The sequence below is a fragment of the Accipiter gentilis genome, chromosome Z, assembly GCF_929443795.1.
Source record: "Accipiter gentilis chromosome Z, bAccGen1.1, whole genome shotgun sequence".
NCBI lineage: Eukaryota > Metazoa > Chordata > Aves > Accipitriformes > Accipitridae > Astur > Astur gentilis.
The window spans coordinates 49,613,544-49,744,864 of NC_064919.1; the positions used below are offsets into that span (position 1 = coordinate 49,613,544).

General features: G+C 40.8%; 3 protein-coding genes across 6 annotated transcripts; all 3 read right to left on the minus strand.

Annotated features, from left to right (window-relative positions):
• Positions 1–9,139: 9,139 nt before the first annotated feature.
• Positions 9,140–82,909, minus strand: TRPM6 (transient receptor potential cation channel subfamily M member 6). The gene is made up of 32 exons (XM_049795470.1): positions 82,772–82,909; positions 79,296–79,304; positions 69,280–69,359; positions 68,429–68,467; positions 56,675–56,855; positions 56,099–56,312; positions 54,556–54,680; positions 53,604–53,775; positions 52,130–52,304; positions 50,651–50,774; positions 48,254–48,326; positions 48,033–48,133; positions 41,466–41,600; positions 40,889–40,942; positions 38,336–38,476; positions 36,466–36,600; positions 35,135–35,415; positions 33,840–34,068; positions 33,108–33,263; positions 30,222–30,356; positions 29,133–29,261; positions 26,113–26,364; positions 24,977–25,151; positions 23,239–23,353; positions 21,314–21,513; positions 18,853–18,985; positions 15,964–17,105; positions 15,135–15,247; positions 14,070–14,196; positions 13,063–13,160; positions 10,667–10,725; positions 9,140–9,197 (listed from the first exon to the last, which is right to left on the minus strand). Exons 1-32 carry the CDS (start codon positions 82,907–82,909, stop codon positions 9,140–9,142), a joined length of 5,298 nt encoding a protein of 1,765 aa, XP_049651427.1.
• Positions 82,910–94,995: 12,086 nt separating this feature from the next.
• CZH9orf40 (chromosome Z C9orf40 homolog) lies at positions 94,996–101,662 on the minus strand. 2 transcript variants are annotated; one of them, XM_049795516.1, is made up of 2 exons: positions 101,336–101,662; positions 94,996–96,321 (listed from the first exon to the last, which is right to left on the minus strand). In XM_049795516.1, the coding sequence occupies exons 1-2, from the start codon at positions 101,660–101,662 to the stop codon at positions 96,163–96,165; spliced, it is 486 nt and encodes a 161-aa protein (XP_049651473.1). In that variant the 3' UTR covers positions 94,996–96,162. The 2 variants fall into 2 exon arrangements, 1 of the variants encoding a protein (XP_049651473.1); XR_007505097.1 differs by having other exon boundaries at positions 96,184–96,318; positions 101,336–101,437.
• A 2,831-nt stretch (positions 101,663–104,493) lies between these two features.
• On the minus strand, positions 104,494–127,174 carry CARNMT1 (carnosine N-methyltransferase 1). 3 transcript variants are annotated; one of them, XR_007505095.1, is made up of 8 exons: positions 126,774–127,174; positions 122,699–122,894; positions 121,553–121,716; positions 114,120–114,260; positions 108,608–108,786; positions 105,876–105,985; positions 104,897–105,000; positions 104,494–104,607 (listed from the first exon to the last, which is right to left on the minus strand). XR_007505095.1 is itself a non-coding variant. In XM_049795495.1 (8 exons), the coding sequence occupies exons 1-8, from the start codon at positions 127,130–127,132 to the stop codon at positions 104,506–104,508; spliced, it is 1,359 nt and encodes a 452-aa protein (XP_049651452.1). In that variant the 5' UTR covers positions 127,133–127,174; the 3' UTR covers positions 104,494–104,505. The 3 variants fall into 3 exon arrangements, 2 of the variants coding, with proteins under 2 accessions (XP_049651452.1, XP_049651453.1); XM_049795495.1 differs by having other exon boundaries at positions 105,872–105,985; XM_049795496.1 differs by lacking the exon at positions 126,774–127,174 and adding an exon at positions 126,506–126,762 and having other exon boundaries at positions 105,872–105,985.
• Between the last annotated feature and the right edge of the window lie 4,147 nt (positions 127,175–131,321).

Sequence of the window (131,321 nt, forward strand, 5' to 3'; positions counted from 1 at the left end):
CCACTGATGGTATATTTATATTCTGCAATGAAAACAAGTAAAGATTATGGAAATAGCATATTGTGACTGAAATACCCCCAAAATGTAACACTCTTCAATAAGGGTCATTTCAGTTGATGTAAATTAGACAAAAAGTGCTGTATATGTATGTGGAGATGGCCGTGGTATTATATAGTAAATTATGATATAGATTAATTCTATTAGAACTCCAAGGGGAACAGCCCTTGCGCTTTTCCTAAACTCCAGATTAGAGAACTACAATATATGCACAGGGCCAAAACCAGAACAGATTTCAGTTTGTTTGAGACAGAAACTGAAGCTCCAGTCTTGATAAGATTTACATAGATGTTTAAATTCTCTGTATTTGAGCCAGCACAGTTGGTCTGGAACTGTCAAGACTTGTATAATAAACCCAAGCAAACTTCAGACAAATTCTAGTAGGCTATGGTGAGGAATACACACCTACTTTTTCTGTATTTTTTTTCATGTGCAGCTAAAACCAAATGAAGGCAAGGATGGAATTATAGGTTTATTTTGCATAATAAGCATGTCTTTTTGTAATTCACAGCTTCTGGATGCTGTAAAATGTAAATACATTAAGTCCCTGCCTACCCATACACATTTCCCTTGACAGAAATGACAAACAATAGTGTTTATACTGTTTGATGGGTGATGTTGATCTTCTGAACATTGTCAACTGTTTTATCTCTTTAAAATATGCCATGTTCCCACTTACACATATACAGTAAAGTGATCACATGCTCTTTGAAGGAGTCACCAGACTTTGTGAATAGCATTCAGGCTTGTAGCTTATGTAAACTTCTTACAGATTTATTAATATGAAAAATAAAAAAAAAATAGATAGTAGTTTGCACTCTTCTGACAGATACAGACATACATTAAGTGTGCTTATATACATGGGTACGCTTGAGTCTCTGTATTATTCATATATCTTAAAAATAAAAATACCTTAACTGTGGAGTGTTTTTTTGGAGATGGCTGAAATGTTCCTGCACAGTGTATTTACCTGCTCTTTTGCCCATTCAGTCCAGACATATTTGAAATCAAATTATCTTCCCATTACACCCACATTAATCTAGAGTGTTTCTGTGGATACTCATTTATCAGTGCCACACAACAGTTATCCAAGGGTTTCTTGAGCTTTGACAGTATGTAAATGAGAACAGAATTTGACCCGTTCCTCAGTGTTAAGTTCTCCTTTGAGACAATTGATTATCATTGGGTTTCAAATAGTGATAACATGCTAGCAGTCACCTTGCAAATCCAGGACAAGGAGTTCCCCACGGGTGTACACGTAGGTCCAGTGAGAGAAGGCCAGCATCAGTTCTTCCAGCAAGCTATTGGGAGTAATCTCATCTCCGTTGTTGTTGTTGTATTTCCGAAACTCACCAGTCATGTACTTCTCAATGGTCAGCCACTGGTTCGCTGAATGGCAGTAGATGAGGAAAACTTCCAAGAACCTGTAGATACAAATGCTGTCTATCAGGAGCTGGCAGGGTAATGAACAGCCTCACAGTCAGCACATGACATGACGCAAAACAGATATATCAAAAAGGAGGCCACGACTTCCCTAGCTGGAGCATTTTGAACAGCAGGAGGTACCAAATGGTAGATAGCACAAAGGCTTTCTCAGTTTGATAACTCTCAAAACAAAGCACATGACCAGAAAGTACAGTTTATGGACAAACAACATAACCTGATTTACACCAGCCCACTGTAAATAAGCTATATCAAATTGTCTTATGTTAATTGTATAAAAGGCAATTCTTGCTTAAGTCTAAGGAACAGCGTTATGAAGAGGCTTATTTTGCCATCACATGTAGCTATTAAGACAAAGTGCAAAGCTCCCTACCTTTCCTCTTGAAAAGTTGATTACTATCATTAGACTGTCTAAGCAGCAGCTATGTCAACCCACTATGGAAAAGGAGGTTGCACTAGACCTGGGACACAGTGAAAAGAGAAACCTTTGACACCTAATACTTGAAAGAAAGTGATTTTACCTTGGAGTATAGGGAATAGTATGAGGCTTCACTTGATTGAAAGTATAGATTAACTTCTGGGCAGCCCTTTGCTGTTGGATCTCCTGAAGAAAATAACGTTATAAACATCACTTTCTTCTTCATGAGGAAAGGTGCCATGAAGTACTCAAAACAAACACCTGACTGTATACTGTTTACAAATGGGAGATATATCTTCCTCAAAACCTTTTTCCTTTCCAAAAGATAACATCAAATTGCATGTCAACAATGCTGAAGACATTCACATGTAAGCAGTATAATACTTTAAGGCACATCAGGCTAGACCAGTCAGTGTACCTTCAGGTCTGAACTCACCCTCAGGCAGAGGTGTAACACTGTGCCATCGTGAAAGATCTTTTGCCAAGTCTGAACCACCTCTGGCAGAAAAGACTTCACAATAAATACTTGTCCCAGCTTTAATACATCATTCTCAGACCAAGTACAAATGACCTTCATGGCCCTCCGCAGACCCCCATCCATCTCCTCCCGTGACAGGACTTGGATCATTGCAGCCATACCACGCTGGGACCAGGAAGACATGCTTTTATCAAGGTTCATAGGTGAACTTTCTTCTAGCCGATAAACCGTAACTTCCTCTCCAGCTTAAATAAAAGGAAGTTTTGTTAGCAGAAGCCACACATTGCAGAAACAGGAGAGAACTGCATTTTGATTTGGTGACTTAAAATAACATAGCACTTTACACACCTTTGTAAGACACACTTTAAAAGAGAGCTTTTTTGTCATTACTGTTCATCTGTGTGAAAACTTCACCAGCCTAAACTTACACAACTTACTACATACATTCTGCTTCAAATCTACTGTGATAACGTAAGTGCTCCAAATAGCTTATATTAAGCCACTAAACAGAGATAAATTTAAGACCTCCTGGACACTTCCACACAAGCAAAGCTCATTGACTTATATAGACCAGAATATCAATCTCACTTGCCACAGTTTTTTAAGTACTTAAAGATGGTTGAGCTTTAAAAGTACGTATTTTTCAAGGGTTGCCATTTTAATCTCCAGTGTATGAGCTTTAAATGCCCTGAGTGTGGCTCCCCCTGTTTATGCACTGATGCAGAAGGGGAATTTTTAGTAAGATTGGTTTTAAGTTAATCAAGATCCATGGAACACTCACAGTATTTTCCTTGTAACTATGCTTAACAAACAAACAAAAAAAACCCCCACCAAATAAACAAGGCAAACAAACACACACAGCTTGTAATAGTTATCAACTACAAAATTTAAGGGCTAGAGAGTGCCACCTTTAGACGCAAGCAGCTGAGTTGTTTCAAAAGTGGTAACTTGGCTACGATGAGACAGGGAAATTAGATTGAAAAGGACATGACTTTCCTTGGAGAAAGGAATCCTAGGAGAACAAGCTAAAGCAGATTAACAGGAAGTTTACAGTTTTGGTGTTTTAAACTAAGATTTGTCTTTTTCCTAGAAATTCCAATGTTATTTGTACTGCATAAAACCTTAGATGTTCTGTTCCTGCTAATAACAGTTTTCTGAAAGCAGAACAAACCTGGTGAGCTTTAACTCAGTCACACTCTGTTTCCCTATGTAGTTGTAATAGAATTCCTCTCTTGCAGCGTAAGCAAGACGCCTTTCTGTTGCCATCATTTGTAAACTAGCAGAAAAGTGGACTGACTTTTTAAACCTGGCTTTCCTTCTCACAACTCACATTATTGCAATGTTAATTCATAAGAAATAGGTTTTCACTGGCAAGTGTGATGAGGTAACTACATCTGAAAAATGACAAAGAATGGCATAAGGAAGGACAAACTGGTTTCAGAGGAGTAGATTATGTCCCTGCTCCCAAGCCTACCTTCACCAGTTAGCACAAATGCAGATACTGTCGAACGCCACAATCTGCACACATTTTAATTTAAAATAAAGCAATGGAAAAGTCAGTGTCTTACATAGAAGACAGACACTTGAATAAAGATACTAAAACTAGATGCATTTTTTAATTTTACATTAAATCTTCATTTTATTATCTTTTGACAGTTTAATACCTGGAAAGGTGTCTCCCGGGAGCTTCAAAGATTAGAATGTTCAATATGCTTATAGCTATATTAATTATCTGCAGCAATCTGGTCCCAAGAAATCCTATCATGCTGCAAGTATCAGCAATTAGTTGCTGTGAGACAAAATATTCTGCCCATTGAAAAGAAGGCACCTAGATCTCATGTGTCTAGAGGCAGAGTTTCTGCTGCTGTAAGCCAATACTGCAAACTAATTTCACAACTCTTCCAAACAATTTATTTATTATTCTTTACCACTCTCCAGTTACAGCACAGTTCTTTTTCCTTACTATACTACAAGTTTTCTGTACCAGGTACAGGAATAGTGCTCTTTCAACCAATATCTGTTTTTTTTCTGGATGGGATATCCTATACATATATATATATACATGAGAGAGAGAGAGAGAGAGCGAGAGCATGCAGGTATAAAGGTTAAGGGGAATCTTTTTGCTGTCTTCAGCTATCCTAATGATAGGTATAGAGAAGATGAAGTTAGTCTCACCACTTTGGTTGACAGTAATCACATAAATACCAACAGATAAAAGCTACAGCAAAGGAACCCGCAACAAATACTGCAAAAAATACTAGGTCCACAATAAAGTCAGTCGAACACTGGAAGATGTTGTCCAGTGAAGCTGAGGAATCTCCATTTATAGACATATTCAAAATGCAATTGGACAGGCTCTCAGCAGCCTGATCTGACTTGGCTGCAGAAGGAGTTTCACCAGCTGACCTCCAAAAGCCCCTAAACTACTGCATGACTACAATTCTGTCCTGGTTCTTCTCTTTTAGAAAAGAAGTATTGCTGAAATTAATCCAAGGAAATTTCTCAAACACAGCCTTTAAAAAGATAATGCACTGACTATTTATAAAGCAAAAAACATAAGCAGGAAACTGGTACTCACCAAAGAGCTGCACTGGTGTAAATGGTATAGTCTGAGCAAGTCTCATCAAGTTGTTTCTTTCGACAGCTGCAAACAACATAGATTTCACTACTGTACTGAATAAACAACAAGCTGGCTGAGTTTCAAAAACATCTGGCAGCACTTTAAAGTAGTGTACAAAGCCAAAGAGGCTGCAGTGTGATCCTATGTCAGATCTGATCATCACTCTACCCAGTCTGCAACCCCACTTTGCAGGCCCATGGTATCTCACAAGCATGAGCTGCACTCTTTCCCTTGTGCATTGATTCCCTCCTTCCAAGGAAACAGGCTCTCTGGGACAAGCCCCTTGCACTCTGGCTAGAAGACCTGCTTTTGCTAACTCTTCATCCTCCTCCGTCCACCAAGGACTGCTGCTACTTCCTCCTCCTGCCAGCTCCAGTACAACAACATTAATACTGTGCCAATGCGGTGCATTGGCCCCAGCTGCACTCACCGCCTGTCTTGTCAGGCTCAGAAGCACCTGGGCATTTAGCAAGGCATCACAGGAAAATCCAAGCTTGCCCTGCACAGAGCTGTGTTTCTTCATCTGGGCTCCTTGCCAAACAACATCAGTAACATTATTATATCTCCTTAATTGGCAGCTTATTTCTCAGGCAAACACCTTCAAAACTTCAGAGCGCCAAATAAATATTTATGGATTTGTACTCACAATGACTCAGTTGTCAGGAAGGGGGAGAGAGTGTGAAGTAAGCCACAAAAAGAGTAAGACTAGAACAAGAAGGCAACTCAGATGCTACAGTGCTGCCTGCCTAATTTCCCTATTCAATGCCTGAAGACAAAAGTAGCTTCCAAAGCAGAGAGTGAACCACAACAGAGCTGTGTTTCTCTGCAGAGCAAGCAAAAAGCCCTGATGGCAGACTCTTCCAGAACCTGGACACCATCTGTCCCTCTTTTTAAGATTACTTCTCTGAGCAGAAAATAATTACAGTTTATTTAGCTCAGAAGGACAGCGCAAAGGAGACCCATAACAAGTCAATCCATGAATTAGGGTCCTCATTTGAGAAGATCTGCATTTCAGACTCCACTTCAAAATTTGTTTAAATATTCCGAATTTAACAGGCACTAGTTAACATGCCTGAACTGTTTTAGAGCATGGACTGAAAACCAAGGTCCTCCCTTGATGCCTCAGCAGCAACATGCACTAGTCACAAAATCAGTGCATAGCAGGGACAAGGATGTGAACAGGGGAGCTGCCAGACCTCTGCCAGTGCCCACTCTAGAGCCTGGAGAAGCAATGTGAAGTGGACTTCCACCAACTGCTGAACTTGGGTCAAAACTCAAGATTTTTTGAGTGTGCAGAGGAGCAGAACTGTATTTGCCTGCACAACATGATAGCAAAAATAATGCATAAGCAGTATATGGTCAGGATTTTAGTATCAAGCTTTGGGGCTTAGTTGGCTAAATTCTATCATGATCCTCCTGAGGAAAGAAAACCTACATGGGAAACCTCTCGACACATTTGTCATTTTTTTCATTTCCTTTATGAATATAAAGGAAAGCACTCCCATCAGTGCTAAAAAGTCCTACCCAATCTCAAATAGCATGCTTGACAAGAGCCAAATTAACCACTGCAACAATGCCAAGACGTTAGAGAAATTACTCCTGTACACTGATGACAAACCAGTGCAAATCATGTAGTTTTGTTGAACTTCTGGAGGCTGCCCATGCCCCCGGTGTCATCCTCGGCTGCCCATTACAGGAGGCCACGTCCCGTGGGCAGGTGGGACACCTACCAGCATGTGCTGCTCCACTTTCCTCCAGGAAAAACTGGCGTCCCAGCCATGTGGGAAAGGGAATCTGTGCGTGCTCAGCTCAGGAAGACAGGACTGCGGGCAATTAGTATTCAAATGATGTATTCCCTGCCAGCTTTCCAGGAGTTCATAGGTATATAAACACAGATTAAGTAGTACAGGACCAATTAACTGAAGAAACCAATTCCAGAAAGTACAAAGGAGGATGTGGGAGGTGTGAGGGGCAGTGACAGCTATAAACAAATGAGAGCCTCCTCTGCCCCCCGCAAGGAATTGGAGCTCTATTCGTTGTTTCCACTGTTATTTTGAAAGCGATTATCTACCTTCTGCTCTGAATTTGCCAGAAATACTGGGAATGGAGCAATTAGAAGCAAGAAAACAATTCATAATTTCCTCACTGGAGTGTTAGGTATGAATTAATACAGAACCTTCTTAGCAGTGGGCAATTGTGCAACTCCTCAAAATGAAAATCACAGAGGATGGCAGGGGAAGAACTAATGATCTTTTTAATTTGTTAAATTACTCAGCTATCATTCTGGTGCCTCCTGCTTACCTGAGTAGTGATGATGCAGATCTTGAGATGTTTTCAAGCAGGCAAAGATATCTGAAATAACGTTTAAAGGGTCATTACGTTAATTATTATAGCAGAGATAAATGCATGAATTTTTAATTCCTTCCATCCCAGAGTTTGTCATGAAACAGATTAATCAGAATTACTGTCTCAGCATTCTAAAGAGGAGAATCACTAATAGGCTTTAACTACATTATAATGTACAGTATACTGGCAGATTTCAGTCATCATCGTAATACAGCCAGATGACTTATTTGTTCAGGGAAATTGTGGGAAACTTGGGATATTAACCTCAAGGACATATAGCTTCTCTAAGCCAATTACACCTCTGGGATAATTAAAAGCACTTTGCTGTCCATCATGCTTCACAGCCTCCCAAAGGCATGATTTTTCCAACTCCTTCCCCAGTCATTAAGCATTCCATTAACTATACTATTACACCAATGTTATAATAATACTGTCACATTAACCCACAGCATCTAAAATGCTGTTAAAATATAAACAGACAACAAGTTCTGTGGTTACATATTCAGCAGGCACAGCCAGATCAAATTTGGTCCAAAAATCTGTTTTATAAAATGTCTTTTTAATAAAACCAAGATTAATGAGCATGTTTCTATTAATTAGATGAAATAACTTTTTTCTATTGGAAAACAATCCTCCAAAATGCCAGATTATTTCAGAAAATATGTTTACTGTACTACTTTTAATTCTGAAAAATGAGATAATCAAAACTGAATCTTCATCACAATATTTGAGCATTACACTTTTCTTCTTGGTGTATTTTATTTGTTTATATTCCCTTTCCTAGCAAAAGAGATCTTAAATAAAAAACCACAGATAGATGTTGGTGGAAGGGCCAGCATTTCCACTGAGTGCGCTTGGTGATTCAAGGTCCCTTTTGCTCTCTTTCTTGCTGGACCCAACTAGTTTCACTACATTTCATATGTTGTAAAACAACAAATATGAAAAGGGGAATGGTGACTAAGTAATTCCTTTCGAGAATGGGAAAACCGGATTTTAATCAAAGCCATGGTGCACTCTAGAGAGTAGCCCCACAATTCACTACACTTGCAGCAGTGTGCTTCAGCACTGCAGCATTTTGTGCAAAGCCAGACCCAGAAAGAGCAGCGCTCGAAGAGGAGGTAAGTCTAAAAGCAACTCATTTCTGTATCACAGCTAGCCTCAAAAAGAGATAGATGCCCAGCTGCTCAGCTTCCTACAGCTAAGTGGCATGTCAGGAAAACTGTAAGATAGACTAAAAGGCAACAAATACAAGTTAAGTTAACTAGCACGCTACTTCAGTGGAACAAAGTCATTCCCTGCTATAACCTTGAATTTCTTCATTGGCCATTTCATAACAAATTCAATCCTTCACTGATTTCATAATTTCAGGGAAACCACAGAAACAGAGGAATTACACCAAACTCCAACTTGAAAAATAGGCATACGTTAAAAATTTTACATCACAATCTATCCTTAGGTATCCAACCTGTTTTAAATCAGGTTGTCTCTTAGACTGCCAGGGATGAAAGCAGCACCATCATATTAAAGAATTTCCTTCTCCTGAAAAGGACAACATTACTGGGCAGACTAGAATGAAAATAGATCTTTTTAAGATTTTGCAGTTATCACGAGGAAAACATGTCCTCATAAAAAAAATCTTTCACTTTAAAGTACAAAATAATAATTAACTTATGAAACAATAGCTGAATATTTTCTTGTAACCCTCCAACTATAGGAAATTAACCTCCTTTTGGATTTTGTACTTCAGAATTGTCAGAGTAAGATTTGCAGAGAGGAATTAACATGAGTGACAAGCAACCAAAAACTTACTGCCAGTTTCCTCTGAAGATCTCAACCTGTTTAAAAGCAAACATTTGATATTTTACTCCAAAACTTCTGTCATTAAGTTAACACCGGTACATATATAAAGATGTGATCTATGTGAAGGTAAAATTCACGATGGTTTGATCAGCCATCATAAAACAAAGTAACCCTCAGAGCAACTTTGTTCATTGCAACAATCAACAAATAATCTTCAGTTACTGATGAACAGCCACATTTTCCTGCATATTTCTTTGTCTGCTTTATGTTGAGCTGCTCTTACAATTCTGCACCACTGTTCATATCGTTTACAATGCAATAATGGTATCACTTAAAGACAACTTCAATCATATACACAAGTGTTCATTTTTCAATCAATGCTGAGATGTATTCAGAGCTACATATGCCATTACCATTGCTTGCACAAAAACAGACTTTTAAAACTGATGGTCCTTTGGATTAGCAAGGCTGCAGAAAGACTACAGCATCAGCATTACTGTTAAAGCAGTCTTTGTTACAGCAGACAGCAGATATGATTCACCTCACAGACCAGAAAGATCCCACTGAAGACAACAGACGAAGTGACAGAATCAGGCCACTCAATGACCTGTAAGTCCTGCTGGTAAGTATGCAGTTTGCCTACTGCCTATAAATGACTGGGTAAAACCAACCAAACAAACAAAAACCCCAAACAACCACGGGATGGGTAAAAAACACGGTATCTTTTTTCGTCTTCCCATAGTGAAATCATATGGGGTGTGACAGCTCTCTAGTGTCTTTTACTTATTATATCCACAGTGTTACTAAGTAAGAAAGGTATAAAAGAAATTGATTAAAATAAGAAAGAAAAGGAAAAGGAACATAAAGACAGCACTGCATGTGGAAAAAATACCCCCAGTATTAAGATAATGATTAATCAAGCTGGGAAAAAAAATAATCAAACAATACAGAATAAAATTGAAAATACTTTTGAAATCAGTATACTTTCACTAAATATAATCAAAGCTTAATAACTATTGAAAACCCATTAAGAAAACCAAGCTAAATATTTTGTAAATGTGCAGACTCAGTATGAAAAAGATTAATCAGAGAATGAGACAAGCTTTCAGGAGCTGCTAGCATTTTAATTATTAAAAAAGGAAACAAGCAATTCGCACAGCAAAAGCAAACGCAACTTTTCATGCTCACTAGATTGGAATAATGGCTAGTTAAAGATGTTATAGTGATCTTCGTGATTGAATTAGAAAATTGGATTATTCTTAGAATAAAAAGGGGTGTCTATTCCACCTAAAATTATACACTTCGTTTAAATGGATCTTCTTTATCTCCATTAATCAGGCTTCATTTAAAGAAACTTAAACAGACTGAATTGCCTTAACTCTTCATTTCACATAAATTTCTCATCCTAAGTATATTGCAGGACTGAAGTGGAAACCTGCAGAAAGTGTACCACTCTCTTTCTAAAAGCATGTGATGAATATCTTAATACACCAGTAATACATACGAGGAGTTCCTGTTCACATTACTTTTCTTGGTGGTTCCAAATATGCTATTACTCAAATCCTGTAAAGAAAAGAGATACTTTTACTGGTAAAATCTGCACATCACTGTCATATACACACTGCACTCAAAAAGGTACAATCTTGAAAACACTTGTTGATACGCTTGTTAGCATGAATAATGACACTGACAGGCACTGAGTCACAGCACTGCCATACCTACACTAAAATGGAACTAATGTTCTCACATTACAGTTCTCCATGCTGTCTCTATACATTTGAATAAAATATTCAGGTACCCACCTATATCTCTATACACTCAATACACTCACAATAGCATGTTGAAGGTTTTCTAATATGGACAGTATTAGAGAACTCTCTTTATATTAGAAAATTCCAATGTAGGGATAGGTTTTATAGTGGTTGAAAATAAAATGTACCCTAAACCTCTATAACAGAAGAAGGTAACACACTGAACAGCTTTCCAGTGATATTTAGATCACATATTTTCCAGGTCTTATAGTTAAAGAAATAATCAAATAGTCTTTTTAAACTTCCAGCCATATTAGGGAAAATTGGGCCAGCCAGGTCTTCCTAATGTGCTAGTCAGAAATGGCAGAATGGGCAGATTTCAATGCTCAAAATAAACAGAGCTCCCCCAAAAAAATTCAAAGATGACAAAGTTTAAAGATAACTTAAGTAAAATTCAGCTTTGAATATTATCAGAAACTTAATTCACTATTAATTTTTTTTCACTCATATTTGCACCTTATAGCTTGCTTTGCAGATGAAAAAATCTTTAACAAAACCAAAACTTTCCTACATACACTCTTGCTTTGCTTCCTGCTACCCATCAGGAGGGATTTCTGAACCACTGGTGTTCAATAGGTAAATCTGAGAAGTACCACTTTAGGAAAAATACATTTCTTTAAAATATATCATACTCCAAGCAGAACAGTTAGATGCAGCAACATTGCTACATCTCAACAACATATATAAATTCTCATAACCCAGACAGGACTTAAGGAGACACATAATGACTCACTGGGTATTTGAGGCTGTACCTTGAAAGAATAAATAATTTGAAGTTGGCATACTGGAAGTGACTAGTTTCAGCCTCACTCCAATCCTGCTGTAATCAGTGGAATTTTTCTGAGAACTTTAAAAATCCCACCCTTCAGTTTTACCCAAGACATCTTAATATGAGTTTTGAAGCACCAGATTATGTGGTCCCTTCACACAGTTTTCCTGTGTACCTTTATTTTGCTTGTCTGACCCCGTGTTTCACATTTCAAAGATTTATTGATTTAGACTCCATGCTCAGGTTTTACAGAATACAAATTCAGTAAATTTATTTCTATTTCTATTTCTCTCTCTCTCTCTCTCCACTCTTTCATAGGAAAACCTGTTATTTTTAAAATTTACATTCAAGCTCTCTTTTCTGGTATTTGGGATTCAAATCCTACAGCACTAAGAACAGCAGATCTGGAACCATCTAGTTTATTTTTATTCCTTTAAAAAAAAAAGGCGACTCATAGCACTCACAGTGAAAAATGAGCTAGGCTTTAAAGATCACCATTTTAATAATCAAGAGTGCTATAAGTAAAACAAGCAAGGAAGGGTGCTGTTGAAAAAGGAAGAGGGAAGGATTACTTCATAGTTCCTTTTCTTAATGTAGTCGCTGTTAATTTCCTTTCATACCTCTCAGATACCCCCGCACAATGTAGTGAAAGAAATATTTTCTTCCATTAGCTACACCTTTTTAAAACAGACAGAAGTCTCTATAATCCAGATTCCTGCCCCTAGTCTTCGGTAAATATAAACTGATCTAGCCCCATCAAAGTCTATGAGCCTATGTTGATTTACATAGGCAGAGGACCTTTATATTATAGAGCTGCAAACTAATTCTGTTAAATAATAAGATATGGTCCTTATAAGCCAGTGGTTAAGAAATCTAAACTTTGCAATTATTATGAATACTTAACTCCCACTTTGCAAGAAATAACTATCTCTGTGTGATAGATTAAGAGCTATATAGCTAACTTTTCAAAATTTACTTCACTCTGCTAACCAATTTTGCCTATAGGTTCAAGATCAAGCTGTGTGCTCACTCATTGCCTAATTAAACATCAACACATGCGTCATTTCCGACCAACTTCATACTCACAGCTACTCCATGATTCAATAATTTAATATCCTACTTCAATAATCTTAATAGAGTGTTAACAGCTGTTAAATTATTCATTTACTCACACACATACACTGTGCCAGCAGACAACAAAAGTTCTTTGTCTCTCAAGGGGTATTTCATGACAAAAAAACCTACAGTGGCAAGTCCAGGGACATCCTGGGCTCATCCCAGCCAAAACTATGGACTAGGATGTGCAATCTTAGGTCTTACCTCTCGAGAATGCCTCAGGTAATCACAGAATGGTATGGTATGCCTACCGATGTCTTGATTTTTCATTTTCTGGTGCATGTAACTGAGGCGTTCCAAACCTAGCCAAAAAAGCAGGTGTCAGCTATTTCCAGTGTGTAGATGAACAGCTCTACTGCTACAAACTAAGTACCTATGCAGTGCTAATAAAATAAACACTTATATACCCTACTGCCTCAGCAAACATGTAATGGGCTATAAACCAATAACAGAGTTTCATAGGGTTAAAACGGACTGTTCCCATTCTGTGTCAGCAGATTTTGGAGGAGTGCAGCCCTTCTCAGACCATGCTGTGCTGAGTCACAGCATTTGCTGGTGCTTCTCCCAGCAGCTCGCAGAATGAAGCCAGTGAGCCGCATCACAGCAAAACTGAAAGATAAGATGAACTATGCAAAGGATTTCTGAGAATGAAAGAGCTGGAGAATTACTAAAAGAAGAGTAAGAATGCCATTCCTTTTTCATTCCAACAGAGACAATACAAAATTCATTTATTCCCTTTGGAGGATGCGTTTCTCAGCAATGAGTAATGAATAATGCATGCAGAGGATCTGCCAGCAGATACAGTATCGCAGCACTGCCTGTGAGTGTAAGCGCCTGGAGAAATTCACGAGAGTTTATTTTTGCAATTAGCCAGCATGCCACTTTAGAAGACACCTCAGGAGAGGTGGCAAGGATATCATCCTCCTTGCTTCCCACTTATTCCTGAGGAATAGTACTCTACTATCTCCCACGCAAGACAGGCAGCACTCCCGGAAAGTTTTAACTGACCTCCCATCCAACCTATGTCCCTTTTGCCTCTGCAATGACGCAGCAAATAACCAAATTGTGTGTGTCTGCAACCTAAGTCTAATTCTGTAAAAATTATGCCATAAGGTGAAAGTGGTGGATAACACTTTGAATTTATGAATTTTTATTTACTGCTTCTTTTTTAAAGCTGTTCTGAATTTCACCATCTGCAAAATATCACATACTTAGCTGACTGAAATTAGACACAGTGAGCCAGTTTTTGCTGTGTTTCTCTTGCTCATCCCAGACATTGATCTCTGCGGGCTCTGAGCTCACTTGGGTGTTCTGAGGACAATCATCCACTCTAATCACCTGGCAAGACACAGACAAAATGACACTCGATTTATAGGATGACTAGCACCTCTGCAGTTCCTCTGACAGCCTATGATGTGGCCTTTCAGAGCATAGCTGAAATGCCAATGACTGAACTTGTTCTCAACAAAAAAACAGATTTTCACATTGTTGTTACAAGTTGCAGAAGACATATTGCTTTTGTCCAGTAAATACTACTGATGAAAGATCTAGCACTACAGCTTTTTAAAACAAAGTTTGAAGTTCCTCAGAATACCTTCAGAGGTATTAGGTCTCAAAGTTCAAGTCTAAGATCTGTTGCTGACCTGAGCATCTTATGTAAACAAATCAGTCTTCAGCTTTCATCTCACTAAACAGAGATAACTCTTTCCAGTTGAAAAAGATCCTAGGAATCTCTTTATAACTCTATAAATAGGTTTTTGTATATGTACACACACATATAGTTATGAAAGTTGCCCCATATATATGACAGAATCAATACACTGTCTGAAATGCACTAAATGTTTGATGGATTCAGAGAAAAGACTGCAGGACTCTTGTAGGCAGGAGACAACTTTATGAGGCCTAGTTTGCTTGTTTAGAGTGGAACACTGCCTGGATATAGCTCACCACTCCTTCAGTCTCTCCCAGATCATATGAAGCCTCCCTAAGTCCTCCTGCAGCTAAAGTGCAAGGACTGGTTCTTCTCTGTGTAAAATCAATAACAGCCCTGGTATACTATCTAGCAAAGCCCATACACTTCAACCCATTCAAAACCAAAATCCCACACATTCAAACAAAAGGGAAATTAAACCAAAGCCAGACACACAAAAAGATCCCCCAATTTGTGTGCAGCATTTTAAATGTATACAATTTCAACTAAGCCACACTGCAGAACTGCTCTAATTGAATGAAAAAGACAGCTATGCGATACTTTATTCTCTTGCACCTGCACATACCGGCACCTGAAGGGGTTTTTGATTCTTCTTTCCTCTCCCAGACTTTCTGTCTCTGTTTTGTTGTTTTGCTTTTGTTGCCTCACTGTGGTGTAGCTCACTGGATCGTAAAGACTCTGTGGGAAAGAGTCAAAAACCACCATTAAACTACAGAGCTTTTCTTTACTAAGAGAAGATCTGATAAGACTGAGAGTTGGCAGATCTCCAAAGCAAGCTGAGAAAGACTTGTGACACCCAAAGCTAATACTCAGGCAGTTCAGTGCAAAGATGTGCACCATCACAAGGTACAAAACAACAAAGGTTATCCATCACCTCATACTACTCATACTTAGAACTGGATCTGCCATATTTTAGCTGTTGGTAAGCAAACTTGGTGGTGGACAAGAAGGGTTTTAAACTGGCTATAAAAATGTATACCTCTTAATTGTCCATGCACCCATCTGACCTATGATACTGTTAATGTATCTCTTAGGGATTGTGTAATTCATTTTGGCTCCTGTAACTCTTGCATTGCGCACCCAGGGCAGAAGACTTCTCCTGAGCAAGCACAGTCCGTCACCCTAGATGTGTAGCCACAGCCATAGGGATCCCATGAGATGGGGAGAATCAGGGTGTCTGGCACACAAGTGTGGTGCAGCTTGGATACCACGCACATTTCAGAAATTCCCTACAACACTCAGACCTAGCACAAAGAAAGTGAAGGAGTAACTCTGGACTCTCTTCTACTACATTCAACTGCAGTTAATACCTCCTGGGTGCGAGCAAAACATTTTTATAATGTCTTGGGCTCCCCAGTAAAAGATACTGTACAGGTGTAGTGTTTTATAATTACCATCTATGGCCTTGCAGGTTTTCCCTCTTTTCTCTTTCTTAGGCGACTGTAAACTGTTGCTCCTGCAGAAACTCCAGTCCCTCCAGAGTGGGCTGATCCAGAAGGAGGTGCTGCGTTTCAGCTTGTTCTGAGAGATGATGCTGCTGTGATGTGAACTGTCAGAGTTGTAGGAGAAGGACTTCGATTCTCTTATCTGGACATGCCTGGGAGGACTACCTGTGCAATTGCAGTCACTGTTGTAGGTGGAATGTATGCACAGGGCTGCCTTCCTTGATTCTGAGCTGAAAACCCCTTTTTCATCACCTTCAGAGAATCCCCAGTTCACATAACCACCTTCAGTTTTTTCCCTGTCATCACAGGAGGGTGCTGCACTCTCTTCAATATCGAGTGACGTCTGGAGACCGGGAGGATGATCAGCCTCTACGACATTAGTCTTTTCTGATGGCAAATGAATAACAAAATCTCTCTGGCTCCATTGATAATCTTCTGGCTCTTTTCCAATCAGGCTGACACTCTGCAAGTTTCGCTGCACCACAATGCTACTTCGCAGTTCATCTCTGAATGCATTGTCCCTGTACTTGGCAGGAGTGCTCAAAAAGGACAAATTTAAGGCAACATCCTCAGAGAAAGACCCTCCCTGATGGTCAGGGGGCACCAGCAAAAATTGTCCATATCTAGGGGTTGACTTAGTCTCAGAAGATACTCCTGAAGTGAGTGTGTCACTTTCTATTTCTATCTTTCGAGAGCTGTCTTCTACCACCTTGTTACTTTCAGTCTTCAATACATGGTCTTTGCACTCTGATGGCCACTGACTCCTTACCAAGCTCCGTAAGAGGGAGGGTGGCATGCTGTAGTAGTGGTATTTTTTGTCATACAAACATTCCAGGCTGCTCAAAGTCTTAGAATAGAGTGCATTGCTCCAGCTATGGGGCAGCTTCCTACAGGTTCGATGTTTTCTGTCAGCCAGTAAGGCTTCTTCCACCTGCAAGGTGTCTACAGCTGAAAGCACTTTCAGGATGTCCACTGTCAAGGCAGACAGGTCTTGCAAATGTCCTAGCTGGCTGTCCAGGGAGAGTAAAGACTCCTTGATATAAAATACCTTCTCATGCACTTCTTTAAGCTGCAGAAACATCTCCTCCACTCTAGGTGAAAAAAGAAAATATAATTAAAATACCGAAACACAGATGTTTACTTCTGTTTGTCAGATGATGAAGGAAGCCATCAACACATTTCAAAAAGTCAGTGTTTCAAACAGCCCTTTTTTTTTTTCTTCAATGGTGACTTCCATTTCCATTAATATCTATATTTGACAAAACCTATCCAGACTTACAACATGTCCTTCAGATTACCAGGCCAGCAGCCAGTGACTTTTAAAGAAACAGGCTTTTTGTTCAAGGAGTATCTGTTTTACAGACTGCTATTTTCCAACTAATGTCCATTCCTTGCCATAGAACTACTAAACCGTGGACAACAGGACACAGCTTTTGCAATGCTGCATTGGCTATTGCTGTAAATGTAAAATGCTGTAAAGTATACTTCTTGTCAGCCAGTCATCCTGCATTTCTACACTTCTTGTGCAAGAATGAGAAGGACAAGGCTCACACAAACCTACAGATACTCTTGCATTTCTCAAATACTGGAGACTACTGGGAAAGAGGTCTTCTCAAGAACCTATCTGGCCTCTGCGAACAGATTCTGTATATCTGATGCCATCAGTTATCTTCAGGTAAAATTCAACTGCCCAAAAAGCAAAGCATTTTTTTATGGTCTTCAAATCCCCAGTGAACAGTGCAAGAACTTCTTGGCCTGGAATGGTATCATTTTAACCAAATCATTATCTTCACATTTCCTGAAGATACTCTCCCTAGTGCTCTATCACTAAGACAATGATAAACTAGCTGCAGGCAATATGCAGAAGTTGCTCTTTTCCTTTGTCACTGAATAACTAAAAGATGTAGTATTTAACCAATAACTGAATAAAATCAAAGACTAGTGCTCTGAAATATTTTATTCACCTAAATTAATTTCTTGTATTAATGTCATATAATGCTGTGCAGTGTTTCACCTTTGCACTCAGAGAAAAATTCCTTTCCAGATCTATATTTATCCACTAAATGAAATCTTCTTGCTGTAATCAATTCTCCAGGTTTTGAACAAAGCTACTTATTTTATTTCTTTTACAGGAGACATTCATTTTGCCTGTGTGTTTTGCTTCAGTATGCAGAAAATAAGATTATGAGCAGGCAAAGATTAAGAGGCTATCTTTCTCTAGACAAAACACATTTATTAGATGAGACCAGTATTGGCATTCAGTAAGACTTTTTATAGCACTCACTTTCTTTAACTGTTCCCATTAAACTTAATGGCAGCTTTGCCATTGATTTCAATAGAAAGCTAAATTAGGCCAATACCAAGAGTTTTGAAACCCCATTGACAGCTGTATATTGACATTTTGCAAACCAAGACACTACATTGCAGATAACGCTACAATGGTTATACGGCTATTTCTGTAAACAGCAATTATACTTAATCACAAGCAACACTCTCACAACGTTCCTACATTAACATGTATTGCATGCCATACTCTGGCATGTTTTCATGGTGCTACCTGGTCTGCAAAAGTGAAACTGAGCAACACCTTGCTATACCCCTTTAACCACCTGCACACTGCACTCATCTGGGGATGCAATTCTGCCTGCAAGGCTTCCCAGCCAGGCCTGCTATCAGTTCAAACAGATACATTGTATTTCCATCAAATTAGCAAAGCCTATGCATGTTATTACTCCTCATGTTCATAGTGACCATAACCTGTTTCAAAAGCATTAGCTTATTAAAGCCTTTTTATATGACAAATGTATGCAAAGAGCACAAATCTGAAGCAAAACACACCTTTCTGTTGTCAGACGGATCCTTTCACTGTCACTGGAACTCAGGCTTTCATTCTTCTCATGAAAATATTTCTCCACACACTGTTCCTCAAAGTCGTGGAGTTTCTTTAACTCCTCATCACTCAGGTACAGCTCTGAACAAATGAGGTAGGAGTTGTTATGAAGCATGCTGAGAAATGCAATTGTTTACAAGCATCCATGAGAAAAAAAGAAAACTGTCGGAACTGTTTTCCTCCCCCTCCCTTGACAGGAATAAATCAGATTTAACCCCATGAATTTGGGCTTATGTATAAGGACTTAACATGCCATATACATGTAATCGTGTTTTTTATCCTTCCTTAGCCAGGGAGCAAAATCACACTGACAAAAATTCCAGTGCAATCCCTTTTAAAGCCTCAAAAGTACATACCCAAATTGCTGCTCACAAATATGTATTTTCTCCCAAACTTTTTCCTGTATTTTGCTGTACATGTGGGACTCACGAGACTTATAGGTATGTAAGACTTACAAAGATTTCACCATAATTTGGTCCAGGCATTCATTTAGGGCTAGTCATCTGTAACAATTACAGTCCTTTCGGGTACTCAAAGCTACAAAGCTTTTTTTTTCACCTAATTGCTTCACATGTTCATTGGTATAAAACAATAAGCAAAATTACTGGGTGAAATAGAACACATTCAAAAGTTTAAAACCCCACAGCTTGGGCTGCTTATGATGCTATTCTTCTAGCACACCGTGACTTCTGAGAGAACAGATCAATTACAAGTCAGTATGAAGAGATGCATATGATGAAAAGCACCTTTTTTCTTTCCTTTTTTTTTTTTTATGTACCAGAGTCCTCACTGTGCTTGCTAGGGGCTATCTGTGTCAGGCAACACGGCAGTATTTGCTATAAGCATGTAATACTCGGCTGCAACACACAGCTTACTGGGGAAGCCCCCCGCAGTGCTCTGGGGTCCCCATCTCACTCCGAATGAGACTTGATCACCTCCTAGGCTCCTTTACCTCCTAACCCATCTATGTTCTTGCTTCCAATATGTTACTCTCTGTATCTTGGTACTTTCATCGATTTTCCACAGGGTGGCACTGGATCCTCATTGCTAAAACCAGTTAATTCTAACCACACCAAAATTTAAGCAGAAGAAACTTATGAAGTAATTATCAAGCAATGCATAGGCATATAGAAAAGGGACACAAAAGTACATAAACAGAAAAAAGTCTCCTTCTGAGAAAAGTGTAGGCAAGGCATAAGCCCTCTTCTATCCAAGGACTTTTAGATGTGCTAAGCAGTGTTTTGGTTTTCCTTGCGCCTAATACACCTTACAAGAAAAACACTCTCTATGCTATGTCAGTGACTTATACTATGCATGCATATAAAATAAACAGCAGTACTTCAAAGGCAGGCTGATGTATCTAGTCATGATAGATGAGCTGAGCCTGGCAGCAGGAGTAAAGCAGCTCAGCTTTGATTAGTTAAGCCCATTTTTTAACTCTGTAACCACCTGTGAGCTTGCCAGATCTTCAGGGATTCATGTTCAGCAGAGAAAATTCTAAGTGGAGCATAACCCACGCACGGTCTGCTCACCTCTGTTATTAGGCATCAAGGATGTACATTGCATCAGAAAGGATGAGGCCATATAATACTACGCACCAACGTTCCCCTATGTTTTTTTAGGTAAGGTTACAGCCACCAGACTCTTCTTGTTTCCCATTCCCCTGCCTCACCCCACCAACCACCAAGCCCCACTACTGAGTAGTCATTCCCACCCCAACATCTTGTGGTCCCCTCCCTGCAACGGCTAGGGCTGCTCCTGGCAGAGCTGCAGGAGCTGGTGACAGTAGGACAGGGAACTGGCATTGCCTGAAAAAGTCATTAGGAAGGACCCTGAGATGGAGAAATCCAGGTTGGGAAGGGTGAAGGAGGTGGGCTTAAGGTGCAGTGATGAGCCAGTGCACAAAGGCAAGGATGCAGCATGGAGGCGGGAGGCCCCTATCTATGCTCTCTCTCTCTGCATCTCCCATCACTGGATCTCCTCTGTGGCTACTTTCTCTGGGCAATTAAAAATGAATTGTTGGTCTTTTCAGGACAAACATACAGAAATGTGTACCTCCAGTATTGTTTACTTTCTTTCAAAATAAGGCTTTTCATTCCTACAGAGTAAGTTGCTGTCACTTTATTTATTTCAGCTCAGAGTTGTGATGTATTTTGACTGATGCATAGTATGTAGCACAGCAAAAGCTACATACAAAGCAAAGCATTCCCCTAGTCACAGTCACTTTTTCCTACAAGAGCTCTCAGACAAGCAGGTTAAATTCAGTTTTGCAAATAAAAACAGCCTCCTACCCAGCGAATTTTTTTTTTTTTTTTTTTTTTTTGAGGAACTGAGCTACAAAGTGATGGGAGGCTGGCAAAACATTCCTCATGAACTATTTCTTCTAGTCCCCAGCTTAGCTCTGCTTACTTAGTCCAACGTCACCTTCCTCTTGATCCAGCTCATTTGGGGGCCGATGGTGGAAGATGCGGTTTATCAGAAGTCCAATGTGGCTCAGGAGGATGAATGGTGGGGGCAGCCATGGCTTCTCATGGTAGGTCATAATGTAGCGGTACCGGTTGTACTTCCAGAGCTTGTTTGATATGGATTTCAAATCATAATAAACGTTACTGAGAAGAAAGATAGAGGGGGGATGGGGGTAAAACACTCCTGTGAGGAATACTCCCAATACAGCACAAGATGCTTGTCTACAGATCTAATGTGACACTGAAGAAAAGTCCCATCCCTCCAGCGAGGTAAATCAGCTTAGCAACTTTCATTTAACAAAGCAGCAGCATGTGCCTGCAGCTAGTGCACTGAGAATGAGATCTTCAAAGCTGCCTAACGGATTTGGAGATCCAATTCCCATTCACATTAATGGGAACTGGGCAAAAAAGTATCCCTGAAGTGGCTTTGAAATCTCCGCCAGATTATTTAAACTTTAATACATAGCCTAACTGAGAATTCAACATTGTCTGCCTCTTTGGACTGGATTAAATGTAGGAGTCAGGCTAAGGGAAGACTGTTAACAAAATGGTTCTGTGCACTCCCCCTAAACAAAATACTTGCTGCAAGACACAGCTACATGAGCAATTCTTCTGCAGGGTACTCTTTGGAGCTGTTATATTACTAAAAGTGACTGTTGTTGCACTGAATAATTTCCTGTATCTACTATCATAGAACCAAGCACAGGAAAGCAACTTTGTGGTTTCTGGCACTGTAATTTCAGTTGCACTGTCATACTACACAGACTGCATATAATCACAAAAACATCAGCTTTGCTTCTGGGAGCATAATTAAATATATTGCTCATACCCATTTTTGGTCCCACTTCTGGAACAATCAAATCGCTAGGCAGAAGATTTAACATATCATTATTGCTGAAGGTTTAAATCTAGAAATAATTCAAATTACAATTTCACAGCTGTGTATTACAAAAAAAAAAAAAAAAAAAAAAAAAAAAAGATGCCTTGCCACAATTTCAGGAAAGGGATTTCTAATTGGAAGTGGGAATAGGATGAGTCTTGATCATTCAGGTTTTTTGAATATTAATCACTACATTTCTTCATCTTAATTTTTTTAACCTACAGCTGACTTTTTCTTCCCCAGAAATACTAGAACTCTAGGAAATAACAATTAACTATTTGGGTTAGACTGCTCTTTACTAATATTTTACAGAACTTGAGCTACTACAAAGGTTTCCCTGTTAAAACTTTAAAGGTCAGAATTACTATAAAGATACTGATTAAATATTATGGAATTACTATTAATTACTACAGAATTACTATAAAGAGCCTTCCTACCCAGGCAACAGACATTAAAAAGCAGATAGTTAAAAACACTACAGTTAGATTTCAGTCTAGAACATATCAAATTGCACCAAACAACAGGAATTTTCAAATTATTTCCTAAAGGAAGAGCATGCTCCTACAAAGTCATTATCCTCTTCCCTTGAATACCTTCTCCACTTATCTGTCAATTTAAACCTTGGGCTACCCTATGATGAACTTTATATAGGCTCTCAGCACAACAAATACAACTTCCACGAACAATGGACAAACTACTTCAGAGCTGAATTAATGTTGTTAGTTTGCCAGCTGGAGTTGTCCACTTTCACAGAGTCAGACTCTGTTTAAATGGCAAAACAGTTTAGGTGTCTGCTCACCATCCCCTTCCTCCCACCCTCTTACCTCCACCATTCTTTTTTTATTCACTGGATCCCCATGGAAGATGGGGTAACAACCACCATCAACATGCCCCTGCTGTGGCGTTTTTGGTGAAAGGCTTTTGCAGAAGTGTTGGCAGAACAAGTATTAGTTGCTTTTGCTTTTGTAGTAATATACCATGGTACCTACTTAAAGAAAGCAATAAGCAAGTTGACCATGATGATGTACTGCACAAATAGGTAGACAGCTTGGAGGAACGGCGTGAGGAAGGAGCCAGGAGGACAGTCTTCATTGGTTTCACAGACTGAAATTGAAGGACATACAGAGAATGGTTAGCATGGAAATCAGAGCAGAGCACAACAATGGCATGTGCTTGTCATTTGCCCCAGCAAGAAACAGAATAGTCCTCATTACTTGCATGGAGATACATACTAAAATTCCAACTAAAAAGTCTAATTCCACATAAAAGAGATCTGAGACCTCTTCATGGTACTACTCCCCCATAGTTTCCATTGCAATTCATAAACTGTAGACATCATTTCATACATATCCATTCTTATGCCAGTCACCCCGACTTTTTGTTAAAGAGAAAAATAATGCAGCTGAAATGTATTTGAGAGAAGGCATACACTCAAGTAAACTGAAATACAAATCTTTGATCCTTAAAGCAATTGGAAAAGTTTTCACTGATTCCACTGTGGAAAGGATACAGCGCAAGGGCTGCTTTATCAGTACTGGAGTGTTATTCCTTCAGAGCTTCAGTAAGATCACATTAACTCATGTGCAAAAGGATATATGGCTACAAATGTTTGTGAGACAAAGCAACAAATCATAGAAATTAAGGGATCTTAATATTTTTAAACTGTCAAAATAAATACTTTTCAGTCCTTATAATTTTTACGCAAATATCACGTTTGAGGAAATTTTAAAACACATTTATAAGGTACAAGCCCTAAATTCAGGACATATTCCACAGCATAAAGAGTCATTAGAGAAATCATAGATTTATTTGGGAAGTATCAAATTTCTAAAGGTTTAGCATTAATAAGTGATTAAATGGATTAAACTGTGAAAGTTAAGAGTATGCTTTCATTTAAAGAATTCTGACTTAATATAACTAAAATACATAGCAATCATGTGACTGTTTCAGCAATAATAATGGATGCAACATCTTAAATTATTTTAATGAATCAGGTCTCTGCTGAACTGTATCTTAAATATAGATAACTTAGATACAGTTATCTTAAATAACTGTATCTATTTGCATACCTACTTTTCTATTTTAGGGACTGTTTTACCCATCACTTAGCAGCATGAGAATGCCTTCCATCTGTAATGCTGAAATACCTCCTGGAGTGCCTGGTTCTCTCTTACTGAGCCAAGGTCAAAGCCATAATCAAAATATAAATTTTTTCTGATTTACATTGATTGGTTCTGTTTTCCCTATGTTCAACTGTTTTATCTATTTAAGAATGATACCAGGTAACCCTTATTATGGTGAAAAATAATTTTTCTTTCTTATTTTTCCTTTTTTGTTTTCCTTTTAGTCTTTCTTCCTTTAAGGCAACTTTGTAGTCTTCTCTCCAAGAGATCAGCAGCTTTGGATTCGCCTAATTGGAAAGTTATTTCACTGCCAGATCCCCTGACCATGAAATAGCTTAGTATTAGTTCCTATGTGCTTTGCTCTGAGCTTTGCAATATACTTCATTTGAAAAGCTAAATTTGAAGGTTTAAACCTTAATCTTTATTTTTAACAAAGAAACTAATATTCTCACATTTATTCATGCAGTATTACTCATTAAGGACACATATATTCTGGAATCAAAATTGTTTGAGAAAGAATAGACTCAATATGTAATCAAAAGTCTAGTAGCCCAAAGTAGGCATTAGATTCAAGCTGTTAGGTTGTACTATGAAAATTACCCACCATCTATTTCTCCAGCATAGACCTCACCAAACATCATCCAGTAGGGCTGAAATACAATATCTCGTGCCAGAGTCCAAGAAGGAGGCTCCTCTGGTGAAAGGATTGCCTTTCGTGACACTCCAAAACTCAACAAGACTATGGCCATCATGACCACAATGTAGAACATGTTTGCTGTCTGGAAGACATGTTTGAATGAAAGAATTAGCTGTGTTAATGATATGTAAAGGAGACATACACTTTAGGGAAGAGTATTAATCACTGTTTTTACAAGTCAGAATATAAAACCAGGGCTAATAATCTAATATGCTGAAGGAAAAAAATAATAATTATTTCTATGACCTGGACTACCCAAGTATTTTATAGAGGTTAAAGTCACCCTGGACCAAAAAGGCCACAAGTCCTGCTTGCCTCTCAATTCCCTCTTAAGATCTTAAGCAAGATTTGAAAAATGCAGAGAACTTATGATGGTGCTTTTCCTCAGTAGTATTTCTTCCAAACTGAGAGCAAGAAATAGCAGTGAAAATTATTTTGCCTTCTAACACTGAATTGGAATTACTATGCAAGACAGAATATAAAAGCATTAATAAGATACTTCCCAATAACTGAGGGAAATTACAGTGGGAATCTGCAGATGTCCCTAAAGACTAAGCAGCAGTTCAGCAGCAGTTCTTATACCAAAAGAGAAAAAAAATTAACTTTGATCTCAGAGAAATTTTGCCTGCTAAAATGGGATATAATTATTTGAATCAAAATGTAAAATAATAATGAGACAGTTTCCAAGAGCTAGGGGAATTATCTACAGTAGCGAGCCCGTCTGCAAGACACAGTGATTTTTCTTTCTCCTATTATCAAGTTGGATCAGAAACTCAACTCAAATGCAACCCTTCTCTAAGGAACGAAGCAAAAATGGCTTTTGTGAATAAATTCAAATAATGAATAAATTAGAGAGAAGTGAAATTGATTTTGGTCAACTCACAAACAGAAAAAAGACATGGTATTTTCAGGTAATACATTCACTAGGAATTACTGGGTGACTTCTCCTTTGACCATCATTCTTTTCTGTCACTTCTGACCTTTATACATTTCTCAACAAATGCCTTAACTACAAAAATATTGCTCCAAAGCATAATACTTACCATTTTTCCAATCATTGTCAGGTATGGGCCAGCATGCTGATTCACAGCAAAAAGATCAAGGAGCCGAGCATACCAAAATATTATATCCAAGCAGTAAAGTAGCCTCCCTGCAGTTTGAACAGGAGGGTCGGACCAGCGCAAGCCAAAACCAATCATAAACAGGATGATAGCTATAGAATCAGTAAAATTCCAGTATTCAGAAACCCAAACCTTCACTTTTTGGCGGAATTTTCCAGGTTCTGAGATAAATACCTGAGTAGAATGTGGGAAAAACAAACAAACAAAGAAACTCCATTAAAATCACAGATACTTTCTTTAACCTTTTCTGTCTGAACTGTTTCATGATATTTGGGAATGTATAATTTTTTTCCTTTTTTTTTTTTTGCAGGCCTGTGTACTGCATATTGCCATTCACAGTTCATTGAGGTTTATACTTATAGTGTTGTATTGCTCAAGTATGCCATACCAAATAGGATAGCTCTTTCTAAGGAAAAATGGATTCTGAGCCTGAACCCATTCACTAAAGAGCACATTCCTCAGCACAAAAGAGCAGCCAATATAGAACTGTTATGCCTACATATCATTATAAATTAACAAGCATTTATTCTAGAGGAATGGTCACAACCTGCAACAGCCCTTTCAAAAGCCCCTAAGTCATGGAAAGTACTAATCTAACCTTGCTGATGGGAAAATAACGAATGCCTTTTCTTTCAGATTGAAAATATAAAGAAAGATCCTTGTATTCCACCAAGGACATGCTAAAAAAAGGACTGCTGGCAACTAGCAAGGTAAAGAATGAAATATTCAATCCCTGAACTGTGAGGTGCCCCAAAGGGATTTTAAGCTTCACTGAGCAAATGTGTGAAGTGGAATCTTTGGGACGCCATAAATAAAACCTTTGCACATTGTGCAAGTGAGGCCAATTATGCAGTGCTATGTAAGATCACACTGATAAGTACCAAGCAAAGGAGAGATTTTGAAATGTTACGCCCTCATTCTGCAAGAATTTATGCATATGAACACATTAATGTAAACAAGTGATCCTACTCAATACAGCTGGACTAACTCACATGAGGAACTAGTTGCAGGATCAGGGCCTAAGGCTTTAACAATTAGTTGATACAATCTAGAGAAACAGAGTCTTGCAATTATATAAAACAAGGCTCTCAGCAGTTAATTAGCTGCACGTGTAAGACACAGTGTCCTACAAAGTCTTTGCCAGCAGACCAGAACTAGTACATGGACAAAGAAAATCAAGTAGAAGACACGAATCTCAAAGTCTCCTATGAATGTTAATGCTAGAAGGAAGAGCTGAAGAGCTGATGTTTCCACTGTTCCACCATCAATACAATGCAACAGCACAACATTGATTTCCAAAGTGCTTGCTCTTTCACATTCAACTTTTTTTCTCAATTACACAATCCTTGTGTAGGTTTTTTCAATTTTATCTCATGCAGCCACAGAACTTGCATGTTTGTTCAAGCTTCAATATATTCCCAGTATTTCTGCTGCCCCTTGAAATCCTTCACCTCTCTCATACTGATGTCACAGTCTTCTGAGTGATCTGTTGTAACAGCATCCTTCACTCAGAACTGTGACTGCTTTTCTGCAGTTTTATTCCTCTAAAAGTACAGCATTTCAAATGTCATATAAAAGACAATTCACACTACTATTGTTTACTATGTGCTGATCCTACAGTGAAGATATGTCTGACCAGATACAATAATTTGGGAAACACATAGCTGCCTTTGTCCCCAACCTCAGGTTTGGATTGCAAGTTGTGTTCAGAAGCTTGGATCTAATCAACTGCAAATAATTGCAATTAATTTTGATTGGAATATAATTTTTCCACGTTCAGTGAAACCAGCACTAAAAGTTGATGGTGGGTTTTTTCCAGTTTTGTTTATAGAGGGTCAGTTAGACTTGATGGAGACCCATAGATTATTCTACATATAACACCTTTTAATTGATAACAATGTCCACGCTGAAAGTAAATATCTAAAGACAAATTCCATATACATTGTAAGAAACCTAATGGTCCAGTCAAAAAAATTAAGAAACCGATAGCATATGTCCATACATTCTGTATGGTATGTCTAAAATTTTTTATGATTTTAATATTTTGTACCAGCCGTGGAAACTGGTTTGCTGCTAGATGACTGTAAAGGTGAGATTTGGTAAATAATTATTAAAAAACTTATACTAACACTATGATTGAAACAATAGACAAAAGTGTAGCCAGGTAATTAACTAGTAGAGGTAGTTACTCATAAGTTTTACAGTTCTTTGCTCTTATGACTGGATGTTCCTGTACATTAGATAAGAATAATATTGAAACTGACCATATGTGACTGAAACCATGTTAAGCTCCAAGATCAAAGAACAAGAATGACGAACAAAGATTGAAGGTCAGCCAACAGAACTTCAAATGGGTCGGTGGTCACAAAAGCAGCCCTTCGACTCAAATGAAGAACCATTGCGCATGATCGGATGTAGGCAGTACTATGATAATCAGTCACAATAATTTTTATGTATATGTATACTAATCTGATTAATATGTAATTAGTTACTCCATAAAACCTGTTTGTGCTGAAGCTTTGGCATGCATGCTAGATGGAATTATGTCCTGTGCATCCAGCGCTGCAATAAAGAATGCCTGCTTTCTAAAACTCCAAAACAAGTCTTAGAGAGTTTCTTCAACTGACTTTTCAGTATCAAAACAGGTGCCTACACTGGGGCTCCAAATTTCAATTCAGCACAATCACTCTCAAGTGACTACACATTACCACTGGCTTTATACAGAAAAATAGAGCTTTAAGGACAAACTTTAAGATGCATTTTCAAAGCCCAAGTAATGGTCTTCAAACAAAAGACTTCTCAGAAATAAATGCCCTGTATAATTCTTTCCTTTGCTAAATTCTCTGCAAAAAGAATGCAGGATTTCACATTCTTCAGTTTAAGGTATTCTCTGGTTTATAATATATCCTCTGTAGTTGAGAAGTGTGAATGGAAAAGCTTACCTCCCTGACTTTTTCAATAGCAGTGCTGAAAACATAAATGATAACAAGCCACTCTTGCACACTTGGTCTTGGTTCCATCTTCACCAACACGGTGTAAGTGAAGAGCATGAGAAACGCCATGTATGCCATCTACAAAACACATGGTATATAATCCATATGCACAAAAATCTCTAACAAGTTTCTGCAAACATATTAACAGGTGATTAGCCTATTTATATGTATTCAAATGTCAGATTTTTGAACCCAAAATCTTTCCTCCAGTTCTCCAAAGTATTTTTATGGGAATATCCTTAAACATCATTTGGAAATTGGTGCTTTAGTCCTGAAAAAATGGGAGCAGAAGACAAACTATTGCAGTGCTTGTTCACCTAGGCCCCAAACCCATATATGAGACAGAATTTTATCTGCACAACCGTTACTTGAATGTAAAGGCAGTGCCATGCTTTTATCCTATCCTTCCATGGGAGCAAGTAACCATTCTCGAAGCTATAGGAATCACTGCTGGTTAATCAGTGCCTTCCAAAACACAGGAAGAACAGTATTAGGTGGAAAGCACATATTTTAAAGGTACCAGCACACGCTATAAATATATCTGAGATAATAGATTAACTTATAAAGCAGTCCTGTTAAAGGAGCAACATTTTATGTACATGGTGGTCTGACCCGACAGGCAGCCTGATCTTGAATATCCTAAGCTCTACTGACACAGGGCTAGTTACCAAAATTAATTTAATAAATGCATATTTCTCTATAGCAAATGATATCCTATATATTAATATTCACTCCTTCAGAAACAGTTCATAAAGAAAGGGACACGAATATCTGTGAGGTATTTAAGGCCAGCTTCAAATTTATTTCTACATGTGCAATTAACCACTGTAAAAAGCTGTGCTCAGGTTTTTCTTTAGTTCCTTATAATTGTTCTCTCTCTCTCTCTCTCTCTCTCTCTCTCTCTCTGCAGCTGCATGATTTTAGCAGAACCACTAAGTGGCTGCAAATCCATGCCAGGCAAAGTAAAAGCAGCATCAAGCAGTATTTGAAGGACCAAAGGAAGGTTTTGGCAATCTGAGTTCTAACATGATGACCAACCGTGTGAAACCAGAACTTGACAATTGGTGCGTTGTAGAACTCATAGATTTTTCTAGTGCCAGGCAGGTTTCCTTGTCCACCATCTACTTGGCTTTCATCAGACTTCTGGGCAACCTTCTCCACATCATAATCTTTCTTTAAAAGGAAACAGAATTTTAAAAGTAAGAAACCATGGTCTATGATTGCAAAGGTTGTGTCATGTTAGAGGGTAGACAGGCACAGATATTTAAGCTTTGTTCTGAATATACAAACCACTAGCGTAGCTTGATTTTGTCTGGTTACAGCCATCTCATTTGCAACAATTAACATGCACACTTTTCCACTATAAATACTCATTTAGAGTTTGCTCTTATGACCACAGGCAGTGGACTGGGCATCACCAGACCTGAATCCACTCCTGTTTCTGCCACACATTTCATTAAGTCTTTAAGCAAAGTCACTTAATCACTCTATGTCTCACTTTCCCCATCTGTGAAATACAGGTAAATAACAACTCCCAATATGACATAACTGTGTTAGCTAGAACTCCACTGACAACCGTGGCACATTCTGAAATAAGGGAATAAGCATCCCATTTCTATTTCTGCTCATGTATACAGTCGCACAGAAAATGTCAAGACAGTGAAATTCTAAATACAGAATCTAATTGCTTCCTTTGATGTATTGTATGCCTGATATGAAGATGAGGATGAAGTAAGTACTCTCTTGCAAAGATCTGCCTACAAAAAATACAGGTAACTTCTTTATTATGTTCAGTAAAATAAAAACAAAAAGGCAAACACACTTGATTCTGTATCCAAAGTTTGACATTTGTCTGAGTACCCCTCTGATTGCCACTGAAGCCTAAGAAGAATTGCAGACACAGAGCAGCGGGCAACTGACAAAACCAGAAGGTGCTTAAAGGAGTTTCCAGAGATGAAGGAGAGAGGCCTGGGGAAACGATAAATAGCTAATACTTGGGCAAGGCTGAGGGAACCAGACTACCTTGTTCAGTTTTGTTTCAATGCTGGCCAATTGCCTTAGCTAAAATCAATGCTAAAACCTACTGCTACTATACATCTGCAGTATAGAACTTTTATATGACATATTTACCCCTACTACACAACATTTCCTTGGGTTATCAGGGGAAAACTGATTTTTTTTTATCACACTAGACTCAGAGAAGTGCTAAACCAGAGAATTTGATACACAGAATCATCCCAGCATGTTAACACCAGATCCTCCGAGGTGAAGGAGAGAATTTGTCCCATGAAAGAGTGTAATTTCCAGCTGTAGCAGGTCACTGGAATTTATGACTTTGTGTGAAAGATGCTCTATATGGCACATGTACACTGTTGAAATTTTCTGTATATTCTTCTATAATACTTCATATCAGAGTATTTAAGAAAAAGCAGTAGCTCAGCCCTTTGTTTTAAACAACACTATATTAGATACAATCAGAAGTTAAGCTTATTGCTAGCACAGGAAGGAAGCAGCATGTCTGAGGCAGGTCAGAAAAGTGCTTACGCACATTGCTGTGTTGCCTTCTACCAGACTGCAGGTGGTGGTCCTACTGCAAATAATTACAATTGGCTTGTCCTCTGTATGATAGCTGTTACCTAACACCATAAAAAGCATTTTTGAACTGACTATATTAGACAGGCACTGCAGGATATAATGGCTTTGAGCATTTTTTTGCATCAGAGAGAGAAAACACAAGCGTGGCATTGACAAGCCTACCATGCTGCTGCAAAAGCCCTCAAAGACAATCTGCAGTCTTTCATTTTACACAAATTGAAAGTTAACTGAGAAGGTCCCAAGCAATCTACAATACTTATGCGCTGTAAGACAAGCAGAGCAAAAAAGACTGCCTGACAGCTCTCACTTGACAATCCCGTTTTCATTTGTTAGCACCTCACCAACATTTACCTCTTTGGATGGAAATTCTCTGTGTCTGCTGTCTACCTCAGACTGAAAACATTTGAAAATTTTCAGTTTAAGGAATGCTTTGTGGAGAATGAGAAAAAGAAAGGACAGGCAATTCTGCTTAGCGGAAGTCTGGGGGAATTCAAATCTTAAAAGGCAAAGACTTCACCTATGCTGGAGACTCCCCACAGACAGGCCTAAGAAGGACTTTTGCACAACCACAGGTCCCTGCAGAGTGTTCCAGGACTCGGTTCAGGTGACTAAACCAAAAGCACAGTGCTTCTCTTGTGCTTTAAATGGCATCTCTGCTAGGCTCAAGCGATGCAGGAGTAGAGATACTGTGTTTTTCAACAAGTAGGGCAGGAGCTAGACCTCTGGAAGGGCTATGGTGTAATTCAGGAAACAAAATCTGAAGGAGAGACTAAGCGTGAAGGATGGCCATGGAGAGGAGGAGAGGCTGCGGCTGAGACATGGGGCAGATGCTACTGGCCAGGCAGAGCAGAAGGAAGGAGTGAGCTGGAGAGGATGAGACCTGGCCTGCCTCAGTTCTGCTGTTTCCCTGCTTTGGACAGCAAAACTGGGCAACCTGAATTGAGTTTTATGGCTATGATTTTGTGTATGATATAAAAACATTCTTAGACTATTTGGTATACAAGATTGCATAGGTATTTATCTGCAGCTTGAATAGACTTTGTGCCCTAAAATAACTGCGTAACTGACGGATAATTATAATCTCATTATACTTCTGTGAGGTTGGGAAGGATTTTCTCATTATGACCAGCACAGAAATGACACCCAGGACAGATGAAGTGAATTGTCCAAGGTCACTTCAGTCTGTATCCAAAACAGGGATCAAATACCTACTTCCTGAGAACTGGGCCCTGACACTTCCAGCTGATCACCTTCTCCTCACTCCACAGGATTATACTGTGGTAAACAGACAGACCTTGACACATAAATGACTGAACATTGCAGACTAACCAGAGATAAGGCATCTTTAGTGCTGGTTGGGCTTTGATCCCCATGATACCATGTGAACTGGTGGAAGTCTTGAGACTGAGGTACATGAGACATTTCTGCCTTGCTTTTAAACTCCAGCATCAAGATGGTGGGAGGCAGGAGAATACTCATAATGACCTAAAAGAGAGATTCAGGAAATTAATTTAGCAGTGATAGCATACACCTGAGGCCATAGTCAGCCATGCACAAACCCAGTGCAATTCCATTGGCCTGGGAGGGAGCCACTGGTGTGGGGAATCTCTATCACACTCCTACAGCCTCCAAAGAAGTGTGTTGCTCTTGACTGTTTTGTGGCTTTGAAGAGTGTCATGGTATCTGGGATTACTTTAGATATGGCTCCCTATGACCAGAGGGCATCAGTAGCTGCCATCAGCAGCTCAGCTGGAGAACCAGCAATGCAGAGCAGTGAGAGCAGGTGGGGAGGAACTGAAGGTTGCTGACAGAATGGGAACAGCAAAAAAACCCTCACGAAATGCATTCTCCTAATGTCATCTCACAGCTGCTTTTGCAAAGAAGTAAACCAGAAGCAAGTACTGTCTTCCCATCTTTCTTTTCTCTCCCAGATGTGCACGTTTCAATCCATACTTAAGCACATTTGTCTGAAGCTGCATTAAAAATGTTCATAACCACAAAGACATGTATAAAGTATCTAAACAGCATCTAAATGCTCAGAAAAAGCTAAACTGATGTTACTTTAAACCAGGAGTTCTTCCGCATCTTCAGGCGTCCCATCCACATATCAGTCAGCAGCATCTGTGTGCAAGTATGGGATACGAAAGGCCGCAGCCCCACAGACACTGCTAGTTTTAAGCAAGTAGAGTTGCTCCAGTTTTTCAGTTCATAGGTCAGCAACTTCATGGCCATCTGCTCATTTTGTTTGAATGCTTTCTCCAGCACATCTAAGGCAAGCTGCCCAAATTCCCTAGAGCAGGAAGGAATTAACAGTTAAAATAACAGGGATCAGTCAAAAATCAGAATCACTGCTGCAAAGAGGTTGGTTCAAAAACGCCATTAACTAAAGTTCGGCTAACAATCTCAGTAAGTATGCCTTCTCCCATTTTTCCCATTGTTTTATCAAAGTATCTAGTGAAAAATAATTTGAGCAGTAAATCTATTTAGTCCTAATCACAAGGTTTAGGGTCCTTCTGTTTTCTAGAGGTTTTTTGTTTTATTTTGTTCTTAATCTCACTGAGCAATCAAAATGGACCTTACAAAGTTCTGTGTATTTCCTTCAACAACAGACTTATCACCACTGTAGGCAAGCATTGCAGGCAGTTGCAAAAGCCTCTTCTTTTACACTGGCTCTTAAAAATCTCTGTAAGTAAGGGACCTCAAGAAAGATACACCTTCCTTTAAGCTTTGGAGCTGCATGCAAAACAGGACAGTACATCATACTGTACTCTGAATCTGAGGCATGATGTCCACAAAGCATACAATATGTCATTAACAAGAAAAACTACTAGAAAGCACTAACATGAAACTATAAACTTGAAGAAAATTCTTGTTCTACCTCATTTTTTATTCACTCAGTTATTTCAGCATACATTTTTCTTTAGGTCTTACACAGAGCAGGATTTAAGCACTGATTTTAGTTTGCTCGTTACCACATTACAGATTTGAAAAATCCAACGCATGTGTGCCATATGGCTTTTTAACAAGTTGAACTGGAAGGGAGGCTGTAAGGGAAATTTCAATCTTCCACTTGATCATTTAGCAGACAGTGAGCTATGCATTACTCACTTATATTTTAATTTTCAAATATGCAACTAGATAACATGCTAATAGCTTTCCTTTAACTCGTGACCAGACTGCACACCAATACATAGGTCCATTATATAATATGAAGAGTGGGCAGCTGAAAGTATTTCTTCTACACTTTGTAGTCCACAGCACCACTAACCTTACAAATTCTTAGTGGATTAGGAAGATATCTAACCATTCTAAGCACTGCAGAACTTTATTAGCTGAAGTGAAAGGAGAACTCATACTTTGAGTACTTCTTGAGTTCTTCTGAAGTGTCATCCACCATGTTGCTCTGTTTAGCTTCATGTGCCATCGCCCTGTAGAGTTTACAAGCCACAACGGCTTTTACCATGGCTTCCTCTCCATGCTGCCAGAAGAACATTGCCATCCTTTGCCTTTTCATTAATACTGCCCAAACCAGGAGGTCGTTATAGGGGTAGATAAAGCCAGATGACTCATAATTCTCTGCAAAGTTTATATCCTCTTTTGATTTCTTCTTACACTTATGGAAAGCAGTGGATCTTTCCTATGAATTTGTTTTTCAAAAAGAAGAAAATCTCAATGAATGGTTGAGGTTCAGATTCATGTAAATAAAACTGTACACAAATCTGAATTGCAAGTACCAAACTATTTGACTGTTATAGATATTTAAATCATAAACCACAGCTAAGATCACATTCAGATTACCAATGCTAAGAAGCTGGTAACATTAGTGGAGGAAAACCACTCCTTGCTCTGTACCCATGCCACTCATAGCCTCCCCTTTTGGGCAGTCCCCAAACCCCTTGTTACCAAGATCCTACTTTCACTCTTTTCTTGTATTTGTGTCATGACAAGAGAAAAAGCAATCAGTAGACTGAAACACACACCATAGACTTTTGATACTTAAAGATTATTTTCACTCTTTGCCATACTTGTAATGTAAACTTGCTATACATTTTTGTCTGGATATTTCTCCATTAAAGGCAAAGAAAAAGTCTTACTGGTATAAGTCAAGTTGTCAAGTTGCTATCATGGTTTCATTTTGGCTCAGACTAATTCCAATAAAGCCATTTAAATTCATTCTGCTTTATGTTTTGTCTGTCAGATATACACATGTGGCCATCTTTGCTCTTTAACATTCTTTCTTTGAAAGAAAGTACTCTATCATAATTTTTCCAGATATCAGAACTGTATCTTTTCTTAGCAGGCTTACTATAGCTACTTTAATAAGCAATCATGAAGAAACATTAAGAAAGTCAAGAGAATTCCTACTGTTGCTTCCAAATAAGAAGAGTTTTCACCCATGCTTGATGCTCAGAAATTTGGTGATACTACATTTCAGTGAACAAAAGCTCTTAGCAACAAATGGATGGAAGCTTAAAAGTATCACAGGAGGAGTGTGAGCTTGATTTCAACATTAAAATTGCAAGACTTGTACTTCATGAACAGTGAGCAATAAAACATTGCTTCCACTGTAATTTAAGTAGAATTATGATAACTAACAGCCTGACCAACATATGTCTAAAATCCCTCAGTAAAATTATTAGCAGCCTAATATGTCCTAAGCAAAGTCTAGAATAATTAATTATATTACCTTGTATTTGTAAGGCTGTGCTGTTCTGAAGAACTGAGAATGCAAAGTACTTTCAGGAGATCCCATTCTGCTACCCGTTTGATTACTCTGATGAAGGGAATGAGAAAGGCTCTGGGAAAAGCTGGAGAACACTCTCTAGATCCAAAGGCATACCAAAAAACCACAAGGAAAGAAATGCAAATTAGAGATGAATTTTGCCTCTACTTATCTCTGATTGCAATGGTGCCTGTATAAACTGATGCTATTCAAAGACTAGTGAGTCAGCAATCCTATAACTACCACTGGAGCTTATACCATCACAGAAAAAATAGCCTGTGTCACACCTAATTTAAAAAATATATATTTTTCTGAATTTGAAAATATGAATTTTCAAATTAAAAATATTGATTTCCCCAATAGCATCTACCATCTACAACAACAACAGGGTTTGCACCAGATTGGAATCATCCAATCTGGAAGCTCTTCCAAGTGCCTACCCTTAATAAAGAGTGCCATAAGTCCTTTAAAAGACAGAAGTTCTCTGAACTTTTTGCTGATCATTTTCTCCAAAGAATGGCATGTCTAGCACACCTGGGCATTTTGTTCAATGTTGACTGAGCGGGAAGAATGTTACCAGCTGAATCACTAATGCTTTTCCCTGCAGTTCTAGTTCATGTGGTTTCAGCCATCCCTGTTAAGGTCAAATTTCACGAGGATACAGTGAAGGGTGTTACAACTGCTCAAATATCTCTTTTTAAACATTGTGTTAAGACAGTGACACACAGGAAGCTCTGTCTCTATGTTTCTGTTCACTCCAAGTAACAGTTTTCATTATTTCTTCTCATTTTCCCTGCTCACCCTGAGGTTCTTCTATTACTCATGAAAGCAGTACATGGAGACAAGGAGACATTTTTGTTGTTTGATTTTTAGCACATGGAAGTACTTTAATCAAAGTCCAGTTCCACTGTGAAAACTGGGGAGAATTCTTATGTAGTAAATCTGCTCCTTCTGTTGTTGGGAATTATATTCAGCTAATTTATTGAGAAGTTTAGGCTGTTTCCAAGTTAAAAGTCAACGGGGAAAATGCAAGTTTTGTTCTGAGGCAGTTTGTTTGTTTGTTTGTTTGTACAGGTGATGCTACAGAAATGCAGACATGGCACAATGTTGTGCTGTACAGTGAAACACCTCAAGCATCTAGAAGGTGCAGAACGGCATGCATACCCAAGCATAACCTTCTGCCTGCACAAAGCCACTGCATTATGGGTGCAGCCTGGCACATCGAGCGTGAGACTTCCCGTGTGATGACCAGTGCATCACGGAAAAAATTCTTCCAGGCAAACACAACTCATTGGCCTGGGGAGGAAGATGCACCACTAGCACTGAGCTGCTTCTAAAAGATAAAACATTTGCTCAAAACTCAGGTCAGGGATGTCCACGTTGCTCTTCACTATGCCATCCTGACATGCTCTAAGTCTAGTTCAGTGCCTGTTGAATTCAGTATTTCTGTGATGTGGTTCAAGGTGCAAGAGCAGAAACATGCAACTGCTTCGCAAAAGGGAAATGGTGGTTGGTACAGCCTTGTGGATCTTTACTCATGGATGACAGACAAAGAACACAACCTGGCTGCTGGACACAAAGGTAAATTTACTGAACTAACAGTTAATTTAACAATCACTGGTGGTCCTGGGGGGCAGGGAGTAGTTTGTGGAGAGATTTGTCTGTTTTATTTGCAACCTTTCCACAGTTGGCAAAGAGATTCATAAAACAGACAAGCGTGGTATTCATTTAACTGATACTCTTCAGACAAACCACAATAACAACCTCAGCTATTTTCAGGTGTCATGTTTTGGCTTTTCTTGGTGACCAGTAGTAGCCATTTCACAGAAGTTACCTTGTGTTTTCTGTAGAGATCATTGTAGAGAATTCGGAAATGCTTCCTTGTGTAGCTGCTCCGATAAGCTCCACCAAGGAGGTACTCTATCACCAGCCCAATATCAATCAGTGATATCTTGTAATCCAAGGAAAGGGTATTCTGAAACACCAAAGGTCACAAGCATTTCATGATGCTATTATACGCAACGTTGAACCATGTCAGAGCCCTACTACTATGAGAGGAGTCTGGAAGAAGGTGCAACTGAGAGCTCCTCCATCTGTCAGGAAAGTGCACACATTCATTAGGCATATGAAACTCCCCTAGGAGGAAGAACACAGGCACATCCACATTTTCAGTCTGAAAAGTGTGACATCTACAGTCCACTGCACCCATATTGCATAGGCACATATATTGTAATGTTCACAAGACCAGCTGCATTCAACAGTGGGGGTAATGTTTCTTCAGGTTAATCACCAACAGCCAGAGAGACTGATAAAAATCTTCTTCTCATAACAAGAGAAAACTAGCATGGTATGATTTGCTCATTAAACTAGTTCATTAATTAAAAATGAAGAAGTGGATGAAGCATGTATTTAATGTTGTAGAGTAATTCCTGGAGACTGGTAATCTCTTGTAGAGGGTCAAGGCTGTCATGACAACTAGGACAGCAATGGTACCTTCCGAGTTTCTCACTGCTTCTGTTTAAAGCACCACTGCTTCCCAATTTACCTCCACTGTCCTTCCAAGACACAGGATTTGTGAAAAATTCTCTGAAGAACAGATTATTTTCCATGCAGATTTTAAAGATTATTGGTAAAACCTTAAACTACAAATCTTTGAAGTGAAAAATGGGCTTGCACATAGATGGCAACAGAGGCACTAAGTATTCCTAGTGGTGTATGCCTTTCAGACTGTGAAAAGTCATTTAACTCAGTAGACTGAGGTTTTTTTCAACAGACTTTAGTGTACAGTACAGGTAAGGTAAGTACAGCCAGGTAAGGTCACCCAGCCCTGGGGAACAGAAGGCACCAACAAGCTGAGCACTCTGGGGCAAAAGCATGTCTCACAGGATAGAGCTTGCCAGCTCTGTCATTGAGAGTCAGGCAAGTGTTTCTGACTACCTATACTTGTAGATACTTCTCTGTACTAAAAAGCATATTTTATGAGGGCAGACTGCAGTGTATCTCCATTCAAATGTACCAGCAGCAAAGCTGGTCACACTAATTGAGAAAATATTCAGAAATCCATGGTCACATCACTCTGGTGACTGTCCTAGCTACTGTGTTACCATATTTCATAAGACTGCAACTGCACAACTCATTCACAGAGCACTTACACATACTTACAGAAGCTCAGGTGAAAAAGGCTTTTCAACATTTAGACCTGTTTGCAGGTCCCGAAGTGAGTTTAGCCTAACCAATGGTGTATAAAGTTTTGAAATTGTGCACCCATTTTCTACCTAAATTCTACTATTCCATTCCAAGTGTCAAAAGCTTCCCTTTAGATCACACCCTGAGTTCTCCCAGTGTCCTGAGATGTAACCAGGCCATGTGTTTTAGGAGAGGGGTCACACCAAGGAGCAAATCACTTCAGTATCAGCGAGAAAGGCAGATTTCTCAGCCTGGAAAAGTCCAATATATTTTCAACACTGAGTTCTTCCAGATCTGTCACATAAATTAGACCTCAAATATGTCCATCAGTATGGGAACACACAAACAATAGCTTGCTATGGAGACCAGAATACCCTACACCTATCTAAGAACCATCAATGGGATTGACATGAAAGTCACCCACAATAAGAAAATAATACCAGAAATCCCACTACTTGAGACCACAAAACTCTGCAAACAGTCAGACTTACCATTTTATTTTATCTTAGCATTCATACCCTAGAAAGAAACAGCAAATTAATCTAGTTTTGGATCTAGGCATCTCCTGAAGTGGAGAATAAACGCAGAAAGAACAGCTCATCCCTTCCTGGCTAAGCAGTGCTGCGAGGTACAATAGATAACAGAAACACGAAATAAATTAACTGTGTAGCTAAATAACAAGGCTGCCACTAAACTACTAACAGAGCCAGTGCTCCATGAAGTAGTCATCCACTGCCACCTTCTGTTCTCCTAGGCACCGCAGCACATTAAAATAATATTATATCTTGTCACAGTATCTTTTTGTTACTGCTCAACAAGGAAAGACTTTTTTAGCTTTGGGGAAAAAAAGAAAACCTTAAAGCAATAAGCATAATTACTGCACTAATTACTAAGTCTTTTGTACTATCACTTCATAATGTCACTTTAGTACCTTGAGAAAGAGAGTCTGATCTACACAAACTGCTTGGCTTTGAAACTAAGGTACAGGACCCTTGGGAGCACTCAGTAGTAGTATGCTAGTTAATTGCTTAGGGGGATCAGTGGGATGAAGATAAAACCACTTAGTAGATATAGAAGAGTAGTAACGAACCCATCACTTCTACTCCTAAAATTCCCCTGTATTACCTAACAGCAATGCACCAGTGGACACTGAAGTTCTAAACTACCATTTTTGCTCCCCAGCCTTTTCTATATCTATTACCTGTTTCACATCTCGAACTAGGTGATGCAAAAGTAGATTTGATGGTCCTTGTTTCTGTGGTGTGAAAAGAGAAGACAGTAAACAAACATGTCAACCTACCTTAGAAAATCTGTATAGTAAAAGAAAGCAGCTAGAAGATAGTTGGCATAAGCTACTATGATTCAAACTCTCCCCACTCAAACTCTCCCCACAAACCTCTTCAAAAACATTTCAACACTGATCTCCAATATCTCTACTATCTTAACTCTTGACATATTCTAGAAAGAAGTTGGTATCACTTTGGTTTAACAACATATAATTTTCAGCAAGATAAACATGTATCACATACCAGACTAAAATCAGAACACATTTCTCATAAGCTTCAGGTAAGTACTGAGCCTGGTTCATGTCAATGAATTGAAAATAAAAAGCTGTGACACCAATCCAAAAATCCAATATGACACACAAAAATTATAAAAATCTGTTAATTTTCAATTTTTTTCAAAAATCCTTCATAAAAATTTGGCCTAACTATCAAATCTCTTAAGCAAAACAGAATTCTTACCTAAAGTTGTACACTGGGATTTCAAATACTCACTGTATTGTAGAGTTCTTCCAAACGAGATATGGTAAGAAAACGGTGCATGTTCACTCCATGCTCTATTAACAGCTTCACAAAATCCACACGGTCCATCACTAAAGCATCCAGCATTGCCTGTTCCAATGCACCAACCTCCAGAAGGACAGAGATGAAGGAAAAGCTTAGAAAATTATTAACTTCTTTTGGAAATAAATAAAACACTCCTGAACAGCTAGGGATCTCTTTACCACAATGATTTGCCTTTCCGTATACTTTAAGTGCACAGTACAAAAGAAAAATATGCTGGAGGAAGCATCTGTGTAAAAAATCCAACAGAGAGGGGGAGTAAAACTGAGTCTCCATAAACCCAACGTATGTAGAGACTTCTACAAATCTAACTTTACAACCAGACTCTGATAATACATTCCCTACTCTTTAATTCACTTCAGAAGCTAATGTATGATAATGCAGGGGGTGGAGGGAAGCCTTTCATTTTTTACATATGACAAAAGCCATTTCAAGGTACTGTATTTCAAGATCTCTCTATAGAACTTGAAGTTCTTTAAAGCAGACTTCTTTTCAAATATGACAGAGAATCTGCATTAGGATACACTCTCTCAAAGACACCACGAAGCAGAGCTCTACCTACAACAGTGTCCAAATGGTGAAAGCACTCTACTCATGGCACTTGCACAGAGCTCAGCAGAATATCTACATGCAAAATAGCAAAGGAGTTGGACATATGAGGTTCATATAAATCCATATAAAGAATTTCTACAGAACACATAAGCACGGAAAACACATGGGGGTAAGCAGAGTGAGGATTCTGGCACACAAATGGGGCAGGTACTAGTGCTAACTTGGCACTTGAAGTTAGTCGTTCCATGTACGTATTTATGTTTGGCGGAAGTGATATTAAAAGACGACCAATAAATGTTACAGAATTGTCCCATGTGAAAAGAAAACTTGTGTACTGTTCCTGAATTATTGGTGTTTCTTCCAGAAATATCTCAAAGTGACCATTCTTGTATTAAATTTCCTCGTGCAGTCATTCCTCGTGCCAGCAGTGTGTCTAAAGAGGTTTATACAGCTATCTGGTAATTACTAAAATGACATTTATTGTTGTAAAGTCTGTTTGAGACTGAGCTGACATTTAAGCAGAAACACAGAGCTGGTTACAATCTCTACCTTCTGAAATTTGAGGACCAGACTTCTAGAAAGAAATGGCCACAATCTGTGCATAATTGTGCATATTTCCTTAAAAGACTTAAATAGACAGAAAAATACTAAGACTACATGGAAAATTGCCTAAAAATTGCTGCTTAAATATCTAATTCAGAATTTCAACACACAACCACAATAACCATGCACAAACTGTAGACCCTGACAGTCAGAGGGGTACTCATCTTTAATCAAGAAAGCAACTAAGTCAAAAGCAAACTTTAAAACTGCACCTGTGCATTTTTTTTTTATTATTATTATTTTTTCTTCTTTACAAGGCATGAAGAAAATAGTGTTATTTCAGATTTTTTTCCTGCTTAGTCAAAAGAAAAACTTCCAGGAATATATGTCATTCTAATTTTTGCTTGGAGAAGCAGCAAGAGATGTAAGGCTTGTTTATTACGAGCTCTTTACATCTTACTTGAAGGGGAGAACATACTCATTATCTGACAATGACTTTTCATTCAAAATGGTGCTGAACAATTGCACTGAAATAGATATGAACTGGTACATAGATCTTTTTCAAACAGAAGCAGAGGAGTGAGAGTAGGGGGACTGCCAGTGAATCTGTAAGGCCAGAGGATGATCCAGGTATAAAATAAATATGCAAGGAGATAAGGCTATTGCAGAAATGGTAAATTAATTCATTGCCTCACTGCTCACCACAGAACATGTTAGGAATGGTCCTACATCAAAGCTATTCTTTATGGTAGACAAATCTGAGGAACTGTGTCAAATTGAAGTGTCAGTAGAAAAGATTATAGAAGTCATCCGTAAAGTGGTAGCAAATTGTCAGGACCAGGTGGTTTCCAACTTAAGAGTTCCCAGGGTACTGAAGTGTAGCTGAAATCAGCCCCTTTAACAGCAGAACGGAAGATGGTAGAAAATATAACAATTGTTAAAAAAGATAAAGGAGTCTGCAAGTTGTTAAAGTATGGCATAACAATACAGTTAGAACTTTGTAAGGACAAATATAATGAAATTACAATAATAAATAGCAATATAGGTAAATACAGCAGAGTAAGAGGAAGCAAGGTGGCTATTTTGTAGAATAAAATCAGAACTCTACCAGAATATTAGCAGGGACAATGAGGATAAGGCTGTCCTATTGATAAAGTATGCTTGTATCTCCACAAAAGCTTTTGATGATGGCTTTCTTGAAGGACTTCTAAACAAATTAAGCTGCACAAGGCAAAAGGTCCTCCAATTGTTTGATAACTGATCAAATGGTAGGGAAAAAGATTATTAATGGTGGTAGGAGACCAAGAAAATCCGACATATTGAATACTGACTTGACAACACTTGCTGATGATACAGAAATACTCATCATAATAAAACTGATTGGAAGGAGGTACAGAAAAATCTCATAATATGGGCTAACCAGCCAAAAAAGCAGGTAAAATTCAATATTAGTAAATGTGAAATAACATGCATTTGGGAAACAACCCTACCCACATGTCAGTCTTGAAATAATTCAGAAAAAATGTTAGTAGATGTATCTTCTGAAAGCATGAATGTAATTGGATGTAAGTTGGAAACACATAAAAAAGGCATACAGACTACTAGGATTTATACTTAGATGAGTACAGAATAATCTATAAAATGTTTGTATTTCACTAAATATCTCAATGAAGAACTCCATATCTTGAATACTGGGTACAGTGCTAGTCTGCCTATCCCAGAAGATGACTGACACCTAAAAAAGTACACAGAAGAGCAGAAAAGAATGTCAGAAATACGGAAAAACTGAACAGATAATCACAGGTAATTGGGAAAGCCAGGAGTGAAGTGGGGGGACTATGCGACAGTTCTTTAAAATCTTCTGTGTCAAAGAGGAGGGGACTAGGATAATGTTATTTGTTACTTCCCATACACATAGAATCACAGAATCATTTAGGTTGGAATAGACCTTTAAGATCATCAACTCCAACTGTAAACCTAACACTGCCTAGACCGCCACTAAACCACATCCCTAAGCACCACATCCACACATCTTTTAAACATCTCCAGGTATGGTCACTCAACCACTTCCCTGGACAGCCTGTTACAGTGCTTGACAATCCTTTCAGTGAAGACATTTTTCCTAATATCCAATCTAAACCTCTCCTGGCACAACTTGAGGCCATTTCCTCTTGTTCTATGGCTTGTTACTTGGGAGAAGCGACCAACACCCACCTTGTTACAACCTCCTTACAGGGAACTGTAGGGAGGAATAAGGTCTTCCTTGAGTCTTCCATTCACCAAGGAACAGAAGGCATCAGATGAAAATATCAGGTAGCAAACAGCCACTGAAATTTATCATTCTCAGTTTAAGATCTCTCTATTTAGTAAAGCCTTTGACACTGTTTCCCACAGCATTCTCCTGGAGAAACTGGCTGCTCATGGCTTGGACGCACATACCCTTCACTGGGTAAAAAACTGACTGCATGGCCAGGCCCAAAGAATTGTGATTGAATGGAGTTAAATTCAGCTGGCAGCCGGTCACAAGTGGTGTTCCCCAGGGCTCAGTATTGGGCCCAGTTGCGTTTAATATCTTTATCAATGATCTGGATGACGGGATCAAGTGCACCCTCAGTAAGCCTGCAAACACCAAGCTGGGTGGGAGTATTGATCTGCTTGAGGGTAGGAAGGCTCTACAGAGGGATCCAGACAGGCTGGATTGATGGGCAAAGGCCAACTGTATGAGGTTCAACAAGGCCAAGTGTCGGGTCCTGCACTTGGGTCACAACAACCCCATGCAATGCTACAGGCTTGGGGAAGAGTGGCTGGAAAGCTGCCTGGAGGAAAAGGACCTGGGGGCCAGCTGAACATGAGCCAGCAGTGTGCCCAGGTGGCCAAGAAGGCCAATAGCAGCCTGTATATGTATATAGTATCAGAAATAGTGCAGCCAGCAGGACTAGGAAAGTCATCATGCCCCTGTACTCAGCACTGGTGAGGCCGCACCTCGAGCACTGTGTTCAGTTTTGAGCCCCTCACTACAGGAAAGACATTGAGGTGCTGGAGTGTGTTCAAAGAGCAACAAAGCTAGTGAAGCATCTAGAGAAGAAGTCTACGAGGAGCGGCTGAGGGAACTGGGGTTGTTTAGTGTGGAGAAAAGGAGGCTGAGGGGAGACCTTATCGATCTCTACAACTACCTGAAAGGGGTTTGTAGCAAGGTGGGTGCTGGTCGCTTCTCCCAAGAAACAAGCGATAGGACAACAGGAAACAACCTCAAATTGTGCCAGGGGAGGTTTAGATTGGATATTAGGAAAAATGTCTTCACTGAAAGGATTGTCAAGCACTGTAACAGGCTGCCCAGGGAAGTGGTTGAGTGACCATCCCTGAAGGTATTTAAAAGATGTGTAGATGTGGCACTTAGTGACATGGTTTAGTGGTGGACTCGGCAGTGTTAGGTTTATGGTTGGACTCAATGATCTTAAAGGTCTTTTCCAACCTAAATGATTCTATTATTCTATTCTATGAACCTATGATTTTATTATTATATCATTTATACTAATTCACCAGTCAAAGCAAGTTTCACCTGCCATACCTCTAACAGAAATGCGAAGGAATTATGCAGACTTACAGGCCTTGCCAACATATGTCTTCAATGATAAAAATGGCAAAAACATAATGCTTTTCTCTTACTCAAATATTATAGCATTTGAAGCAGTAAGATAGATGGTGTCCCCCTTTCTTTAATATCTTACACAGATGTACTTCAATAAAGCTCATCAAGAGTTCACAGCAGAGTTGTTGAAGACAAAAAACTAAATAAACACAAATAAAAAAAATATGTGCTATAATACAATGAAAGAAGACATTGGGAAAAATAAATTGTCCTCAGAGTTAAAATGTAACAGAGTATCATAAAAAAAATAATCATAAAGGCAAAAATATATACACGTCATTTTGTGTACAGAAATCTTTTCTATATTCCATAAAAACAAAAGTCTGTTGGACAGAAATACTGTTATGGGTATAAAGTCAAACACTCAAAAGTTATCAGCTAATTGATCACCATGAATAATGGTACAGTTATTCATTGCTCAATCATACACTATGTTTCCCCAGAGGGCATAGTATTATTGAGTTTATAGAGTGAATGATGCTTTCTTAGCAGGGAGTTATTCAACACTTTGTTCTAACATCATTGTTCCAGGCTTGATACATCCGTTATTATTCACACACTGTTCAAATCCTGAAAATGAAACCAGCAATTTCCTTCTTTGCCTTTCAGTCGGCACTCAACACCATTTATTTTTACCAAGTTTTGTGCAAGAACATGACATGATCATCTGCACTGCACAGATAGTGAACTGAGCCCAAAGAGGCAACAACAATAACAAAATCCTTTAATTCATGGATGTCTAATTGTAGACATCTCAGGCATAGTCCTCCATGTATTCAGCCTTATACACCACAGGAAAATACAGATTGGTGATCAATAAATTCAGCTTTCTTGTTGTGTCAAACAACCAGCTGAGGTCACTCAAAAAAAATATACCCACTGTCCCTTTTCCAAAATTTACATTGTAAAGAAGAAAAGGTCTCAGGATTGGAAAAATCAACCTTGTAATTCTTGGAAGCAAAAAATTTTGGAAGCATTAGAAAAAATTTCTTGAAGAAAATATTTACTCTTATAACAAACAGAAATAGCATGTGTTGAGGCACATACAGTTTTATATTTATGATCTCTAAAAATCCCTCACTTAGGGAGGGTTATACTTAAATACTGGATTACATCTGAAAACTTGAAAAACACAATTATAGGACTGATTCAATTGCTACTGTATGTTCTTTCACAAGCATACAGTTAATGTGGGTCTAAATCATGGCTTGCCTTGACTGCAGCTATTCCTAAGAAACAATATCTGAAATAATGCCATGATGCCACATTACCACAGTTAATTCTACTTTATTTTACCTGGTAACACCATAAAGGACCGTGATTTCTGTATTTCTGTTTAAAACTGGGAAAACAGAGGCAACACTCATTTCGAGTTTAGTCCTTTGGCAAAAGAGTACTCTGGGCTACAATGAAATATCCTCGACCACTGATGACTGTCAACACAGGCTTGAGGAATACAGATCCAGAAGGACCACTGAAACTACTTGGAAAAGCTAGCAGCAAAAACTACAGGAATTATAGGTATCACCTTTTCTCTGGGGAAACAAATGTGATTTTCCATCTGATGCACTCTGCAGTTGAATACTTCACAATTTTAAGAACAATGCCTCTCCAAAACCAAAGATGATTACTGCAGAATACTGACTCCAAGCATCAAACTATTCCTTAATTAAAGCTTGACAAATGCAAATCATGGAAAATTAGTCATCATAATAAAGTATAAAACGACTGTGAAAAATAAAAGGTAATATTACCTTCCAGTGTTGTCCATAAACTAGTATGTGTTTCTTGGCAATATCTAGCCGGTTCCAGGCCAACGCCAAATCTAGCTGATCTGAAGCAGACATATTTGTACCTAGGAAACAAGTAAACGACCTAGCAGTTTTCACACATTGATGTTACTCCTTTGCTTTGAAAAGGTAAACCAATGGAACTGTATGTCAGCTGAAAACAGATCATGCTTTTAGATAGGTACCTTTCAAGAGTGCAGTCAGAATTGCCAAATCAATGTCCTGCTGATCTTCTGACTCCGCATCAAATATGGTTATCTGTTAGAATTGCAGAAGTACACTATTTGAGCTGAGGCAGAGATGTCTGTAGTTATTGCTTCTTGGAAAGGGCTGTGGTAGATTAAATCATACACATTTCAACACAAACAATGGCAAAGGCCCAGACATGATTTTCCTTTGTTTCAGACAGAAAATGTACCATTTTGCTTTTTAATACAATGGCATCCCAGGCAAACTGGAATCAACCTACTGCTTAATAACTTGACTCTTTTTCCTTCTGATTAGCATTTAAAGCTGAGAAATGCAAAAATGCAACATGGTTAATATCTACTCAGTTTTCAACTAAAAAACAGACAAATAAAGTAAAACAAAAAATAATAAAAACATATTGGGTAGTTTCCCTCTTAGTGATCATTGCTACAATAGTCATTACTCCCATAACAAATACTTGGTACTTCATCATATTTGAGAAGTCATGGCAGACTGGTGAAGTTCCCAGTGACTGGAAAAGGGAAAACATAACCCCCATTTTTAAAAGGGGAGAAAAGGAAGACCCAGGGAACTACAGGCCAGTCAGTCTTACCTTTGTGCCTGGCAAGATCATGGAGCAGATCCTCCTGAAAATTATGCTAAGGCACATGGAAAATAAGGAGGTGATTGGTGACAGCCAACATGGCTTCACTAAGGGCAAATTGTGCCTGACAAGTTGGGTGGCCTTCTATGACGGGGCTATAGCATTGGTGGATAAGGGAAGAGCAACTGACATCATCTGCCTGGACTTGTGCATAACATTTGATACTGTCCTGCACAACATCTTTGTCTCTAAAATGGAGAGACATGGATTCGACAGGTGGACCACCTGGTGCAAAAGGAATTGGCTGGATGGTCACACTCAAAGAACTGTGGTCAATGGCTCAATGTCTGGGTGGAGACCATTGATGAGTGGTGTCCCTCAGGGGTTGGTGCTGGTACCAGGATTATTTAACATCTTTTTTGGGGACATGGGCAGTGGGATTGAGTGGAACCTCAGCAAGTTTGCAGATGACACCAAGCTGAGTGGTGCGGTTGATACTCCAGAGGGAAGGGATGCCATCTGGAGGGACCTTGACAGGCTTGAGACGTGGCCCCGTGCAAACATCATGAAGTTCAACAAGGCCAGGTGTAAGGTCCTGCACCTTGGTCAGGGCAATCCCAAACAGGGATACAGGCTGGGCAATGAGTGGATTGAGAGCAGCCTTGAGGAGAGGGGCTTGGGGGTGTCGGTTGGCAAGAAGCTCAACATGACCCAGCAATGTGCACTTGCAGCCCAGAAAGCCAACTGCATCCTGGGCTGCATCAAAAGAAGTGTGACCAGCAGGTCGAGGGAGGTGATTCTCCCCCTCTACTCTGCTCTGGTGAGACCCCACCTGGAGTACTGTGTCCAGCTCTGGGGCCCCCAACATAAGAAGGACATGGACCTGTTGGAGTGAGTCCAGAGAAGGGCCACAAAGACGATCAGAGGGCTGGAGCACCTCTCCTATGAAGTCAGGCTGAGACAGTTGGGGTTGTTCAGCATGGAGAAGAGAAGGCTCCGGGGACACCTCACAGCAGCCTTCCTGTACCTAAAGGGGGTCTACAGCGAAGATGGGGAGGGACTGTTTATCAGGGACTGCAGCAATAGGATGAGGGGTAACGCCTTTAAACAGAAATGGGGTAGATTTACATTAGATGTAAGGAAGAAGTTCTTCACTGTAAGGGTGTTGAGGCACTGGAACAGGTCACCCAGAGAAGTTGTAATACCCCATCCCTGGAAGTGTTCAAGGCCAGGGTGGATGGGGCTTTGAGCAACCTGGTCTAGTGGAAGGTGTCCCTGCCCATGGCAGGGGAGTTGGAACTAGATTATCTTTATGGTCCCTTCCAACCCAAAACATTCTGTGATTCTATGATTGTACTCACAAATGAGCACCTCAGCTGCTAAACATGCCAGCACATTTCAAAAGTACATTTCAATACTCAACAAGTTCTAGCACAATTGTGTTATAAGTAGAAGAATGGATGGAAACTTTTCTAAACTAAAAATAAGACAGAGAAGAAAAAAAGTAGGAATTACTTGATCTTTCCTGTGAAAATAAAGATGTCTGGCCTTTTACTAAAATTAGAAAGGCTGTCATTTCATAAGCAACCACTGAGACTTGAGAAGTTAACTAAAAAGGTTCTGTGGAGCTACTCAATATATAAATTAGCACAGACACCTTTGTGTTAACTTTATATTACAACACCATTACTTCTACAAGTGCTGTGCCCATGCCAACCCACCACAGAAGGAGCAAAAAGGGTAACAGCTAATGAAGATGTTCTAAACTCAGAGCATGAACCTCACTCACGGACTCTCTGTGCTCCATGCATTCCATCAAAATGTGAAAGAGATGACTGGACTGTTTCTGTCCCAAGCTAAATGTGTTTTGAATCATCACTAAGACCTCCTCCTTCACTTGAGGGAGCAGCTCCCTGAAAAACAGATATACAAGCAAGAATACGTATATCTTTAGCTACTTCTTACCAGCCCAAATGACACCTCAGCAAAAGACAAAACTTGTGCTAAGCAGAGACATATAAGAAATCTCTTTTATTTGTACTTTTCTCTTTATTCCTGCCTTCTTTCAACAAAACAAAGCAAAGGCATCCCATAACATAAATTATTATTCACACATGCATTAGTTCTGACCATACATATATACTATTGGTAATAGAACAGATGAAAAAGGTAACAATTTTCAAAGGATTGGCTGTGAATATAAAGCTAAAAATCACTAAAAGTTTAGCAAGCTTTTTCTTTTTTTCAATAATCATACAGGGATAAAATTAAATTCCTCATTATTTGTTCATCAGGCTTCATACCCCTCCCATCTTTTTTCCTCTCATTTATCTTTCTGTTAACCTTTCCGTCTATATTTTACTTTTCTTTTGAAATGGTAGGATTATTTTTTTTAAGGAAAAAATGGAAGAAGAAGCAAGTGAAGAAAAAAGTTCTCAATACAACACACTAGGGAAAAATACCACCCTCCCAAAATAATATTTAGAAAAGAAAATAAATAAACAATCACGATATAAAGTTTATTAAATTGTTCATGTTTTTAATTGGAAAGAACCCAGGCCACCTTTATAAATTTGATTTTTTATTTAAAAAGCACTTTTGACTTTGAAAAACCTTCACAGAAATATTAATTGGCTATACAAATATTTTTTTTTTTTTTTTTTTTTAATTCCAGTTTGGACATAAAATTTTCATCAAGGTAGGTTTAACAGAGTCTGCAGCTGAGGCTGCACTGTAGGTGACATAAAGAGCTAGATGAGGATGATAAATCTTGGTTACTACCGGGTAAACCAAAGCCAAAGCCAAGGAACCTTAGTCCTCCTCCTAACCCAGTCTGAGGGTCCTACAGGTACAAAACCCAGCCCTAGTCTCAAAAGCTTTGTGCAACCCAAACCCAAGGCCATTTACAGAATACTCATGGCAGGAGAAAGGATTGAGTCAAAACCCAAGCAGGCACCCTGGAGTCACCCAGCAATGTCCCTCAGGAAAGGTGAGAAACATTATAATAACTCAAGATAGCTAGATGCAGTTTCTTTTTCCTCTTCAAAAAAGCCACAGTAAATTTGGCAGAATAATTCTTTCAGCACTAGTTTGAGGCAGGAAAGGAAGAAATTCTGCTCTCACTTCACAGAAGTAAAATCCAGCAAAAGACAATGGCGAGGTCATTACTAGAAGCATTAGAAATTATCTCAGTATTTTTGAGACAGGCTATTTCAGGTCCCTCCCAATACAGCAGACCAAGGAGGAGGAGCATTATGCCACTACTCACCCTGCATCACCCGTGTGTTTGTGGGTAAAAGCCAGGATATCTGCAGCTCTGCCAGTGCCCTCATAGACCACCACGGGGACAGCTGGGCTGGCCCTCACGTACTCCCACACCATTAGGATCACGTTGGGGCCTCCTTCCACCACCAACCCAACTATGGGTACACCTTGGCCCATTCCTGTTTCAAAACACACCTAACTGGTTACAAACAGGTCTCGGTCACACCAAAAATCAGAACATCTTGTAAATAAATACTCCTGAAGAAGTCTCATACATAGTTCAATGGAGAGGAAACCATGCCTTCACCATCTCTAATTTGACTTACACTTTTTAAGACTTTCACGGAACTTCTGCAACCAGATCAAAAAGACCAAGAAAAACTCCTGATGAAATTGTAAGTAGCCCTAGCATTGGAAGGAAGAAACATCCTTCAGAATATCCCTCTGCCCTTTACAATAGCTCTCACATGCAAGTACATTGATGGCGTTTGAAATTTGGTCAATATCCATTTGTTTACCTACACACATAGAAAAGTAATCAGGCGCTTCTTTACAGATTTTCTCAAGCTTTACAGCAAGCAGGTTGGTTTTTTTAATAATCAGAAATAAATTTCAAATAAGATGCAATAGAAATGGAAAAACAACTGAAAGTCTGACCCGCAAAAACTCATAGTAAGAAAATATATAGGAGGATGAATAAGAAGCTCTAAATATGAACATGTTAAAAATTGGGTACGTTTCAAAGTTTGTAAATACTGAAATGTGAGCAGATAAAGGAAACAAGGATTCAACATCATAACCCTAATGTCTTTTTAACATACTGGAAGATTTAAATCACTAGGTAAGAGTGAACTTCCCCAAATAATTTATACAATATAGTGCATAAAAATAAATACTTGTCTACATAATAAATAATTCATTCATCATTTCTATGCTGTATATTAGTCATTGTACAGACAAGCAATGGAAGATACATAATCTGACAAACAAACATTGGCTGAAGGTATTCCTTTCGCAACCAGTCTTTGTTTCTGTACCTGAGGAGGTCACAGGTCTGCAATATAGAAGAGTGATGAGGACAAAAGTAATGAACAGGGGAAGAAGGATTTGAATTCCACTGAATGTGACAATTTTTCCACCTAGAAAAATGCTGGGAAACTATCTAGTGCTGATACAGAGACCATGCAAAACTACAAAGTGAGCAAATGCAATATTTACTAAATAACCTGAGTCATTTAAATGTCTCTACAACTAAGAAACCAAAATGCAAGTTAGCCCAAACACATAATGCTTTATAAAAATGCTGTCCTTTTCATTTTCCTGATATTCAAGTGCAAGACACATGCAATTAATAACTTTCAATCTCAGTGAAATCTATGGCAAATGAAGATGTACAACATGTAACAGGAAATGTCAACTACCTCCACTATTTTTAGGACAGGCTTTTCTGTCACAAAGCTGACCACAGCAGTACTCACTTGTGTGTATTTTTTGAAGAGATATGTACTTCTCCAAATTCCTCCTGAGCATCATTTCATTCCCATACTTGCCTACTGTCCCATCATCTGCCATTAGAAAATGAGAATGCATGCTGTTGAGGGTGCTTAGCTTGCTGAGTGGATTACCAAGAGTCTGGTACAGGCAAACTACCTAAGAAAACCAAAATAAAAAGATCTTCAAAGAAACCAACAAAATATCACCATTTATCTTGCCTCACTTGCTTGTATTTCTTCATCATATTGTGATCTTCTGAAAGCCTCCATCACACTTTTTGCTGCTCTACTCAAACATGGGTTTTCATTTGATTCTTAACAGCAACAAACCCAAAATGAATACCACAGAAAGCATTTCTGATTAGGCTTCTGGTCCTTAGTGAGAGTCACTGCCTGCCTTTCTTTGCAACAGTTGAAACACAATGGTGTATTTTTCATGGGTGTATTCCCATTAAAAACATGTGAGCAATCATTTATCAGGACAGATTTCACCTTGTCAAGTTTTTTTAGACACTTATGTTGATTGTGCCCCCGCACTGGCACTCACATAAAGTTCTAGTTTATGAATAACAATAATGCATATTTATAGCCTATTTATGTATACCATTAACCTGATTGCTCATCCTCAATCACATTAATATAGAAATACATCATTTGTAACCACAAGAGAATTGCCTAATTAACTACAAAATTTCAAAAAGGAATGGCAATTTCCTGTAAGAAGAGAAATATTTTAAAACTATTGATTTACATAAAAAAAAGCAAAATACAGTCCTTCAACATGCCACAGAATTCTACTGGTAAGCAAAATCTAAGCTTCTATTACTGAGAAAATATATCAAACCAGTGAAATGAAGCAAGCAGAAAATAAAGGATACAAGAAAGCTAACACCCCTTGAACATGAAGGCTTTTATTATTAAAATGTGTCCAACTCACATCTTTTCCAATGAGATCCCTCTGGTTCTCAATGATACCCCATGGAGGAATCCCAACAGCACAGATCTTTCTTAGGTGTGGTGAGGCACGGCCTTTCAGTGCATCCCCCACATGCCTGGACACTCCTAAACAGATAATTAAAACATCATTTTTCTTCTACATTTGGAGAATTGCTACAGGACACCAATGAAAGGGTTTCCCATCATTTAATTTATTCTATGGTTATGTTTTAACCAGAAACAAACCATCCCACCCAGCTTCTATATTCGACGTGCAATGCAGGAATTGTAACGCTCAGATGTAATGCACCAATACTTCAAACTCAACACATATTTCTAATTAAAATACTCATATATGTTGCTAATGCTGCTTTCTACCTCCATAAAACTTTATTATTTACATAAGTGCACAGGACAGTTCTCCTGTAAGGTCACCGGATTGAATAAAAGATAAAGAAATACAGCTGTTTCAGTTCCATGGCTTACCAGCCCCCTCAGTTTTTAAGAGTAGTCTACAAGGAGTTTCAGATACTAATAATTGATGTATGTTGTGGTTTAACCCCAGCCAGCAACTAAGCACGACGCAGCCGCTCACTCACTCCCCCGCATCCAGTGGCATGGGGGAGAAAATCGGGAAAAAAGAAGTAAAACTCGTGGGTTAAGAACAACTTAATAGAACAGAAAAGAAGAATCTAATAACGATAATGATAACACTAATAAAATGACAACAGCAATAATGAAAGGATTGGAATGTCCAAATGATGCGCAGGGCAATTGCTCACCACCCGCCGACAGACACCCAGCCAGTCCCCCAGCGGCGATTCCCCTCCCCCACTCCCCCCAGTTCCTATACTGGATGTGACGTCCCATGGTATGGATGGAATACCCCGTTGGCCAGTTTGGGTCAGGTGCCCTGGCTGTGTCCTGTGCCAACTTCTTGTGCCCCTCCAGCTTTCTCGCTGGCTGGGCATGAGAAGCTGAAAAATCTTTGACTTTAGTCTAAACACCACTGAGCAACAACTGAAAAAATCCGTGTGTTATCAACATTCTTTGCATACTGAACTCAAAACATAGCACTGTACCAGCTACTAGGAAGACAGTTACCTCTATCCCAGCTGAAACCAGGACAATGTAGTATCCGAATTCAGAACTTTCTTAATTATAAAACACAAGTTAAATTTAGATTTCAAAACGGTTTCAAAACCACCAATCACAGTCCTCAGAACCTAAATATTTTAATGAAGCAGACAAAATTGACTGCAATTAAGTTCTGATTATCTACTATCAGTGTTTGTTATTACATGCAAAATATTCTGCTCTTTAAGAAAAAAAAATTAAAAATATTCAAAATGCCTATCAACAGCAGAGGAACATGATGTCATTCTTCGAATTATCATTGTTCTTTAAAAAAAAAAAGCTTCATTTTGTGCTAAAATATCAGAAATTATCAAAAAATGTCATTATATTTGCCTTAAATGTATATGCTTGTATGCAGAGGAAAAACACCAGCAGAAGACTGAAACAAAGAAAAATAATTACACTACCGCTGTTGATGCCTTCTGTAATTATCCATGCTCCTGTAGTCTCAGCAGCCTTCACCAATCCTTTGCTGAAAACCTGCTTGACCTTTGAGGGAAGCTTGAAATCTTGAATGCCTCCGTGAACAGAGATCACTAGCTTTGGTAACTCCATCTGCCATTCTTTAACCATCAAGTGCAACAGCTGATCCAAATTGCTATCATAGGAGAGCCTAATATACTGGAAGAAATAATAATAGGTAAAATAAACAACCTTTAAATACTCTAAGAGAAGAAACCGATCTTACAAAGTTTTCAGCATTAATGTCTTAAAGATTTTGTGCAGGATTAGAACTTTCACAATACCACTAACATGATAGCACAAAAATACATCAGTGAGCAATAGACACAGCAAGACAGACTACGCTTAATCACGGTGAAGTTTGATGTAAAAATATCGTACACACACTCCAACCTGACTTACTTTTAGATGCCCCTGCCCTCTTAAGACAAGCAATCTGATATTCACCCAACACCACTTTTTGCATTTCTTATGCTGAAATTATAAAAAGAAGTCAGATATACAAACCCAGCATCTACTACCTTGGCATGGTAAGTGTGATCTCCATCTTGAAAATTGATTGTACCAAATGCGTCCGTTGGACTTGTCTTTGTGTGTTTTTGCACAGACCATTCTCCACCATCTATCTGTGGGGCAGTCTGGTAAATAGGCCAGCTACAGTTTACTCCTGGGTGATCTCCAATCAGCCGTCCACAGCAACATCTCTCATTAAAAATAAAGAAATTATTTTATATCAAACCCCTTTGCATGCAGCTCTAAGATCTTCATGAGAATAGCCAAAATAGTTTTTCCAAAGAAGGATATTGTAGCTTTCTTTCATGGAATATAATAAAAATTAACGAGGCTGAAAAAATCTCAACAATGTTAAAATGACTTTGAATTAAACCATAAATATGTTTTGTTGGATACAGAATTTGTTCTCCACCCGATGAACACTAATAACAGTTGGAGGGTTAGAATAATCTTCAAAGGTCCCTTCCAACCCAAACCATGCTGTGATTCTGTGTGATTCTATAACAGTTTGAGAGTCCCACATAGCAATTCTGACCTGAACAATGTAGCTCAGATTTACTGGTCTTGTATGTGACATTTCAGAGGAATATCTTAGGACACCAAGGTTTGCTATGGTTATTACCCACGTTATTGTGGGTACTGAAGAAAGATCTAGGAGTTACCGTCGTTAATCAGGGGAGCAGCAACCCTCAGTCTAGAGAGAACTTCAGGGTGGCCTATAAAGGCCTGTACTAAGGTCACCCTTGGATGCCAGCAAAGTGAATAGACAAAATAAACAGACTGAAGTGCAATGTTAACGGAAATTTAGCAGAAGCTCAGTTAACGTTAAAGGCTCGCAACTGGATGAATAACCTAGATTCCAAACTCAACCAGTATTACTGTCTTACAGGTTTCGACAGGCTTCAGTGTCTTTTACAGGATTAACTTCACTATAATTTATAGTGACATCTGACAGTCCAGTTGTCCTTTACACATTTCAGAATTTAATATACACTAGGAAATGGAGATAAATTCTTCCCTTTTACTCTTTTAAGATACCAAACAGCCTTCAACTACCCAAACTCAATGACTGCCTTGGGACTCAGATGTATTGCTTGTGCATCTAGGGACAAGTTAGATGTAAACATCTGCAAAACCCGAAGAGGTACCTTCAGAAAGAGACAGAGTTTTCTGTGGAGATGAGTAAGAACTAACTGGTGAAAAAGAAATAGATTACAAATAACAAACAAACAAAAACAACCCCCAAACCAACCCTAAGCAAATTAAGGAAGTGAACTGCTTTAGAAAGGTACTTTTTCATACCCAGAAGCCATGAAATTACGTTTGCATTCCGGTTTTTCAACACAGGCAAATTACATTTGATTGATTCAATGCTCTGCAAAAGCAGACTGGAGAAGGAAGCCTCCCACTCTCTTGGGGAATGAATAACTCAACTAAACAATCTTATTCAGTGGAGAATTAAAGAGTTGTAGAAGCCTAGCACTGCAGAAAAGACTTGAGCTCTATTGTCACATGTATGATGATGGTTAGCTAGAAGTTAGAAGGCAATAGGAACTACTGAAAATGTCCAAATTTTTGTCAAGCTAATTCAACATGGATTAGCTAACCTAGGCCAGCTACACCTTTTCCCTAGCTAAGACAAATAGTAGGATATCATAGAAATACAGGGACTCACCAGAAAGAAGTCAGGCATGTGCTCACAACTGAATCCTGGAAAAAGGAAAAGGAAATGATCTAGCTGGGGGCAGCGGGGGGAAGCCTCACAGAGGGATTTTTATATCCAAGTTACTCTAACCAGAAGTATTGCCAGGTCTGGCTCACTGCATGTCTCCATAACCATTTGCACTGTGGTAGTGGCAGAAAAAACCCCAGGGATTAGCAGAGGGGGCACAGGAGCTGCTGAAGCAAACTACTGATCTAGGGACCTAATTTTGATGAACCCAAAAGCAAAACCCATTATAATTTTGCCTTCTCATAGACAAACCAAGACAAACAGGTCAAGGCTCATAAATTAAACAAAAAGTGTCCAAGCTGTAACTTGGAGAATAAGCCAGTCACGCTAAGACACTTACAGATGTACAATTACATGACTATTTCCGAAAACTGTGAGGGATCAACACAGATGGAAGATCATTGCTGACATTGCGTTGCCAAATAACACATGGACTCAGAATCCACACTCAGAGTTGCTATAGAGGTATATCTAAACTAAAAGTGTTTCAGATCAACGTAGCTGTAAAGCAGGTAGCACAAGGGACACAGATTTGGATAAAATCTGCCCACAGGGAGCACAAGGCTGATGACTATACTTGTTTATGACTCTGCCTGCATACCTCAAAGGAAGGACCAGAAGAAAGAAACAGTTTTGATTTTATTATTAGTCTTCAGAGGTCAAATTTCTCTACAGCTGTGCTATTAGACTCCTTGCTCCATTTTTTTTATGCTTGCTTTTTGGGGGGAATCCAGGGTAAGAGACAGCAAATGTCAGGAAAAAAATGATCTTTAGATGAAAGATCCTGAAAATACCTTGTGCTCACTGTACTCCTAGAGTGGTCTCACAATACAAAGACCTTTCATCAGGAGACATTCTGAAAGACAGAGGACCAACAGCAGTCCCAACCAAATGCTACATTACCTTACATTACTCACATACCACATTACACAGGCTGAGTCTGACTCAGCAAATACCAGTGCTTGGAAGGACAGCACTCAAAAGCAATCAATCAGGCTCATCAGCAATGGATTAAATTTTCTAAAATATTAATTAATTTCAGCTCATCATCAAAATATGAGCACAGAATGACTATCTATCTCATATGTTACTGCTCCATACGGGGTTACATCAGCAGTTCCTCCTAGAGCAGCAAGAGTCAGAGCAACCTGCCTTTGCAAAGCAGATATCCTGTGGAAAGGAACTAAGCATCTGATAAGACAAATCAGTGCTGTAACCTTGAAACTGAAAGGCCAAATGAACTCTGAACTATGCACTACATACTTAATGTTTACGTGTAAATGTACCCAGAGGTGAGCTGCACTCAGAACAGCTCAGTTATGCTGAGCAGGCAGTGGAGGAACTGCACATAGACCTACCACACAGGTGTGCAGGATACATGCAGCTGCTTTTACCTCGGATATTACCATAGCAAAAAGTATGAACTGTGAAGGACTGGTGCCTCCCAAATAGCTCATGCTCTGCTCCAAGCTGTCACACTCACTCTCTAGACATCGAGCAGGAAGGGAAAAGGTGCTAAGGACTCCTGAGATACTTGAGAGGTTAAAAGCCAAGACTAAGTGGCTCTCAGGAAGGTTGAGGAAACCAAAGCAGAACATAACATACAGCTGTCTCAGTTTTTTTCTGTAAGGTTTTGTGCTGTGTGCATAGTCACAGGACTCAAGGAGGAGAAGAGCTACCAGACAAGGATGATGGTTGAGTCGGGATCACTTGGGAGCACTTGACACACACATGTCCCTGGGACCTGTCAGGCTGCACCCCAGGGTGCTGCAGGAGGTGGTTGATGTCCTTGTGCAGCCATTCTCCATCAGCTTTCAAAGGTCATGGAGATCAGGGAAGTCTCCAACAGTCGGAAAAAGGCAAATGTCACACCTGCCTTCAAAAAAGGGCAAAAGCCAATCCAAGGAATTGCAGGATGGCCAGCCTCCCATCATCAGTCCCAGGTGAAATCAAGGAGCATGTCCTCCTGAAGCCCATGCCTGGGCACAGCAGGGACTAGACAGCAACAGGGAGCAGTCAGCAAGGATTTACCAAGGGTAAATCATGCCTGACTCACCTGACTGCCTTCTGTGACAAAATCGTGGGGATGAGAGGACAGCAGCGGATGCCACCTACCTCCACTCTAGCCAGGCTTTTGGCACTGTATCCCCTAATATTCTTGTACCTGGGCTGTGACATTATGGTCTGGGAGGGAGAACGCATTGATGGGTGAGGACCTGGTTGGGTGGTGGGCTCACAAGTTGGCGGTTGTTAGGTCAGATGCTGCCTGGAGGCCAGTATGAAGCCTGCAGGGGTCCTGCAGAGTCTGTGTGGGGTCTGTCCTGTCCAGCATCTCCACCAGTGTCCCAGAGGAGGGGAGGGAGGACAAGTGCAGCCCTGGGGAGGGGCAGCCCTGGGGCATGGCCCTGGGCACTGGTGGGCAGTGAGCTGAGCTGGGGCCACCCGTGTGCCTGGGCAGCAATGAGGGCCAGCAGTGCCTGTGGTGGTGTGAGCAGGACGTGGCCCAAGAGCCAGGGGAGGGCAGGGACTGTGCCCTCTGCTTGGTCCTTGTCACACCCTGTCTAGGTACCACCTCCAGTTTGGGTCCCCAACACACAAACAACACTGACAAACTGGTGGGAGGTGAGGGGAGGCCACCGAGATGGTGGGGCTGGAGCCCTTGCCCTGTGAGGAGAGGCTGCAGGACCAGCGCTGGTTCAGCTGAAGGAAGCAATGGCTCTGGGGGTACCCAACAGCATCCCTGGCACCAATGGGAGGGCATGGAGGAGATGGAGCAGGGGTCCTCACAGTGGTGTGTGGTGGGAAGGCAAGATGCAGCAGCACAGCTGAAACATGGGAGGCTCAAGCTGGAGTTAAGGACAAGCCTTTTCCCCAGGAGACCAGCCCAGCGATGAAGCCAGGGCCTGGGGATGGGGAGTTCTCTCTGGCCTTGGGGGGTTCACACCCCGACTGGGTGAAGTCCTGGGCAGCCCAGTCTGACTGCCCCAGCTAAGCCTGCTTTGGGCAGGGGCTGGGACTGGAGACCTTCCCCAGGTCCCTGCCCACCTGAGTTATCCTGTAATCCTATGAATGTACCATATGAATTGATTTAAAGCGTCTTTGCAATGACTTTACCTTCTTTGCCTCAAAGGCCCAGTAGGCTACTAGTGAAGGAAGGAGCAATGTCAGTAACACAAAAGCACAACTTCTGGATAAGTCACACTTCAAGCAACAAGGGGAAACCTGAAGGGTCACACTGAAGCAAAAGTTACTGCAGTAGCCAGATTACAAAATCCGGTGCCCTGGCAGGCAGCACTTCAGCGATTGCGTCCAAAGAATATGCCTAAAAGGTCAGATACAGCGACAATTTGTGAGAACATCTCAGATGTGTAGGGATGCAGAAGTTCAGCACCAGATTCATGAACATTCATGCAGGGTGAATGCTACGTCTAGGTGCTGTCTGAGATGTGTTTGTGAGCACTGCACTGAAGAGCAGATAGAGGCCACTTCAACATGCCAGGGAAGCATGGACAAAGGTGCCAGTAAGTTACTCAAATTTGATTAGCAACTACTAAATGGAGTTATTCTACTTAGTATTAGCAAACAGTTGCATAACCTACTCATAAACTGTTTGCAAACCTTGGAAGTTCTCTGCAAATAAGAAATCATTAACAGATTTCATTTGCCTACAATATTAGGTCAAATTATAGTAGGCATCAAGTACATTCACATGACTTTTGGACTGTTGTGGAAAATTACAGGAGGCCCAAAACTTGTTTCATTGCTGATCTAATAAATACAATATAACCAGTTATAACACTCATGTGAAAATTATTTCCCCTTGTTAGGAACAGAAAAATTCTCCTAGAACAAAGCTTCGTGTACACCTTAAGATATACAAGAACACAAGAACAGTTAACATTTGAGAAAATGTACTTGCAACATAATGGTTGACTGAAATGATCATCAGACACCCACACCCATTCTGTGTATAGAGATAGACCAACAAATAGGAGTCACATTAATTTAAACAGCATGAAAATGCTCAACGAAAAGTGAAAGAAACACCTACAAGATAAAAAACCCACAAAGGTACGAGATGTCTTACAGAGAAAGGTGAAAGATAAAAACAAACCCACCCTGCAGGGTGCACATTTCCAGCTTGTCTTCCTCCCTCTACCACTGTAGCATTCACATTCATGCAGCTAACCTGTGTTTGATTAGGAGGCTGATTTGGTGGAAAGGTAATCTTGGTTTGGTTTTCCACCAGCCAGGTTAATTCTCCCAGACCAAATAACAACATGGTCACTCTGCAGAGGGAAGGGGGAGGACTGCCAAACTACTGTAGTCTCAATTTAGACAGGATTAAACCCCTATATGTTGAAGCACAAGTTAACTTCAGCTTAGATACCTACCCGGGCATTGGCAGGTTAGAAGGAAGCATTAAAATCCTCCCTGCATTTCTACTTCCAGAATATCTGCAAAAATATTTGAATCTCTACTCTTCTGCTCTAAAGCAAAATAGACATGCAACCATTTCCTCAGAGGGAGTCGACCCTTTCTGAACAGATGCCACACAGATCATTTGCCTTATTTACAAGGCCAACACTATTCTATGTATCAGCCCTTTACAGTAATCTGATTTCAAGGAGTAATTTATTTGCTTTTTGGAAAATGTGACTCTTTTCACATAAATCTTAGAAGCAAAATAAAATGTGTAACATAATGAAAAAGCAAATAAACATGCTCATGAGGGTGACAGCACTAGTTAGCACCAGCTTGTTAATTGTTAGTTATCGGAAACTCTTTATTTTCTGTTGCATCAGCCTTCAGAAACCTTTAACACAAAACAAATGTCAAGATAAGTTAAAAATTTTGTTCCAACATCTTATAATTCATTATCAAAAACATACAGCATCAAAACCTATTTGGGAACACCAGCTAAATGACATGTTGGATTGAAAACATACAAGCCACAAAATACTACCTGTCTGAAAAACCCACACACAAGCTAAAAGCACCAAAGTGATGTAATTTTTGTTGCTTCCCTTCCCAAAAGCAGGGACTCAGAAAGCCCACTGCAGAGAAGATGAAAAACCTTTGGAAAACGTATCAGGGATGTTTCTATTACCATTTTTCATAGAATACTAGAATCATTTAGGTTGGAAAAGACCTTTAAGATCATCGAGTCCAACTGTTAACCTATTACCGCCAAGTCCACCACTAAACCATGTCCCTAAGTGCCACATCTTTTAAACATCTCCAGGGGTGGTCACTCCACCACTTCTCTGGGCAGCCTGTTCCAATGCTTGACAACCCTTTCAGTGAAGAGATTTTTCCTAATACACAATCTAACCCCCCCTAGCACAACTTGAGGCCGTTTCCTCTCATCCTATCACTTGTTTCTTGGGAAAAAAGACCAACACCCACCTCGCTACAACCTCCTTTCAGGTAGTTGTAGAGAGCAATAAGGTCTCCCCTCAGCCTCCTTACTAAACAACCCCAGTTCTTTTAGCTGCTCCTCGTAAGACTTGTTCTCTAGACCCTTCACCAGCTTTGTTGCTCTTCTTTGGATGTGCTCCAGCACCTCAATGTCTTTCTTGTAGTGAGAGGCCGAAAACTGAACACAGTATTCAAGGTGGGTCCCACCAGTGCCGAATACAGGGTGACAATCACTTCCCTGCTCCTGCTGGCCACACTGTTTCTGATATCAGCCAGGCTGCTATTGGCCTTTTTGGCCACCTGGGCACACTGCTGGCTCCTATTCAGCCAGCTGTCGACCAACACCCTCAGGTCCTTTTCCACCAGGCAGCTTTCCAGCCACTCTTCCCCAAGCCTGTAGTGCTGCATGGGGCTGTTGCGACCCACATGCAGGACCCAGCACTTGTTGAATCTCATACAGTTGGCCTTTGCCCATCGATCCAGCCTGTCTGGATCCCTCTGTAGAGCCTTTCTACCCTCGAGCAGATCAATACTCCCACCCAATTTGGTGTTGTCTGCAAACTTCCTGAGGGTGCACTCGATCCCCTCATCCAGATCATTGATAAAGATATTAAACACAACTGGGCCCAATACTGAGACCTGGAGAACACCACTTCCAGGGTGTGAAAAACACCAGGACACCAACTGGATTTAACTCCATTCACCACAATTCTTTGGGCCTGGCCACCCAGCCAGTTTTTAACCCAGTGAAGGGTATGCCCATCCAAGCCATGAGCAGCCAGTTTCTCCAGGAGAATGCTGTGGGAAGCAGCGTCAAAGGCTTTACTAAATTCTAGGTAGACAACAACCACAGCCTTCTCCTCTTCCACTGAGTGGGTCACCTTGTCGTAGAAGGAGATCGGGTTAGTCAAGCAGGACCTGCCTTTCATAAACCCATGCTGACTGGGCCTGATTGCCTCGTTGTCCTGTATGTGCATGATCTGCTCCATAACCTTCCCCAGCACAAAGTCAGGCTGACAGGCCTGTAGTTCCCCAGATCCTACTTCTAGCCATTCTTGTAGATGGGCGTCACATTTGCTAACTTCCAGTCAACTGGGACTTCCCTGGTTAGCCAGGACTGCTGATAAATGATGGAAAGTGGCTTGGTGATCACTTCTGCCAGCTTCCTCAGTACCCTTGGGTGGATCCCATCCAGCCCCATAGACATGGGTGTGTCTAAGTGGTATAGCAGGTCGCTAACTATTTCCCCTTGGACTATGGGGACTTCATTCTGCTCCCGGTCCCTGTCTTCAAGCTCAGGGGGCTGGGTGCCTTGAGAACAACTGGTCTTACTGTTAGAGACTGAGGCAAAGAAGGCATTAAGTACCTCAGCCTTTTCCTCACCCTTTGTCACTACGTTTCCCCACACATCCAGTAAAGGACGGAGAGTCTCCTTAGCTCTTCTTTTGTTGTCAATGTATTTATAGAAACATTTTTCATTGTCTTTTACAGAAGTAGCCAGATTAAGTTCTAGTTGGCCCTTCTCATTTTCTCCCTACATAACCTCATGACATCCTTGTAGTCCTCTTGAGTTGCCTGTCCCTTCTTCCAAAGGTCAGAAACTCTCTTTTTTTTCCTGAGTTCCAGCTAAAGTTCTCTGTTCAGACAGGTCAGTCTTCTTCCCTGCTGGCTTCAGTTTCAGCACATGGGGACAGCCTGCTCCTGCACCTTTAAGATTTTCTTCTTGAAGATTGTCCTGCCTTCCTGGGCTTCTTTGCCCTTCAGGACTGCCTCCCAAGGGACTCTGTCAACCAGGCCCCTAAAAAGGCCACAGTCTGCCCTCCAGACATCCACAGTAGAAGTTCTGCTGACCCCCCTCCTTACTTCTCCAAGAATTGAAAATCTTATAATTTTGTGACCACTAGGCCCAAGACAGCCTCCAACCATCACATCACACACAAGTCCTCTCTTCACAAACAACAGGTCCAGTGGGGTGCCTTCCCTAGCTAGCTCACTCACCCACTGTATCAGGGAGTTATCTTCCACACACTCCAGGAACCTCCTAGACTGTTTCCTCTTTGCTGCATTGTATTTCCAGCAGACATCTGGTAAGTTGAAGTCTCCCATGAAAACAAGGGCTAGCAATCATGAAACTTCTCCCAGCTGCTTATAGAATATTTTGTCTGCCTCTTCATCCTGGTTGGGTTGTCTATAACAGACTCCCCCCACAATATCTGCCCTGTTGGCCTTCCCCCGGATTCTTAGCCATAAACACTCAACCCTACTGTCACCATCATTAAGCTCTAGACAATAAAAACACTCCCAAACATACAGGGCTACCCCCCACCCCCACCCCCTCCTTCCTTGCCTATCCCTTCTGAGGAGTTTATAGCCATCCATTGCAGCACTCCAATTGTGCAAGTCATCCCACCGTGTTTCTGTGATGGCAACTATATCATAGTTTTCCTGCTGCGCAATGCCTTCCAGCTCCTACTGTTTGTTGCCCATGCTGAGTGCATTGGTGTAGATGCACTTCAGTTGGGCTACTGATCCAGCCACCTTTTTATGGGTAGAAACCCTAATTCCTACGTGATGACTTTCAGGCACTTCCATGGTTTCTAACACATCAGTAACCCTTGTGTCTTTGCTGCTGCATGGATCTCCATCTCCGACCCCCACTGAGATGGCAGACCAAAGGACACTAGCACACTGTTCCTCAAACACTGGCTTGCCGCCCCCAGGCTTATCTCTAGTGAGCCTGGTTTTATCCTTTCCTCTCTTCAAATTTAGTTTAAAGCTCTTTCAATGAGCCCTGCTAACTCCTGTGCAAAGATCCCCTTCCGCCTTTTAAGACAGGTGTACCCTGTCTGCTGCCAGCAGCCCTGGTGTCGTGTAGACCGACCCATTATCGAAAACCCCCAAATTCTGCCATTGATACCAGGCTCTTCCTGTTTCTTCCTCATCATTCCCTGCAACTGGAAGGATAGAGAACACTGCTTGTGCTCCTGATCCTTTAACCAGTCATCCCAATACCCTGAAGTCTCTCTTGATTGCCCTTGGACTTCTTGTTGCAACTCCATCGCTGCCTACCTGAAAAATCCATAATGGCTAATAATCTGAGAGCTGTGCCATGGTAGGAAGTTTTCTCTTCACATCTTTAACCCAGGCCCCAGGGAGGCAGCAGACTTCCCTATGAAGTAGGTCTGGTCTGCATATTGGGCCTTCTGTTCCCTTCAGAAGGGAGTCTCCTATGACAATGACCCATCTTTTTATCTTTACAGAAGTGGTTTTGACACAGGGTGTAGGCCGACTTAACCTTGGTAACACTTCCATGCTAGGTGAACCGTTGTCCTCATTATTGTTCGGTTCCACTTGCAGAGCCTTGTACCTATTACGCGATGGCACCTGGGAAGGTGGGGTAGTCACAGAAGAATGCACCTGCTGCACCAGGCAGGAACTTGTCCGTTGCCATTGCCCTCTATCCCTTAAGTCACTGTGTTCAGCCAGGCAGAGAGAGGACAGGGAATCCTCCGTATCATACATCCTGTCTGCCTGTTGGGCTTGTTTCAGGGAAGGTAGGGTGCGATCCCAGTAGTCTGTCTCTCTCTTGCACTCCCTGATACTCCTCAACCTACTCACCTACTCCGGGAGCAATGCCACCAAGCGGAGGCGTTCCTCTCCCTGGGCGCACCTCCCACAGTGGTGCTCACTGCTGCCGTCCCGTCCTGGCGTGATGGCAGGGCACAGCCCGCCACCTGGCACCTGGCTGGCAGCGTGTGCCCACCCGGGCTCTGTCTGGGCAGCTGCATCAGCTGGGGCAGGCGCAGAGCTTAGGGAGACCATGGCTTTCTGCGGGGTGGATGCCATTGCTCCCTGGTCGAGCTGGCAGAGCTTCAGTGCCCTTCCTGCATGCCCTGCCACGCCAACTGCCACGCCGCGCCGCACCGTGCCCCTGCCATCACGCCACGGCCTCTTTGCCCAGCCTGGTCCCTGTTGCTCCCCAGGAGCTTCTTTTATAGGTGTGGGGGCTTGGCCACCAACGCTCCTTGCCCTGCACAGGTCCTGTCAGCCACTGCGGCACAAGCTGCAGGCTCCTGGTGCTTCTCTTGGCTCCCCGGAGGTTCCCCTGGTTCAGGACCCACCCCCAGCACAATGCTGGAGCCCTCCACTGCAGATCCTGCCGGCACCAGAGCTGCTCGCCTGGGTGACTGAGTGCTAGTTTTGGTTACACCATGTTCTTCTCCCTTTATTTTGTTCTTCCTCTTTCCATAATTCTTACTGTTCTCCATGGCTCTCTTCTCGCTCTCCTTCATATTACCCAGGATATAGCTGGAATTGTCTCCCATTTAAAGCCATATTTCTGCCTTTCATTCCTCAGGAGAAGATTAAGACAAACTCATCCACACAAGGTATTTGGATAAAATTTTCTATTGCAAATAAACTAAAGGTTATCATACAATTTATTTTACCCAGGTTTATGCTAAACATTCACCAGCACAGCCCCAGAAATGCTGCTCTGACGGTACAAGAGGAAGGATATTTTTGTTGTCATCAGTTCCTTGACTAGGAATGCCTATCACTAACTTTAGGTCATTATAAAAATCATAGATACCTATTTATGCACTCCTACCTGATTAAATTCTGGCACACCTGGCATCCTGCAGGACACCTGTGATAAAAGATGGATAATTAATAAACGCTTGTATAAAAGAAAAATTCTGTAATGGTATTCAGAAAGTATCAACTCACTTGTGAAAAAATTCTCATCAACAGCATTAAAGGCTGTATTCTTCTGCACTCACCCCTGGAAGACGTACTGGGTAACTACAGTGATTTGTTTGGTGTTTCGCATTTCAGACTGTATATCAAATCTGCATTTCATAGATGAGCTATTTATCTTATCTACTGTACGCTATCCATGTGTTCAAAACAATATGATCAAAATTACAAGTTTACATGCTCCGAATGTGATCTCACCGAGTTTGTTTAGGCAACACCATCCACTAGATACACAAACTGGAATGCCAATTTATGTTTGCATTCTCAAGTCCTAAAACACAGGTTGAGGATTTGATTTTCCTTACTCTTCACATTCTACACCAGCCTGACCAGAAACCTCTGCCTCAGAAGATTGTGATCAATGGCAGGCATTACTCTGAGGAAGGGAGAAAGTGATGGTATAGGATTAAGAATTCCTGTGCAGCCGTAACTCTGTGTAACTCAATCTCTCAATTGGATGCCATACCGCAGTTTTGGTTATTGGACTGAGAGCCTAGGAAGGTCAATTATTGCCGATTTCTAAATGAACAGCCTCATTTAAAATGTACTGGTGACAGTTATCTATGAAGACCCATAAACACCAGCAATCACCAACCGGGATATTGCAAAACTGCAAAGAATTTCATCCAAATTACACACAATGCCCATAAAAAATTATTCTTTCTAAACGTAACAGAAAGAAAGTGAAATTCATTGGTTTACCTGTGAGGATCTTTTGAACTGGGAATGATGTGTACACATTCTCTTTTACTGAAGACTTCTTCGATCCAAGATTTGGGGGACTGAAAAGACATTTCAAATGTAATTGTATTGCTGAACTTAAGAGCATAGAGCCAAAATATGCACTATAACATCTACATGACTGTATATGCGTAACACATAACTCGGAATGATTCCCATCACAATGGTAGATGAAACCAAACACTATAACCTGAAGTTACAGCTCTGAACAGTCCTAGCCCTTCACCCCCAAGTTTTACACAGCCCCACAAAAAGACCAAGATTAAAATTTTCCCACCCCTCACTAATAAACATGAAAATTATTTAGAGGATCTGTCAAAAACATATACAATAGAGGAAGTGGTAAGGATGAATCAGAACTGCTTAAAGGACTGCACTTTCCTTCTGCCAGAAGACTAGCAGATGGCAATCTTACTAAAGCTCTAAGTGTCAAAAAAGGCAAGATATTCTTTTTATCTGAAAGAGATGGTTGATTCCTTCTTTTACGATTCTTCACAGAGTTAAGAATAGATTCATCCTGGTTATATGTTTGCTGAACTAGGACTACTACAAAATGCAAGAGCAGGGACCAAAGACTAGACCTAGCACTTAGGGTGCATGTCAGGTGGGTTTTTCCCACTGGCCTCCTGGGACACTGTGAAAACTGTCTCCATGAAGCCTGTCGCAGCCAAGTAAACTGAACAGTCACTATGGTACACAGGGTTTTTTCAAAGAATCTCACTGGGACTCTTCAAACCTCTTTCTCTTCAGGTCTGTCAGGATCAAATTCCCTGAAAGGAAGGATGGGGTTTGTGTGCTGAAATCTGAAATCTCTGGGACTGAATTTAGTAAACTGGAAGTAAAGGCACTTTTTTTGTTGTCAAAGGGAACTAGCCCCACAATGAAACATGTGATAGACAGGTATTTTATCATGAAGAGTAAATGCAATTATACCTGTCATCATTGTCTCATTGTTTCTCATGTTCATCTTGCTCTCTGTCTATCTGTTACATAGACAGCAAGCTGTCTAGGACAGGGCACAGTGGACATACAAAGCAAACAAGTAACCAAATAATAAACATTGACTCCTTATTCACTCCTCATATTTAAAAATGATTGATCCTTTGCAAAATGTCTACCTTCTAAAAATACTTACGGTAAGTATTTGTCTCCATACTTGTTTGTAAAATGTGTCTTTCATACAATGACTTAGAAAATAATTCAGTTCACAAGAATACCAGTAATTCAACTTATTAAGAGTACTGCTGGGAGCATTTTATGGACGGAGTTCAGCAATAATTCTTATCAAAGAGAATACATCTCTTTTATCTCCTGAATGGAATTATGATTCTTAATAAAGCAGGCCTGTCTGAGTTTTTTTTACTTCAGCTTCACATCCCTAAATATCCCACATAATCTCCCAGCTAGTCATGCAGTTACGGAGGGCCACAAGCTACCTGAGTGAACTATTGGCTTGTCTGCAGTTGAGGACCCAGCTTCCACCAAGACTAATGGGAGTCCTACCTTTGGTTTTAATGTACTCTGAAACAGGCCCCCACTGACAAAGATGAAAGAGATCATTAAAAAGCAGTTTGCTGCTATTGGTGTGCATGTGTATTCTTCCAGGAGCAACTAATTGAATTGTGTCTGGATGAGCTTCGAACGAAGGAGTAACAGCGTGGAAGATCCTCAGGGCTGGACAGAGCATGGGCACACAAGAAAATTAATTATCTTAGAAAGAGAGCTACTGAAGACAAAGTGCAAAAATTAAATCCAGAGAAAAACCTTGGAAACAGTGAAGCAAATTTCATTACCGGAGGGCAGGCACACACTGCTTTCAAAAACCTTTCGGTAGTATTCTTCTTAGTAATTAGTATTGTTTCATGCTTCCTAAATCACTTTATTCTAGTTGTTTGAGCTACCAAGAAAACAGTGAAGTGCTTCTAATACTACAATACCCTGGGACTCTGATTCTTCTGAAACCCATTACTATTTCTGGTAATTGGTTTTCAATCAGAACTAGGCAACAATTTTTTTTTTTATGTTATGGGATGACTTGGGTAAGAATGAACTTTACCAAACTTTTCATTAACAGGAAAGAGTGGGACAGAAAAGCCAAGAGGTTGACAAGTCTTACAGCATTTGCTGAGGCAACATGCTCAGCCTTGTGAGAGAAGAACAAGATCCAACCGCTGTCACTTTAATTTAGTAAGAGCACTAGTAGTTCAAAGTAATTTTGAGCAAGCTGTTGGCATTGCACAGTCTCAGGTAGCTTCCTTTAAGCTACTTTACCTCCAGCATGATACATTCTGGAAATCAAGCGTTATCTGGGTATCTTCCCAGGTGTGAAGGCCAGCATTGGAGATATACAGCCCAGCGTAACAGGGAAGCATTGCATCAGCCTAGGCACCACCAGCAAAACATGCTGCCAGCTGAGCAAGGCACTGGCACTCAGCTAATCCACATGTGAATACACTTGAAAAGGGGTGTCAAAGAAGTTTTTTATCTCTAAAGCTTAGTGTTCCTCATCCTAAAGTTACATGACACAAGACAAAATATAAATCAATAATTTTAAAGGGAGGAGAGGTCATCTGCTACACAACAGCTGTTTGGTGTGATTATCTCAAATCAAAATATAACTTGCAGTCCTCAGTGATGGCAACACACTGTGTGAGTTGAAATTACAACATCTAATATGGGAGATGAAACGGCTTCTTCTCTAATGTCAACTTTTTGATCATCTAAACTGTCTTCTAAAAAAATATACCTTTTTTAAAAAAATTCTCTTTTTTTAGATTTTGGAGGGTGGTTGGGGGTTAAGACAAAAATATCAATGCTTAAAATTCTGGATGTTTCATGTATCCTTTTTCAGTTTGGTCCAAAAACACCTATGTTTGTCTGCAACTGAGGCAGGAAGGGCAACGACTAATACACTCCACAGCTGCTCAGGCCACTCTAGTCACAATGGGTCGGGCTCAAGGTACAACAAAGCCAATGGGAAAAAACTACAGCTTTGGATCACATGCCATGAATCTAACCTTGCTACTAAAGTGGTCATTGACAAAATTCCCATTTATTTCAGATGAACAAGATCGCTATGAAATTTACTTGATCTTTGAATCTCAAAGCACCAAGGATTCACCTTACCCAGTGGCACAGAGATTCCACTAGCACTGCACTCACATCAGGTAACTCCAGGATTCTCAGTAAATAGGACTGAAAACAACATTTCAAAGTGCAATTGATAAAATACTGGGAGTTTTCACCCTGATCTCCAAAGAAACATAGTACCTACCCGTACAGTTATTTCAAGATTAAACTTTGCTTATTTACATAAAGCATTTGCCGGAGTGTTGCCTGTACTGCACTCTTTCACCTCTTTGCTTCCTGTAATTTTTACATTTTAAAAAGCAGTACTTAGATAGCATATCATCTGTATATGATCCTGACGAAGGCTGTACCTTTAGCATTTGTTTTCATCTCAAATGATAAACATGTGAATATAGCAAAAACATTGTTTGCAAAGTCCACCATTTTTTGTTTAATGAAGTTCCTGAACAGATGGTACTACTTAAAAATAAATATATATTGAAATTCCAATCAACCATAGGAAAAAATAAAGTACAAGACTGTATCACTGTATTTCATCTTATGAAGCACAAATCTCAAAACTGAAACACTGTGAAATGCAACACATTTACCACTATTCTTAATTTTATGTAAGGTGAAATCTTCACTTAGTACATAAAATTTACACCATAACAATAACATTCATTTCTTAATCTAAGGCTTTACTTAGGTTTCTAAGCTAATTGTATAACCAGGAAAAGGGTTTTAAACGTTCATGCTTCTTGACTTGAGGGCTGGGCAAGTACAAATGAAAAGAGGAGACTTCTAAACTGCTATTTGTTTGCTCTTGATTCCTATCTTCGTAATAGACCTCTGTAACATGTATATCTCCTCTCATAAAACTCTGGCTAACATTTCAAAACTGTCATAATTTAATTAAAACTTCAACAACAAATTTAAGTTTCTCCCATTACTACAGTGAGGTACATACACCTCAGCCAGCATGAACCCGTATCCTTTCTACCACCAAACCCAAGAGGAGACAAAAATACACCTACATGTTACTTCTTACTAGCAAATTTCTGTTCTGATATACAGAAGACCTGAAGCCAAGTTTATATTGCAGTTTTCCTTCCAATTTTCGTTCCAGAAAGTCCTGAGACCTGTGTTTGGGAGTTTTGCCTTCTCATTTCTCGCCAGTCTGAGGATTAGGATTGCTGCTTATACTTCCCTGCCACGGAAGAGGCTTTGGAGATTTCTAGACTGATTTAGTCAATGGGGTGGCAAGAGTTTGGCTCTGAAATTTAAGGCACATGAGTAGTTTTTAGAAAATTGCTTTTAATCACTTCTCCAATATCTTTAATGTCTGAGATCCTTGCATAATATGGTATTAAAGGGACACTGTCAGGTCAAATTTGGTTAAACGTAAGTAATGTTCAAAAAATTAAGGTTTCCAGAGGTAAAGAAAGAGATCAGAGCATAAAATTTAGAGGAACACCTGCACCACTCATTTCTTTCAAATACTTGCTTATGGGAAGTAAGAGTAGACAAAACCTAAAAATCCAGCCCAGCAGGGAGGTATCTGTCCTCCAAAATCCAGCGGTGCCATCAGCAAGGCAAGTGATAATGCCACCGTCCCGCCAAGGTCACGGAGTAGGTACGCAGCGCTTGGCTCACCAGTCTCAGAGGATGGGGCGACGTAGCCCTGAGATCACCTGCTGTACTGGTGGCCCCACTGATTCCACCACCCACCCATCCAGTGCAAACAGGTGAATGCTTCCACTTCTGCTGCTGCGTTCTTCTGCCCCAGCCCGCCCCAGCCCGCCCCAGCCCACCCCAGCCCACCCCACCCCCTGTAAAGGGCTTGCCAGAGTCAAAGCCTTTAGATGCACTGCACCAATTAAACACTGATAAGTAGGGGCTAATGTGCATTTGTCCTGCTCGGCATTAGATTTACTAAACTAAGATCTGCAAGAAACATTCAGCCCCTTCAAGACCAGACAGTAAGCACTGTTCATTGGTGGAGTACCAAACTCAGGAAAACTAGGTTACACTGCCAATAATACGCGACAAATTTTTAGTACCATTAGCTGTACTTATGTTCCCTTTGGGGTGAAAGGCACAGATACACACATTTTCTAATGAAACAGCATGCTGCTCCAGACAGTGTTCAATTCCCTGCAAAAGGAAATTAAGAGGCACACACCTCTGTGTCAGAATAACTTCATCCATTATTGAAATATAACCATTTATTGGACAAAGCAGGATCAACTGCCTTTAATGACACATTGTAGATCCAGACAGGGGCAGATAATGAGAAATCATATAATGACTAGCCAGTTTAAGTAACAGGTTAGTTCATTCAGGCAAAGTACAGTTGTGCTGGAAACTAGCCAGAACAATCAAGTTCTAAGTCGCTTACTGAAACCACAAAAAGTTCGTATGGGTAACAGAGAGCAATAATTTCTATCTTGTGTCTTAGGCAAAACACTACTTCAAGAGCTGAAAACTGCTGCCAAGCACCATGCCTCAGCTCTGCACACACTGTGTGTATAGTGAATCCACTACACACAACCACTTTTCTATGTCACCTCTCAAGAATTTGGGTTTTCCTAAAGATCTTAACTATTAGAGCCAATATTTCTGCATTGCTGAGCAGGTTTGGCAGAATCTTAGCAAAAACCCCAGTATAGTTACACATCATATAATTCTTTTTTCCAGTGAAGAAATTATTGGTTACCCTCAAAATGCTTAGATGAAAGCAAATACTCATTAAATAGCAACAGATAATCCTGGGGCTAATACATTTGCCTCACAACTCCAGTATACCTATACAGTACCTGTAAAGAACCTGTACTGCTGATGGCAAGAAATATAAATACCCAAAAGATCCAAAACTGATTTTCAGTGCCTGGGAAGGAGGGAGACACCATTTTCAGTTGAAAACATATCTGTGAGAAGTCAGTGTAGCGTAGTGCATGACCCACCCTTATTCAAGTACACAATGAGGGGAAGGACAGAAGAACTTCCCCTTATTACAGCCACTGCAAAAAACCAGCCTCTGCGTTCAGCACAGCATCCTAAAAATATCTTAAACCCTTTTAAAAATTAACTGCACATAGAGCAAGTCACTTGCAAGAACATTAGATACCTGAAATGCAGCCAGAGTTCTCGTAAGCTAACACTCAAGACTATTTCACAAGAGCTCAGCCTGTAAGCACATTGGTATCTCTTGAACCCTTACCCCTGGAAACTCTTCCTGAGCCATAAAAGCTAAGGTGGACTTGCAGGTATCATCATTTTATGCATAATAATTCTTAAGTGAAAAACAGGACTTCAGCAGTATTTCTGCATCCCATGGCAACTGTAAATTACTGCCAGCATTAAAGAGATTTCCAACTTAACAGGCTGTCTTGCATAAGCTTTTCAGGGCAGGAACTTTCTGGTTCAGCATCCATTACATGCATGCTTACAGTATGAAGTAATATAACAACTGATTGTAACAAGAACACCACTTTGGATCCACATAGGGTAGAAGTACACTGTAAAACTCCAGGGTCATGTGCAATAAAATATGAACCCAATGTGAGGTTTTGAACAAACTCTCAGGTCTTCTAGAATTTCCTTGTGTTCAGGCTACCCTGTCAGAGGACAACAGCCTGCCTTTGTAACAGAGACGCAAAGAGCAGTGGGGTCATGACAACAAAATTCAGGAAATACTAAATACAAAACTCTTACCTTGTCAAAGAAGCTCCAGCTTGACCCCTGGAGCACAGAGCTAGGCAACAGATGGAAAGCTTAGCCCATTCTGAAAGACCAGGCCTTTAATTAATTTATTACTTTTTACTTTTTAAGTTTATTAACTAACCTATTATGCCTTTCTGCTATCCCTGAACATGTAATGTTTTAGAAAAACACATCAAACGGCACTGCCCCAAGAGCACAGCCAGCCCAGGGTGGAGGTGCTCATGGAGGGACCCCTGCTTTGCAGCTGTAGGCTCCGAGCAGACTCTCCTGCACAGCACATGGCACTGGACTAGAGGGGGAAGGCCACAGAGGCCCTCACGTTAACATTTCTGCCAACAGTCCAGGCTTTTGCAAATGAGATCTACACAAGAAATCTCAAATCACATTTAGTTTCCTCAGACCTATCCTTGAAACAGGCCCCCAAAGCACTGCTAAAAATCCTATCTTGGCATTAGACATCTGCGAATTACTTAAGAACAGGTTTCCTGGTGTATTCCCCACTGGAATAGTCTCCGTGGCATGAAACATAATTCGGCCTTCCACCTAAAATAGGCCACTCCAAAACCCACTACTCTAGAAGCACAGTGACTGTTGAGAAAGTTTGGATCTGGCTGTTTCATAACTGTGGTCCATACATGCAATGAAAAATTACGTGCTTAAAGCTGACGGCAGCTACCTTGCTATAAGGTGATGTTTCTCTTACATTGCCAGCATTAAAATACAGTATAATACTGTATATCTTCTGTTCTTATAAAGCCAATTCAACAATCAGCATAAAATGTGGATTATTGAACAAGCTAGTCATACATAAAGATACAGAGAAACATCTTCTAAAGATTTTAATTGATGGAAAACAGTCTGAATAGCGGGATAAATTATAAAAGACACACAAAACTTGTGGCAAACAGTAGCAGGCACCAGTAATGGAGCAAGATATGGCAAATTAATCCAAACTATATTTGCAAATCATGACAAATCCTTAAATATAAGAATGGCCTTATTTTACTGTGTGTCTTTCGGACACAAAAGTTGCAGGGCTTCCTTAATGAACACTCCTGCCTGTCTCAGACACAGTATTTTGGAAGCCATTCATACCATTCATACCCCAAGGGAAAGGAAGCATTTGTTCTTCTTTTATTAACTAACGCAAAATAATCAGAAAATCCCACAAATTCAAGGCAAGTTACATATCCCCTTTGAAATGATCTTGTTGTAAGTAATTTTAAAGAAGTGAAAATCCAGGTAGCCATAAGAAAACGACGTTTCAGATGTGTTATTCAGAGGGTCAATACAATGCTCCAAGTCTTGCTCAGATTTCAACTTTGGGATCAATGGAAGCCAGTGCTTCTTCTTTGCTCAGCACTTGGTGTTAGCAAAGAGCTAATCAACTCGCTATTTTTGAAACTGGGTCTCACCTACCTGGCACTGAGCAATCACAGAGGTCAACCACCCACTGCTATTACAAATGCATTCCTCCATCAAAGGATTCAAAATTATACAGTATAAAGCTCTTCCCAAACCAGGAGGAGGAAGATAAGAAACTTATCTGCTGGTAAATTTCAGAGCTTTCTTTTGTTTGTTTTATATTTTCACAACACAGGAATCAATACTGACTAAAGAGGTGACTCTCTGAAGACAGGATATATCTAAAGTATCTAAAGTGGAAAACAAACGTAGTTAGCAAAATTCAGCTGGCCGAAGCAGGAAGGGCCCCAGTACCTCACAACTTGATAGCAATCTGTATTAAACTGTAATACTATGAAGATTAAAGGATGTGAGCGACCCACACATGACTGTTCACTGTCACTCCTGTCAGCATTGCTCTTTTTGCTCCATTGCTTGTCTCACACAGTAGTAAAGTCTTCATGGGTTTGACAGCTGTGTACAGCAGCCCTCCCACACACTGCAAGACAGGCAGACTGCTACAGGACTGAAATACCATTTTCCAAAGAGAGAGAGAGAGAGAGAGAGCACAGCTCAGATGATTTCTGAGGAGGCTGAAGGTATGGTCCCACCTCTGCCGTGGCTCACCACTCTCCCTGGCTCCGCCTACCCCACCACCTTGCACAAAAGAACCCCTTTTCTTTATGTGCTGTCTTGCTTTTAAATGTAAGTCACACCGTTAACCCACCGAAAGCTGCAGACCCACAAACAGCTGCCTCGACCCAGCTGGAAGAAGAGCCAGCCATGGCCTGTGAGCAGCTGCCTGGGTCTGAGGGGATGGAAATATCCTCCTGCCCCTTTGCCACAGAGGCCATCCGAACACACTCTCGGGCTCTCCGCTGGGTCCTCCCACGCCTTCGGCCTCCTGTGCCAAGACACATTCTGCGATGCCAGCCTTATCACCTGGTTTGTTGCACTGGAGGTTACAACAGCAGGCAAAGGGATCCCCAAAGGCTTGGGTTTCCCCAGGGCCAGGCAGCGAGGAGCAGCTGCGGTTGCTGTTTATGCCGGGCTGCACAGGACGACCTGGCAGCCACCGCCATTGCCCTTCCTGCACCAAGCCGGGCTGCAGCTCCTGGCCCCCACCACGCCAGTCTGCTCCCCCAGGCACACTACCCTGCCACCTAAAAGGCCTCCGCTGCCAACTCCTCTTCCCTGGGTGGCAGTCCCAAAGCCCATCCAGCCTCCTGGGAGCGCTCCCTGCTCACCAAGCTGCCTGGCTGCATCCGTGTTTGGACAGTCTTGCGAGCTGCACCAGCACAAGGGGTGAGGGAAGGGCTAGAGCAGGGGCAAGGAGGGTGCTGCAAGAAGCACGGACAGGGCGAGCTTGCTGAGGGCTGAGGCTGCATGGCACCGCTACTCAGCCTTTCCAAAACGCTAGCAAGCCAGCAGGCAGAGGGACAGATGTATTTCATAAGCACTTGGGATGTTCTAGTAGAACCTCCTCTACCCCTGTTTGGGGGTTAAATTGCGCTAATATAATGTAACCAAATGCAGTAGTTCATAGCAGTAGGACTGTGATCAAACCTGGGATTGTCCCACGCCAGCCAGGCTGGTAAAAAAATTTATATCCACAGTCCGACCTCAGCAATGCAGCCTAACCCGACTGACACTACAGTCACAACAGACTACCAAGCCTTTACAGATGTGACCAAGTCCCTCCTCACCTCTGTGTAATCCCTACCACTATATGGCAGCTAGGAAACCCCTTTTATAATGAAAACATGTTATCTTTTGACACCATGGGGCTGGCATCAAGGTGCAGCCATGGCTGTTTACCAAGTTCCAGACCATTACACCTGAAACCACCAAAGGCCGGGAGAAGAGTGTTTGCCCTGTCACAGCTCCTGTGCAGTGTTTCATCATTACGACAATGCTGAAGAAGGCTCAACTCAATTCTCATCACTGAGACTTAATAATTAGGAAAAAGCAAGAGCACCCATTTCATTAGCAATGCAAGGATATTTGATTTGAAAACAGTGACAACAAGATATCACACCACCAGCGGGTTTTAAAAAAACCTTTTTTTTTTATTTGCATTCATCAACATGCAGCACAACAGCATCCAGCTTCTGTCCCGGTGAAAAGGACAGCAAAAAAACCCCAAACCTGTTTTTAGATGCCTCCTTCTGTTCCCATATGACAGACAGAGGGAACTGGACAACTCCGAACAGTGCGTACCAGCAATGGCACTTGGGCAGAGATGCAAAGCAACACCAGCCCTAAGGAAAGGATGAAGACAAGTGCTTAATAAATCCTGCCCTTCTTAAGGCTTAAGCACTTTACTTAGAGCTACACCCCCTCAAAGGGGCAGGAGAAGGTGTGCCCAGTTTCAAAAACTGAAGTAAAATGTTAGAGATGAGAACGTAAAGCAAAAGAACTGGTAATTCAAAGCACACAGAGCGGATCACAAGGGTTCACCTAGTATGCATGTTACACAGACATATGTTTACGTATTGCAAGAATCAGAGAAGCTTTACACAACAGTTGATACAGCCAGTCTGAAAACAACACTGAGGGAAAATCAAAACTTGCTAAATCATGGCCACCTCAGCTTTCCGTTGTGCTGTGAACTGCCTGAAGAGTCTTGAACTCATTAGTAGAGTTCTCAAAAAAAGCGGATTACCCAGCTTGGACCTACCACCTCCCCAGATAGCACCCAAAAGCCTATAGATCAGCTTGCTGGGGGAGACCCACCTTTTCAGCTGGCATGATGCTACTGAGTGAAAAATAAATTTAAGATTAACTGAGCCATGAAAAGGCAGGATGAAGGAGTGACTTATTAAGGAAAAGAAGTAGGAAGAGTATTACACATAGTTCACGTAGATTTTCCTCCTGGGAAGGTTTTGTTCAGCTTCGGCAGACGTAACCAGATCAGATCCATGCTGATGGACACTGTAGATGGAATACAGCAGTCCAGCATGGTCTGTGCCCATCCTATTTGTAACGCCAGTCATGGTCAGAGTTGTGCCGATAGCAACAAGAAGGGAGTGACTTCCTCTTTCTAGTGCTGCAGCCTCCCCCTGACACGGCATCTCGTACCGCAACCCCACTTTAAAGACAATACTATAAATAAGGACAGTTCTGACACCATGACCATTAAAACCTGTTTTCTATTATCTCTGGGCACCTCCCACTGTGGTTATGCAGATGGGAACAGAAGTCCTTGCGATGACAGAGGAGTGATATGCTGCAGCTGCCCAGCCACGATGTACAAAAAGTTTCACTGGTCCCAGAGGGCCCTACGCTTTTATGTGCCAACAACATTTTTGAAAAGTGGGACCTAGGCACATAAATCATTTAGATGCTTTTGAAGACGTTACCTGCAGCCCAGAATGGAGTACTGTGCACACTGCACAATTGCATGCATGCACGGACAGATAGATGTTTACTGAGACCTCATTTTCCTTTATGAGCTGTAGAAATTTTAAACTCGCCTACCTTCTGCTCTTTTAAAACTACTACATGACTTTTTGCCTTCCACTTAGGTGGTCACAAATGGGAGCAGAAGGTGGGGGGGAAGAGGTAACAATTATCTTACCTGCTCCCTGTCTCTACAGTGTTTAAATAAAAAAAAAAAAAAAAAAAAGTGAAGGTGGAGCTCAGAGAGAACTGTCTTTCTCTGGTACAGTTCTGTGTGATTCTTATGTTTTCTTCCTGATACTGGTTTCTTCCAGGGACAGCATACTTCAGCACATTCACTATTGGGTAATTTCCGTGCCCCTGACCTTGTAACAGGCAAGAAAGCTTCAGCATTTGTCCCTTATCAAGCCACAAAACGATTAAGGAAAAACTTAGGTTCAAACATAACCTAACCTGTTTGCTGCTTATCGTGTTTTTTAATAATACTATATAAGCCTGTTACTACTTTAAATAAGGTTGTTACGGTATAATATAAACTTACCAAAGAAAAGTCTGTAAAGTGATTTCACAACTTCAGAGCGTATTTTTCACTAAAAAAAACCCAAGGATGATGCTTCCTTAAACTCATTTCAGCCTTGTATCAGTACGAGCTTATTCTCAGACATAACACTGCAGATTGCCCTGGGAAGTCGAAAATACACTAAACCTCTAAAAACCGTCAACTCCCTTTTGGTACCAAGAAAAGGATTTTGTGGTTTAACTTCAGGTGTCCACAACTTAAAACGCTAGCGTTTTTTTTCTTAGTGTACAAGCAGATACTGGCCATTTTGAAAATCATATCCATAAACCGAAATACTCACGAAGCATACTCCACTGTAAACACGTTTCTCACATCAGCAAGTATTTCAGAAATGGATACATTAGATACGTTGCTACAGCATGATCTGTGTGAAATAGCACCCGGCCTCACAATTTCATCTATGGTAGCAGAGGTGTGTTCTTAAACGCCCAACATCCGAACGACAAGTTTCGTCTTTAAATTTTTTTTAAAACGGCTTCGGTCAGCACCGCGGTGAAAAAAGAAGAGAAGATTCACTAGAGCCAGAGGCATTTCTCCTACGTGTGACATCTGACCGTCGTAAACTTCGTGGCACTCAAACAGCACAACCACAAAACCAGCGTGCAACGTCCCGCTTGTAGCGCGGGCAATCGTTTTTGCTGGAAGCCGTTCACGGCCGCTAGAACACAAGCAGATGTGCGCGCAGTGAGATCGCTCAAGCCCACATCTGCAGAAGCACAGGGTGGGGACTCGGCACGGACACCGGGACACCCGGTGACTGGCAGAACAGCCCCCTGCAGCCTGAGGTCTTCTCTTTGCCATCGGCCCGACAGATCCGTTGCTCTCTCCCCCGGCCGCCTGGACCGTCAGGTGAAGTCTGATGCCGTTTACCGATGTGCCCGAATGCCACTCGCGAGGCGGCGAGGGCAATGCACGCCACCGGAGAAAGAAAAGCTTTAGCTCGACGCCGTGCTCCTCCCGCCATCACCCGCTCCCCCCGGACATGCCTCCCTCCCTCTCAAAGGCCGAGGGGACTTTGGCCCGGGGGAGGACGAAGGGGATCGATCGGCCCCTAACGGCTCCTGCTCCTCCGGCAGCCGCCCGCTGCGCGGCGGGGCGCTCGGCAGCCCGGCCCCGGCCGCGGAGCAGCGAGACCCCCGGCCGCGCCACCGCCCGCCGCCCGCCGCCCGCCCCCGCCTGCACCGCCCTCACCTGCGGGGCCGCGGGTTCGCGGCTGCCCCGCCGGGATCGGGGCGGGGGGGGCCGCCGCCGCCGCTCCTCCGACGCCGCCGCCGCCGCCGCCGCCGCCGCCGCCGCCGCCGCCGCGCAGCGCTCGCGGGGCGGGGGCCGCCAGCCGCCCCCCCGCCAGTCACGGCCGCCGCGGCAGACGGAGCCCAGCTGCGAGAAGAGCAGGTCCTGCCACGCCGCCATGCCCGCCGGCGCCGGTGATCCTTGTCCCGCGGCGGCGGCGGCGAGGAGGGCGGGCGGCGCCTCGGCGGGGCGCGGCGGCTCCCGGGGCGCCGTCCTTTACCCCCGGCGTTTTAGGCAGCCAGCTGCGTGGTTCTTCGCCCCCCCCCCCCCACCCCCCAACCCCGCCGTGTTGGAAGGCGCGCGCTGCCGCGAGGCAGCAGGCGCGGCTGTCCCGCGTGGGACAGCCGAGTACCGGCTTTGCCTGCCCCCGCCGCGGCTCTCGCGGGGAGCGCCCGCTCCGCGGCCCCCCGCCGACACGCTGCCCGCCCCGCCGGGCCCAGCGGCGCTTTGCTTCCACCCTGCCAAGTCCTTCGCCGCGTCGAGAAACCGGATCGCAGGTATCCCAAACGCGGGATACGGGTCTTGGCTCGAGTTTGTCTGCGTCTCGGCCGCCCCTCTAAAGCCTGAGTTTTTTCCCTGGTCGTCTCTTAGGGTGTTGTGAAAAGAGATTCACAGTAGAGGTTAGGCTTACAGCACTCGGGATAAACCTAATGGGAAGGACCAAGAGGAAACCGAAGACTCTCTCTTGAATTACAAGGACTCGAATCATACGGAATCAACACGTTACCGGAAAGCGAAAGGCGAAAGAGTAGTTGGATTACAGCTCATGATGATGAACAAACAACTCAACCGGTCTACGAGAAAACCGGTATGTGACCAGTATGTGTGTTAATTAAAATCTTTATAAAGTGATGAAATTTGGATATAAACCCACATTTCCAAATACTCGGGTTCTTGATCTTCCTGTTCTTCTAAACATACCTTTCGTACCACCTGTTCCACACTGACAAAGAAAACTCAGAGGAGGAACCTCAACGCCCCTTCAGCAGTTATCGCTGTCTCCAGCAGGACTGGAGCCCTCGAATGCGCTGTGGACCACAGCATTCAGACCAAAACAAGCACCTGCCACAATTACAGCCAGTTGTACCTAGAGTGGACTAGGTACATGGCAGGCATACGCCATTCTCCCTTTATTCTGAGTTTCTTTTTGTTTCCAGTTTTGCGTATTTCCTCCACCTTGTCTCTCAAACCTCACTTTTCTTTCAATCTCCATTTTCTTTTGTCCCAAACTTACCCTCTTCCTATAATCAATCCCAGCCTCCCATTCTTTGGTTTCTCTGCTCTGCCCGCTCACCCACTTTTTGCCTACTGTTCCTTTTATTTTGTTGGTTTCAGTTGTGCCACTGTATTGACTGTGAGCTCCAATGCCCGCCTGCCTCCGGATTTTCTCTGTATTTCCCATCCACTTACTCTTTCTAGACGTTTCTCCCATTTTCTGGTCTCTCCATTTCTAATTTTCCTGCCCAGCCAAGTCTCATCTTCCTCCATGCTGCCCAGCTCTCCCTCCTCCTCCTCCTCCTCCTTCTTCTCTTCCTCCTCCTCCTTTTCCTTCTCCTCCTTCTTCTCCTCCTCCTCTTCCTCCTCCTCCTCCTCCTTCTCCTCCCCTACACGAGAGCCTTGCCTTTGGACCACGCTGTATCAGTGCAGGAGCCAGGGAGCAGAACCTCTCAGAGCACTAGGAAAAAGATACTCCCTCTGTCAGGTCAAGCACCCAAGCTCAGCAGCACCCCAAAAACTAGAGCAGAAAAGCCTGCTGAAACACTAGCTGTTAAACTTAGCAGTGGTTCCATGTAAACTATTCTTTCAAAGACAAGGAAGAGAAGAAAACTTTTTCCAGCCCCCTGCCAAACATGTTTCTGCTTCTTATACTGCATCTTTTTGTCTTTAGACTTCTTACATTGCACTTCTTACACAGTAGGCCTTAAAAAGCATTACAGCTTCCAATAACAGAATGCAGTGCTAGAAATTTTAGCAGGTGATCAACAGCATGTTCATTCTTTTCCTAGCTACACCTTCTAAGATATTATTTTCAATTAAATTTTCTCAAGTCACCCTGAGTCAGCACAGAAACTTTCAGCTCTATTTGCTAGTTTCACCAGTGTTTATAAATGAAATAAATAAGTGTTTTAATAGGAGATATCAGTCACTGTTACCAGGCCCACTCTTCATATGAATCTGAACCCTGTAAAACACCTGAAACACATGTACCCCAGCACATGCAGACGCTCTAGACCTTGACTGGGACATAGCTAGATGTACATACTCCTCTGACTGCAAGAATTTTCTTAATTCCAAATTTCTGCCATTGCTTTCTAAGTTGTGCATCTTCTTTCAGACATGAGAAATTCTCAGTCTTCCCTGGAATCAAGACTTGCCATTTGTAATCTAATACAAAGACCTGAAAATCTGCTCTCGAAAGCTCTACAAACCAATTGTCATGCTGCAAATTCTCACACTCAATTCCCCAGCACTTCACTGATAGAAAAACACGTGTGGTATGTTTTATGACAGACATTTCAGTAGTTCAAAGTCCATATAACTATCATGTACTCTTTATTGTGTTATCTCTAGAAATCAGAACTGTTGAGATGTGTTCTCCTGCAGTCCTACTGGAGAATATCAATTGTATTTCTACAGACTTGCCTTAAGATCAGCACAACCTTGCTTATCCATCCTTTATGCTTCTTTTTGCTTAAGTCCTGTATTCCCAGTGTCTAAGCTGTCACTTCAACAGCAGTGCGGCCAGCTCAATTCTTGGATGCCCATTAGGAACAATGCGTCACACCTCTTGCTTTTCATGTCCTAAGTAAGTGAAATGCAGACATGTCAAAGTATGACTGCATTAATTCATGCACAACCTTCTGTTGTTTTCAAAGTCCAAAAATCTCCTACCAAAAAGCAATCTTAAAGGAGGATAATACGCTTAACAGAAACTTTTACCGAAACAGGAATGGCTTTGTTTCTGTTGTTTCCATGGGGTGCCTGTAAAGGCGTAAGCATCCAGATACCCACTCTGTTCACTATGTTCTGTTAGATCATACCTCCTATCCAGCAAGTATATTAAAATGTTTTTTTCCATCAACTGTGTTTAATCAGGCAGGGTCTACTAAAGGTGTGTCCAGATTTTGGAATGAAAAAGCCAAAACTAATCTACATCTTATGCACTAATCTGCTTTAGAGGGAACTCCCAGTTTCATTGTTTCATCATCTCCAAACATGCTGAAGACACTGAGTTTCATGACTACAAACTTTTACCTTTGCCTTAGTGCCCTAACAGGTCTTGAAGAACTGATGAAGCAGCAAAGAGAGGAGGAAGGAATGAAACTGGTAAAGACTGCTTCTGGATTTCTCCCCCTGTCCCATATCATCATCAACAAATCAGCCTGCCCCTAGGCTTATCTACCTTTATCTTCCAACATAAATAAAGTCATCTCATAAGTTAGTCCAACACCTAAGGCTGGCAGCAGATATATTGAACACACACTCATCAGATGACAACTGTTTCTGCTACTGCTTCAGCATGCTGCAGAAAGGCACTGTGGCAGATTATTTTTCTTTATAGCACAAAACTTAATTCTTGTTTTACCATGCAGATTCTGGACTACAACAGAACAGAATCTTCTGCCTTGGTCTTCCCCTGCAACTTACAGTGTGTAGAAACAACCTCCTGGAGTGAGCTTAAGTCATGCTTTATTGCTTATTTCACAGTATGTGCATATGCAATGATTATTCCAGGTCCAATTTTAATAAATCTTCCTCCTGCTGCCCACTGCACACTGATATTAGGCACTGGTCTGCCAATAAATGCTTTTCCAAGAAGGAGAACATGATTTCCCTCATCACAAATAAACTGATTTTGCGATTAAAGTTGAGGATGACAGGACCCAGGCAGGCATATAAATGTCCATCAGCTACTGGTTCACCTGATAGATGTGCTTCAACAGGAGGCAAGAATGAGGACAGTCTTGAGTATTGAATTATACACAGTCAGGATGCCATGTGTTCTTTTGGTGTTTTTTAATCAGATCATTCAGTGGTTGCAACAAGTAGTTACATGGCTCAAAATCCTTCAAGATAGTTCAGACATTGTGTTTGCATGAAGAATTATTCAAAGTCAACAGGACTGTCTGCAGAATTCATTCTATGAGAAAATTGGCTTTTAAAAAGTTTTGATTAGAGTTTGTATGTTGCCAGGAATGTGGTGGGGTAGGTTTTGTCAACTTGATGGTCACAGCCACGAATATCATATCATCAATTCTCCCGAAATGCACTCTGTAAATAGCTTTGAAGTCAGTGCAGACCCAAAGAACAAAATGTGATGGGGTCTTGTTACAGTCATGAATAGTTTCTGTGTTTCTAGTGGTAGTCCCATAGAAACCAGTATACTGCTTCCTAAGGGAGGACATCACAGTCCAAAATTGAGAAATAACATTTCAAATGGTGTCATTGGTCTTTGTTACTCAATTTTCTTAATAGAGGTAGGAAAATGAGTGAAGAAGGCCTAAGACAACTCAGTATAGGAGTGTGTTTGGCAGCTTTAAGATGTAGTAGTCTCCATCTCTTGAGAAGAAGAGAATAAACCCTTCACAGAGATGGAGAAGCACAATGTACTTTTGTAGGGTAACAGTCATGGAGACAAACACGAGGAAGATGCAGGATTGAAGGATAACCACTTGAGCTGCTGTTCTTACCTCAGTATTAGATGATTCCTCAGATGGTATGTGTAGCTAAACAGTAACACCTTAAAATTTTTCTGAGTTTCTGAGGAGCCTTTCTTGAGCATTAGCACAATCACTGCTTCTAAGAATAAGAAGCCTTAAGGGTTTTGCAGAATAGTCTCATGGAACACTGCCTCTCTTCAGTTTGCCCTGTTATTCCTTGTATCCCTCAGACTAGTTAACAGACTTTTCAAATGTGTCATCTTTCAGAGTACTCCTAGATGTGAACTCTGACTTGTCAGCAATCTGGCCTCGGTCAAGTGGCAGGCATCTGGATTCTTCAGTGAGACTTTCTCCAGATGTGACCCCAGAGCTTTCAAATCCTCATTTTAAAACAATTTTCAAAATCTGTTCTTTTCCACCTTTTTTTTTTCCATACCAGATATGATATATCTTTCTCACAGGCACTATACAGAAGGTAGAATTGGGAGGGTGGAGGTTTGTGTTACTATCCGCACTCAAACACATGCCAAAGCAAATGCTTCAGGCTTCAGAGGAAAGGAGACAAACAAAAAACTTCCTGCTTGAGACTGAAAAAAAAAAGAAGAACTTTATCCACATGACCTCTTTAATTTGAACTAACCTAAACTGGTTTGCCTCAGAATTAAGGGTTAAACAGCAAGGAATGTACTGGGAGCACCATGTTTCACGAAGGAAGGAAGTCTGTCCTTTAGTGACCCGTGGCTGGAGGCAAGAGGAAAACCTGAAGACACTTATTAGGGTGTCATTCAGGTACACTGAGCACATATGGTCTCAGGGTAGAATACGTCTGTGCAGAAGCCTTAAAGCAAAGCCAGACTATCCAGTTGTCCTGGTTTCAGCTGGGATAGAGTTAACTGTCTTCCTAGTAGCTGGTACAGTGCTGTGTTTTGAGTTCAGCGTGCGAAGAATGTTGCTAACACACTGATGTTTTCAGTTATTGCTCAGTAGTGTTTAGACCATAGTCAAGGATTTTTCAGTTTCTCATGGCCAGCCAGGGCACAAGAAGTTGGCACAGGACACAACCAAGGCACCTGACCCGAACTGGCCAACGGTGTATTCCATACCGTGTGACGTCCCATCTACTTTAGGAACTGGGAAGTGGGGGGGGGGGGGGGGCAGGGAATCGCTGCTCAGGGACTGACTGGGTGTCGGTCGGCGGGTGGTGAGCTATTGCCCTGTGCATCATTTGTACATTCCAATCCTTTTATTACTACTGTTGTCATTTTATTAGTGTTATCATTATCATTATAATTTCTTCTTTTCTGCTCTATTAAATCGTTCTTATCTCAACCCAGAGGTTTTACCTTTTTTTTTTTTTTTCCCGAGTTCCTCCCCCATCCCACTGGATGGGGGAAGTGAGTGAGCGGCTGCGTGGTACTTAGTTGCTGGCTGAAGTTAAACCACGACACCAGTGTAAGAAGATGGGCTGATTCACGGAGAATAGTATTGTCCCAGGACAGTCTTCCAAAGGCTGTGGGCAGCTGCAGGTACATCCATGCTCACATGACACTGTGCCTTTAAGATATAATTGCTGACTGCTCTGCAGGCGACTCCCTAACACTTGGCTGTTGGGTTTCACAGGCTGTCCTAGCAACTGTGGGGTTTGGGCAAGGGCTCCCCATCAGGCCCAGCCTCATGGCATGGCCACGATGCAAGAGGCAAGTGACCACCCTATGAGCTGCATCTGGTCTGCAGGGCATTGCTCTGACCGCTCCCCGCTGAAAGCTGCGGGTAGTCAACTGCAGGCAGAAGTCCCATGTAAAAATACTGAGGTGCTAGTGTCAGCTAGGCAGGGCGCTGTTATGATCAGTACTGCTTTCAGGTGGTGTTCTGAGGAGCTATCCCATGCTACATGACAGAAATACGCCACACCATGAACCTTCAAGCTGATTAACTTCACTGTTTGTTGCCGGCTGCTGAAGTTTCACATTTAGGTACCTAGATTTCTAAGAAGAAAGCAAGGTAAATTTAAGCTTATTTCCATTCAGCAAATTAAAAAGTTTATTTTGGATTTCTCCTCTGCGCCAATCATCCCTTTCTAAAACAACATTCTTCTGCTATGACCCAGTGTCTTATCCTTTACATAATTTTTATACCAATGTGTTTGCTAACTCCTACATTGTGTTTTTAAATGGTAGTTTTTAACATCACAGAAATCAGTACTGGCAACTGAAATCATTCTCTTAAATAGTTACCTCATATGAAAACACCTTATGTATTTTTTCTTTCTGAGGAAAAACTGACCAGCCTAGGAGAGGAAATTAGTTTGGCTGCACTTTTGGTTCCAAGTGGTGTGACTGATTTTTCTTAAAAAATATATTACATGATCAGATAGACCTTTTTACGAAAACATAGTAAAAATACTGTTAATTGTTTCCTTGACTACTTGAGACTTAAGATAAAAACCCAAGGACCTGTTCTTGTAAATGCTAACAGTTACTGCTCACTATTGTGAGCTGTCCTGAAAGCACAAATCTTCCTACAGCATGAGTACACTGCATTTTGAGAACTGTAAGTCAGAATACTACATCTCAAAAAATCAAATTCCACTACTCTAACCTGTAGTAAAACAGCACAACTGAAATAGAGAGACCTTCAAAATCATATCTTTAAAAGGCAAAGTGTTTCTAATTTTCCTTACTGAAAAAGAAAATCTAATAATGTGCTTTTATCATTCTCTTAAGTCAATGATAAGACACTGGTAAACGCCATACAATGTGGTCTAAGGAATTTGAGTAAGAGTGTTTTGATTGCTGAACTCATTATTGAAATGACTGGTCTTCATAAATTAGCAATTCTGGCCTCACAGTAATTCAAGACCACCCAAACAAAGATAAAACAGAAAACCCAAAATGATTTCAGATTGGAGTAGTTAGCACTGACAAATCCAGGATATTCACAGATAAGCTGCACAACATGAACAGGGGAGGAAGGAATGCATTGAAATGTGGGTACCAGAATCTGTCTTACAGCTCAAAATAATGAGAAATAAAGGTAATGGAGAGCCTATTCTACCCTTTATGCTACTTGCTGGCATAAAAACAAGTAGGCAAGTAGGCACTCTCAGTATCTATTGTTTCAACTCAAAGGGACTCCACTGAAAAGCACTCTGGGCCTATATGCATTGTATGCATGGACTCTAAGAAAAAACAAAACACCACAAAACATATTGGACATCGAAACCATCATTATTTCTCCCTGAAGCCTTGCCATGTCATAGAAATTAAGGCATTTTGATATTTACACTCCAGGCTTGATATTACTATTATAATAGTAGTCCACAGTATAAACATTTTTTGCTTGTTAGCCATACCTTTCCCTCTCACATCACACTCTATTTCATAATAACATTTTAGAATTATTTTTATGGCTTCAATTTAAACAATGAAAAGCTGTCTTTGGTGTGTCTGTATTTGCACATTACACACTTAGAAATACAGAGTCTGAAGTAGATTTTAATCTTTTCAATCACAGGCTTCTCCATTTCCTGAAAGGTAGAAGTAGAAAAACTATTACGGGATACACAGATGCAACATTTTGTGATTATTCGATAAAAAACCATTGCAGTTTACAACTCACAATCATGAAACCACAGGATTTTGGTAGCTTACTTTATGCCAAAGTAGTTCTTATATAGTAATTGCTTTTTATGCAATCAGAAGAAAATTAGTTTAAAATGCCAGCAAGTAAAATAAAATTAAAGCAAATTTCATATTCTACAAGTTGAAGCATCAGAAGAAAATAACCACTACATAGCATCAGGCTTCAGAGAGGAACATCTGACACTTAGGATAGATCCAATGCAATTAATTATTGTATGTTCCAATTTAATTAGAAGAGCACTGTGCCCTGCTCAAATGAAGGACATTACAAAATTCACCTGTGCAAGAAAACAGTGAATAGATGTGGCTCATTTCCATTCATAGCTCTGCATGAAAAAACTTTCCTCTGGCTTACACTTCACTGAAGATATTACAATACTATTTTTGTTTACTTTTCTCAATCTCTACTTGGTAAGCCACTTATTTAATCATATTCCAATCCAAACATGAACCCCGGGTATTCATATAAGAAAAGCAGAAAAAAAATGTAATGTTTAGCCAGTCCATATCCCTTCTTTCAAAAATGTACTATTATAAAAGAACACAAAACAAAACCAGGAAAACTACCATCCACCACAATCCTTAAAAGCAAAATAAAATTACAAACAAAAACTGACTTTGCCTCCATCCTCCTTTCACAATTTTTTCCCCTGGGAATGGTAACATATCAGTAATAAGAAAACTATTTTTTCCTTCACTAGTGAAAGAGTTATGATCCGTATGGCTTTAAAAGAACAATGAATTTTAAGTCCTTAGAAGTGACTAAGAAATCATGAATGCTAGGTTTTTTTTGACCAAGAGCATTTAAAACATATTTGTTAATAACCGAGTTAATTTACAAATTAAATATAATTAAAATATACTGTTTGCTGCATCAATATGAAATTCTCTAATAAAGTTTGAAATAGGAATTTAAAAAACCCAACCTTTTAGTAAGACTTGAAAAACCGGGTTTGAAATTTCCTCATTCATTTCAAATATATTGTTACCTACATACCAAAATTTAAACACTACTTCATGAGTTAGTTTCTTATGAATTAGCACTTACCTTTTTCTTCCTCATATTTAATGAGTACATTTCAAGTAGCCTTCAGCCACTGACTGAAGTTTCCATCCAACACACAGATGAAGCTTGCTTTCGAATTCTAACTAATGGAAGCAGTGCTAACAAGTAGTGACAACAAACTCCCAAGTGTTGATGGCTTTTTTTTTTTTTTTGGGGGGGGGGAGAGGGGAGAACAGGAGATGAACCAATTCTTGACAAAATGTTTTTGTTCCAATTATGCTGAAGACCTTATGTCACCTTATAATCAGGAACTTGTGACTTGACCTGCCTTTATTTATGTATCACAGTAAGGAAATGATTAACATTCATGATGTCACTGCTTGAATTTTCAGTAGCGGTTCAGAATAAAAGCATACCCAAAACTTTTTCCAGATTCACTGTAGTTTACTGTGTATGTGTATTGCCACCTAGAGAGTCAAGGTTATAACTGTAAGCATGGAAATAATTAAGCCAGCCCAAGCATACTAGCTATTTTGAAATGCTTCTTTGAACATAAGCTTTAATATACCAAGCAATGAGTCTGTGCAGTGTATTTGATGCAGCCGTCATCAGATGCTTTCACAAAAATACACAAGAATTCCCCACAACGAATCTGCTGTAACCAGAAATAGCTGCCAAACACTGGACAGCAATTATCTTCGATGCCACCTGGAAACATACTTGCACTGTCTTATTTTCTACACAGAGGATCCTGTGGATTTTCAAACCACCCATATACATAAGTGTGTTGTACTTCTTTAATGTCCATTAAATTCTTGGCCTTGCCAACAGAAAAAAACATCAAGCAGTAACTGTCAAAACAGAGAGAAACCTGATTTACTGTTGATCACGATATTTAAACTATTGTAAATGTTGCTGTGCTGAAGATGGAGCCAATGCTGAAAATATTACTTCATGTCATTGCTCTCCTGTCCAACTATGCACTCATTTGTTACGCTACTTCATCATCATCACCTATCTTCCATTCCCCACTTTCTTCTTTTTTCTTTCTTTCTACCACAGTCTAGTTATGCAAGACATGGTCATCAGTACAGCCTGTTTTTCATAGTAGTTCTTCACTTTCCTGATTTGGACTGAGCTTTAAACTGCTCCTGGAGGCTCATCTATCTTGGGAACCATAAATACAGTACAGGCCTTCAATAAACACAAATGAGTCCATGAAAAGCAGGCCTTAAGTTTAGAATGAGACAGAAAAATTTACAAAAGCAGGCAAGCTGGTAATACTACTTTGTGGTTTAAATCTGCTCTGAAACATGTTTAACTCCAGCATTTCATTTCTCATCAGTATGCTCATACCCTTACTGTGCTACTTCCATACGCAACACCTGTATCAACCCCGGTAGTATCCAGATGATCTCTGTGGTTACGCTGTACATTTTCTTACCCTTGTGACAGTGGTTCTTCCTTTTTGAAGAGGAACATTTTAGAGAAAAGCAAACTCCCAGTTACCTAGAGAGAATATAAAAAAAAATTTTCCTCAAAGTTTAAGAACACATCAAATTAAGATTATCAGTTGCTAGGTATTACGCTACTCTTGAGAAGTCTTAGAATTTGTGCTGTCATTTTGTTATTTCAAAAGAACATTTTCTTCTGACTGGGTATGAATGAACATGCAAATTAAAACATCTGAAGCTTGCTTACAGTTTATGTACAGCCCTTGAATAAGAGCGCTCTAGAAATACAGAGTTGGAAGCCAAGACTGGTGTTGTGGTAGCCCACTGTGACACATGGTATCTGGAGACACCAGACACTAAGCAATGACATGTCTTGATCACACCTTTTGACAGCTTTTGTTTATGTAATCTATCATCACTCCCCCTTACCTTGCTCAGCCTTTTGTGTAATTCAAACTCTCAGACTCATTTAAAAAAGTTTTCCAAGGCTTTTAAATTTGCCTCTATTTGCAAACAGATGAATGGAAAAAATGAATCAGTTCAGCAAATGCTCTGAAAGTAGCTGTAACATTCCAGCCCATAACCAAGAGCCCATGACTGGAACAAGCCAAGAAGCAAGTGGTTGCCTACAGCGTAATTGCAAATAAAGTAAACATATGGCCTACAACACAGTGCAAGCTTCATTTGGTTTAAAGGGCTTATTTATTTTGTTATGGAATAGCTCAAATATGTATTCTAAAGACAATAATAAAACCTCTTTTGTCCTGTGAATACAGTGGAGAGACAGATTTTAACAATAAAATCCAGTCTATTGCTAGGACATATCTACTGCATATGAAGATCCAAGCAGATTTTAAGTGACTAAAGTATTTCTGCAAAGATACTAGATAATAATGCAAAATACTAGATCCTGAGAATACTGGATAGTGTGAAATATTATAAAACAAACACCTCAACAAACTAATTAATCTGTTTCCTCACTAATTTATTTTGGTTATATTAAACATGAAATAGCACTTGCAGTCTTGCCAGAAAAGGAGTTTGTTTTTAAAAACATTTTTAAAGTACTCCTAAGACAAGTTGATGTATTTGGACTTATAAAAATATCATTGAAAATGTGAGAGAAGAATAAATATTGTTTAAATATGTATCCAGCTAATCTGACAGCAGGCAGAAGCACATCCAACCAAGCACCACAAAATGTCTGAGTCACTAAGCCACCTCCTTTCTTCTGTGGGTACTGAGACCCTAACAATCTAATGACCCTAATGAATATTAATGAACAAATACAGCACAAATACTGAAAAAAAGTTTCCAAATGTTTAATGAGAAGGCTGACAAGCTGAATATTTTAGGTAGAAAGACCTAATAAAATGGCAAAGTTATAGAAGCAACAATCTGAAGGAAAAAAGTCAGGAACTTTACATAGTGATAGTCCCAAAGCTTTCAAATACACACAGGCAAAACTTTATTGTCCTTTAGTAAATACATTACTTTTAAAAAATTACAAAATTTCGGAAGTTGCCTTCTTCAGTGATGATTCCAGCAAAAATACAGTGTTTGCTATCCTTAAAGACAAATCACATTTGCAAAGGCTGATAGTCTGCCCATACAACTTCAGTCTATTATTAAAAACAAGTATTTCTAATTGTACTTCAGTTTGTAAATAAATTACAGAAGACAAGCATTAAGTCGTATTTCACAGCAAAAAACACTATTCAGTGAACTTCTGTAAAAACTTTTTGCAAGATCCAGTCTCAGCAAAAACTACACCTCAGTCACTGTATGTGGCAATTTTATATTCCATTAACTTTTCCTGACACACCTGCGCACACCTGCCATTTCAATGCTACTGACTGATTCAGAGCTAATGTCAGAAAGAGTAAGAATAGCATTAACTTGAGAATGGACCAAAAACCTAAAAGTTGGCTGACCACTGCTTTGGGTAATGTGAAATGGATAAGGTGAAAAAACTTTTTCACAAGGAGAATGTGAAAAACTTTCAGAACAGTGGCAGCTTACCGAAGAAAAGATCCCCTTTTCATTCCCTTTCCCTGCCACATTTGGTTTTGGTTTGCATAGAAAAGGGAATGTTTTGTCTTGTTTTAGTAGGCTCTTACTTTTTGGTTTAGCTATTAAACACTCAAAAAAACCCCCACATTAAAAATTGCTAAAGTTTGTGTGCTTTATGATAAATTCACATTATAAATATTTCACTTTTAGGTACCACAGTTATATCTTTTTGTTCAGGACAGGCAAGATGATTTTCTATTTCCTTTTGATATGTAACATATTCACCTGTTTCTTTTAATTGCATCCCAAAGTTCTAATTTTCTGTAGTCTTCTTTTAGCCTGCGTCCGTATTTTCAAGCATTCTTGCTAGACATCATAGCCTCCTCTACACTGTACACCTCCAGACAGCTTACTATTAAGTACCTAATAGTGATTATCCCATCCACTTAAAGACAACTCAGACTTGCTTTTGCAGACTGACATAATACTATTTCTTCAAAAAGGCAGAATCATGCTCATTTTTCTCCCAAGTAGAAAAACCTGAATCCAAACGGAAACAAGTTTCCTGCAAGTAGATGTACAACTATGAAACAATTGATCAGGTCTCCATTTCAGTCTCCATAGCATCAGTCCTTGAAGGAGTTTTAGCTTCTGGTGGAGTCCCTCCATCTAGGTTCTGAATATCAGACAAATCAATAGCAGGCAGTGGTGCTCTCCAATACAGGAATGAGTTATACTGACAGAATTCTTCTTCCTGCTTTGAAAAGAGACAAACATAAAGGCAACAAAACATTAATGTATTTCACATAAGTACAAAATAATGAAAAGCAACTTCTATAAAAGAATCTGAAACAAGGAAGAGTTACTCAGCTGTTCCATATTAATAGTTCTTATCATTTTACACAGAAAAGAAATGAGCTATTTCTAAGGAAAACACCATAGAAAATCCTCAATCAAATCATAATTTACTTTTCTATTTTCAAATATCCTTGCAAAGAACTACACAACCTCTGGGAAATACTTCCATAACTCCACCAATTTCCTCAACTTGCAATCTTTGCACAGAACAATACTGTAAAACGTGCAATTACTGGACTTTGCATACAAAAACTGTTCACTGCTTTTTCTTCTCACAATAGTATACAAATTTCATGCACAGTTAGAAGCTGGTATTCAGAAGAATGTATTTAGCTATTTTACATCCATTCAGATGATACTTGTAGGAAAAGTAAAGCATTAGGTAGTGTTTCTACCACATGTTGTTTCTTCTTTTCTGTAGCTACATTTTGTACTCAGGTATTCATGAGAAAAATGAAGACCTCTTCTACAGGAAGGAAGGGAAAAGTTTAAGAACTTTTGGTAAACCTTGGAGGAACATGTACTCATCTACTACTTTAGTATGGCACCACTTTTTTTTTTTTGTTGTTGTTAGAAAACAGTTTGTTTATAACCATATGTAGTGGGTATAAACAGTGGCCAATCTGTGCATGTTTTTATGGATAGGATAGCCATAAGAAGAGGAATTCTCAAGTCATTCCTTAGGTCTTCAGCATGTACTTCCTTCTGGTATGTAAAAACACTGAATGTTGCCACAAAACTAAAATAATGCATTTCCACATAATATTGCTTTATATTTTTCCTAACATACAATCAGAATTTCTAAATATTTTACTGTAATGTCTCAGCTGTAATGGGTCCTGAACAGAAGTACTTTTAACAAATAAACTGGTATAACTGTTTTGGTATGGCTCTTTAAAAATGTCATTCTTTGTTTGGTGGTTCTGCAACTAAAAAAATGTAATGTTCAAAAAAATCGCAGTAAGTATTGTCCCTAAACCCTCTCAGACACTGGTAAAATGATGCTTCCCCCACTCCCCAAAAGAGAGAAGTACGTAAATTCACCATACTTTCAATTTAAAGAACACACATTTTTCTATTTGTTACCACACAAACCTCTCATGAAGTACAATTTGTTGCACTAGGTAACCTATTCTTACTACAAAAACCCTGCATTATTCAAGACCTGTAATAATTAAGAGAGGTATGAAAGGTGTTGACATTTCATAGCAGCAAGATGGCTGCATGCCTGTAGAGTACTACTAATGTGAATTTGCTTGCTAGGAAAATATTGTCTTCAGGGAAAATTAAAGAACCAAAGTTCTCATTAATGGGAATCAAGACCAAAACCAATTAAATGACATAGTGCCACAGGAACAGAAAGATTGATTGTATGGAAACTGGAGGAAAGCCAACTATAAGTAGTTGCACACATTTGCATAAATATTCTTGTAAACTGAAATTTTTGTACTGCACAGGATTAACAACAAAGTGCAAAAGATAAAGGGAAGATTTTCCAGTTCGTATTCCAACCTAGGCAGCATCACTCACACAGAACCCTGCAGGGCAGATGGCTAACAAGTGCTTTGAAAAATATCGCCAGCAATGGAGTTTCAGAAACTGTCAGCTACCCTTACAAATTCTCCCCATGTTTAATCCAAACTCCCCTTATATTTTAATAAGTTACTGCTCACACTGTGAGAGCTACGTACTTAAAGTTAGAACATCCCTGTGCTAGGTGCTTCGTATGCACACAGTAAATGACAGCATTCTTGTTTAAAAGATTATGATCTAAACTTTTGTAATACAAAAATATACATACTCTTAATTTTGGACTCAGACTACAAAAAAGATTAATCTCAAGAGCATTCAAATCTCCAGAGCAGCAGTATTTCAGTTTATTTGTATCTCCAAGAAAGATTCAGCGTGAAAATGAACAAACCCAAGGAACACAAAAGACAGGCACAAACACTAAACGCTCATACATAAAATGGAAAATAAAATACCAAGCATTCACATTCACCTAAGTATGCTTCAACACAGGTTTTGAGAAGAAATCCTAGCAATAGCAATATAAGTAACATGCAACAAGCTCAGAGATAAAAAAGCTCAGTTTCTGTGGATGAAGTTGTTTAATTTTTAAGGAGCTAATTTTCCAACTCCAGTTGCATAGGTATGCTTGCAAATAAAACTCAGATAATATTTTTTCTCTGGCCAACTGTAATATAATTGGAATTGCTTGTAACTTTAACACAAACAGTGTGAAATTAACAGTATGATCAGCATGTTTATTACTGAACTACACAAGCCACAAAACAGCAAAGAATAATCCCAACCTACAGCTCTATCTTCAGAAAGGTGTAAAAATCATAATCAGAAATATTTTTGTGAAAAATTTAAAACATACAGGTAGGACACACAGAAGATGGAAGAAACGCCTCTTGCCTGCTGTTAACCAAGATTTATTTTAAAGCAAAAATATTTTTTATACAATACTGTACTTAGGGAAACAACCTGTTAAAAATACAGTCCTACAAAAATATTTTATATAGAGGAACACGCTTTACTGTGTGGAAATCCAAGTGGCTTATTGCCTTCCTACCACTGCTAAAGCTTACAAAATTATGCCCAATAACCCTAGGGATAAGGGAAGAATTCAGCGTCACATCTGTGTGATCAAGTAAAACTGTTCTGTGGAGGTTTGCTCAATTTGTTTAATTTGCTTCGCTTCAGAAGATGCATGTTCTGTCTTCAAAAATGAAAGATATGCTTGTGTTTAAAAGGCACTGCCTAAAAAGGATGTGTAGTTTTCATAGGACACAAGATTTTTTTCCTCAATTCCTTTGCGCCTTAATTCTACCATCCATCACAAACACCCCCTGCCAAGCAACCAAGAAACCACCACAAGGCAGAACCTGAGGAAGAAAAGCCACAATTTTCTTTACAGATCACAGATGGGTGTTAAACTATCAAAGGCCCTAACTTTTCAAAACCAGAATCTAGAACTGGAGTTCAAAGTCCATCTGACCTGATTAGACTTTCTGCCCCTTCCATATCACTGGTTTGAATACTTTGGTTTTACTTAAAAGGTCCAGGTGGGAGGAAAGGTGAGTTTACATGTATCAAAGCTCTAGATAGATGCAAAATTTGACCTAGCATTTTATTTTTGTAAAACTAAAACTTTCTTAGTACCATGTTTCGTTTTCTGACCTACTGTGTAAAATGTGGACAGCGCCAATGAGAAGAATGTACGTTGTTCAAAGTTAACCAGGGACACCAGAAGTCAACTGCACATTTCAATATATCCTGATCATTAAGTTACTGATCCCCTTCCCCAACCACTGCCTTCACTAGATGTTCTGATTAAAGGATAGCTCTGCTATCGCTACTTGTTTTGGGTTTGTGTGGTGAGGTTTTGGTAGCAGGGGAGTGGCTGCAGGGGTGGCTCCTGTGAGAAGCTGCTGGAAGCTTCCCTGGCTCCAAGTGGCACCCGCCTCTGGCCCAGGCCGAGTGCATCAGTGACGGTGGCAGCGCCTCTGGGAGAACAGATTTAAGAAGGGGAAAACACTGCAACAGCAGCTGGGAGAAAGGAGTGAGAATATGTGCGAGGAACCCTTCTGCAGACACCAAGGTCAGTGAAGGAGGAGGGGATGCCCCTACAGCCTATGGTGAGACAGCAGGCTGTAAACCCCCAGCCCATGGAGGGGAGCAGATGCCCACCGTGACTCCACAGGAAAAAGCCCACGCTGAGCAGTCTGCACCTGAAGGACTGCAGCCTGCAGAAAGGACCCATGCCAGGGAAGTTTGTGGAGAACTGCAGCCCATGGGAAGGACTCAACATTGGAGCCGTTCATGGAGGAACTGTCCCCTGTGGGAGGGACCCCACGTTGGAGCAGGGGAAGAGTGATGAGTTCTCCCCCAGAGGAGGAAGGAGCGGCAGAGACCAGGTGTGCTGAACTGATCCCAACCCCCATTCCCTGACCCCCTGTGCTGCCGGGGGGGAGGAGGAAGAGAGAACCGGGAGTGGAGCTACGCCGGGAAGGAAGGAGGGCTGGGGGTATGGTGTTCTAAGGTTTGGGTTTACATTTTAATATCCTTGTTTTGATTTGGTTTGTACTAAGTTAAATTGATTTTGTTTCTTCCCCAAGTTAAGCCTGTCTTTTGCCCATGACCATAAGTGGTGAGTGATCCCTCCAGTCCTTGTCTGGACCGACGAGCTTTTCTTTGTATTTTTTTCTCACCCCACCTGGGCCCGGAACGGCGGGGGGGGGGGGGGGGGGGGAGGGGAGGGGGCGGAGTGAGCGAGCAGCTGCGTGGTCCTCCGTTACTGGCTGGGCTTAAACCACGACTCTCCTAAATGGCCATCCCAAACAAAAAGTTAAGGAAGTAAGTGGTCAGATCTTGTAGTAAGCCTGACCCGCAACCTCAAATAACAGAGACGCTATCAAAATAAACTCTTCAAGCTTCCACCATACTTTTGGATGGGGATGTGGCTGAAGATAGACTTAAGGTGAACTCCAGACAGGCTGTTTCCCATCAGTTCTTCTATATGGGCAAAAAAGAAAAAAAAAACGAAAAACCAACCAAGCTAGAAATGTTCCTTCTTTTGCTTCGGGGAAGGAAAAAGGGGAAAAAAACCAGCTTGAGGAGGCCCACGACTGATCACCACCGGGAGGCACAGCAAGGGCTGCGGGGCACCGAGCGCTGTCCTGTGCCCGCCTAAGGCCGGGCGACTCCGCCGGCCGCAGGGCCCGCCGCCCCCACGGCTGGCACCCCCGCCCCGGCGGGCTGAGGGCGCGGCCCCACCAACGGCGCCCGCCGTTCCACGACACCCCACCCCCCCTCGCCGGAGGCGAGCGGTCCGGGCCCGCCCACGGCGGCACCGCGGCATCCTGCGCGGCAGGCCTCCCGCCGCCCCAGCCCCGCTCCGTTACCTCAGCGGCGGCGCCCCGCTCTTTGCCTCGGTCACCGGCGCGTCCCTCCGCCGTCCGCTCGTCCTGGGGCCCGCCGCGCCGCCGCCGCCTGCCCCCCGCGTCCCCCTGCTCCCCGCGGGAGCTGCTTCCCCGCAGCCCCGGCCGCTTGCCCGGCGGCGCCTCTGCCTCCTCCAGCTTCCGTTTCGGGGCGGCGGGGCCGGCGCCCGTCGCTTCGCCCCGGGGGCGCCGCTCGGGCGCAGCAGCGCGGGGCGGCGGCGGCGCCGGCTCGCGCATGAGCCGTTTGACGGGCACGTGACACACTAACGGCTCCGCGCGCCGCTTGGCCATGAAGGGGGGGGGGGGGAGGGAAGGGGGGGGGGGGGGGGGGGGGGAGAGAAGAGCGACCGCCGGCGGCACCGCGGAGCGCGCGTCCTTCGGGAATGCACGCACGGCCGCCGCGCGGTGGAGAGCGCATGCGCCCCCCGCTCGCGGCCGTCCCCCAGGGCCGCTGGGGGGGCGGGGCGCGGCGCTCGGCCCCGCCCACCGGCGAGGGGCGGGCTGCGACACAGCGCGGGCCGCCGCCGCCACAGCTGCCGCGCTTACGGCAAGGTGGGCGAAGCAGGACAGAGAAAGCCGCCGACGCCACCGTCGTACCTCAGAGCAAAGGATAAAATCAAACATGAGGGAGACCAGTCACACGGCAAATTTTAATATCCAAGAAAAATCAAGTCCATGACACACGCTGAAAATAGGGGGAAGTTCACCATTCGCCTTCGTACCTTCAGCAGTGATTTTTGAGGGTACTGTATATAAATAAAAATAGGGGACACTTTACACATTTGTCAAACTTGCTCCATAGAAAGAAGTATTACACTGAAGATTATGCAGCATTTTATTTTGCGCCCGATACCACGTACAGTTTAATAGTTTACATGGTCTTGGCTTCAGCTGATACAACACCTTAAGCGTTTTCCCCCCCATGTGTACAATTGACTAGAAGAATGTGATCACATTCAACAATACATGGTCATCCCTGCACATAAAACTATAAGTGATGAATTCAGAGAACTCATAAATAGGACTGCAGGTAAATCACTACTCACTCATACAGCTTATTCACAAGATTACTCTGCATTACTAACTCTTAATGCAACTGTTCTAATTTAAAAGGACAACAGTAGGGAAAACCAGCATTTTCTACATTAGAAACAGAAGCACATCACTATATACCTGATGTAAGTAAATAAAAACGTATTTTCCAAAAATAACACAAAAATGGCACTTGTGACAACACGGGGTGGGAAAGAACAAACCACCAGAACAAAGGATATTGACATTCAACCAGAAAGCAAGATTTCGAGTGCCTGTTTGTGAAAAACAAGAACACCACAGTGCAAGTGTAACTACAGACTGGGTAGGAGGCAGAAACTGGGCAATATTACAGGTAGATACACTACCCAACAACAGCGTAATTGACATTCACCTCACATCCTATTTCAAGGAGCTTGAAAATCCAGTAAAATACTAATACTCTATCTGAGGAAAAAAAAAAAATATCAGAATGAAAGCAAAGAATCACAAAGTCCCTCAAAAGATAAATAGCACAATAAGGAAATTAAAGCAACTCCCCCCCCCCCTTCTTATTTTTAGGTGTGCAAGGGCTTTCATTTTTAATCTACTTGTTGCAATGGCAGTGTTTCAGCTTTAAACACATTTTTCTTGGAGCACGGTAGAACTTTGACAGTTCTTTTACGGAGCTAAATCTTGGTCGGCCACTTTTAGAAAGAAGAGAGAATTCAAATAAGACTACTTTAAACAAAGCTCTAACTGAAAACGTCTGTAGACAAGAAGCCTTTATTCTCAATAAGGATTCTCAGCAGAAAGGGGCACAATACTGAAAGATACCCAGGCATGTGTTCTCTCACACAGTGTTGAAACTATATTAAAAAAAAGTTTGTGTTTTCCCTCCTTGCAGACTTTCAATTTAGGAACAAAGGCACAAATTTCTGGCCTTAATGGGAAAAATCCAAAAGCCAGTAACAGATCTATTAAAGAGATGCAACTGGGACATCACCATGAAAAAAGGGACTAGAAATAATGGGAAACAAACAAGCTATTGTCCAGTGCCATTATGACCAAATATGAAAAAAACCTTAATTCCTTATCATGATGTTTTATATTTTAAAGAAATTTTTGAAAATGGATGAAAATGGCACTTAAGGTAACCAATATATTAAGAAAACAAAATGGCTAACATGACACCTCCTCTCAGCACAGTGATTATTAATTAATGTTTTCTCATGTACATAACTTCTAAGTGACAGAAGATTCAGCCTCTTGTATGGTATCACAATTTGCAGATTAAATATTCACCTAAGCCACATCTGCCAGGAAAAAAAAAATTAGGAAAAGGAACCAAGAAGTCACTAAGTCACAAGGGTAAACAGATTAGTCAAAATTGGTGTTATTCCAGAACTGAGGCTAACATACCAGAGGCTTCCCTGTGACATGCTGCTTTTTCTTCACTCAGTATTCTGCCTTCACATAGTATTTCAAATTGCCTATAGGTTTTGTGTTTTGATTAAAGTGTGAATAACGGTACAGTCAAAGATTAAAATTTGTATAATCTACTTTGTTTCTGTTCCAAAGAAAATGCTCGAACAGTTCTGATGGCTATTTTATCTATCAAGAATAATTTTACTACTTTCCAACCATTTCAGACTTCATAATTTTAAGCATAGGTTTAGAAATACTTCTCTAAATGTGACACAGCTAGTACAGTAAGCACCTCTATGCATTCCTAAAATCAGAAAGTAGAAAAAAAGAAAATCATTATAAATCTATGAAAATTGAGGCAGCATATGCAGAGAATTAGCCTAGGTATGCCAAACATTAGTATTTATTCTCAAGAAAACTTTTTTTGCTCTTATTTTTAATGCATTCCAAAGCACGAAGACAGTGTATGTGATCATTTCCTCCCCCGTTTTCACAAGTATATTACAAATACACATGGCATTGTACATGTCTGGATAGCAACAGAGATATTAAGAAAATAGACACTATCTAAATCCTATTAGGAATAAGAAGGCACCACTGATTCGAGGTTGTGTCCAGACATCACCCAGTCCATTTTATTCTCATTTCTAGCTTTCAAGCCATCATTTTTTTCTGATTAACCTTTCAGACCACTTCTATTCTGGTTTTCTCACCACAAACAACACGCATTCATAGTAGTATTTCATCATGGAGAGTTCATTCACAGTGTAAGTTGACAGTACAGATTCTTTCTCCACCTGAAAAAAAACCCCAGCAGTTTTCAAAACACCTTCTCTACAAGAATTATACAAGTTTCTCTTAATAAGAAAGAAATTGCTATATACTTACTAGATTTCAAGGCCCATCTATACATGTTTTAAAAAATGAGGAAAGCAAATAATTTGCAACACAAACATTTAATTCTCCTAGAAGTTATTAGTATATGCCATTATGTTGAGCTAAATTTAAGGTAAGGGTTTATTCAAAGCAGTTTATCTAGTTTATACCAATACTACTTACTTATTGCAAACTACAGCATCTTCTTACCTCTATATGGAATCCATATTGCAGTATAACATTTTTTATATCCTCGTAGCTTAATTCTATAGAAAGTTCATTTCCCAAGTTTTCGAAGTGGTACAGGAGAGGACCTAGAGTACAAAGATACAACAGAAATGGCTATCAAAAAGACAAAAGTGTTTTAAAAATCAAAAGCACACACTGAAAGTCCAAAGAATGCTTATAGTTTGGCTCACAGATTCAAATACAGACAAACGAACACACTTCCATCACTCAAATATGATTTTTATAATGAATTTCAGAATCAATGCAAAATGAAAACAAATTAGTTCAGCTGCTTATTCAACAACAGTCTCATTTCTTACCAACCTGTGTTTTCTGAATCTTAAAATTTCTTCAGTCTAGCATCACTGCTGTCTCTATAAACCGAAGACAGGACATACTATGGCCTACACTCAGTAGCTTGCTTGACTGACCAGTGACTGACCAGTTTCTACCACCCAAAATGTTTAACTCCTGAGTTTTGTCTGCCATTCATTCACCACGGAAGACTTAAATTGTCTCTTTTCTTTTGAGCCAAGGCATAGATAAATCTCACTCCCAAAGCTTCTGCTTAGAAGCACAGTACAAATTAGACAAAAGATTAAGAAAAAAAATGCAAGGATGTATTTACACGCAAAACAAGTCCTGTTTTCTTAGAAAAAGAGCAAAAAAATACAGGACACTACATTTGTCAAATAACAAATGTTTGATGCCCACCTGCCACTGGGAAGATTTTAATTCTCTATTTAAAAATCACATGGTGTTGACTTGATTGTAACTAGCAAACATCTGGACATATTCTGAACACATCTGAGGTAACCTCCAAGCCCTAGATGTTTCTAGCTCTACAGAGTTTTCAGCACAGACACGTTCATCCCCACAACTCTTTTGAAGTACTAGATGCCTGTTAGATGATCAAACAAGCCAGGGCTAGCAGAAGGAGAGGTTGGTCACACTTGCCTACATTTATCCAAATTCCTCCAGGCTTTAGTATTTTCCATATAGTATCAATGTAATCAATAACATTATGTGCTGTATCTATGAAAAAGCAAGTGGCTATGCAGTCCCATGTATCTGCATAAAAAGAGCAAAGTATACAGAGATTAGTTTCAATGTCTCCACCCCTGTAAAAGTTCATAATTTAACTTTTTTATTTGTTTACATTTGTATTGTTTATATACTCAGCATGTATATTTATTTATGCATTTTATAAAATTATCATATGCATTATGAGATATATTTATATTCTATACCGTAAAATGTAAATATTATAACACATTTTATATAAATGAAGGCCCAAGTGTGCTGTTACTCACCTGTTCTATGAACTTTATTACTACAACTGTTAAAAACACAACTACAAAAATAGTGATTTTCAGCCTCTCTAGTTAATACCTAGGGCAATACAAGTCTGTACACTAAAGTGTACTTTCACAAATCACATAGCTTTAAAACATTTTATTCAGTATCTGAGTATTTCTCTAGCTGTTTTTTACCACTTAATTTAACAAGCAGGATCTTTCAAAGTCTACCTTTTAAAGCATGTCTTCCTGTTTTTCTCTAAACATGTATCCTTGAAATGGCAAAAGTTTAAGTTGTGTAAATAAAAAAATTAAACTCAATTTATGCCAGTATCAAAGGTTCTAGTGTAAGACAGAACCTTCAGAAAAATAAGTAACTATTATGAAAGGCTCCTGCAAGAAAGTTTCTTGAAGTCTAGCTGCACAATAAGGGGCAGATCAATAACTATATAATCCTGGTGAACAATGGCTATGGGTCTAATAGGGACAGAAAGGTAGAAACAGAAGACAGATGTCTCAGTTGATAATCCAATACTGTGTAAGGAAAAAATTGTGACTTCTAAAAAGGCATATATTAGAATATTAGACTACATATAAAACAACTGGGTAAGTCCTACCCTTGATCAAATCCCAAATATGCAATTGGTAGACTAGGCATAAATAAGGTAGTCTTCTACAGGTTAATTCAACATTAGGTTAGTCATAAAACATTACTTCATAGCTGCAATGAGGACAGCACAACTAACCTGGTATCACAATAAAAAGTAAGGTTATTTGTACTGACAGAAGTCTCAATCTTTGATAATTATCATGTCCATAACGTGCTTCTGAAATATTTACTATTGACAGTCACTAAGTATATATTTTTTTCATTTGTAATTTGCTACTACTGAAACAGTTTACTTTGCTTTTACAACAGGAAATAAATTAACAAAAAAACTACTCATGTTTCTATTTTTTATACTAAAGAAGAGAAGTGACAAGTTACATTGTTCCCTTTGTAGCTCTATTAGGTTTGTGTGGCAAGGTTGGGGGGGGGGAGAGGGGTGCTATACCAGGGTGACTTTATGAGAAGATGCCAGAAGCTTCCCCCCATGTCTAAAAGAGCCAAGGCCAGCTGGCTCCAAAATGGACCCGCTGCCAGCTCCAAGATGGACCCGCTGCCGGCCAAGGCCGAGCCCATCAGTGATAGTGGTAGCGCCTCTGTGATAACATTTTTAAGAAGGAAAAAAAAGTTGCTGGGATAGACGGCAGATGGAGAGAGGAGTGAGAACATGTGAGAGCAACAACCCTGCAGACACCCAGGTCAGTGAAGAAGGAGGGGGAGAGATGCTCCAGGTGCTGGAGCAGAGATTCCCCTGCAGCCCATGGTGATGAAGACCATGATGAGGCAGGCTGTCCCCCTGCAGCCCCAGGAGTCCCCCACACCGGAGCAGATGGGTGCCCGAAGGAGGCTGTGACCCTATGGGAAGCCCGTGCTCCCTCCTACGGGAAGCAGGCTCCTGGCAGGACCTGGGACCCCATGGAGAGAGGAGCCCACACTGGAGCAGGTTTTCTGTCAGGACTTGTGACCCCATGGGGGACCCACGCTAGAGCAGTCTGTGCCTGAAGGACTGCACCCCATGGAAGGGACCCATGCTGGAGCAGTTTATGAAGAACTGCAGCGTGTGGGAAGGACCCATGTTGGAGAGTTTGTGGAGAACTGTTTCCCATGGGATGGACCCCATGCTGGAGGAGAAGAGTGTGATGAGTCCTGCCCCTGAGGAGGATGAAGCGGAAGAAAATAAAATGTGATGAACTGACCGTAAACCCCATTCCCTATCCCCCTGTGCTGCTGGGGGGGTTGGTAGAGAATCCAGGAGGGAAGTTGTGCCCGAGAAGAAGGGAGGGGTGGACGGAAGGTGCTTTGAGATTTGGTTTTATTTCTCATTACCCTACTCTGGTTGATTGGCAATAAGTTAAGTTAATTCTCCCTAAGTTGAGTCTGTTTTGCCTGTGACAGTAATTGGTTGAGTGATCTCTCCCTGTCCTTATCTCGACTGATGAGCTTTTTGTTATATTTTCTCTCTCCTGTCCAGCTAAGTTGGAGTACGAGTGATACAGCAGCTTTGGTAGGCACCTGGCGTCCAGCCAGGGTCGATCCACCACAGTAACATCACTTTTCTACTCTAAAAGGAGCTACTGCAACAAAGATCTGTTAGACAAGGAGGTATCCACATTTTGTTATAACTAAGAAGAAAAGCTGATTTGTACTCAGAAAATCTTAGTACAGTTATTACTTTTTGCTTAATGCTTGTAGATACAGTTCCCTTCTATTTGTAATCATTAACTGTCCCATAACAAATACTCTGACAATACAGTTACATGGATAGCCTAGAAGTTTGCATTTACTCACTGCACTCTGAATATATTTCTTGAAAATCCCCTGCTGTCATAGAGAAGTTTGAACCAGAAGGAAGACTGTGAGGATCAACATCAGGAAAATAAATTGGACGTATCTGATCAGCAGATCTTCTGTTATTGCTAAACTGATGAATCCAGGGATAAAGCTTACATGAGTTAATTTCAGAGCATCTGCAAAATACAGAAATCAGCACAATTCAGTTTCAACTCATTGCTTATCTATTATCTATAAATGTAGGAGTCAAAGGCTTTCACCAACATCTATTGTTTTGTTGATAAAGTTCTTGCAAAAGCTACATGTTTTCTAAAGGACTTTTATCTAGTTCATAACGCTTCAGACGGCCCGTCAATTTATGAACTGATTGAAAATCCAATTCTACTCTCAACACACAAATTACCACCACAAAATAACTGCTTTTTTTAATTTTAAAATTTTCTTTTGCCACTTTTTTACCATTTTCCCTAACTTATTTCTCCACTGAAAAGAAAATGCACAAGATTCTTCAATAAGATTAATGAAATTTATGATTTAGTATGTTCAACAAAGCTAAGCCTTTCTGAATGATTTTTTTTCTATTAAAAAAAAAGAAAATTAGTAACATTAGTTACATGAATTTTATTGGAAACATTTGTTCTCATTCTAGACTTTTCTTTTTTGAACCATAATAGTAGGGGTTTTGAAGCACAGCAGAAAAAAAAGCATTTTTCAGATGCTAACTGAAAGGATTGCTTTAAATTTCAATAAATAAATTCCATTTTGCAAAGCATAATAGTTTTGCACTGGATGTCATTTTAAGTTAGTGACATCTGGAGTGCTGCAATTCTGCTAAGTAAATAGGTCTTTGTAAAATAAATTTGTGGGTTGACATGACCAATTAAGTCAACTCTTACTTTACAACGTGATAAAATACAGCATTAGAGTATAAAAAGCAGCTTTTCCCAGAGTTTTAAATTAAAAAATTAAGCCATTTTCTTTCAGAGACAACAGAGGACACATCCATCCCATAAACATGTATCACCAAATCCTTCATAAAGTGCAAACTCTACCAGGTTATAGAATATGCACTCTTTTGGCTGGTGGATAGAAAACATCTGTAGTCAAGTCTTTGAAATAACATTTTTTACCTTCATGTCATACTTATATTTCATTTTATCAGTAAAAAAAATAATACAAAACCAACCTGTATTTGAGCAGCAGTATACTGCGCTCATTAACTGCCTCTATATAGAATGAATAAATAAATAACAGATATATGCTGTCAATTAAAGGAAAAAAACAAGGGAAAAACCTTATAACATTGGCAACATTTTATTCAAGAAAGGCATTTCTATTTTGGTTAAAAAACAAAACAAACCAAACAAAAAGCCACCCCCCCAAAAAAAAACCCAAACAACACCCCCTCAACAACAACAACAACAAAAAACCCCACCCCAAAACCCCCACATTGGCCAACAAAAGTTGTGTTAACTATTCTAGCATTCTCCTTATGTTCCCAGTCAATCTGTATCATCCTCAGAACATTTTTCTTTAACAATGAAAATTTACCCAAAAGCAAGTTAAAGAAAGTAAGAGATCCGAGCAGATTAGAAAGGAGGGGTTTTTTTCCCCAGCTATAAGGGAACATACACATCCCTGTATTTTTTTTTCTCCTCAGCACAAAGTATATTCTTGTAGACTTTTGAGCAGTCCCCAAAAGAATTCCAAATTTAATATAAAAGACCGATCCCTCTCCATATTCAAGCTCTAAAACCTTCCTTTCCAGCTTCAGTAACTTATACTTCAAAACTAAGTACTACAGTCCTTCACAATTCCATCCTTTCAACAAAAGATGAATGATGTAAGTTATGTTGTAAAAATTTAACATCTTCAGCTAGGTGTGACACACTTCAGTATTTCCATAGGGGCAGGGCATTTACTGTTCAACATTCCGTCAAAAAGACAGTTCTGGAAAAGATGGGCAGGTCAAATGCTACTTCTGACCACAGATTTAAAGATAAAATGCCTGTTTTCATCCCAAGGCATTCATGGATATGCAACAAATACAGTTAAGCAGCCTTCTCAAATGCCAAGATTTATCTGAAATTACATTCTCCCCAGAAAGTATTAGCCAGTTACTAGCATGACTTCTACTGGTCTTAATTAAAGCTTTTTTAAACTAACCCTGCGCTGGCTTGGCTACAAAGTGATTTTCTATTACTTCAACTGAACTTTCTCAAATATTAGTAGGTTGCTACTGAACAGCTGTTGGACCAAGGCTATGGACCACGTGCTCCGAATCTCCAGGTGCAGAAAACAAAAAGTCAGCAACCACCTGCTCCAGTCTCCTCCACACAGATACCACCCTAGTGTTGTTCCCCCTCCTGTCAGATGTCAAAGGGAAGTAACATGTGACCTGTGGTTCTAGACTGCCTGAAAATTTTGGTATGCTTTCCAGAGCCAAGACAACAGATTATGCTTTTCAGTTTTTTCTCTTCCAAAACATATAAGAAGTGAAGTGTGTCTCTACATCACCAATGATCACCTCTGCCATCTGACATTATATTCAGAACTCATGTGAACACTAGAAAAATACAGCAGCAGTAAGAACCTTACCCATACAAGAAAAAGAACAATTTCCCATACAAGGACTGCAGCAGCCTTGGAGCCATTGTAGCTTAACTACTGCAGGGTCACTTTGTTTTCAAATTAGAGCTTCCTCAATGGAATAATGCACTCTAATTTCAAATACAGTGACCACAGTTATGCTCTGACACACTCTCTACATACCATGCTGTGCAACTTTATCCACAGTAACAAAAGTTCACAATTTAAGAGAATTATACCACTTCGTATACAGAAGACTTAAGTCACTGTGCCACATCTAGGAGCCCACTGCAGTAGTTGGCTGGACACTCAAGACACTACTTTGTCTTCCTAAAAACAAACCAAGGTCAAAGAAAGAAGGTATATCCAAACTAAGAATGTTAGCAAAATCCTCATGGTTTTATCAACTGAAAACAAAAATTAATTAAAACAAAACTGTAGTTAAAAACTAATTTGCAAAATCCTTCTTTCTTACCACTATTCCAGAACTGGTATCTTCAGCTCATATTGATCATTGCTGTTTCTTCCAGTTCCAGGAAGGCAAACATCCATTTCAGAAGGCTAACTGCAAACAGCCACTTAAGACTAAAAAGAAAGACCCAGAATTCCCTAACACCTTCTTAATAGACATTCCAAGCCCACAAGTAGATCTGGCAGAAAGGAATGCTTGTCTTCAACTGAATTGACTGAAATTCAGAGTCCCATTAGCAGCATTCTCTTCCATGCTAACAAGAAAACTTGTAACTGACAACTTGCCCAGCAAAGATCAAGATTACAGCAGCTGAGCAACGCTCAATTTTGCTGGCTAAAATATAATACTGTTAGCAAATCTCATGCATATACACCTTTCCTAAATATCTTATATAAATAGGAAACACCACATGAGCATTAGATGCTAAGAATTATTACTATCATAAGCTAAGCATGGATTTTCATAAGAATTCCACACATAGGCCAAAACCTCATTGTTTAAGGAAGACAAAAAACACGTCAGAGGTAGCTAGGGGTGAAGTTAACTTTCAGGTTTGAACCACTATGACAGCTGATGAGCGCTCCCAAAGATGGCAAATGAATACTTGTATGCTGCTTTAAATAATTTCAGAAGTTCCCAAGAGCATAAAAACCAGCAAGGCTGTATAGCTAAGGACAAGAAGAATGTGATGCCCTTTCGGTAGCTGCAAGCTTTAGATCAGCTCAACTGTAATATGCAATTTCACCACCAGATGAGTCATTGTCCTAGTTTCAGCTGGGGAAGAGTTACTTTTCTTTCTAGTAGCTGGTATAGTGTTATGGTTTGGGTTCAGTATAAGAATGTTGATAACACTGATGTTTTCAGTTGTTGCTAAGTAGTGTTTAGACTAGAGTCAAGGATTTTTCAGCTTCTCATGCCCAGCCAGCAAGAAGGCCTGGAGGGGCACAAGAAGTTGGGAGAGGACACAGACATACAGCTGACCCAAACTGGCCAAAGGGGTATTCCATACCATATGATGTCATGTCCAGTATATAAACTGCGGGGAGCTGGCCTGGGGGGATCACTGCTTGGGAACTAACTGGGTATCAGTCGGTGAGTGGTGAGCAATTGCACTGAGCATCACCTGTTTTGTATATTCCAATCCTTTTACCATTATTGTCTTTTTTAATTGTTATTAGTTTCCTTCTTTGTTCTATTAAACTGCTCTTATCTCAACCCATGAGTTTTACTCCTTCCCCCCCCCCCCCCCCCCCCCCATTCTCTCCCCTATACCACTGGTTGGGGGATGAGTGAGTGGCTGCGTGGTGCTTAGTTACCAGCTGGGGTTAAACCACAGCTGTCATTTAAGAATGACATAAGAAAAAGAACAAATAAACCTCTAGCAAATATCTGTTTTCATCACACTGACCAATACTGTTTTAAGCAGACATGCAGCAGCTGTAATAAACAGCGTTTCCCCCTTGTTTTTGAACAGTAAGCTATAACAGATTTAATATCGTCACAGTCTGCTGTGGACAATCAGTCTACAAACAGGGCTCCAAAACATCATGATAAAACCAAATACAAGCCAATAGTTTAGGTGTTCCAATAGTTTAGGTGTTTTCAGTGAAGGTGTATCATTTCAGATTGAAGAATGAACCAGCAAATTCTGTCTCTCTGAACCTGATACCAACTCCCCAAAAAAACAAAACACCATCTCAGACCTCTTTCATACTTGCCCACATGTAGCCTTCCCACCCTCTTTCTGAAAAAGAACAATTGAATTTGCTGCTTTCTATCCTCTCTAACAAGTTCATTACAAAACCAGTAATTTCTAATTTAGGTGACAGAATACCAAATACAGAACTGTCACTCAAAGTTGAACCTATAAAATAAAATTTACTACCCTCAAATTTAGTACTTCAGCATTAACTGCAGAACTATTAACTCTATTATTTTAGCCACTTGCTTAAGAAGTGGTTCAGCATACTTCAGTGGTTTGTTTTTCATGTCAAAACAGTGCCTAAAATTTTAGCATGGAATGTAACACTTTCTTTAACAAGATTCCTCTGTTATTAATCACCAACACTAAGTACCATGCATATATTAACTAGCCTATATTTGACACCAGTGAGACAGGCATGCATTTTACAGAAACAGATGTGAAATAAACCAAAAAACCTATTCAAGATTATGCAGAAAATCTGTGGTACAATCTAGAGATTTTAAGTCTCATAACTTAAAAAACATGCTTCCTACTATAATTTTAATGGCTCGGATAAGAATGGTTTCCTCCCCCTCTTTACCCACTGATTTTATTTTTTTTTTTAAACATTCTACGAGTGGTTATGTGTGTCCTGTGTTAAGACTTACAAATCTGTTCTTCTGAGTTCTATTTATTCAAGTTTTTCTCATTTATAATTTTGCCTCCCTAGGTTTCAATCAGCAAGTAAAACATAAGCTATGTACCTGTTGAGTACAAAGTTAGAAGAAAAGAGCATAAAGAGGCTCCATTCATTTCCTTGGCAAGCATAACCGAGCATAGCTATTTCCCACGCCAATCTACCTAGCCCAGCACCAGGTACCAGGATATTAACTTTGGAGAAATCCCTGCAACAGAACAAAAATAATAGTTAAGGCTTTATCTGATACCTCTTAACAAAACTTAGAGGTCCAGTCAAACATTTCCCCCCACCATATACTTGGATATTATAATGTATTTCCTGTATGACTTTACTTTTTAAAGGCAAACTGAGCTAGTTCTGATGAGATAGGTTAATTGTGCAGTCAAAACAATTCACAGAAATGACCCATAAGAATATATACAACCCTCATTCAGAATTCAGAGCACAATTACGAAACAGTTCTTTCCCTGAACACTTTTACAGTTATCAAGCTAAAAATATCTTACGTGAATCGAAGAAAGAACATTATCATATAGCACCATTTATTTTTCTGTGAGGGTCAATGATAACTAGTAAATATTCTAGAAATCTTCTTGGTTACATCACATGAAAAATAAACAAGTATTTTGACATCAGAAACACAAAACAAGCAAAACTTCCATAAGCTGATGAGCAATTCAGACTTTAAAAACCTTAAAGTAGTTACCTTCTCAGCAACTGTGGGTTTTACATATGCTGCTCACCGATTTCACTGAAGCACATTAAGTGACGTAAGATTTCCTAGATCAAAGTACATTGCAGCTCTCTAACCCTTCAGTTCCCATAATTAAGCATCGAGTTGAAGATAACCAGCAGAAGACGTCTGGCAGGGTGTGTTTACTGAGATACCTAGAAAAACCTCTCCCATCTTCCAAGTTCAGCAACTAATAAAGAGAACTAAGAATCTCAAAATTTTCTCCTATTCCAGGCAGAAAAGGCAATATATACATATTCTAACCATTAGACTTCCATCACAATGCAATCAAACCTTCACTCATAGACCAAGACATTCCCACAACAAACTGAAAATATACGTAATCTAAAAAGAAACAATTTTTCAGTTTCCAGTCATGAGCAACACTTCATCATTTCATATACCAAAAAGACAAGTATGAACACTCAAAGACTACCCACTCTTTTGTATGTAACCTTCAAAGACAAAACATACATTTATCAATTTATATGCAACTAAATGAAGGAAGCCACAATCGGCACTTCCAAACATGATGAAAAAGCAGAACACAAAGCCTGTGACTACATAAAAATTCAGGATGCCAAAAAGGGTTCAAAAGAGTTAGCATGTTGCATAAGCATGAGGATGAGTGAAGGAGTTATGTAAATTCTGAAAAGTAGTACATTTCTGAAGACTATTACCCAAAACCAAAAGAAAGCATTATTATTTTCTGAAGGTCACATAAACTAGCAAAGCAGTTTTAACAGTGCCTTTTGGTTTGTAGCTTAATCATCTAATTAATGAAACCTCCCAAATGGAAAATTAAAGTTCTTCTCATTCCCAATTTTCATTTCCATTCCACTATATTTTCCAATTCTTTGTTTTATTATTATCATTACTATTATTATATTGATTGGCCAGCCTCCTCTCCCCACAGCTGTTGGGTTGATAGGCCAATGTTTTTTATGAAATTATGATATTATCATATTGATTACATTGAATATTATTATACCAATTAACAAGAAGCAGGAAATCAAGACTTCGCTATCACTTAAGAGCACTCCTGTGAAGCAACGGTTCTCCTTATCTCTTCTAGAAGGAAAGCCAGCAGAAAGCTAGCCAGGAAGTCCTACTGAAAAAAAGAAAGATTAATTCAGGGGAAAACTTAATTGCTCAAGATGAGATTTTTGACAATAGGGACCAAGAAGAAGGATGAAGAAAATCCACCTTCTGGGAGAAGCTAGAAAAACCTCAATCTTACAGCTCTTTCTATTTGTAGTGGTACACTGTTATTCCAAATGCATTTCCAACCTCATCTATTTCTTCATTTCCTTACAATTTAACTTTATAAAATATTTAGGCTAGCTCTACACAGGTTTTTGCACCCCCATGTGGACATTTCTATAATGAGGGAGTTGAAAAGACTTATCCCACTTCAACATTATCACACATTGATTAGAAAACACACTTTTCTTAAAACAACCTAATAACTAATAGCTATGCAGGGCACCTTTATTCATCCTAAAACAAGATAAAGCCTCTAACAGTCAAGTAAGTTGATTTTAAATTGCCTGTAATTCTCTTCCATCTTTTTATTTCACAATAGAAAGCTTTTCTATCTCTCAACTAATTTCCCCAATTCTCTCTTAGAAAATAGTTGATTTTAACTGCACCTTCCTTTGCACCCTTATTAAGGGATTGAAGTCTGCCTGGAAACTTGTTAGCAATTTAATTTATATCTATCCTCTTCATAAGAGTTGCTAGGGTCTGGTGCTGGTCACCAACTTCATTTCAGCATACAGAACACAGCTAACAATACAATATAATCAAATCTGAGTCCGCTAACATTGACACTAGCCTTCCAAAATAAGCTTTAAGAGTATTTTTTTAATCTATAATACCAGAAATTAGGTATGTGGCAAACCTACTGCATAACAAGTGGAGACTGTTGAAAGTGTCCTGCTATCAAAAAAAAAATAATGCTCAAACACCTTTTACTTTTCAAGACTTAAAAAGAATTTAGTGACAAACCATTTATGAATTTCAAAAAAAATTAAGGTACAAAACCAGTGGTAGTGGGAGCATGCCGATGCACTATATTATGCTAATTTTTTAATCCCTAGAACAGCTAAGAATTTTTAATTGCACAGAAACTGCTTTTTTAATGGCTACAGTCATAAGATAACTTAGGGGTCTAGAAAAACCTGCCTGCCTTTGGTGGATCTGCAATTGCTGCAGTAGCAAAAGACAATTACAAAAACATCCAAGACTGTGATAACTGATAATAGCTGAAGGTTACCTACAGTGAAACTAGTCTTGAACTAGCCAGCAGCAGCAGGATTTCTATGACACAGATCTAGCACTAGCTAGGAGCTTAAATAGGTATCCAACAAGTACCCATTCAAAACCTGTGGGGCAATAGGGAAGAAATATTGGCCTATCAACACAACAGCTGTGGGGACACAGGGCTGGCCAAAGAGAAGGGAAGAGGGCTGCATGATACTGTTTGGCCCAACTACTGAAACTGCAGCAGTCTCTTAAAAAGACAGTTGAGAAGTATCAGAAACAACTAAAATCTGTCATGCCATTATTGTACTGCATTTTGCAGTGTGATTTATTTTCAGCTTTTAGAATTTTAATGCCATTAATGAAGATTTTTAAGTTGGTGTCCTTTTTTAAAGGGAAAAAAATATACATTATAAAAATAGAAGCTTCTTATTTTATGCCTATTGTGCTTTAACAAAAAAATGATGGTGCTGAAGGGGTAAACTGAATTTCAGTAAAAGAAAAATTAGTGTGTGTGATCAAACACAAGCCTCATTTTCATAAACTAAACACTGCAATTCAATGTCATCTAATGATAAGAAGTGATAAGAAATATACAGCCCATACACAGAAGATCAGTGGAAATATCAGCATAGAATCACACTGTGGGACACCCTCTTTCCTGATGTCTCTCTTATCTCTCTGATGTTTGTAAATTTAGATAGTGAACAGATGCAATTCTCAGTATAGTATTTCTCGTAATTTTACTGTAATCATATTCTCAGAGAGACAACTACTTATCAAATAAAATAACGAAGGCAGCTATAAAGCACAATCATTTGAAGAGCAATTCTTCTCCAAACTTAGCAGCTGAGGTTTATATACTTCCATGTAAAGACCTGCAAAGCCTTCAGTGGACTGCAGTAATACTGAAGATATAGTTTGCTCTTAAATCCAATGTTTAAAGCAAAGTTTAGGCTAAGTACAATGTCTGACAAGACTAAAAGCCCTGCAAGAACAGATGTATTTTAAATGAAGTTAAATAAAATTCATATAAGGCAGAAATTTTATCATCACTATAAATGTGACTGAGCACATGCAAGAAATATAGCCAAGCTCAGGCTTAGGACTAATAAGCTATGTTTTTCAATTAGAAAGAAAACCAAGCATTGACAATTTCTTTTGGCCTGTCCTGCCAGCATCTTGGAAAATGCAATCAATCGCCGGACAGCATGATAGATTTAAATTTCAAATTATAGGTGGTTCCAGAGGCCAAGATAATGAATGAAGGAAAACTTGGAGAAAATACCTAAGTTCCTGTTCTTGGCCATGGAATGATAGTTAACTAAAAGGTTAACTACTTCTTTGGTTCCTTTTGGACAAGAAGCTGATGATCTTTGCATCCTCTCACATAAGCAGGAAGGGTTACAGTAGAAGTAAAAGAAAATAAAGACAATGAAAGAAGAGGGGAATTAGAAAAAAACCAATATACCGGTATGCTTATTTAGATTGTCAACTTAATGTCTCCCCATAAAAATGCTTTAATGAACACATTCCATCAAAAAATAAAAATGTACCTATGTTCTACTATTTTCTCCCACAGAAAGCAGTGATCATGGTTCATTCAGATCCAAGAAATCCAAGAAATTTAAAAGGCTTCATCAAAAAGTAGAGAATATTTTAGAGACCCTGTGAGATGAAACACAAGTAAATTCCAACATGAATAACACAGGAAGTCTATCAGTTCTTCACGAAGACCATATCTCACAGGACTTCACTTAAAACTGCTTTGTTGATCCTACCAACAGATTCTGTGTTAAGGTGCTAAACAGAAAGAAGGAATTAATTCTGAAGAGGAATGGGAGGCAGAAACAGCTTTTGCCATTTTATTTTAATTTTAGATGACGGTCTTCAGAAGACTGGACTGAAACACAAGATAACAGTAGCACCTACTCACAAGACTGTTCTAATTTACAGGTGCTTTCCACCATTGTTTGTATTTCTTCTGTGTCCCAGAAGAGCAAGCATTTAGAGCACTTCTTTTCCTGTTCTTTGCGGACCCAACTGAACCAATACAGGCCAATCTTGCAAAGATGAGAAACACAAAATGTGCATGTGTGGAGCAAAACATACTTGAATAGTTTAAAGAATTTAAACTCCTTTTTTACATTATTCCAATGCATGGAATCAATAATGTTAACAAATAATGTTAACTAGAAAATGAATGTACAATTCCATTGAAGCCATTAAAAAGTAAAAGGTGACTGGTACTGACAGTTTTAAAATATTTATTTCTCCATCTTTTTCAATGCAAAATACATCTAGACAAAGCTGTTTTTATCACCCACTGCCAACAATACACTTTTTCTCTAGCATTCACTTCATCATCTCAGAAGACTTCAGCACTCTGTGCTACATAAGGGAACTCCAAAGAAATGCAGAGCTGCACTGTGAGGTTCTATCTACAGGCTGTTTTCCTCCATTCCTCCATTAGTCAGTCCTCTCCAGAGGAAACTTTGTACCCACTATACACAACAGCCAGAATAACTTCACTACAGTTAGTTCAGGCCCTGTCCATCCCTTCAAACTGAAACAACTGCTCCCCTCCAAAACTGTAAAAAAGGAACCAGATTGACCAGCCAACTTGCCCTGCCAGGGAAGTTACTTCTCGCACAAGGGTGACATAGCACTGCCAGTTATGCCTAATAATGCACAAAGAGAACAGGACCTTCTGAACATCTCTGCTTCTCGCCTCAAGGAGATAAATTACATCTAAGTAGGAGAGCCTCTGGTCACTAGGAAAAAGAGCGAGCTGATGATAGTAACGATATGTTAACAGAGAAAAGGTTTTACATAAGGGCTAGGACAGCTCCATAATGATCATGCGATAAACTTTTAAACAGGTATATATGTAATACAGATTTTATAAAAAAAAAATTGTTTCATCTGACAAACTCGAACTTGTAGTAGGGATGTTTGATCTATACACTGATGTTTTGAGATTTCTGTAGTGATAAAAAAACCCAAAGTGGTATTTCAGAGTCATTACAACAGGGACAGAAGCACTGTCACATTAGTTGTGTTTGTCAACAACAAACAGAATTCCTTGTAAAAAAGCACAAAGCTATCAACTTCAGATTTACCCAATCTGTTACCACATGTTGTTTCCTAACACCAGCTAGAAGTTTTGAAATAGAATTGATTGATGATAAATGTAAAAGTCAAGACTTTTCAGGTTCAGTCTCGCATCTCTTGACATAAGGTACCTCTCATAACCAAAATGCTTTAAAAGCTAGGATACAGAGAAAAAGGTGAACTGCTAACTTGAAGATTAGGATGATTACTTTGAAAACTATCTCTTTTTTTACATCTGTACATCAGAGGTACATCAGGTAATCTGTAGTATTTAATTCATTTTTATCTTATTTAGGGCACTATTAGCACTAAAAACGTTGCAGAAAGTTCACCTTCAGATAAAACATTTTTAGTGGTGCATCCACCTGGAGATAAGTTAGCCCAAGGCAAAAGAGGAAACAACCAACTATGTTCACTCCCATGTTCTGCCACCACTAACAGTCTTTACTAATGAAAAGATGGCTAGTGGAAGATATTTTCAAATTGGTAGGAATGCATTATTAGCAATTACTGAGAAACAAGAAAACCCACAGTACCACTAAGCTATATCAAACCTAAGTTCTGACCCATTACATTTATGAGTACAAAGCTCACAGATTTTCCCATTATAAGAGTGTTAAGTTTAAACTGAAATGTACTTTATGATGACTAGGCTGACTAAATGGCAGAACCATTAACACATTCTTACAGCAGTAGTACCTTCTGAGATTCTACCAGTATACTCCTACTTAAAGTTACCTAAAACACCCTGCCAATGACTATTTTGGTGGTGTTCACAATCCAATGCAGCTACAAAGCTACCCTCACATAATGCAGCAAGACTCACATAATGTTACAAGACTAAGACTTGTCTTGTAACACCTGTCCGAAACCAAGGCTAGAATTAAGTATTTGCAGGGTAAATTCTTAGTGCAATAAAACTGTGCTAGAGGTTAAGAGTCTTCTTCCCTCCTTCCACCATGAAGGGCAATACTCATACTCGCTGCTGTCACAAGGGTCCTTCCCTTCATCTGCATGCAGCACACGCTTTCTGAGAATCTGCTAACCTGCACACTTTACCGCACTGAGCACAACTGAATTAACATCACAACTTCCTGAGGTCTCTTACTTGAAAAGTTAACAGATCTCCCGTTACATCAAGCTGCAGGAAAAAAAAATAAAATTATTTCTTGTTTACCTGGTATTCCTTTCTGAATTTTATGACTATGCTCTTTTCCAACACCTTGTATTAGAAACAAAAACTTTCTTGATTAAAAAATAAATTCCACTGCATTTACAATAATTTCTGTATTTTTAAATTCAAGCTTTTCATTACCTGACAAAAATTTGTTAGATTAATGCAACAGCATATGCCCACATAAAAGTAAGTCTTAAAACACTATTACCATCTTTCTTTTGGGAAGTTCTTTACAATTTCACTAATGATTGGCTGGTAGCAGGAATCTCTCTCAGGCTTTCCCTCTTCACTCCAGTCTCTCACAAATTGCTTCAAAGTGGATTTTAATTTATCCATGTCAAACGTTGAAGCTGGTGTAATCTTCCCTCTTCCCTGATTAAAGTGGGGGGAGGGGGAAAAGTTAGTGGAAAATGTACCGAGTACCTTTAGTCTTGAAAGGAAAAAAAAAAGTAAATTATAAACAGACAAAAGCCATGCTATAAGGACTGTTGAGAGTTTTAGCTGACAAAGCAGTCTCCTTTCACTCCTGGGACCAAGGCTCGAATCCAACCTACAATCCCAAACAAATTGAATTTACTGATCTCAGTTTGGCACCCAGGAGACCAAGGTTCCAGATCAAAAAAACAATACACAGTATGGCACAGCAGAGCACAACTGGTAATCCTTATTCAGGAAAGGACCAGGGCTTAGCTAGTGCAGAGACTGACCTGCTTATCCTGAGAAAAGGATCCCTTTAGGTACTGATAAGCTCACATTAGTTCTGCCCATTACTGTTACCTTGCCTGCAGATACCAAAAAAAGGACTTCAGTTTCCATCTCTGCCAGTCTTTTAAGTCTGAGCACATTTTTTTTATAGATATGCCACACTGAAAGAGGTCAGTAGTGAAAAAGTTTTTACAGATGAAAACATTAAAAATTCTTGGCCTATCTAAAATTGTAACTGATTTAGAATGCCTAACATGTAATAACCTACAGTAAGACAGACAATACCATTTATGCTCTACATAGTTAACTGAAAAAGTAAGTTTAAAATGTAACAGGGTAGAACTAGAACTCTGGAGTGAAAAAACTGCTTTTTTACAATAAGTGATTACTGTCATTTGCCAGATTCACAATTAGCTTTCGTAAGTATAACTACAAGGACTAACAACAAATAGTTTTATTAAACATCAGCTCTACAAGATGTGAAAGACAAGAGTGAGAAAATGTAAGCAAACAGGAAATAAGAAAGGGGAAAGTAAAGAAGGCAAAAAGAAAAGACAGTTGGAGGCCTAAAGGTGTGAAAACAAATGTAGAAAATCTCAAAGCGTACAGAATTTAATTTTGGAGTATGAAAAATTCCATTTTAACATACATCTTCTCCATATTCTTTATTTTCAAACATATGAACGCAGTCATTCACAATGGTCTGTAGTATCTCTTGATTATGGTCAATGCACTTCCGAATCTTGTCAAGGTGAGGAAGGAATTGAGGAAGAAGATTCTGTTGGTTAGGTGGGAGAGATTTAAACTGCCTCTCTGTTCTGTTCACTCGTTCGTGCATATTTGTTCTAAAAAGCAAAAAGTTTAAGGGCTTTAGATATTAAGAAGCAGTACACGCACTAAATATAAGTAATTCACTCTTAAGCTACTGTAATTACAATTAGTCATTGCTTTAGACACAGAAAGTGATCAGACTTCGCAATTCCTTACTAGAGAACAAGTTTTCAATATTTTTTTAGGCAAAATGTTTGTTTTAAGCTTTAGTTCTACATTACTGCTCAACATGCTGCAGTCTAAGAGGACCATTGTTTTTTTCCTGCAGTTTTGTCATCAGCCACTCATTTCCAGCATAGGTGATGGCTATCTTAATACATGGATCTACAAAATTTAATGAATAACCAGCCCCCAAACCCATCAAAACCAGCCAGATTGTTTCACAAATGCAATCTAAATTGAATGAATAGCTGAATGCTATGGTAAACTTTAGCTAGATAAATAATGAGATGTGGAGTGTGAACAGGGATCCTCAGAATCAACTGCTTCTAAAAGAACTGTTGAAGTCACAGCTGGACCGTACCAGAGTTCTGGCAGCCACACTAAGACACTAAGCTACCTTTTTTTTTTTTTCAGCATATTCCCCTCAAGTGTGAGTACTGTGAATTTGATCAAGTAACTGATCCAGGCTAAAAATAACTCTTCCACTTCCCCAAAATAGAAGTTCCATAAAAAAAGGCGAATCTACTGCCACAAGAAAGAGGTCTGGGATTTTTTTTCCTTCTTCTTACCCAGAATAGTTCTGCTCTCTACCTTGTTCTAGCGCTCACCAGGCCTGGCACAAAGCTCGTTTAAGTTGCTAACCCTGAAGAGACCTGTATAGATTTTGTTGGATTTGTTTTCTGTCAGTTTAACAAGTCAGGTTGGCTGAGCACAGTCATAAGGACTTGTTATGGGTTTGTGTGACACGGGTTTTTTGGTAGTGGGGGAGGGGGCTGCAGAGGTGAGATGCTGCCGGAAGCTTCCCCGGCTCCACGTTGGACCCGCCGCTGGCCCAGGCCGAGCCCATCAGCGACAGTGGTGGCAGCGCCTCTCGGATAATTTATTTAAGAGGGGGAACCTGCAGTGAGCAGGGGGATCGGGATGTGAGAGGAACCCCTCTGCAGACACCGAGGTCAGTGCGGAAGGAGGGGAGGAGGAGCGGGGGAGGAGGGGATGCCCCTGCAGCCCCTGGTGAGGCGGCAGGCTGTGTCCCCCCAGCCCATGGAGGGGAGCCGGGGAGCAGAGGCCCACCTGCAGCCTGGGGAGGAGCACACACCAGAGCAGGGGGAGGCCCCTGAAGATGGCCGTGACTCTGTGGGAAAGCCTGAGCTGGAGCAGTCTGTGCCTGAAGGACTGCAGCCTGTGGGAAGGACTCACAATGGAGAAGTCTGTGGAGAACTGTCTCCCGTGGGAGGCACCCCATGCTGGAGCAGGGTTAGAGTGTGATGAGTCCTGCCCCTGAGGAGGAAGGAGTGGCAGAGACGAGGTGTGATGAACTGACCCCAACCCCCATTCCCCGTCCCCCTGCGCTGCTGGGGGGAGGAGGGAGGGAGAACCGGGAGTGGAGCTGAGCTGGGAAGGAGGGAGGGGTGGGGGAAGATGTTCCAAGGTTTGGTTTTACTTCCCAATATCCTTGTTTTGCTTTGTAGCAAATTAAATTGATTTTGTTTCTTCCCCAAGTTGAGCCTGTCCTTTGCCCATGACCATAAGTGGTGTGTGATCCCTCCCTGTCCTTGTCTCGACCCACGAGCCTGCCTTTATATTTTCTCCTCATCCCACCGTGGCCAGGGCAGGGGAGGGGGGAGAGAAAGTGAGCAGCTGCGTGGTGCTTTGTGGCTGGGCTGAAACCACTACAGGACTCTAGAGGGAGAGGTCACAAAGCCAGGACAAGGGATACTGCCCCTTTTGGCAGCAGCAAATGACTTTACCAGGTCAAGTTATACTGCAGTTTCTTAGACTCTGTGTCAGGATACAGCAGCACAGAGTTGAAAACTATCCATCAGAGAGTAAGGTGCAACTGCTGCAATTTTAGCTGCAATCTCATTCTGGAAATTTGACCAGTTAATACCTCTGAAATTACATATATGCTATTAAGAAGGGCACGTTCATTGCAATACTACACCGGTTTAAAGTGACATTTAAGAACAAAAACCAGAGAAGGAACAGTAAGAAAAATAAACTCATCCTCTATATAATGCACATCAGTTTAGCTTAGTATCATCGTCTTGAAAGCTTTGTCAGAAAAACTTTTTGAACTAATTCTCCACCCTTTCATGTTGAATTGCAACCTTCTAGCAGAATGAATAATTCACTGAAATCAGAAGAACTATGCACAAAGAATTAAGTTAAGTCCGTGTATCTCCAGAAGACAAGAACTTTAATCTGGACTCATCTGAAAGCACGCTATTGCCTTATTCATACAGACATTTCCAATTAAATTCTTTTTTGACTAGCAAGATATGTAATTTCACTTAAATTCTGAGTTATTTCTTTGAGACAGAGGTAAATAAATTCTATTTCTGCACAGGAAATTTGAGTCATATTCTTTTGTTACGTGTTTACTTAAACTGAAGTATTCAAAAGCAACCCAGAGTCACAGTTGAGCATGAGGTTGAGAAGGATGTTCCCAGCTTCTAAGGCCTGAGGATACAGGAGGTGTGCTACCTTTGTGGTTTACCACCTAGTCCCCATCTTTGCTCAAATATGAACGGGAATAAATTACATCTGCTCTGTATTTTGGCATTTCGCACACCGGGTAAATGACCCCACTTTTGGAACAACACAACTACATCACTGATGTAAGTAAATTACGGTTGGTTGTTGTGCTAATAGTCATAAGTAACATAAAGTCTTTGGTGCAGCCAAATTGAATTAGAGAATTCCATTTGGAAGAGACATTTAAGTGTCATCTAGACCAATGTCCCACTCAAATATTAGTCCTGGAAAACAACAACAAGAAAAAACCCAAGACATAAAAAGAGTAAACAGAAGAAATACTCTTAAGTATGACCCACTCCTTCCAAGAACCCCACTGTCATGTAAAAATTATACTTGTTTTACATTGACAAAAATTGCCCAGCACATAATAATGATTCAGACAACTGCAGTTTGACAACTTAAGTATAGAAATATGTAGTGTGGCTCTAACCCAAATCTGCTTCCCAAGCCTAGAGTAACAGAAGAGTTTACCAAAATACTGCCAGAGGACTGGACTTTTTCAGCCAGTCCCCTCCACCTTGCTATTTGAGTAACTTTTGTTTCTGCTTCCATTCAATGGATTCGGATATAAAGTCGGGTCCCCGTGCCCCCGCCTTAGTCTCATTCCTATATGGCCACCGAGGCCTTTACTGACTCCACCAACGTCTAGAAAACTAAAGTTATAAAAAATGGCATCTATTAGCCCTATCAACAGGTCTTATCTCTTGTGCAAATTAACGCGTCTTTCAAAAATTTTCAACAATCGAAACACCGTTTGCACTTCTTTACCAGCAGGAACTACTATTGTTTTGAGTACTCTACAGCGTCTTAAAGCATTTTATCTTATAAAAAGAGACCTTTCGCAGCCTCTTCAGGTGCGTCCTACTTTGAGATGACTTGTGGCTTCCCCCTCCCCCTTTTTACGTTTCCTAGCCGACAAACACACCGAGGCGACTTTGGGCACATTCGGAAAGGAAACGGGAGCGGAGGTCCCTTCCCGACTCGAGTTTCCGTCCCCCGGCCACAGGCACGGCGCTCCCCGGGGCGTACAGACCGAGGGCGGCGGCCACACGACATGCACGGAAGAGGAAAAAGCTCCGGGAGCCCGGCGGGCCGTCCGCGGGGCCGGCGAGCTCCTGACACCTGCGGAGACAGGGAAGGAGGGAGGGGACGCTCGCCGGGCCCCGCGCACGGGGGCGGCAGGTCTCGGTTACCCGTAGTATCGGAAGGCGTTGATGATCCTCCGGAAATGCTCCCGCTCCAGCCGCTCCTCCTCCGCCTCCGCCGCCTCCTCCTCCTCCGCCTCCTCGCCGGCTGCCGCGGCCGCCAGCGCCCTCGGCTCTTGCGGCTGTCGCCTGCGCCGCTCGTCGCTCAGCGAGGCCGCCTGCTCCACCTCGGGCTCGCCGCACCCGCCGACCGCGCTCTCTCCCGGCCACGGCATCTGCTCCCGCTCCTCCTCGTGACCCCGCCGCAGCCCCCTGCGCATCGCCTTGGCCGGCGGATCCCTCTCGCTCGGAGGACGCGGCGGCGGCGGCGGCTGCGCTTTAGGGGACACGGCGCACGTGGCCGACATCCTCGCAACGGCCGCCGCCAACGGTCGCGCCCGGCGCGCACGCTCCTCCGCGCACTTCCGGCGCGGGGTGGAGGGAGGCAGACCCAGGCGCGCCGAGCCCGCCCAGGCAGGCAAGCGGGCAGGCGGGCGGGGAATATCGCGAGAAGATGGGCGGCGCCAGGCGCAGGCGCGCTCTTGCCGGCGGTGGGCGGGCCGGGGGGGGCGGTGAGGTGAGGTGAGGTGAGGTGAGGTGAGGTGAGGTGAGGTGAGGTGAGGTGAGGTGAGGTGAGGTGAGGTGAGGTAGCGTAGCGTAGCGTAGCGTAACGTAACGGGCGGGCGGCTGTGGCGGCCGCCACGTCTCGGGTGATTTCTGCACGGGCGACGAGGTGGCCAGGTTAACGGTGGAGCCCCCAGGCGAGAGGCAGAGGCAGCCCCGCGGGCGGTGTTTTAGATCAGTGCCCTGGCGGAGTACTCGATGTCCACGCGTTAGCTGCCGCAAGGAGGGAGAGGAAACTCACGGTGGAAAAGTGCTAGTCCCAGCCTGTACAAAACGGCACGGTGGGCTCGCCGCGTGGCAGCAGTGATGCTGAAACGCCTCTGGAGCAGACCTGAGGAGGAGGAGGCGTGCCTGCCTGGTCCCTCTGGAGTCCTCACGCAGAAGTTAATGAAGTACAAGTTCAGCAGTTCATAAAGCGCAGCTCTCGCTCAGCGGCCCACGAGCCTCAGTCCGGTCGGCTGCTCCAGGCTGTGGCAAATTAGGCATCCAGCCCCATCCCATGGCCAGCCACAAGCACGGAGGTAGCTGCGCTGGCGAGAGGCAGGAGCCACAAAGGGAGCCCTGCAAGTCCCTCTGCGCCGGACCGAAGCTGGAGAATGCTTCCTGAAAACAAGCACGAGTACCAACTGTGGGGAGCGAAAAGCAAGGAGGCAAGTTAAGCAGTGTCCAGCAATGCGTGAGTCACTAAATGCTAATACAGTAACACACTTTCACACTGTCAACAATTGAGACAATTAAGCACATCCTCCTCCACCTGTCAAAACTTGTTTGACCGGGTACTGACACTGTCTGCGTCCTGCAGCAAGTCACCATGCATCTTTCCAACTTTGAGAAGAGGCGGCTCATACCAGAGGCCCTCCTTTGTATGGGCCTATCCCCTCCTCGGTTTGAGGACCTGAAAGAGGACTACCCTACAACACTCTCTGTCTAAAGACATGCAGGAATTGGTAGTCTTTTAGTAAACCAAGTAACATCAGCTGAGGAACAGAAGAGAAGTTTTTTGGCACACTAACCTCTCTGTGCAAATAGGAGCATCAGCCTCCTAACAAATACTCTCACTTTACTCAATGTTTTCCAGTTTTCTTCACTCGTGCTGCTCTTGCTCTCTTGCAGCTATGTTAATTGACACTCACTCTTAATGTTTTCCAGTTTTCTTCACTCTTGCACTGCTCTTGCTCTCTTGCAACTACCTAAACTGACGGGACAGTTTTGACTACAAAGGCGTTCAGTGGCAGTGCCAGAGAAAGCACAGATATCATCCCCAGTTGCACAGACAAGAGTCATTGTTCCCAAGGGCACATTAAGTGGTTTCGTAAAGTAGGAAACATTGTGTATGTGACAAAACCAACATCTGAATCGATACAAAGTGTAAACAGTTAGAAATTCAGCTTTTAGACTTAACTTTGAAGGTTAGAGCGGGAGCAATAGCTCTGTGAGATGAAGTTTGTTCCTACTACATTGGTGTTTATGACTACTACGCTGTCGTGTTTTTTCCCTTATTTTGATACATGAAGAAATCACTTTCACTGTACTTGCATTTCTGTGCTTATACATAAGCCATTAGCCTTCTATAGAACACCACCACATCTATCGCCATTGTGTTTCTAAACATATGCAAGACACTTTGCAAAGCTTTCTTTCAGCTATGACAGCCTGAAGTTGCAACCAGCAGAGGGTGATGCCACTTCCAAAAGAACTTCCGTTCTTCACGAAAGAACCACAGGATCCCGTCCTGCAGCTCTTCACAACTGCTTTACAGCTAGCACAGCCCTGGCAGTCAAAAGGCACCTGCCAGAGGCAAACTAGATTTTTCCTGTCAGGGGCTGTACCACCTTCAAAGCAAAAGCATTCTGCCAACATTCAAACATTGCAGGCGTGTTCTGTAAGCTTTTGTAATGGCACCTGAAATATTTCGTCTCCCAAAGAGACACAGAACAGTTCATTGTATTTTCCCACTAAGGTGAGTTGCTGTGGCAACTGGCAAGAGCACACAAAATTTAGGCACCACAGGTGAGCCTGGCCAATTTCTACAGTCCATCCATGGTACAGCTCTGCCTACTTCTTTTACTAATTATAGGCGTGGTGTTAATTCATCTTCCCAATCCCTTTTGAACGTGCTGGTACTGTCTGCCTCCTATGCCATTAAATCTTAGAAACTCGCTGCCTGCTATGTGAAATACCAGCTTAATATAATTGGTCAATCTGTTTCAAGTGAAGGAGGAGTGCCCTCTAAACTAGTATTTGTACAATTTGGTGAATACAAGTTCTGCATTCACTTGACTCACAGCTTTCAAGATTTCGTAAACCTTGAAATTTTTCCCCTCAGTCTTCTCCTCTCCAGAGTGAAGGGTCCCAGCATTTTTAGTCTCTCCTCAAAAAATGGCTGCTCCATTCCCTTGATCACATTAGTTGCCCTTTTTTTTAGCTCCACTATGGGTTCCCTCCTGATGTAGAAATTGAAACTGCCCAATACAGAAAACGTGGGTCTACCAGTTTTACACAGGCGCAAAGTAGCACCACCTGTTTTGTTTGCAATACCCTTAGAGATGCCTACCTAATATTTTGATGGAGCTCCGCACTGCGATGATCGTTTCAGAAGAATTGTCAAAGTTCTCTGGCCTGAGCTGTAACTACAAGTTGCGGAACTACAAGTTCAGACCATGTATATTCTGATTTATAGCACAAATGCATAAATCTGAACTTGGGCTCATCTACCCCTTTTGCCCATGGAAAGATTTCACAAAACTGACCTCCCTGCCACTGGACCAATGTCGGACTACTTGAAGCTCTGTAACATCTGCAAAGTTGAGTGATTTCATTGTTCATTCTTTCCTCTGAATCGCCACTAAACTTGCTGAATAAAATCACTCAAGGACTGCCAATACTGAAATTCCTTCTCCTCCTCCTCCTAGGAGGAGCACATTAAGTCTTAACCCTTCACTTCCTTTTCCTACCCTTCTCAACTCATAAAAAGATCCCTTATGTTCCTCTAGAACCAACAGGTAGTCACGCATTTCTCCATGTAAGAAAATACTTCAGAAGTTTATCAAAGGGGCACCATAAGCTTACAAGTTCCATGCAGGGATGGGAAAAGCAACGACAAAATATTTCTTCCCCTCACCATTGTATTGGTCTTACTTGGCAAGGTTTTGGTAGCAGGGGGCTTACAGGGCTGGCTTCTGTGAGAAGATGCCAGAAGCTTCTCTCATGTCCGATAGAGCCAATACCAGCCAGCTCCAAGATGGACCCGCTGCTGGCCAAGGCTGAGCCCATCAGTGATGGTGGTAGCACCTCTGTGATAATGTATTTAAGAAGGGGGAAAAACTGCAACAGCATCTGGGAGAGAGGAGTGAGAAGATGTGAGAGAAACAGCCCTGCAGACACCAAGGTCAGTGAAGAAGGAGGAGGAGGAGGTTCTCCAGGCACTGGAGCAGAGATTCCCCTGCAGCCTGTGGTGAAGACCATGGTGTTACAAGCGAAAAGCAGGTGCAGATCCCTCAGGGACAAGGTACATCACTCAACAAGTGAAAGCTTCGGCTTTATAGAAAACATAGCATTACCACAGTGGGAGGCACGGGACACTGATGCTAATCAAATGGACACCTGATGCAGTGGAGCCCTGCTCGGGAGTGAAGCTCAAGGGAAAGCACTGCAGGGGTGGATAATAAAACTTGCACTGTTTAACATATCATGCACATGCACTGTCCTGTCTTGCTCATGAGTGTACTTGCTGAGGTAATGCAGGTACTATTGTCCAAATTCTGTGATCCGCAGCTGGCCGTCATGTTGGCACCTGTGCAGGGGTATATGCAGACAGGGGGGAAGCAAACTACCCCAGCTTACTGTAACAGAGAGGTAACGCATGCTTGGGACTCTATGTACTCGGATGGGGGAGGCAAACTCTCCTGGGTTACCATAACAAAGTCTTCTTGC

What these genes read in the sequence shown, in the direction of transcription:
- CZH9orf40 (XM_049795516.1), bottom strand. Translation starts at nt 101,662, where the DNA reads ATGGCCAAGCGGCGCGCGGAGCCGTTAGTGTGTCACGTGCCCGTCAAA. An exon ending in AGCGGGGCGCCGCCGCTGAG is followed by an intron (nt 96,322 to 101,335) that starts GTAACGGAGCGG and finishes CTCTTTTCAAAG; the next exon opens with CAGGAAGAAGAATTCTGTCA.
- CARNMT1 (XM_049795495.1), bottom strand. Translation starts at nt 127,132, where the DNA reads ATGTCGGCCACGTGCGCCGTGTCCCCTAAAGCGCAGCCGCCGCCGCCG. An exon ending in TCTAACTTTGTACTCAACAG is followed by an intron (nt 108,787 to 114,119) that starts GTACATAGCTTA and finishes TGTATTTTGCAG; the next exon opens with ATGCTCTGAAATTAACTCAT. An exon ending in AGGAATTTGGATAAATGTAG is followed by an intron (nt 105,001 to 105,871) that starts GCAAGTGTGACC and finishes TTTGTACTCTAG; the next exon opens with GTCCTCTCCTGTACCACTTC.
- TRPM6 (XM_049795470.1), bottom strand. Translation starts at nt 82,909, where the DNA reads ATGGCGGCGTGGCAGGACCTGCTCTTCTCGCAGCTGGGCTCCGTCTGC. An exon ending in AGTTCAAAAGATCCTCACAG is followed by an intron (nt 68,468 to 69,279) that starts GTAAACCAATGA and finishes CTTTTATCACAG; the next exon opens with GTGTCCTGCAGGATGCCAGG. An exon ending in GAACTCAAGAAGTACTCAAA is followed by an intron (nt 34,069 to 35,134) that starts GTATGAGTTCTC and finishes TTCCTGCTCTAG; the next exon opens with GGAATTTGGGCAGCTTGCCT.